Raw genomic sequence first — 144,179 nt, 5'->3', positions numbered from 1 at the left:
TGACATCAGAAAATCAATTTATGTTCAAGTGATTTTTAATATAATGTATTATTGTTAAAAATTATTAATCTAGCAAAACGTTTAATTTTAGCTAATACAGGGTTGGTCGAAACTGAATGAGTGTTTTCTCAAAGTTTGAGAGTATGAGTTTTCTCAAACGGAGCAGCCTGTAATGCCTGTAATGAGCATTGTAATGAAATGCTATTGTACGGCACTTTATTATTTCCCACCCTGCCAGTGAGAACTGAATTTATTTTTGAAATCCCTAACTTTATATCTTTAATTATTTTAAATATTGTAAACGATTAAAAAACAATCAAATTAAATTGAAATGAATAAAACCAGTGTATATCTTCCACATTTACTTCATATTTAACGTAGCCTGTACCATAACATTGCACAGATTATTATCCCTGTATAGCAACGATATACCATGAATGTGAATTCATATTTGAGAAATGTCCTATATCCAGTCTCACAAAAAAAAGGGATTCCTCAAACATAGTATATATGCAGACAAAATCAGCCAAAGTGATTTGCGATATCTAATTAAAGGCCCTACCAAGTTGGTTTTGTTGAATATAGCATGGAAGCACGATACTTTAGTGATAAGCGTATTTTTCGTAGTAGCTATAGTAGGTTGTTTTATATTATGTATTACCTATATTAAATTAGTTTTAGTATGTTTCGTTTATCTAAAAAAAAATGTAAAACAAAAAAAAATCTGTTTTTCTTGTAGTTATTTTTTCGTATAGATATTGTTTTATATTTTAGTAAATTGAATTTAGTTTTAGTATGTTCCGTTTGTTTGTAGTTTTATGTTTAATTAGATTTGCTTTAATTACTAAAATAAATAAATTAGAATTTATTTATGTTTGTAGAATTATGTTTAATTAGATTTGCTTTAATTACTAAAATAAATAAATTTTCAATTATATTTTATGTATTTGTGGAAAAGGAAAGCTAGCATTAGCGGCCACATTTCTATAACGGCCAATTGTTTTCTATTTTTAGTGGCCGTTATTGTCAAGTTTTACTGTACCAATAATATTTTATTAAATTATGAAATATTATTTAAATAAAAAATTTATAAACTTGATAAAAGAAAGTTTGCTTAGAATTTACTCCTCTACCCAATTTTGGGGTTATTTTTAATAAAATAGTGTTCACCCATGAGAAGGGGTAACATCCAACCCCAGGATAAAAGCGCAAGTTGGTACAACATCATTTTTGTTTTTTGAGGTATCCTCTAACTACTTACCAATTTTTATGAAAATTGATGGAGGTTCAACGAAATCAGGGGTGAAAACCTTCAGTGACTGCCTTTTTGGAAATATAAAAGATTAATTTTTTTCGTGATTGTCGATTTGCTAATTTTCTGATTTTTGGTTGCTATAAGGTATAAAAAATTAATAAAAATTATAAACCATGCACATAAATGTAAAAAAATATTTATTTTACTTAATTAAACGAGATTGCTTGAGCCAGAATGCTGAAATCTGCATTTTTATCATTAAAAAAAAAAGATGGATTTCACCCCTGAAATGCAGAAAGCGCAACTTGGTGCCATATCCCTTTGGTTTTTTTAGTATTCTCTAACTAATCAACAATGTTCATGAAAATCGATGAAGGTTCAAAGAAATCATGGGTGAAAACATTCAGTGACTACACATTCAGAAATATAGAAGAATAAGGTTTTCGTGATTTTCGACTTGTTAATTTTCGGATTTTTGGTTGCTATAAGGTTTGAAAAATAAAAGAACATGTAATTCGTGCACATAAATATAAAAAAAATATTTATTTTTCTTAATTAAACGAGATTACTTGCGCCATAATGCGGAAACCTGCATTATTTACAATTTAAAAAGTAGGGGTGTATTACACCCCTAAAATGCAAAAGTGCAAGTTGGTGCTACATATCTTTCATTGCTTGAGGTATCCTCTAACTACTTACCGATTTTCATGAAAATCGATAAAGATTCAACAAAATAGGAAGTGAAAACTTACAGTGACTGCACTTTCAGAAATCTAAAAAATAATTTTTAAAAAAGGGGTGTATTTCACCCCTAAAATGCAAAGAGCGCAAGTTGGCACTATGTCACCTTTGTTCCTTGAGGTATCCTTTAACCACTCACCAATTTTTATGAAAATCGATGGAGCTTCAACGAAATCTGAGGTAATAACTCATATCCACCCTTCATTGACTCCACTATTAGTATACTTTCAAAAGTTTCTCTTCTTGGTACTCGTTTATCAGGGAATTGCTGATGAAAACTTCTTATTGCTAGTAGCACATTTTTTTATACTCTCCTAGCACAAAAACCATTTTAATCAGTTACTCATCAGTTACTTATTCAAAAAATTAATATAAATAATGGTAACAAAACAATTGGAACTATAAAAAAAGTATAATGTCAAATGTTTTAGCAAAATTGTCATAGCCAACTAGGTAGAATCTTCTATGTTTTTATTCATATTTTACTCACCAACAATCTTAACTACGTAGGTATTTGAATATCTCATCTAATATTAATAAATTAAGAATCAGTCTAGACAATATCTACTTTTTTTTAATTATTTTGGACTGAATAATTGCACAGCCACTAAATAAAATTGCACGTAGTTTTTGTTGCCATAATTAATGTTTGGATTAAATAATAACGAATAGTTTTGCTTTTAATAAAGTTAAAATAATATTAAAAACTATTATTATAGTTTATATTATACATATACAGGGTGTTTCATTGGGAAAGTAACATACGTTAACTGTAGAAAGAGGACACTCAGGCGGTCTCAAAAATACCATACTTAATGGGTCTTACTCCATTAATAACGAAGATACTGGGTGTTTTATCTATTTTGCCATTTTCTTAATTGGTTCATAACTTTTTAACCACAATGTATATTTATTTTATATTTGGCACGCAAATATCCTTTAAGATGTACAATAAATTATTTATTTACAATTGTAGAAAATCCAGGTCCGGATTAAAAAATATTTGAAAAATATTCCGACTCTAAAACAACACCCTGTACATTAAATTTTTTTAAAATAGATTTTTCAGTTGAAAACAGGATGAAAAACCAAATTTAGTGGTATACTTTGAGTTTTCGGCAAAATGATTTTTCTGGTCAAATTTTGAGTTTGAATTCTGAAATTATGTGAATTGTGAGAGCTCTAAGTAGAAAAAAATTGAAATACAGCTTACAACTTTTCAACCGCACTGTATATTATTTTTATATTTAACACGCGAATATTCTTTAACGTACCCAATCAATTAATTCACTTACAATTATAAAAAATCCAGGGCCGTATTAAAAAATATTGTATAAATGTTCCGAGATCTAAGCAGAAAAAATTAAAATGCGACTTAATTTTAATTAATACCATTATTTAATCTAAATTGGTAAAATGCTAACATTTCAGTGTTTTTTAATTATGTGTGACAAATAGTTTATGGCGAATATTCATCTTTAAATAATGAACAAATATTAAAAGGTCAGTAAAGAATACATGAATTTAATCAACAAAGTATCTAAAATTTATAACAATTAGCGAAAATTTGCAGTATAATAACTATTCAAAACTAAAGCACTTATTCAAAATTATAAGTAATGGTATTAATTAAAATTAAGTAATATTTTAATTTATTTTACTTGGAGCTTCGCAATGCACATAATTTCAGAATTCTAATTCAAAATTTTACCAGAAAAATCATTTTACCGAAAATTCAAAGTATACCATTAAATTTAGTTTTTCATTTTCTTTTCAAATGCAAAATCCATTTAAACAAAATTTAATACACAGGGTATTTTTTTGAGTCGGAACATTTATACAATATTTTTTAATCCGGACCTGGATTTTTTATAATTGTAAATAAATTAATTGACTGGACACCTAAAAGAATAATCGCGTGTTAAATATAAAATCAATATGCAGTGCGGTTGAAAAGTTGTAAGCTGTATTTCAATTTTTTTCTACTTAGAGCTCTCGCAGTTCACATAATTTCAGAATTCAAATTCAAAATTTGACCAGAAAAATCATTTTGCCGAAAATTCAAAGTATACCACTAAATTTAGTTTTTCATCCTCTTTTCAACTGACAAATCTATTTTAAAAAAATTTAATGTACAGGGTGTTGTTTTTGGGTCGGAAAATTTTTCCAATATTTTTTAATCAGGACCTGGATTTTTTACAATTCTAAATAAATTAGTTTATTGTACACCTTAATAGATATCTGCGTGCCAAATATAAAATAAATATATAGTGTGGTTAAAAAGTTATGAAACAATTAAAAAAATAGCAAAATAGGTCAAACAACCAGTATCTTTGTTATTAATGGAGTAAGACCCATTAAGTAGGTATTTTTGAGACCGCCTAAGTGTCCTCTTTCTACAATTAACGTATGTTACTTTCCCAATGAAACACCCTGTATTATATTTTATTGCTTATATCAAAAGCATCTAAAAGTTGCATGTCACTTCTCGCCTGTCCAGTGCGGTAAAATTCCAACGAAAAATGGTCCCTCATACTCAGATGTTAGTAAAACTAATATATATAAATAATCATTTTGTGGTAAACCGAAACAAGAGTCGTCTTATATATCAGTTCGTTCAGAAAGCATCCTAAGCACCCTAATCGGTTTTAAACTTTTAGATCTCCCCCAGCCTTTTTTCTTCCAGCAATTCGTTGGTTTGCAAATTTTAGACACGACGAAAGTGTTACCACAAAATTGGTCTCAATAAAGTTTTGTTTTTAATATTATTTTAATTTTATTAAAAGCAAAACTTTCGCTTGTACTTAGCTGATGTCGCCACGAAATCCGTACCATCATGTTATTTCGTTGTGAACCGATACTGGCAGCTCGAATTTGAGTTTGTTCAGAGATAATCATATATTCACTGTCTGATGATGACCTAATAAGGTTTGAAACCTGTTACGGTGTTTATGATGCTCTCTGAACAAACTGAAATATAAGACGGCTCTTGTTTTGTTTTACAATGCAATTATCATTTATTTATGTTAGTTTTACTCCTATCTCAGTATGAAAAAAACATTTTTCGTTAGAATTTTACCGCGCTGGACAGGCGAGAAGTGAGATGCAACTTTTAGGTCTACCTTAGCCTTCTTTGCTCCGGCAATTCGTTCGTTTACAAATTTTAGAAACCGCGAAGATGTTACCAGAAAATTGGTCCCAATCAAGTTTTGTTTTTAATATTATTCTAATTTTATTAAAATCAAAACTTTCGCTTGTTAAGAAAAATGTTTAACTATAATGCGCGATTTCACCAAAGATACCTAAACAGTTGCCTTATTAAGTAATTCTTATCGATAGAAACTTCTTAAGTCAATACTTAAAAACAATAGCGTTTCATAACTAAAAGAACTGCTTATTTAGGAAATCCTTTCCTAATTAGGTATTAATTCGGGTACGTTTGAACTATTTTTGATTAATAAAAAGAAGAATAAGATGACATTTCCCTACTTTTTCGATTATTTGTTATTATTGTTTGTTTGCCAATTTGGTTTTATGCAGTTTTGTACTGTTATTGTTATTTTATTAGTAGTTAGTTATTTGTGAATTAAGTTTGTATATAAGAAATAAATATAGTCTTTATAATGTTATATGTTATTTGTATATGTACAGTGAAATGGAGGAAAAGAAAAGAGTTGTAAATTTCACAGAACCGTGCGGTACTTCGTTTCAATATGATGCAAGTCTTTAAAATGCCGCCCCTTAATATTTATTTATGATATAAGTGTTAAAAGTACACGTTTAAGGCACGCATGTGAAAGTTACACATGAGTGCCTTAAAAATGTACTTTTTAACACGCATATCATACAATATTTTTTTCTACAAACGTAATTACAGGAAAATATCTACAAAAACTTTTACTTGAACTTGACTGACGTTCCATTTTTATATTTTTTTGACATTACATCAAAATTGCCTATACGGTCAATATGAACTGCAGTGCCTTAAAAATATTTTAAAGCACTAGTGCCTTAAAGTAGCATTTTTAACGCTCGTATGGAGTGCTAAAAATTTCATTTTTAACACGGTTGTAAAAAAAAATATAATTAAAACTTAACTTTTATTTTTATTAAATGCAACTGTACAAAATGAACACACTTTTATTTTAAAAACAAAACATAATGTAAATTAAATGAAATACGTATTAACATTAAATAACAAAACAACATTTACAAAAATTACACACATGCCCACAGTTTTGCCCTTCCGACTTTAATTTTGGCAAATTCGTCAATCAGATTGGTGTAGTCTAAAGTAGCAGCTAGCGAGGATTCTATTGAAATGACTGCCAATTGTTTTTAGTTTTGTTTGTCTTATGGAGATTCGTAATAGTTTTTAATAATTTTTAATTTTGAAAAACTTCTTTCCTCACTAGCTACCGAGACAGGAGTGTTAATAAAATTCTTAGCGATACAACTACATTTGGGTATATAAAAATAGTTCAAAATTTCTAAAGGTTTCATAGAGTATTTTATCATAGATCATGCGCCTGTATATTCGATTATTTTTCTTTTTCTATTGAAAGTATTGAATGTCTAAAATATAGATGAAAAAATCTATTTTAAATTTATCTTCTTTTGTTAAAAGCTCATCCATAGGTTTTTCGTAATTTATATTTTTCGATTTATATCAAGATTTTCTGCAATTTCATTAGCAATAATTTTCGTTTGGTCATAGCCAGATTGTCTGTAAATTTTAAAAAAATTTATTGTTACTGACAACCTTTTTACACAATCTGACAATAGTTACATGTTACAACATCTTCGAGACTGAATGTATATGAAATAAAATATCATGCCCAAGAACTTTGTTTGTTTGCCCTCGTGCTTTGACTTTAGTTTCTGTATCTTTGTTGACTAATTCCATTGTTTCGAATAAGGCATCATATATTTCACAAAATTTAAAAATCTTAAAGGTTTCAATGCATCTATTCGACTTGACCATATAGTATCGCTTAACGGTTTTAGAGTTAGTTGAAAAACATCGTTTTTCAGAACTTAACAACACTTTGTGGAACCAGAAAAAAGTGTAAAGTTTTTGTATCATACAAAAAAAAGGTTGTTGTTTCCAGTGCCGGTTTATCCACTAGGCGCTTGGGGCGGGCGCCCAGGGGCCCGGGGCCCGTTCCTTTTAATTATAAAAAAATAAAGACGCTAAATAATCTACATATTCTCCGAAAAAAATCTCATACGCAGATACGCCAGTACACTGCAAAAGCCTATGTTCTATTGTTACATCTATTCACGCCTATACACACTGGCGTAGCCTAGCCCCACAGGGGCCCCGTGTCAGTGTTTGTGGCGGGGCCATTTTCCAAAAACTATAGAAAGTTGTCAGATTTAGCCATGTCTCGAACTGTATCCAAAATAATCGCATAAACGGAGTTTTTTTAGTTTCTAATAATTTCATTTTGAATTGTGGGGATTAAATAATAATTTATCTCACTTTTCGGCTTTAAAATAAGTTCTTTTAAAATAGGAGGAACAAAATAAGTTATTTTAAAATAGTTAAACGAAAGACAAAAATAGATATACGTAAATCTAATTTATAGATAAAGAATAGATTATTCTCGAAAATGCCAATACCCAAACAATAGGTACACACTCTTTCAAACATTCAAAAGTAAAGCGATTACAAAAATTGCAATTTCGCATTATACAGCGGCCTCTAAGGCTAGCACTCCACTTGCGATTTGTAGTCGCGGCGACAAAAAAATCGCTGTCGCAGAAAATCTACAGTCTAGAATCTAGAAAATTAGTCGCTGTTTTCAGAATCGCGAATTGGATGCTACAAGGATGTAACATCAGCTTTTAGATGTTTTTTTACTCTAGATAAAGAAGAAGTCAAGACGTCAATTAATACTTTATGCGAGAAACATAAAAACGATGTTGATGAAACCAAAGAGAACTTGCATAATGAAATTACCCATTTTGTAACGTTATGCCAAAATTTAAATAAACATACAATTTATGAAAAATTTGATGTCATCCAGGCAACTTTTCCCAATATTTTAACTTTACTGCAAATTTATTTGATGCGTCAGGTGAGCGGTCTTTTTAAAGAATAAAAACATATTTAAGGTCAAATTTTGGTCAAGAAAACCTAGACGCATTATCACTATTGTATATATAGAGAACTGGAGAAACTGAATTGTGATAATATTATATGGCAGTTTGCGAACGCCAAGTCAACAAAAAGAGTGATCTAATTTTTGTCTTTATGTATTTTTTAGAATGTTTTTTTTGCTTGTCATGTGTTGTTTTGAGGAACTTTCTGTTTTTATTTGTGGTTTTAAAAATATTTTTTAGATTATTTTTTAATTTTGCTATTCTTCTTGCTTGTTTAAAAAAATTACTTTATAGATTTTACAACAAACCTTTATAGTTAAAAAAAAGTTCTAGTTAAAAAAACTGACAACGAATAGCAATGAAGGGGGCTACTAAACCTCCAGCGCCCAGGGCCCGAAGTTAGGTTAAACCGGCACTGGTTGTTTCTGTAGAAGAAGACGCTTTCACTTTTAAAACTAAGTTTGCAGAGTGGCATGGTTACTCTTTAAACTCAAGTGACACACGCCACCGGATATTTTTCAAATAATTTATTTTGCACACCCTTTGATATCCATATGATTATATTGATGTATTTTCATTTTAATAATTATGCCGCCCCACTTGTGATGCCGCCTGATGCGACTGCCTCACCGCATCATAGCACCGCACGGCCCTGAAATTTCACATAAGACGAAAAATTAAAGTTAGTTGAATTCTCATTAATGAAATAATTTTAAAATAAATAATATATTGAAAATTGCTTTTTATTATTAATTTTTAATAACACACTTTTAGTGATATCATGAATGGGTTTTTGAAACACAACTCTAGTTTGTTAGGTAGTAGGTAGACTACATAATTTTGTCAATAGACCTGTAAAAAACTCAAAATGATTGTCTAACCTATATTTTCCAACACATATTATATTATTAAGGCTATCGGTACATAATTCGGAAATATTTTACGGCTATCCCTACTTTTTCTGTCTTTACACGGCAAATTACGTGTAGTAAAATTCACACTGGTATGGACATGTAAACATTACTAGAATGTCATTCTACTTGAAAATGTCATCATATACTTAAATAGATGGCTTTTGAATGTTCTTGGATAACTGTTATATTTGTATAATTCCAAATTATTAATTCAGTTAATAAATGTGATAATTTTTTAATAACTATGATGTATTCAGTGATTGTAATAATTTATATGTACAAAAAAAACTAATACTCAATAGAGAAAAGAAGAGGAAAAGTGTTAAAATGATTTTTTAATAATATATTGTAAATATGGAACGCTTACAATTTTGAACATCTCTAACAACAAAATACTTGGATTTGGATCACAGAATATATGTATTATTCTGATGTATTCTCTGCTTGGATCTTCCACAAATAATACACAATAAATAACTTTTTATTAAGTTCACGTCATAAATCAATTATTTATCAAATACACTATATATTAATATTATTTAATCAATAACTCAAAATATTCCCGATGCCATGTCAAATATTTAAAATTGTCACTGCATGATTGTCACTGTCTGACTGACATTATATTCGACTGAGTGCGTTGTAAGACAAAGATAGATTTGGAAAATATTACCACGGACATTGTGTTCATTTTTTTCGAATCCTGAAAAACTAATAAATATTTTTGAAAAATTTAAACGCAGCATGAAAGACTAAGTTATTACCGAGGGCCGAAAGTCCCTTAGAATAAATAAAAAGTTTATTTTGAATGAAATATTTGAAATTAAAAATCACACTAAATTTTCTCTTAGTTTTTTACCCCTGTAACTTATTAAAATAAACATTATAGAAGTTCTCAGGGACTTTCGGTCCTCGCTAATAACGTAATCTTTTATTCGGCGTTTAAATTTTTAAAAAATACTTATTAGTTTTCTCAGTATTCGAAAAAAATGAATCCCCATTTGAATAGCATTGCAGGCGAAAATACGTGCCCATCCTCTCAATATAAAAGATAATACAAAATTACAACTAATATACCCACCTAATATTACAGAATAACAGAAAAATTAAGGTAAGAAGCACATTATTGACAAACGTCACAAGTATGTTATTCAAAATGTAAAAATATAACCTGACTGTCAACGATAATATAAGTAATACCTAAAGTTTAGGGAGATCGAAAACCATATCCTAACGTAAGGTAATGCTTAAGCGGTTTAGGCAATTCTCATCGTATGGTGAAATCTGTTTTAGAGTTAGGAAGTACCTAAACCCACTTAGGTAATTCTTAAATATTTAGGTATCGTTGGTGAAATCGGGCATACCCCATTATATGACAGATTGGTTCTTTGACCACTTTCTGATTCTTGCTGTTGAATGGTAACAGCCTCTTCTAAATGACAATTTTTAACGGCGGGATCAACAGGAACTTTTTCTCTGTTATCGTTATCACAATTTCACGGACGCCAAATTGTAGCAACTTATTTACTCAAAGACTATTATTTTTCAACATCTGGTTATTTTTCATGCATGTACGACGTACATTGTACTTTACGATATAAAATAGATAAACTTACAAATTATTCTGTAAACGCTAATTCCCTGAAAACCACAAAATTAACCTTAGTAATAAAGTAGTGAATATTATAAATTTTAAGTAGTTTACCAAGTTCAAACTCTTAGAATTTAAAACTTTCAAAACATTCCCGTAGACTGCGATTACAATTTCATTATTGCAGTTATCTCATTTTCCCTATTTTGTTACACTTCTTTTTCCTCTAGACGTCCCAGCTTTTCTGTGTATCATTTCTGATGCTTTAATTCTTCAGTGATCTTCCAGTTAAGGTTCATAACTCCACTCCATATAGAAGAACAAAGAATGCTTAGTATTTTAGGAAACGAACTTTTATTTCTAATTTTATATCGTGACTGTTATTTTTTTATTTTGAGGAAAGCTAAGCTTGTCATCTTGATCCTTATTTTAATTCCTGTCGAGTGATTCCACTGTTTGCTCAAATTTGCCCCCAAATAGTAAAAGTTGTTGATTTGTGATGTCAGTTGTTGACTAACTAATAATTGTCCCGGTATTATCCAATTTTGGCTTATAGCAATGTATTTCGTTTTCTTTATGTCAAAATCAAGCCCAATCCTGCTACTTACTTCTGCTACCCTGGATTCAAGGGTATGCAGACCTTCCAGACTGTCTGCAAAAATGAGATTGTTATCCGCGTACTTCAGCGTTCTCCAGTTATAAGTATTCTCTCGTCTATATTAGTTAGCGCTAGGTTCATAATATGCTCTAAATATATATTAAATAATAATGGGGACCGTATACATCCCTGTCGCACATCTCTTTTTTCTTTATGGAGTCTGTTAAATGATCCCTAACTATAACAGAATGTAATAGATATTGTTTATTATACGGCGGTATCTGCTGCCTAGACCAAGTGAATTTAGTATTTCCATCAATTCTTCGTGTTTTATTGTGTCGAATAGTTTCAGATAATTAACAAAACGCAAAACAATTCACGTCTCTAAAGTGTTTAAAAAACCTTAGAAAACTACTGTTGTATACAGAATAAGTCAAATAAAAACGGAACATACGCAGTTAATACAGTGTATCGGAACTACGTTTGAAATAGTCTACCAATATAAAAATTTGACAAATATAAACCATAGCAACTCAACTACCTGTTTTCTTATAGGCTTAGGCTACGGCTCCACGGGCTGGAAATTGACGCTAGCAGTAGCCGCAAAACGAACTTAAGGTTCCGCAGAACGGAATAGGAATAGCCGAACTGTACCGACTACAGGACTTGTGCGTAGTCGGTTCAGTTCGGCTATTCCTATTCAGTTTCGTGGAACCTTAAGTTCGTTTTGCGGCTACTGCTAGCGTCAATTTCCAGCCCGTGGAGCCGTAGCCTAAGGCTACGACCCGACAAGCGACAATTTACGGCGCCAGTAAGAGCAGTAAAATGAAGCGCGAAAATGGGTCCTGGTAAGAAGGATATGGGTCCTAATTTGTAGCTCATCTAACCACAACAACGACCGAAACACTGTATTTACATCTCGCGACACGCTGTAATTTACATCCCCATCTGGTCATTCTTTTTACGGCCGCTTCATTTTACTGCTCTTACGGCGCTGTAACAGCAGTAAAATGAAGCGGCAGTAACTGCAGTAAAAAGCATGGCCAGACGGGGATGTAAATTACGGCGTGTCGCGAGATGTAAATACAGTGTTTTGGTCGTGGTTATGGTTAGATGAGCTACAAATTTGGACCTAGGTCCATTTGTTTGCGACACGACGCTGAAGATGAACCCGTTCGATATTGCTTCGCGATATTTCAGAGCTCAGTCTGGCCATCCACTACACTCACCGCGGGACCAATTTTCGCGCTTCATTTTACTGCTCTTATGGCGCCGTAAATTGTCGCTTGTCTGGCCATAGCCTTAACCTAAGAAGACAGGTAGTTGAGTTGCTATGATTTATGTGTGTCAAACTTTTATATTAGTCGACTATTTCAAACGTAGTTCCGATACACTGTATTAACTGCATATGTTCCGTTTTTAGTTGGCTTATTCTGTATATGTATGATATATATTATAATATTGTTAAAGATCAACTTTTTACTACGTCTATTAAAGTTGTAAAACCTATTAAATGTGAGGTCGACTAAGTGGCTTAGCTAATGCAAAGTAAACATTTACATTAAAACCTTTTTATAACGAATTTTCAACCATTTCAAAAAATAAATAAAAATATTATTTATCTCCACTTGGAGATGAAAATACTTCGACGAATATCAGGGAAAAGTCTGTTGGATAAAAAAAGAAGCGAAAACATAAGAAGATCATGCAATGTAGAAGACGTAAATGGATGGGTGACAAAACGGAAAGAGGAGGGGAACGATCATATTAGTAAAATGGCAGAGGATAGGATAGTACATATTATAGCACGAGATAACTCACCAAATGGACGAAGAAGAATTGGCAGACCAAGAAAAAGATGGTGCGATATTTTAAACAATTTAGGAGGCTAATATTGAAGAAGAAACAGGCTTTAGATCCTACATACAAGAAGGAAAAAGAAGAAGAACATCTCCTCTTAACTAATTTGTAATGGTATATATTTTAATGGAAATGGGTATTGAGCCGATTGCTCTTATAAGTACTTGGGACATGAAATTCGGTTGGGAAGAGATAGCCAAACGTGCGAGCTCCCACGTCGCATAGGATTAGCCTGGGCAGCGTTTGGTAAACTGAGCTATGTATTTAAATCGGGCTTATCCATTTGCCTGAAAAGAAAATCTTTAACCAGTGTGTATTGTATGTACTCACTTATGGAGCGTGACTCCAAATTATCAATCCATAATAAGTTGCTACTCTACAATCAAATCCTCAAGCCTGTCTGGAGCTATGGCATACAACTATGGGGGTGTGCCAGCGAAAGTAATATACAAATAATTCAACGCTTCCAAAACAAGGTACTAAGGAACATCGTAGATGCCCCCTGGTATATTAGAAACAGTATCATCCACAATGATCTGGGGATCCACACCGTTAGACAGAATATATCTAGATTTGCCCGGAACCACGAAGATAGGCTCCATCGTCACGTGAATGTTGAGGCCCTCCAGCTACTTGACAACACGAACCAGACCAGACGTCTTAAAAGAATCAAACCATATGAGCTAGTGTAGTGCGCATAGTGCGGTACTAAACCATATGAGATAGTGTAGTGCGCATCGTGCGGTAGTGTACACGTTAATTGTAGTGTAAATAGGCGATATGCTAATATAACCTAAAGAAATACTGATGAGTAAGACTTTAGCTTAAAAAAATGTAGTTAGGTTAGGTTAGAATTAAGTTGCTCATTGTTCCAATAGTGAACAGATTGTAATGTTACTCCGAGTGGAGCATTAAAAAAAACTTATGGAGCGGAAACATTAACACTCACAAAAAAGGTAGTGAACAAGATTCGCATAACTCGGGCTATGGAGCGCCAGATGTTGGGTGTCTCCCTGAGGGACCGAATCCCAAACGAAGAAATACGTCGTAGAACAAAAACAACGGACGCCGTCGAAAGAATCGCGTCGCTCAAGTGGAATTGGGCAGGACACGTCGCCAGATTGTCAGACAACCGATGGACAAAACGTATTGTCGAGTGGAGGCCACGAGAAGAAGCACTACGGAGCAGAGGACGACCACCAGCCAGATGGGCTGACGATCTGAAGCGTATTGTCGGCAACTGGATGCAAGCCGCACAAAACAGAGAAAGATGGAAAGAGCTGAGGGAGACCTATGTCCAGCAGTGGACGAGTACGGGTTGATTATGATGATATTTTTTAATAATACATATTATATTTCTTCTGTGCCTCAGTGGTAAGGAAGCCTATCTTTGAATCCAAGGGATGTTAGTTCGAATCCCAGATGGGTAGGAAATTTGTCTTTATTAAAAATTAATAAATGAAAATAATTGTACCGATCCTTGTGAGATCGGTACTCACCGTAGGGACCGCGAACGTTCGGATACAATTAGCGTATTTTTGTAAATACAATGAAGTCGACTTTACTAAGTAACAAGCCATTTACTCAACACGCACACTACACATTACACTATAATATGATTACGAAATCAACTATACCTTGCCAATGGCCTTATTTGCTGAGGCATTTAAGCTAAATAAAAAAAGAATGTGTGTGTACTTTGTACGCACGTAAGAAGTTATACTTCTGTTATATGATTTCAACGAAATAAATATATTTTAAACAGTTTATTTTAATTTTATTTAAATATTAAACTAATTTTAATACTTACTACTTTCCAAAAAGTCTTATTAAAACAACACCAAAAATTAAAAAAGCAAGACAAGGCAACAACATATGTAAAGTATTCCTAAGGGGTCACCCATCCAAAACATATCCGCGCTAAACATTGCTTGACTACGGTTCTCGGGCGACAACCCAACAACTAGTCCCGACAACAACAAGTCAGTGTACTATGGCCGTAAAATTGATACTGGAATTATTTATTATGAATTATTATTTATTTGAATTATTTTGACAGATGGTACAAATAAGATAAAGATTGCTTTCTAATCTTCTTTTCTCATCATATTTTAATACTTATTATCCTATTCCCGACAAAGACAAATCCCAAGAAACAAAAATTATAATAAATATAATTACTAAAAACACCAATATATTTTCACACTTTATTTGTACTGATACATACGTAACTTGAAACATTTAGCAACTAACTGTAGGTGTGCACGTAGGGACTTCAAACTGTAATTTTGATAGAAATTCACCATCAACATTTTTCCCAATCGCTCCTAAAGGAATATTATTTAAAAATAATACATATTTATATTCAATTGACCTAATTCGAAAAAAACTTCCAAATGCAACAATTTTAAACATAACTGAATAATCAGAAACATTCGTAAAGAATTAAAGCGATTTCTTGAAGGAATTTCCCGAAAAATCTTTAACCGTTTTATTATTAAATTCTCTACATCTCTCTCCTCGTACTCCACCCTCATATTTTAGAGAAAAACTCGTTTCGACATTTTTGAAGGACAGTTTTTATACCCTTTATATAAAAGCTTTAAAAGCTGTAAGTACTAAAACTTTTACTAGAGGCGAATAAGCAATCACAACTTAATCTGACATCTTGCATCTATTAAACTTTAAGTGGAGTCCAAATCCGTAGTGACGGTAAATCATTTAAGGCAGTGGAGGCAGAAAGTATACCCTGTCGGGTCGAATTATTGATATTTTAGAAATGTGGATGTGATTTTATAATAACTATAATAAAGGAAGAAATAAATAGAAATCCTATCGTTTACTCAAAGTTATTAAATTTGATGTTATGTTAGATTAATCGTTGAATATATCAAGTAAATGCAGGCATTACGAAACAAAGTGTATTACGACCGGGGCAATTCTGTGTATATGTTACCGGCCAAACCCGATTTCAGGACAAACTAGTTTAGCCTTGGCCAAACTAGTTTGTCCTATCGCGCGTAGGCCAAACTAGTTTCCTAGGCCAAACTAGATGATCCTGATATAAATGCACACACTTCAGGCCGGCCTAGGCCAAACCAGTTTATCCTGATATAAAGACGCACAATTCAGGCCAAACTAGTTTATCCTGAAGTGTAAGCTTTTATATCAGGATAGACTAGTTTGGCCTAGTCTAAACCAATTTAATCTAGTCGAAAGTAACTGATGGCAGTGGTTGCTGATTTAGACGACACTATTAAGAGTTGTAAGTCTTTTAAGTATTTAGGGTAAATTATGATAAACCGAGATGGCACTTGTATGAAAGATATAGAAATGAAAATAGTACGGGGAAAACAAGCCACAAAAGCACCCCATGGAGTGATATGGAAGAACACTCTAACTAAAGGAAACAAAAAAGATTTTTCAGGGCATAGTGCTGAATATTACCCTACAAGAGCGGAAGAATGGCCAGTGACAACAATAATACGATATAAAATACGAATAGTTGAATTGTAGTTTATGAGAAGGTGTCTACAAATTACTAGGTACGATAGAATAAGAACAGAGGAACAGGCCCGGCCCTAGGGATTTTGCCGCCCTGGGCAAGATAGACGACCGCGTCCCCCCCTCCGCTTTGGTAGACCCCTGACTCACCACTTTCCTTCAGCGACCGCCAACTTAAATCACGATTGTATTTTTATTGATGTGTGCTTTGTGCTAAATTATTTAATACGCCATTTTCCACTGTATTTGAACGATCCACGCTTAAAAATACATATATTTGCAATATTTTCATGAAATTTTACTACATTACTATTATTATATTAAAACATGCTTTAATATCCAAAAACTCACTATGCATATCCATAATTACACACTTACTTTTCTAAGTAAGTACTACTCTTTTTATCTTGGCACGAGAAGGTCTTTTAAGTCTTTAATAATTCTCAAAGATCCAGGGACTCCGCTATTTCGTGTTCAATAGAGATTGCCGCTAGTGAACTCAAACGTTCCTGGGGACATAGTTGATCTTAAGTAATTTTTTATTAATTTTAGCTTTGAAAAGCTTCCCTCTCTAGAGGCCACTGTCACTGGTAGGGTTACAAAACTCTTCAAAGCAACACTAACGTTGGGTGCGAAATAAAAATCATACTCTCTAATCATTTTCAGTGTCTATAGAGGTGTACTCTTGGGCTTCACAATCATGGAAAATACTTTGAGTGCATCTTTTAGATCAGCATAATTTAGATCTTTTGACTCATCAAAAGTTAAAGCATCACTTAAAACATTTATCTGATAAATCACTAGCAGTCATATGCTTAATTTGGTTTATGTCGTACAAAAACTCAAAAATTTCTCCATGGCTCTTAATTTGCTGAAATCTATCACAAATAGAAGTCAACATATATATCGTGTCTCTGGATCATGGTCCATTCTTTTATTATCAGCTTCATAGCCGAATTGTCTTTTCACATTACTCTTTCTTGATGTTAGTGTGCCTCTGATTTTCGGGTTTTCAATTTTTAACTTTGATGGAACTCTTTTGCGTCTGTCAAATAGTCCTAGAATTTTAAATCACTTCTGAGAAACTTAAAATGGATTTCTGTTTTTTCTAATAAACTGACAGCTCGATACACTCAAATTAATATCAATACTCTGCAGTGATTTGCTGACTACGTTGATGTGAAGTAAAATGTCATGCCATACCTATTACCACAGAGCAATGAAAAGTAAAATCATGTATTTGATTTTCCAAACAGCTTGCCTCATGAGCAACCATTTTATCGTTGGTTTTATTGACAGTGATTTCTACAAGAGCATAGATTTCTTCAAGGTAGATTTCTTAAATTTGGTATCTGATCGGAGTAATTGAATCAATTCTCATCTAGTTCTCATCTACATAGTTTCGGACAAAGGTTTCAATGTTATGCTAGAAAGATGATTTTTTAGTATAGCCCAACAATGAATAGATGGTGAAAAAAAGTTGTAAATTTTTGTGACTAAGGAAAAGAAAGAAACTGCAAACTGTGAGACACCAGCATCGTTCGCGACTTAGTTGAGTGAATGGCTAGAACATGGGTCAAAAAGTTCTTCCCTTTCATGTTTGCCCCATTATCATACCCTTGTCCTCTCATATCGTCCAAAGGTATTCTCAATAGTAATACCACTAGTGATTCAATTTTCGCGATAAGTCTGTCGATTTACTTCTAAACGAAACTGAGTTGCTTGAAAACACCGCGAGTCCGTAGGACTAGTGGTGTTTTCTTTAAGCAACTCAGTTGAGTTTAGAAATAAAAGACAGACTTATAAGATAAATTAAATCACGAGTGGTATTTTATTAGACTATTTCACGAACAAAGTGATAGGTCAAAAATTCAGTAGAATGAGAGGAAGGAATTTAATAATAATACATTTGATCTAGGTAACCCAAATCTACCCATTTTTTGAATAATTCACAATTAGTCATAATCATGAAATTTTATTATAACTATAAATAATTTGTTATAATTATTTTTTACCTATAACAATAAATAGTTGAAGGCCCAGTCTTTTAGAATGAATGCTAGTCTTTCGTTGTTATTTTCTGCATCTAATTTGTAGTTACGATCCACACAGAACATCATAAATTGTCTCCATATATAAGATTTAGATTTTCTTGTGTTACTCGGTATATTTTCTTCATGTTTTGGTTTATAACTTCGTTTGATGTACCACCGAAACGACTCATTTTGACGTATACAGCTACAATAATTTTTTTGGCAAACGTCAAACTTTGCTTTGCGATTGGTATCCATGGTTACGTCGTTGAAAACACGAAGCTGATAGACCAATCAGAATTGAAAGACAGTTGGTGTTTTCGCGATAACACAAGCTGTCTTTGGTTTGTGATTGGTCAGATTATGTGAAAATTTTAAGCTGAGTGAAATAGTCAGTTTCAGTTCATTCAGTTTTTGCAAAATAACTTATGTCAGCTTAGCAATAAGCTCCAGTCAGATTTTTCAAATTATTATATCCATTTTCAGTAAATTTAATTTTAAGTGAATTCAGTGAATTTAATTTAGTTCTGGTCCCATTATTATTATGCGATGAAGAAGGCAGTGTTGTTGATTTCCCGTCGAATAAACCTTCCAATTGTTACTGCTTCACTTAATAATTCTCGTTTTTACAGTTGCATTTTTGATGCTCTTGTTCATAATATTGATTTTTTATAATATTAAAAACATAATTTATTATTTCTTCAATTTCAAAAATTGGCTGTCCTCTTAAAATTGCCGCCCCTAAATTCGCCGCCCTGGGCGGCCGCCCAGTTCGCCCACCCCTGGGGCCGGGCCTGCAGAGGAAATATGAAACATAATAGAAGTAGAATGCCCAATTACAAAAAAGTTGTGATAGTAAACAGGGATGCTACTGCTGTGACGGAGAGGAAGACCTGCTGTGGGATGGAAAACTCACATAAGAAATGCTATGATAGATAGAGATCTCAGAGATGGCGACTGGGAGAATAGAATGCTATGGTAGACGAAAACGGCAAACCCATAATGGGAAAAAGCCAAGAAGAAGAAAGTAATTCAGCGAACTAGTACGGCTTAATATAAATAATAAATTGAATAAAATACTTTGTTCTTGGAAAAATAATCATTTTTATTAAAATTTTAATTATTCGTAACAAACACACAATAATATTGATTTATATTCGCGGTCGGACGGATAGACATCGTAGGTCAAATTTCTCATAGTCTAAGAGCTAGTGAACCCTCCGACTAACGGTCGTCCTGTAAGGCTAGAAATTTTTCTAGTGATAATTCATAGCACACCAAGGCTAAAAACCATGACCTGGCAGGCATCAGCGGTGCACGTGTATCTACCAAGTGAATCGAAAAGTGCAAAGGACATCGCACACATCTTATGGAAAATATAATGTCACTCAAATTCAATAAAATTTATACGATTAGATTCGTTTTAATATAACGATCAATTCTTATCATTGCGCTAACTCTTAATTATGATTAATTACGGCGCAAATTGCAATTAAAGTTTATCGAAATCACATTTTTGGAGTCCATAAAATGTTAGTTTACAATCATTATTGCTCTGAGTGCTATTCATAACAGCTTCAATCCCGCTGGGCCTAAGCGGATTAGTGAAACTAATCCGCTGATTTATGGAGTACCGAAAATCTGGGTATTTTAAAATATTTTTTCTCTCTCTAACTTATGTACCTACCCATTTGATTTCAGATTTATTTATATCAATTTCTGCTCTTATTTTTGAAAATAGAGAGTTGGCGCAATGATAAGATTTGATCGTTAATTTAAAACGAATCTATTGGTACAAATTTTATTAAATTTGAGTGACATTATATTTTCCATAATATGTGTGCGATGTCCTTAGGGGGTAAAATAAACTTTCTCCTGTAAGTTTTAAATTTAAGTATGTGTTTGAGTAAGTCATTTAGAAGAAATGTGTACAATGACAGGCGATTCTGAAGAGCATAAGACCTTGCCAGGCGAGGGGAAAAATTAGGGGTTTTTCCTAAAATTATTCTTTTTGCATCGAAAAATTTTTTTTAGGTTTTTTGAATCATTCCAAACAGAAAAGGTCTTTAGTGATTTTTCTCTTAAGTTAATAGTTGTTCTTATATAAGCGATTGAAAATTTTGAAAATTGCGAAATCGGCCATTTTTAACCCTAAATCGGACATTTATCTAAAAATTTCAATGTTGCCAAGGTACGTAGATATTCTTTAAACATTGATTGATGAAACCCCGAAGAGTTTTCTGCAATCAAATATCGAAAACCCCTTTGTTTTTTTAATTGCTAATTAAGCGGGCGCGACACTGTAGTATAAGTGAGGACGTTTGAGTTGGCATAAATTCATTATCTCAAGGATGGGCAAATTTCAAGAGAAATCCTCAGACAGGTCGATTTTTATTTTTGAATTAGGACTTTTTGGCATAAATATCATACTAGTGACGTTATCCATCTGGGCGTGATGACGTAATCGGTGATTTTTTTAAATAAAAGTAGGGGTTGTGTGATAGCTCATTTGAAAGGTTATTAAATTCTCTATTTAGTAGTATAAACATTAACATAATTATTTATACAGGGTGTACAAAAAAATGTTTCTTCTATTTGTCAAATTTAATCAAAGTTAATTTTAATAAAAAAAATTTTCGTACACCCTATAAAAATAATTACGTTAATGTTTGTATTAGTGAATAGAGAATTAAATAACCTTTCAAATGAGCTATTACACAACCCCTACTCTCGTTTAAAAAAATCATCGATTACGTCATCACGCTCAGATGGATGACGTCACTAGTATTATATATACGCCAAAAAGTCCTAATTTGAAAATAAAAATCGACCTATCTGAGAATGTCTCTTGAAATTTGCCCATTCTCGAGATAATGAATTTATGCCAATTCAAACGTCCTCACTTATACTACAGTGTCGCGCCCGCTTGATTAGCAATTAAAAAACAAAGGCGTTTCCGATATTGTATTGCAAAAAACTCTTTGGGATTTCATCAATCAATCTTTAAAGAATATCTACCTACCTTGGCAACTTTGAAATTTTTAGATAAATGTCCGATTTAGGGTTAAAAATCGCCGATTTCGCAATTTTCAAAATTTTCAATCGCTTATATAACAAAAACTATTAAGAGAAAAATCACTAAAGACCTTTTCTGTTTGGAATGATTCAAAAAACCTAAAAAAATTTGTTCGATGCAAAAAGAGTAATTTTAGGAAAAACCCCTAATCTTTTCCCTCGCCTGGCAAGGTATTATGCTCTTCAGAATCACCTGTCATTGTACACATTTCTTCTGAATGACTTACTTAAACACATACTTAAATTTAAACCTTACAGGAGAAAGTTTATTTTACCCCCTAAATTTGCACTTTTCGATTCACCTGGTAGATACACGTGCACCGCTGATGCCTGCCAGGTCATGGTTTTTAGCCTTGGTGTGCTATGAATTATCACTAGAAAAACTTCTAGCCTTACAGGACGACCGTTAGTCGAAGGGTTCACTAGCTCTTAGACTATCACATTTAGTACCATCCTTGGATTATAAGCTTTCATTCGACACCTCATTGGTCATTCTACCTGGTATAATGACGGAGGAATTGAGTTCACGGACAGACAGACAGACGGACGGACGGACGGACAGACGGACGTGGATAATAATTCAACGTTTTCACATTTTTTCAGAATTGGTGAAAACAATATTAATTCTTACTCGATTTTATTCGTAAGTGTATCTTTTCTTTTAATTTTTGGGGAAAACCTCATCCTTTTATTTATTATTTTTAATATTATTTAATTATATAAGAATATATTGATTTATAGCATGTATCAATATCTTCATTCGATGTATCATCTGATATACAGGGTGAGTCATGAGGAACTGTACATACTCCTACCTCGTATAGAGGCTCCTATGGGGAATAATAAATGACCATTAAAAAGTGTCTGCTCCCATTGTTTAATAATATACAGGGCGAGTTTCGCATTTTGACAGAAATTTGTATTCGTCATAATTTTTGAACGGTCAGATCGATGTGTCTCTTATTTTAGCCAATCGTTACACTATTACCACCTAATCAAGTAATTTATTCAAACTAGAAAAAAATCAGGTCCGGCTTTAAAAAAATTAGTTCGTTTGGGTCTTAGAAAAAATTTCACCCTGTATAAGCTTTTTGAAAACTCTAATATGAATTTTACAAATTAGACAAATAGGCAATTAAAATGGCATATTTAGTTTTTTCCGCACACGATTACTTAATTTTTTATAAAAAAATCAAATTTCACTATGAATTAAAAGTTTGGTAAAGTGAACCATAGATTTAAAAAAAATAACTTTTATTACAAAAATTAATTTTTTTTGCACAAATAAGTAATTTATGTTACCATCCAATCAACTGATTTGTTTAAACTAGAGAAAAATCAGGTCCGGATTTAAAAAATTAGTTCCTTTTGGTCTTAGAAAAAATTTTACCCTGTATACGCTTTTTAAAAACTCTAAAATGAATTTTACAAATTAGACAAATAGGCAATTAAAATGGCATATTTATTTTTTTCCCCACAAGGTTACTTAATTTTTTATTAAAAAATCAAATTTGTCAAAATCGGAATTTTAACCTAAAAATGAAAAAAAAAATGAACTCACGGTTTAACTCGCTACAACTCTGTTCCATTTTAATATTTTTTTTCTGAAATTTTTACAGCACATACCTCTTACCATTGTGAAGACTATGAAAATTATTGTAGACTTTCAGTCTTCTTCTTGTAAAAGTTGCAAACTTGTAAATCGCAAAAATTAGGTGGAAAAATTTATCAATTTGATCACGTCTATGTTAACTATAGAGTCCAAAAGAAGTGTTATGGGAAGTTTTAGATCTAGACGTGTTATAGAAAAAAAGAATGGTAAAACTTTTAATTTTAAGAAAAACGTTGTTTTTGTAAATTAATTTTTGTAAAAAAAGTTAATTTTTTTAAATCTCTGCAAAAACTTTGCCAAACTTTTTATGCATAGTCAAATTTGATTTTTTAATAAAAAAAATAAGTAATCGTGTGGGGAAAAAATAAATATGCCATTTTAATTGCCTATTTGTCTTATTTGTAAAATTCATATTAGAGTTTTCAAAAAACGTATACAAGGTGAAATTTTTTCTAAGACCCAAACAAACTAATTTTTTAAATCCGGGCCTGATTTTTTTCTAGTTTGAATAAATCAGTTGCTTGGCTGATAACATAAATTAAATATTTGTTCAAAAAAAATTCATTTTTGTAATAAAAGTTATTTTTTTTAATCTATGGTTCACTTTACCAAACTTTTAATTATTCATAGTTAAATTTGATTTTTTTATATAAAAAAATTAAGTAATCGTGTGGGGAAAAAAATAAATATGCAGTTTTAATTACCTATTTGTTAAATTTGTAAAAATGATATTAGAGTTTTCAAAAAGCGTATACAGGGTGAAATTTTTTCTAAGACCAAAACGAATTTATTTTTTAAATCCGGGCCTGATTTTTTTCTTGTTTGAATAAATCAGTTGATTGGTGGTAACATAAATTAAATATTTGTTCAAAAAAAATTAATTTTGTTAATAAAAGTTAATTTTTTAAATCTATGGTTCACTTTACCAAACTTTTAATTCATAATCAAATTTGATTTTTTTATAAAGAATTATGCAATCGTGTGCGGAAAAAAGTAAATATGTTATTTTAGTTGCCTATTTGTCTAATTTGTAAAATTCATATTAGAGTTTTCAAAAAGCTTATACAGGGTAAAATTTTTTCTAAGACCCAAACGAACTAATTTTTTAAAGCCGGACCTGATTTTTTTCTAGTTTGAATAAATCAGTTGATTAGGTAGAAATAGTGTAACGATTGACCAAAATAAGAGACACATCGATCTGACCGTTCAAAAATTATGACGAATACAAATTTCTGTCAAAATGCGAAACTCGCCCTCTATATTATTAAACAATGGGAGCAGACACTTTTTAATGGTCATTTGTGAATATGTACAGTTCCTCATGACTCACCCTGTATAATAAAGACTCACACTTTAGGATAAACTAGTACGGCCTAGTCTAAACCAATTTAGCCGAGTCGAAAGTAATTTAGCGAACATGTAAGGACTTTTACATGCGGGGAATTCCCAAATCACGTTCCAACAGGGATGGCAAAAAAAATTATACATCGATATATTGTATCATATTATGATCATATTATGATACAATACATCGATGTATAATTTTTTCCAGGTTACACTTTCTACCGAAGTAACACCTTTTAAAGTTAAAAATATTTTTTTGCAAAAATATATTTAAAAAAAAACAAAAAAAAAACACGAAAGAAAGCAATTTTTTTTGCCCCATAACTTTTTTTCCACGGGAATATAGGTATAGTCGATTCGATAATCCGAGACACAACTGTCTACACTACAATTACAATAAAAATGCACTATATAGAAATAAACAAACCAAGACACGTTGAATGTTCGAGATGTCCCAAATCATGATTTGGGAGTGCTCCTCGTGATGGTTTATTTCTAATGCATCTTTATTGTGATTGTAGTGTAGACAGTTGTGTCTCAGATTAGCGAATCAAATATCAAATCAAATATCAATCAAATATCAATTCACATTAAACTACTATTAGGCTATTGATTATATTCAAAATAAAATAGCTAAAAGAACTACAACGTTAACGGGGTTTTATTATTTCATATGGTCAATGGACATCTATATATGAAAAAACCGCGGAGTGCTACCATTTAAAGGGGTGCGTTTTTGAGAAATGGGTAAATTAGTCCCTGGGCACAGGTTATATTAGGGTGAGTTCTATGCACTTTTGGTACAAACATATCTACACAAAAATTGTTCTTGGTTAAATTTCCTATCCAAATATCACTTTTTAAAGTCAATGATACTTTTTTCACAAAAATATATTCAATAGAAAAAGCACAAAGAAATCCAAAAGAAAGAAATTTTGTTTTTTGTCCCATAACTTTTGTCCACGAGGATATAGGTATAGACATTGCTTTACAGAAGAAAATCTACATATTTCTTCTTTAAAATGTTGTTTAGTAGAGGCAATTAGGATTTACAGTTTTCGAAATATGATTTTTCAAAATGCGCCACTCACTATTATTTAAAATTATTTTTTTTACAAAAATTACAAAAAGTTAGTCTTAGAAAACATCACTTTAGTTAGCATTATTTAAACGTTAACATTTAAAAAAAATTCAAAATCAAAGTCCATCTCTTCTTTAGCATTAGCTTCAATATCTTCCTCTGACACCTCAGCCATCTTAGACTTCCCACAATTAATCCATATTTTGAAGTTTGAGCGGCCGAATCAAGTGGATCCAAAGTATTACCTATAAAAAATAAGATTCAAGCATAACACACAATCACATAAAAAAGTTATAATGAGAAATTTAAAAAATAATCCTAAAATCAAAAATCGTTGCAAGTACTTATTACATTTTGAAAAAGCATATCTTATTCAAGAATAATCCTAGAATTTTTTATAATACACCATTTTAAAGTAAACAGAATAAGCTTTTTTTATTATATAATATATACCTAAGTGTAGAAAAAAAAGTTATAATGGGAAATTAAAAAATAATCGCAAAAAATATAAAAACTCGTTAAAAGTGTAAAACCTTGAAAAAGATAACCTCCTTAAAAGAAGTCGTACAATATTATACAGTAGAACATTTTGAAGGTTTTTGATTTGTATTCCTCTTACCTGTACCATTGCATATGCCTAAAGTTGCACAACAGTTGAAAAAAGTTACACAACAATATTTGCGAAATAACAAGGAAAATTGCCCAAAATTGCTGTGAGTGGCGAACTTTGAAAAATCATATTTTGAAAACTGTAAATCCAAATGACCTCTACTAAACATCATTTTAAAGAGAAAATATGTAAGTTTTTTTCTGTGAAGCAATATCTATACCTATATCACCGTGGACAAAAGTTATGGGACAAAAAACAAAATTTATTTCTTTTGGGTTTCTTTGTGCTTCTTCTTTTGAATATATTTTTGTAAAAAAAAGTATCTTTGACTTTAAAACGTTATATTTAGATAGAAAATTTAACCAGGAACAATTTTTATGTAGACGAGTTTGTACCAAAAGTGCATAGAACTCACCCTAATGTAACCTGTGCCCAGGGACTAATTCACCCATTTCTCAAAAACGTACCCCTTTAAATGGTAGCACTCCGCGGTTTTTTCATATATAGAGATTCATTGACCATATGAAATAAAAAAAAACCCCGTTAACGTTGTAGTTCCTTTCTATAGTACATAATTAATAGCCTATATCCTTTCTCTTTAAAGTGACTTTTGGTAGAAGTTTTTAGGATTTATAATTTCCGAAATATGATTTTTCAAAGTTCGCCACTTACAGCATTTTTGCGTCATTATCCCTATTATTTCGCAAACATTGTTCTGTAACTTTCTTCTACGGATTTATAGGTATATGCAATGATACATTTAGTAGGAGGAGCAGTTAATTGTCTTTAAGATGGTGTATTACAGAAGGTTGTTTGACTATTTCTAAGCAAGATATGGTTTTTCAAAACCTTATACTTTTAACGATTTTTGATATGTTTTACGATTATTTTTAAATTTCCCATTATAACTTTTTTGTTCTACATTTAGGTATATACATTGCTAAATACAAAAGACATCTTATTTTCTTTATTTTAAAATGGTGTATTGCAAGAAATTCTAGGACTATTTTTAAACAAAGTGTGACATATACACATGCAATATGTCCCACTAAGTTGGAACCATATGGAAAACTTATCAGATATTAGGCCATGCTCTGCATAGCCTAAAACATTAGATGCAATTATCAGATACTAAATTTTATTAATAGTATAGGAGGTATGTTAAAAAATATGAATTTCGCTGAGTAAAGTACCTTTATTTTTCACAATATCGAAAAGTGTTAAGGCAACAAAAATTATATTCTAATATGCAATTATATTCTCCTAATTAAAAACAAATTTCAAAATTTTTCTCAAAATAGGGATATGGTTCTTTTCATGAGCATTTTTCAGTGCGTCACAGTTTTTCGATTTCTCTCTAACGCATTAAATTGTATGTGACAGAAAAAAAAGCACGTCGCTGATTACATTTCGTCGGTGACATTTATAACATTTAATCTAGTTGTCAATAGATGGCGCTAATAATATAACATTAAATAATATTATGTTATTCTATATAAAAAAAATTTAATCTGTACAATTTATAAGACTATATAAATCAAAGAAAATACCATTTTATCTTGGATATCTTAGAGATACCTTGTTTAAAAATAGTCCTAAAATTTTTTACAATATGTACACCATTTTAAAGTAAAGAAAATAAGACTTCTTTTTTATTTTACAATGTATATACCTAAATGTACAAGAAAAAAAGTTATAATGAGAAATTTAAAAAATAATCAAAAATCGTTAGAAGTATAAAAGTCTGAAAAACCATAACTTGCTTTAAAATAGTCGTACAACCTTATACAATAGACCATTTTAATGGTAATTGACTTCTGTTCCTACTAACTGTACCATTGCATATACCTAGAAATGCGTATAAAAAAGTTACAGAACAATGTTTGCCAGATAATGGGGAAAATGGCCCAAAAATGCTGTGAGCGGCGAAAAAATTTTGAAAAATCATATTTCGGAAACTATAAATCCTAGAGACTTTGGCGAACCGCAATTTTAAAGATGAAGGATAGTAGTTTTTTTCTGTAAAGCAATACCTACCTATATCCCCGTGGAAAAAAGTTATGGGAAAAGAACACAATTGCTTTCTTTCGTGTTTTTTTTTCCTTTCTTTTTTGAATATATTTTTGTAAAAAAAATATTTTTGACTTTATAAGGTTATATTTTGATAGTAAATTTAATCTGCAAAAATTTTTCTGTAGGCCTGTTTTTACTAAAAGTGCTTTCTCAAAAATGCACCCCTTTAAATGGTAGCATTCCGCGGTTTTTTCATATTTAAAGGTGCATTGATCATATGAAACAATAAAACCCCGTTAACGCTGTAGTTCCTTTCTAAAGTACATAATCAATAGCCTACTAATTTACTTTGTAATTTCCTTGTTATATTGTAATTAATTATATTTTTTCCTTCCGCTAATAACCCTTAGTGGTTGATGCGGTTAATAAAAAAATTCAATTTTCTCTCTAAATACATAGGTATACAATTATTTTTCAGCGTTAAAATTTAAAATAATTCGAGCAATGCCCTGATGTACAGCGCTGTAACACACAACGGCGTAGTTGTTCCATTAAGTTTGATCGATAGCTTTAACCCAATCGAAGTAATGTTTATATAAAGACTAAAAGTCCCCTAAAATATACAACAACACATATTGAAAGTTTAATGAAACAGTAGCTGGCTGCTTTAAAACTTCAAACATGGAGGTAATGGAAGATGGCAATTTAATGGATAAAGTGAACATTCTGATTCAAAGGGACATGGAATATTACGATGTAAGTCAACAACTTTGATTTAAAAATTTAATAAATAAATAAGAAATGTAAAAGTTATGAAATATACAGAGCATCAAAAATCGCTGTGATATTAAACTATAAGTTCTGAAAAGCATTTGATATCATAGTCTAAGATCCGAATATAGGTCGACCTGCACCTCTCTGCTTTCCGGATGAAACATTGTTTTTATCAAATTTCATGTTAGACAAATATTACTTGCATGGGTCGCCTATCAAAATCGTGCTATAGCTATAGGGTTTGAAATCAATATTTCAAGCACATTTTTATGAATTTTTTTGAAAATGATAGAATTATTTTATTTTTAAATTAAATAAGCCTATTCAGTATAATTGTAAAAAATATACAAAAAAATTAAGGAAAAATATTGTAAAATAAGCCAACGGTGACAAATTTTTAAAGACACCTAAAAAATGGATTTTGCGGTGGACATCAGAACTCATCAGTAGATGATGTGAAATAAAAAGATCAAAAAGATTTTATCATCTTACGAGTTTATCGAGATAACTCTGTCGAGTTTATTTAGTTATAACGTTTTTTTACTTTTTCGTGTCACTCAGAAATCAAAACAACGAAATTTTTTGCACAAAAAGGATGAAAATCAATATATTTATTATTGTTAAATAAAAAATGAGCATAAAACAAAAAATATCTCAACAGCGTTACCTTCCTAAATTTCTAAAGAATATAATGCAAAATTTTATGCGGATCGGTTTAATAGTTTTTGAGTTGCAATGGCACCGTCTTTGAAAAAAGCAGTTTTGAGAAAAACGCGTTTAAAGTTTTGTCAACTTTTATCTTTAATTTCATTTTTGTGTGTCAAATTGCAAAGTGATGCACACCAGAATATGTTTTTGAACCGCGGAGTTATTTATAAAAAAATAAGAAATGCTATTGAACATTTCTCATTACGCTCAAGCGCGCTGGGCAAAACGTGTCGAAGGTAGGGATATTCAACATGTTGTATTTCGGTAATTTTGCTCCAATAAATTTGAAATTTTCAGAGAGTATTCTAGAAGTTATGTACTTTCATTTATAAAAAATAAAAAAAATTCAAAATTTTCAAACCAAACCCCCCCTTGATTAAAAAGATGTTTGTTTAGCAAGTTTCACACATTTGTTTACCAATCAAATTTTATTGAAACTAAAAGTTTAACACTTATAAAATAGATCTATGAGATATTACCCTCATGGCTACCGGGCAAGCAGTGTAAACAAGAAAGAAACTCTTAAACTAAAATAATCTTTTTGGTTTATATGTTTTAAATGATTCTGTCCGAAGATATAATGTACACCACAAATCATCTTCTTTTTGGATCGTCTACTTAAAAATGACGCCACTGCTTCAGTTTTTGATATTTTTCAATAAAAATTTAATTGAATAATCTTCAAGTGTTTTTCTTTGAGATTTCAACTTTCAAGGAAAAACGTTTTAAAATTATGTAAAAAAACACAGAATTAACTATACCCCCCTTAAAGTGTCTTTAAAAATTTGCCACCGTTAGTTTATTTTTCAATATTTTTCCTTGAATATTTTTTTGAATATTTTTTGAATATTTTTTGAATAGTACTGAATCTAGTGCAAAAATGTGCTTGAAATGTTGACTTCGACCCCTACGCCCCCTCTTAAGGATTTCTGACACGATTTTGCTAGGCAACCCATGCAAGTCGTATTTGTCTATGTATGAAATTTAATAAAAATGTTTTATCCGGAAAACAGATGGGTGCAAGTCGACTTATATTCGGATCTCATACTATCAATACTGCAGTTTTATATTAAGTATCTTATCCACAAATGCTTCCAAAATATTTTTATTTCTATCTTTTTTTTTTCTTGTCAAATAATACTAGCAAAATTAAGTTAGATGTAAAAACGAACTTGATAAACTTGAATTAGATTTAAAAAATTAGCAAAAAACTTTATTCGTGACAATTTGTGATACAGGTTCCTAATTCTCCATGCTTCAGCAACATAAAGGAAAGTATTTTTAATCATGATCTCATATAGAATAAATTTTCTTCCTTTCTATATATCTTTACTCCACAGAGATACATATACAATAGACATCCCAAGATTGTTTTGCTTGTGTGATTCGTTTGTCTAGTTCTTGTGAATAGGTGCCAGTATTGTCAAAGGTAACAGCAGGAAGCAGATATGTTTTGTCAGTTTTCGAGGTCGAGGTTCTCTGACTACTTCCTAATACAAATATTCTTGGTTTTTGTTGGATGGACATTATTTATTCCTTTATCAGTTTTCTGAACATATTTAATAAATTGTTTTCGTTTATAGCCACCGAAGTAAGTGACACCATTGTACGCTTACCACTTGAGTCTGAAACATTTAGGAGATGTTTGTTGGTCTTTGGGTTTTAATTTATTCAGACATCCGTACTTGATTCGTACCGTAGTTGTTCCATTAAGTTTGATTGATATGGTTCTTTTCAGAGGCATTTTTCAGTGCGACACAAGTGACAGAAAAAATGGTACGTCCGTGATACATACACATTTATAAAATTTATTCCAGTTGTTGATAGATGGCGCTATAATCGGAAAAGGAATGATTTAGGTATTTACCCATTATTTACCAATTACATACCTATACGACTATAATTCATTCTTCTCAGTCTTTCATTGTGTCATTAATGACGTAATATATGATTTTAAGAATGTAGAGAATCATAGCATGACATTTTAGTTAAATCTGACAGTTGACAGAATCGTAATCGTATTTTGGTATAAAAACAAATCAATTGTGTTTATTTCATTTATAAAAGGTATGTTCTTTGATTTGTATAATGTATAGTCTTATAAATTCTACATATTATAGTCGTGTAGATAATAATATTATTTTATATTAAATAAATCATATTTTGTTCGATTATAGCGCCATCTATCAACAACTAGAATAAATGTTATAAATGATTTTAATCACGGACGTTCCTTTTTTTCTGTCACTTGCAACTAACATGCGTTAGAAAGAAATCGAAAAATTGTGACGCACTGAAAGATGCCTGTGAGAAGGAGATTAGCTGTAAAAATCCCCTAAAATATACAACACATATTGAAAGTTTAATGATACAGTAGCTGGCTGCTTTAAAACTTCAAACATGGAGATAATGGAAGATTGCAATTTAATGGATAAAATAAACATTCTGATTCAAAGAGACATAGAATATGACGACGTAAGTTCTAACAAGAACTTTGATTTAAAAATTTAATGGGTAAATATCTAACAAATATAAAAGTTGTGAAATATACAGAGCACCCAAAATCGCAGTGGTATAAAATTATAAATTCTGAAATGCATTTCAAATGAAAAATAATTTGGATAAGATTATTATCTTATCCACAAATTCTTTCAAAATATCTTTATATACAGGTTGTCCAGAAACTCTACCGACAAACGAAGACAGGAGATTCGTCAGATAATTTTAAGACAATTTAACCCAATTCACCTAGTCCGAAAATGCTTCCTAAGGGAGCTAGAGCTCTTTGAAGATGGCATCATGTAATTAGTTTTTCTTAAGTACCTCCAGAACGCTTCTATTTAGAAAAACGAAAATTTGTATACATGTTTACTATTCAGTAATGAATCGATTCCATCCATTGCGAATTTCTAGTACCGGTCATAGGCGTCCGTTTTGGGTAGGGCAACGGTTATTTTATCGCATAACTTTTTTGTCTTCAACTTTTAAGCATTTTTGATACTGGATTATTAAATTGCGAGGTATTCTAGTACTAACAGATGCTCTTACTTTAAGTCGATAGAATACACCGTTTTCCAGAAAAATCGATTTGAAAATTTTTCGTTCTTTGAATGCCAAAAAAAATTTAAAAAAAAACTATTTAGAAAGATGAAAACTGGTACATTTATTTATTTTCTAGAGATTAATCGATTTCATTAATGGCGAATTTCTACTACCGGTCATAGGCGTCCGTTTTAGGTAGGTCAACAGTTATTTTATAGCATAATTTTATTGTCTTTAATTTTTAAGTATTTTTGACATTAGATTATTCAATAATGAGATATTCGAGTACTAAAAGTTACTCTTGCTTTAAGTTGGTAAAATACATCGTTTTTTTTTAATTTTTTTCAATTTTTTTTTAAAATTCCCAAAACTAAAAACTTTCAAATCGATTTTTCTAGAAAACGGTGTGTCCTACTGACTTGAAGTAAGAGTACCTTTTAGTACTAGAATACCTCGCAATTTAATAATCCAGTATCAAAAATGCTTGAAAGTTGAAGACAAAAAAGTTATGCGATAAAATAACCGTTGCCCTACCCAAAACGGACGCCTATGACCGGTACTAGAAATTCGCAATAGATGGAATCGATTCATTATTGAAAAGTAAACATGTACACAAATTTTCGTTTTTCTAAATAGAAGCGTTCTGGAGGTAGTTAAGAAAAACTAATTACATGGCGCCATCTTCAAAGAGCTCTAGCTCCCTTAGGAAGCATTTTCGGACTAGGTGAATTGGGTTAAATTGTCTTAAAATTATCTGAGGAATCTCCTGTCTTCGTTTGTCGGTAGAGTTTCTGGACACCCTGTATATATATATATATATATATTTTTTTCATGTCAAATGATACTAGCAAAATTATAAAAAATTACACTAGAAAAATTAGCAAAAGTCGCTCGTGACAATTTTTGATACAAGTCTCTTTTTCACTAATTCTCCATGTTTCAGCAACATAAAGAACAGTATTTTTAACCACGATCATAGAAAAAATGTATTTCCTTTCTTTATACCTTTTCTCCACCGTATACCATAGAAAAATCTAAAAAATTTTTTGCTTGTTTGATTCGTTTGTCTGTTTCTCGTAAATAGCTGCCAGTATTATCAAAGTAAGCAGAAATGTTTTGTCCATTTTCGAGATCTAGGTTCTCTAACTAGTTCCTAATACAGAGATATTTGGTTTTTATGGGCAGTTATTCTTATAAATCTTATATCAGTTTTTTCAGCACAATTATCAAATTCTGTTTTGGTTTATAGCCACCGAGGTAGATGGCACCAGTGTACGCTTACCACTTGAGTGGGAAACATTCCGTAGACGTTTGTTTGTCTTTGATGAGTTCTAATGAGTAGAGCTCGGGAAATATGCACTTAAAAACCCCTGAAATATGCATAAATTTGTGCATAAATATGCACAAAAAATAGTTGAAATATGCACTAAAATAAGCTTTTATAAATTTAATGCATACAAATAAAAACGCAGTAATCCTTGTTTTGAAGGTATTTAATTATATATATTTTATGCCAATGGCCGTAGCTATCGAGGCATTTAAGTTAAATAATAGTAGATTATACCACGAGTCAATAATGATGGCTATTATGCCCGAGGAATATTTACGAACCGAGCCGCGTTAGCGGCGAGGGAGTAACATTCCGAGGGAATGAGAGCCATTATTGCGAGTAGTGTACTCTACTTTATCTACGACAAATTAATTAATTTAAGATTTTTAATGAACAACTTTATTTGTTAAAAACGTTAAAATTAGTAATAGTACAATTAATAAACTGAATTGGTTGAGAATCATCATTAACTTTAGTAGAGTTTTTAATACAAATATTTGGGATCTCGTTTGCTGTAGAACAAGAAGATGGTACATTACTGTTTATCTCTTTAGCGATAGTATCTGCTGTAGTTGTCTTGTTTCTCATAGACTGATCAATGTATCCTTCAGCTACCTGTGTTGACTTCCAGCTCCCATGACGCTTTAATCCAGTTAAATCGCCTCCTCCATCAATATACAGAGTGGCAGATGATCTGCGATAACAGTGGCCGGTATAACTTTGAGGATTTGGCAAGTTTAAATATTTGGCAATCTGCCTACCAATATCTGCAAATTTGTTCTTTCCTATACGTTGTATTGTACATTTAGATTTTTGATAATTTAGAAAGAATGAATTTATTTTCACATGTGACGGACGGAGATCGATGTATTTCTTCACAATATTGTAAAACGTACTGTTTATGGCAAATTTTCGTACAATTTTGGTTTTAGACTTGGGGATTGTTATTAATAAATATGTTTGGAGATCCTTCACGTCTTGTATATTCATTTGATAAAGTTCGATTGAGCGGCATGCACCCATAATTCCAATGATCAATATTACCTGAAGCAAATAAGCATATAGTCCTGTCGCCAGGGGGGTACAACGGCCTCCTTTATTCAGATGGACTTACACAAGTTTTTTTTATGTATTTTGGCCCGTAGAACACGAATTTTTTGGGTAACAGTTGATCCGGATGTCGATAAGATTGTTATAAACAAAGAAGTTGAGGAATTACATAACAGCGATTTCTCGCAAAACAAAACATTTTTTTGTATTTTTTGGGCCATTCTAACCAAAAAATGTTCCTACTAATTTTTTCGTAGGATGCACAGTTTTCGAGATAAACGCGGTTGAACTTTCAAAAAATCGAAAAATTGCAATTTTTTAACCTGAATAACTTTTGAATAAAAAATAAAATAGCAATTCTGCTTACCGCATTTGAAAGCTTAAGTCAAATTATATCGGTTTTCAATATTTGCATTGCTAAAAATTTATTTTTTTTTATTGTTAAAAAAAGCTATAAACACATAGTGTTTCCCGTGCCTAATACATGCGTTTTAACGCATGCTACGTAGAAATAGCCTCGCACTCACTTTTACCTACTCTACCTACTCGTTCGATTTTAAATGAGAAATCATTGAAAACATCACTCAACACTAGGTGTTTATAGCTTGGTTTAACAATAAAATTATAAATTTTTAGCAATGCAAACAATTAAAACCGATATAATTTGACTTGAACTTTCAAATGCGGTAAGCAGAATTGCTATTTTACTTTTTAATCAAAAGTTATTTGGGTTCAAAAATTGCAAGTTTCGATTTTTTAAAAGTTCAACCGCGTTTATCTCGAAAACTATGCATCCTACGAAAAAAATTTGTAGAAACATTTTTTTGTTAGAATGGCCCAAAAAATACAAAAAAAATGTTTTGTTTTGCGAGAAATCGCTGTTATGTAATTCCTCAACTTCTTTGTTTATAACAATCTTATCGACATCCGGATCAACTGTTACCCAAAAAATTCGTGTTCTACGGGTCAAAATACATAAAAAAACTTAGGTAAGTCCATCTGAATACAGGAGGCCGTTGTACCCCCACTGGCGACAGGACTAATATGAGTTTTTGAATAAATCAAATTAAATATGTATATTTACCTTATGTAAAAGATAAATTTCATCAGGAGCTTTGTCAATAAATTTCCTAATTTGCTCTGGGGTTAGAGTGGAAGACTTTTTTGCTTGAAATCCTTCCGATTTTCTCTTTAGAAACGCTCTTAGTTTGCCGTATTTTTCCAGATCAACGTCATGGTTTATTCTCAACATAGATTTAATCATTGAATAGAATGACCATAATGAAGACGGTTTATATTTTGCACTTAATTCAGCGAAATAGGCCAGCAGAACATTTTCGGAAGATGATTTCGCATTGTTTCGAACACGCCATTCGTTGAAGGTTGCGTACGTTTTGCTGAAATATTTGCTGAAATTTCTACATCATTGTATTCATTTATTCTTCATATTTATCATCATCATATCACAACTATAAATTATTAAACGTTTTTCTAAAATTTTTACAGAAAAATTGTGCCGTCTATTTGACATCTGAATAGGTAATAATTATTTATACACAGAAAAACTTGTTTCTACTTCACATGAAGTTAAAGGAGCAAATATAAATTATTGTATAATTCAGGGTTGTACCTCTAAAATGATATTATTTTCAAATTTACACATCTTAATAATATTATTTATTTGACTTATTTTTTATATCCCTCATTTTTCTTTAACAGCGTGCAGAATTTTTGATACACTTTGTTGGTTTCCCCAAGGTGTTTAATTTTTTTATTTAATGAATAATTGTTGATACTTTCAATACTTTGGTCTAATGAAATGTTTCGCTTTCTAATTCAGTAATTGGTTCAGCAATATTTACAAAATTGGTTTGGATATTTATGTGTTGAACTACTTTTTAATAATGTTTTTATTAAAACATCCACACATTTTTTATAGCACCTGAGTTATCTACATCGTAACTACAAATGACGTCTCTACTTCCCTCAAAATTATCGGTTATAAAATTTACAGAATTAAACCATGTTCCCCATCTTTATCACAGGTTCAGGTGGTAAAGGCACATTAGGTAAACGATCTTTATACACTTGTACTCGCAGAAGGGCTTTTACAAATATTTTGTTATATTTGATGCAAGAGTATTGATCATTTGGAAACTCTGTCTTTACAGTTTCTGCTACTCTATGTAAAGCGTGCGCTAAACATGTAACAAATTTAAAAAAAATATTTTTAAATGTTGTCCACCTTTGGTCATATTATGGCGCAGCATCACTTACCAATAACAAAATGCTTTCACTAACAAAATGTGACTGCATGTAGCCCTTCGCTTCTTTTATTCGTCGTCTCCTTGCCTTATAAATTATAAAAGGCAAAAGGATATTACTAGAAAGTGGTACCACGAGAATTTTCAGATTTATTGTTTAGATCTGGGACTTCTCATTTTCCTTTAAAACTTTTCTGTTGGTATCGTTTGAGGTTAAACAAGTCTGAAAATATGCAATTTTAATAAATGCATATGCACTTATAAAATTTATCCAAAATATGGAAATATGCACTTTATATGCATTTTGTATATTTCCCGAGCTCTATTAATGAGAACGAAATATACAGGGTGTAACAAAAATACAGGTCATAAATTAAATCACCTATTCTGGTACCAAAAATAGTTCGAATGAACCTAACTTCCCGTAGTACAAATATGCACATAAAAAAAGTTACAGCCCTTTGAAATTACAAAATGAAAACCGATTTTTTCGAATATATCGAAAACTATTAGAGATTTTTTATTGAAAATAGATATGTGGCATTTTTATGGCAGGATTATCTTAAAGAAAAATTATAGTGAAATTTGTGCACCCCATAAAAATTTTATGGGGGTTTTGTTCCCTTAAACCCCCCAAACTTTTGTGTACGTTCCAATTAAATTATTATTGTGACACCATTAGTTAAATTCAATATTTTTAAAACTTTTTTGTCTCTTAGTATTTTTTCGACAAGACCGTTTTTATCGAGTTGCGACTTCTTTTCTAATATGTTTACATAAAGATTTTATTGGGGTTTTGTTCCTTTAAACCCCCCAAATGGCTGTGTATGTCAATTAAACTATTACTGCGATACCATTAGTTAAACACAGTGTTTTTAAAACTTTTTTGCTTCTTTGTATTTTTTCGATAATGCACCTTTTATCGAGATGTGGCTTCTTTTTTAATATGGTTTAAAATGTACCTAAAAATGTAAATCATAAATAAATTTTCCTATTATTATCAAGTCTCCATAATCGTACTTAGCCATATACAAATATGTGGTGGATTTGACAAATATGCAAAATATCTCGATAAAAACTGACTTTTCGAAAAAGTACTAAGAGGCAAAAAAAAATTTACGACATTGTGTTTAACTAATGGTACTACAATAATATTTAAATTGGAACGTACACAAAAGTTTGGGGGGGTTTAAAGGAACAAAACCCCCATAAAATTTTTATGGGGTGTCTAAATTTCACTATAATTTTTTCTTAAAAAAAATACTACCATAAGAATGCCACATGTTCATCTTCAATAAAAAATCTCCAATAGTTTTCGATATATTGGAAAAAATCGATTTTCATTTTGTAACTTCAAAGGGCTGTAACTTTTTTATGTGCACAATTGTACTAAGGTAAGTTAGGTTCAATAGAACTATTTTTGGTTCCAGAATATGTGATTAAATTTATGCCCTGTATTTTTATTACACCCTGTATAGTGCGTTTTTGTTTCCAATTTAAAACACAAAGGCTGACAAATAGTGCTCCTACGACATATACTGTCAAAAATACATACAAGCAATGGAACGCTTTTCTACAAGATGTAAATATTTGCAAACCTCTGGGGTGCAAACGGCAGAAAACGATAATTAATCAATTGTTTCTGTTAATAGCCATCAAAGTCGATGGTACCATTCTACTTACCGCTTACCGCTTGAGTGGGAAACATTCAGATGTTTATTGACCTTTGGGTTTTAGTTGTATTCAGATATCCGTACCTGATTCATACCGTAATTGTTCCATTAAGTTTGATCGACAGCTTTAAAAGTACCCTAAAATATACAACACGTATTAAAAGATTAACTAAAGAGTAACTAGCTAAGAATAATAATAAACCTTTACTGGAATCAAAGAGCACAAATTGTAATAGATGAAGAATTGAGTTCAGAAATTGAAATCAGGAGAGGAGTTAGGCAGGGATGTATCCTGTCTCCTATCTCCTACTATTCAATGGTAGGTATATAGTTAATCCATTTTTGAAGAAACATTACTATGTAAAAGTGAAGGAGTAATAATTAATGGAAGAACTATTAACAACATAAGATATGCGGATGACACCGTAAGTATGGAAATCTCTGCTGAACAACTTCAAATACTACTAAACAAGACAAGTAGTTTCTGTTAAAAATATGGACTAAAAATGAATATAAAAAAGTCTAAATATATGATGATTACAAAGAAAACATTTGGGAGATGTACTGAAATATTTTTTTAAATAAAAATAGCTGGGAACGTAGACTTTAAACATGGACATTGAAGCAAGAAAATATAACTAAGCTACAGTCATTTGAAATATGAAATTACAGAAGGATGCTAAAATACCATGCCATAGTAGAAAACGAACACGGAAATATTGCAAGAAATTGGCAAAAAGTAAGAAGGAATATATGAAGGGCGGTGTCATGGTTAAAGATTTGAGGGACTGGTTTAAATACAATTCAATAAAATCTTCAGAGCAGTGGTAGATTGAGCAAAAATAGTGATGTTGATATTCAACCTCTGATTGGGACACGGCATATAAAGAAGAATTTATTAGTTCTTAAAATAAATTTTGTCTGGCATAATACATATATTTTTCATTCTTTTTTTGCAGACTAACCAGTCTATATTACAAGAGACAATTTGTGCTGGTGTAATTGGCGGAAAACTAGATTTTCCACGATCTGCTTCGTTTGCGTCAATGAAACTTGTTATTTGGTGGGAGGAGGAATTTGTAGCTGCCTATAAAAAGTCTTCAGAATTTCTTCCTAAGATTAAAAAGGCAGATAAACAAGCAGATGATGACAGTGAAGGGATTGTTAAAGATTCGGATCCTTCTAAATTTGTTTCTCTCATCGCCAAATCTGCTGACCAGCTTTTGGGTAAACTTCAATTATTTAATATGTAATTATTAATTTATTAGAATAATATTAAAATTATTATTTTATCATAGTAAAGATGATAGTTGTGCGTCATAAATTTTCTTTGTACGCAAATCTTTATAGTAAAATGTTTGTAAATATTTGTAAGTAAATCTAAAAATCTAAGATGTCTAAAAAATTTCATCAACAAAATTGCTTAGATGGGACCAATTATTTTTAAGTAATGGTTACTAGATTTTCTTAGAAACTGATCATATTATAAAAAAAATGTAACGAACTCAAATTAGAAATATTACTATTTGATATAAAGGGACTGATAAACAGTTTTCTAAAAAATACTATTTTTAAACGCTTTTATTTAGTTCAATATTTTGCGTCAAATTTTTAGACGTTAAGTTGACTGCCTTTTCTCCAATGCAAATGAATGAAAATTTGCAGACATATGTATTCGCGGGAACAATTCACGAATAGTCAATAAATTTTTTTTTATGTTTATTAATTGTTTAAATAAAAAAAGAAGATTTTAATGGAAAATGCTTAAATTCTCTTGTTTTTTACAATATAAAAACTATCTAAATATTAGTTTATTGCGTGTACAGTCGAACCCGCTTATTAGAATACCGGTTAAAAGAATATCCCGGTTTAAGGAATAGAAATTTAAGGTCCCAAAACGTTTTTACTAGGCTTATACGATCAGTTATTAGAATATCCCTGTTATAGGAATACTTTTTCTTGGCACGGCGGCTATTCCAATAAGCGGGTTCGACTTATAATATATTATAACGCCATATTACAAGGTATTCTACTTTCCCGCACGGCGTGCGGGAAAATTTACTTTTTCTTCAATCACTATTCAAAGTGCACTTTTCTGCACAGTTTTATGTTAACAAAGTTGATATTTTCTCACAGTATAAGATTTATGACATTAGTGTGCAGAAAAGTGACGTTTCTGTGTCGGAAAGCGATGTTTCTGTGCCGAAAATTCTTTATCTACTCTATGTCATATTATGTATAAGTTATTAGTTTGTGAAAACTGTCATTATTCGCGATGAAAAACAAAGTATCTGACCTCTGATGGAATAAATTTTAACTACTATAAGTGGTATAAACAAACCAGAAAATTGTTGATTTGAATGGAATTTGGTCACTATTCAGAAATTTTTAGTAAATTTTAGCATTATGAATACATTAAAATATTTTAAATCAAATCGGTATTGTTCTGTTCCTCAATTGAATGTTTGTTATATCATTTATATCGGCCATTTTCCTGCATTCTACCTGCCCTCTATATTCCGTTTCAATCGCGAATAGATAGCAGTGCGTGAAGGATTTAAAGTGTGCGTGAAGTAACAATGTAATTTAAATGGAATTTACTTTTCCGCACTGTTTTTTGGTATACTTTCATGTATTCAAATATCCTTAACTTTCGCGTTGTCCTGGTGATGACATAATGAGCAATAAATTACAACAAATGTTTTGACAGTTTTGTGGTTTGAAAGAATTTAGAATTTTTAAATGTCAAAATTCTAAAAATTGTAGAATAGAAATGAATTCCAGTGACGAAAAGTTACAGTTTTTTTATTTGTTTAACGTATATAAAATATTGTATGAAACTGTGCGTGAAGTACTTTTTGCGAACTTATGCGATGTATAGCACTCGCTCCGCTGTCGTTCGTGCTCTAAACATCGCGTGCGTTCGCATAAAGCATACTTCACGAACTGTTTCATAAATAACTATTTTTGCACAGTACCATTACATTCCACAATAAAATCATAAATATAATTATAACATGCTTAGAAGAAATGGTTTTATTTATTTAAGATATTAGATTTGATAGTGCTTTTCAAAAAAAGAACCGGATTAACTCGTGTCCAAAAAATCTGCAAAATTCGCTACTTTAACATATTATTTTTTAACTTTACATTTGGTATTTTACAAATGACTACCTCATTCTGAGTAACGTTATATATTCTGTTTACATCTGTGGTTAAAATGTAGACAAATATACAACCTGTAAGACAATTATACTTATTTATCAAATAGAAATTAAATTATGGATGTTACAACCGTTTTATTTTACAATTTTAATCTTAATAATCATTTTGTAATTATCAATTTTAACCAATAGGGATTTAGCAACCTCAGCAACATACGTCGAATGAAGTAGGTCTGGTGGAAATCCGTGAATGCATAAGTAAAACGTCAAACGTAACATTATTTTGTAATAATTTACAAGAATAAAAAACCGGTAAACGCCGTAAAAATGAGTGGCGCATAAAATATTTCAGCTACAAAAGATCTGATATGAATATTACGTGGCGCGAAAATGGATTTTCATTTGATGCAAAACAAAATTCTAGTTTTATTTTAAAATATTTTTCCATAATATTTGCTAAATTTGAAGTAAACGCGCCACAAAAGGGTAACTTTGATACAGTTTGAATTTTGAAACTCTTTTGTGGCGCGTTTACTTCAAATTTAGCAAATATTATGGAAAAATCTTTTAAAATAAAACTAGAATTTTGTTTTGCATCAAATGAAAATCCATTTTCGCGCCACGTAATATTCATATCAGATCTTTTGTAGCTGAAATATTTTATGCGCCACTCATTTTTACGGCGTTTAGCGGTTTTTTATTCTTGTATCAGGAGTTTTTCAAAGTTATTTATAAATTAAATGTATGAAGTTGAATACAATGTTCCTCTATTACACGTCAAGCTTTATAAATGGTCACCTTTGTTGCATTATCTCCCAAATGATCTAGTGTCCATCGAATGTACACTAGATTTTTTTTTATTCGAAATAGATTGAAAAAAAAAATATTGAGATGGCCGGTAAATGAAGTAGGATTGCCCGTTGCCAGATCAAATTTAGCGTCGTAACCACTACAACTACATAAATCAATTCGGGAATAATCGTTAATTGGATTATACTTTTGTAGCTTAATAACTTCTAAACGGCTTAACCGATTTTGATTAGTAAACATGAGTTTGAAACGTATTGACCAGTAGTATCTGATGGATCTACGGTCAAGTATGATAACTGAAGCTATTACAGGAATTATTGAGCTTGAGAAACCGTTTTTCCCACAGGAAATAGATTTTATCATACTTATGAAGCCTATAACCTAAAAAATTCAAATTTTCCGGGATATGAGGTATACACCGTTAAATTCGTCTTGAGTCCTTCTTCAAACGCTAAGTTATTGGCGCAATTCGTAGGTTGAAATGTTGGGTAATTGTCGAAAAACCAAAATTTTCAAAGTTTAGTTTTTCAGATTTTCGGCTATACTGAGCCGTGTGATTGTCTGATCCTGACGGCTTAGACACCATTTGAAAGCTTAAGTCAACACTATTAATTTGATGTATTTGCGGTTCTCCTGGTTCTTCTTGATCCGAATATATATACCCCCAAAACATATGCCATTTTGTACCTACCAAGTCCTATAGCTGGCTTATGGGTGGTCAAAAGTCACAAACTACACCGGTTCTAAATCGGCCCTGACCCCCTCTTCAAACACAGAGGAAAAATATCAAATCGGTTTAACTTTCAAACACACATACATATACAGCGTGTCTACTTGAGTTGGAAACATATGGGAAACTTTTTTATTATTAATTTTACGAAAAAAAGTTATTCTTTATAAAAAGTTCTGCATGCCCCAAAACCTAAGATTCAATTATCAGATATCAAATTTTCTCAATATTATACGAGGTATGTCAAAAAATATGAATTTCGGCTAAGGGTAAAGTACCTTTATTTATCTCAATATCGAAAATTCTTATTATGAAAAGTTGTTTGGAAATAAAAACCAAGCTCAAATATGTAATTACATGCTTCTAATTGGAAAAAAATATTTTCCAAATTTTTCTCAAATTTATTGATACTAACTTCGTTTTTATTCATTACACATACGATAACTCTTTTATTATTACTTTTACGAAAAAAAAGGTATTCTTTATAAAAACCTCTGTATGTCCTAAGACCGAAGATTCAACCAATAGATATGACATTTTATTAATTTTATACGAGTTATGTCAAAAAATATGAATTTCACTCAAGAGTAAAGTACCTTTATTTTTCACAATATTGAAAACGGTTATTAAAAAAGTTGTTTAGAATTAAAAACTATGTGTCAATATGCAATTACATCCTTCTAATTGAAATAGTGTGAAATATAAAGGTGCTATAATATTGAGCGAATTTCATATTTTTTGACACACCTCGTATAAAATTAATAAAAGTTGATATATCATGGTTGTGTCTTAGATTTTAGACCATGCAAAGTTTTTTATGAAGAATAACTTTTTTTCGTAAAATGAATAATAAACGAGTTATGATATTTGTAATAATTAAAAACGATGTTGGGTATCCATAAATTTGAGAAAAATATTTTTTTTTTCAATAAGAAGCATGTAATTGCCTATTTCATCTTAGTTTTTAATTCCAAACAACTTTTTATCATAAGAATTTTCGATATTGAGAGAAATAAAGGTACTTTACCCTTAGCCGAAATTCATATTTTTTGACATACCTCGTATAATATTGAGAAAATTTGATATCTGATAATTGAATCTTAGGTTTTGGGGCATGCAGAACTTTTTATAAAGAATAACTTTTTTTCGTAAAATTAATAATAAAAAAGTTTCCCATATGTTTCCAACTCAAGTAGACACGCTGTATATCCACAAACATTTTCCCTTTTTTAAATAAAAATTAAGTCACATTTCTAAGCTCTATAACTTTTGAATGGTATAACCGATTTTCAAAATTAGACATGCGTTGGAAAGGTAATGATCAGTTTTATTAGAAGCCGCAAAGGTTAGACTTAAATTTTTAAAGTTTTTGGGAGTTGTGGGGACGAGAACGAAAAACAGACCCTAAATAGGAAGGGCCGTAAAATCTACACTCTTGGACCAAAATCGATGGTTGACATATAAATGGGTGACTTTTTTTCTGAACTTTAAGATGGGAGTTGGCCCAATTTTCAATTCAGTCAGATTTAGAAAATCGAAAATTTCGTGTATATATAGTGTCGTGTGTAGGGGGGTGTATTTCTGCGCCACTGGCGAGAACTGCCGTTCTCTGGTAATTTTTTTCGATATAAAACTAACAGCTTCGATAACCAATAAATCGAAAACTATTAATTTTATCAAAAAAATGTATAATGAACATTTTTTGCTTATAATTAATATTTTTACCAGCATTTGCGGTCAAAATATAATAAAAAATTTCCACCCTCGAGATGAGGTGGCAACCACCCCATGGTAAAAGCGTCTTTCGGCATCATATAGATTTTGATCCTTGGACTATCCACTACTTGTTGTCAAATTTTCAAGCAAATCTATCAATTCTGTAAAAATGGCGAAGTGAAAAATTTCAGTTCCTGGACTAATTATACTTTTGGAGCTCTATAACTTCTGAACGGTTTACCTGATGTTGATCACTAAACATGAATTTGAAACGTATTGACAAGTAGTATCTGACGCATCCAAGATCTAGTATGATAACTAAACGTATTACAGGAATTATTGAGCTTGAAAAACCGTTTTTCCCATAAGAAATAGATTTGATTATACTTATGAAGCCTATAACTTAAAAATTCGAATTTTTCCAGATATAAGGTATACACCGTTAGACGCGTCCTGAATCCTTCTACAAACGCTCAGTTATTGGCGCAATTCGTAGGTTGAAATTTTGAGTAATTGTCGAAAAGCCAAAATTTTCAAAGTTTCATTTTTCAGTTTTTTGGCTCTGGTTAGCAGTGTGTATATCTCAGCTTGATCGCTTAGGCGCCATTTGAAAGCTTAACTCAACCCTATTGATTTGGTATATTTGCGGTTTTCCTGTCTTTTCTTGAACCTAAGATATATACGCCCAAAAAATATGCTATTTTGTATCTACCTAGTCCTCTAGCTGGCTTACGGGTAGTCAGAAGTCAAAAATTAAACCTATTCTGAATCGACCCTCACACCTTCTTGAAACACAGAAAAAAAAATTCAGATCGGTGCAACTTTTCCACACACATACATACATACATACATACATACATATCCACAAACATTTTCCATTTTTTAAATAAAAATTGAGTCATATTTCTGAGCTCGATAACTTTTGAATGGTATAACCGATTTTCAAAATTAAACATGCGTTGGAAAGGTAATGATCTGTCCTATCAGAAGCCGCAAAGGTCGGGCTTAAATTTTTGAAATTTTTGGAAGTTTTGGGGACGAGAACGAAAAACAGGCATTAAATGGGAAGGGCCGTAAAATCCACACCCTTGGACCAAAATGGAGAGGTAACATATGGATGAACGAGTCTTTTCCTAAACTTTAAGATGGGATTTGGCCCAATTTTCAATTCAGTCAGGTTTAGAAAATCGAAAATTTCGTGTATATATAGTGTCGCTTGTAGGGGTGTTGTGCGCCACTGGTGAGAACTGTCGTTCTCTGTGGATTTAAAATAGTTAAATTCAAACAAATTAAGGCAGTGCATTAATTTTTTAACTGATTTCTGTGTAATTTGTTTAGGTATACCTAAGGAATTTAAATTGATTAGAATTAATTAAATACAGTTTAAAACTTAAATATAATTTATTATTGTAATAAATTTTCGTTTGGAAATTGTGATTTTTATTTTTAGCAAAGGCTGTGGTTGTAGAAAAAGTATAGTGTGTAACACGTGCAGAAAGCTAATTTCTCAGTCGTTTGAATTGCGGCACCCGCTTGCGCTCGTACCGCAACTTTTCAAACTCATGAGAAATTAGTAGGTACCTTTCTGCACTTGTTGCACAATATACTATTATCGCACGCCGTGCGGGAAAGTGCAACTTTCGGAAACGAAATGCGTGCGGGAAAGTGGCTGTTTTAGCACGGCCGTAGAAAAATAATTTTTTTTTCTTCAATTTTCTTCTATACTGGTTTATCTACTCTAATAATTAACTAAACTTTTTGCAGCTCATCTTCATATTTTGACTCAAGAAGCATTAGATCACGCTGACCTAACCGTTCTTACAGGAACAATAGGTGCTTCAGCACTTTTAAAGAATTGTCTTTGGTTTTATATTAAAATAATCAAAGAAGATAAAAAATGCAATATAGAAGAGATACAAAGTAGCTACAAGAAATATCATGAAATGTGTGAAGCTTTAGCGGAACGTTTGCTAGATTTGCACTGCAGACTCGTGTCTCTGTATATTTTGCAAGATGCAGAATGTTTGGACTGGGAAAGTGAGAAACCGTTTTTTGAATCAGAAAGAGGATCTTATATAATACAAATGTGGTGGTTATATATGCAAGGTAGGTAAAACAATGTCACCAATTTTTTTATCATGGCTGATTGTGCAGGCAAGTTTAATTTCCGCCAACTTGCAAAAAAAATTTTCAGGTTCCAATCATTTGGTCCCAACGGATTCTGTAATCTTCCGGAAGGACGATAAGCGTTTACTATGACAAATGTGAGACTGTATCTCCTATAAAAACTAGCTAAATTTAAATTTAGTGTTTTTTTACTATGAGAGTACTTATTAGTGTTTATATTTCGTTAGAAGCTAAAACTTATCTGTATCTTGTAGATAGGTCGGCAGGCAGCAGGCGTCTAAGTCTACGCACTTCTTTGGCATCGGGCACATTTAGACGGTTGGCTAACACGTTAGTGGTGAACTGACACTCTTACTATAATGAACACTGAACTGGTAGATTACTTCCTGGGTGGATTTCAGCTTACGTCTTGTAGAATGACTCTATTGGGGATGTAGAATGGAATCATCAATGATGGTTCGCAACACTTTGTTTTGAAATCTTTGAAGAATGTCAATGTTGGAGTTCCTCAGGCGGTTCCCGAAAGTTGTATACCATATGTCCACATAGGTTTGATAATGGCCTTATACAACAGTAATTTGTGGTCCAATGATAATTTAGATATGCGTTAAATGCGCCAATACATTTTTCTAAATTTAAGGCTTAGTTGTTTTCTATTGGTGAGTACATGCTTAATCCAAGTCAGCCGTCGGTCCAAATGCATGCCAAGATATTTGGCATCGTCAGCTCGTGGGAGTGGGTACTTGTTGATTTTTACTATAAGATATGTTTCTTTGCGTAAAGTGAATGGCCCTTGTGCTGAATTTCGTTTCATTAACACTGATACACCATGTTATTAGCCACTTTTTGATTTTGTTAAGGTTTATCTGAAGGTTCTTTGAGGCTGAGGCCGGATCGGTGTGAGATGCCAAGACCACTGTGTCATCAGCGAATGCTGTTCTTGTTTTTGGCAGATCAGCTATATAAAGAAGGAACAGTATATGTCCCAAGACGCTATAGGAAGACCTTGAGGAACACCAAAATTTATTGGATATATTCAGTAAGTTCACTCCTTTGTTCCACAAAGAAATGGCTGCCTAATAGGTAGGATTATAGTAGTAGATAGTGGGGATAGGGTAAGAGGTCTTTCAATTTAAATTGTAAGCCGCTATGCCACACTTTGTCAAAATCCTGTGATATATCCAAGAAGGCTGCTGAGCAATATCTTTTACCATTCAGATCCCTTTAGATTTAGTAGCTAATCTGTGTTCCTGCTCAATTATTGCTCCGTGCTTTTTTCGAAATCCAAATTAGTAATCTGGAATAAGTTTTTTTTAACTTTATTATTATTTCGAGCCTATTGGCATTGAGCTTCTCGAAAACTTTAACATAACATTGGGAGCAGGCTGATTGGCCTGTATGAGGAAACGACCTCCCGTCTTTTTCCGGGCTAGGGGATCATGATGATTTGTGCAACCTTGCAGGGGCACTGAATATGAAGGTAATGAACTTGTAATATTTTTTAGGTAACTTTTGTAGGATTTTTCCAGAAACTAGATCGAATCCAGGTGACTGTTTTATGTTTATTTCATGCTTTATAATATAATGTATTTAACTTCTTTTATAGTAAATTTATGTAGGTATAGGCAAGTCCATTTGAAATGGGGCATCTAGATAGTCATTTCTTTTTCTTCTGCGGTGGATATCTCGGAAGGAAATGGTTTAAATACAGATTAAGATGCTTCGCGAAGACATATGAGCTTTTTCTTTGTTATTTCTGACCCATGTATTATTGAAGTTTTTGATAGGTGGATTTGGTAGTTGTTGCGTTTTGAGTTTTCTTGTTGCTTTCCATAATCAGTATTTCGTTGCTGATTTCTAGATAGTCATGAATGCCTTGGTTTGCACTTCTTGTTTCAATTATTTGGTTACTTTATTAGGTATCTTCTTGTTTTTCCCAGTCCTTACCTATTGCCAAATAAGTCACAAATTGGCAGAAACAAAGCGCCAATTAATAAATACCTACAGGTTAAAATAGTTGAGACAATAGACTTCCAACGGAAGTCCAAACGTCAAAAACAAACGTAAAATGTAATTTTGTTACAAGTCTGACTTAATACCACATTAAATATTTTATGTATATTATCTTCTATCGTCTTTTGTAGATTTTGATATAAATATGGCATTTTGTAGGTACAAAGGACGATTTATGGAATACAGTACCCCCGAAAATGGCTCAAAGAGTATTTGCAGGCATGTTAAATGAATCATTGACCATTTTGACCGTTAGATATACTCAGGTAAATAATAGCGATCAATGATATCTTGGATTTTATCAAAATACGAGAAGTTTCTAAATTTTAATTCATAACCTTCCTAATAATTATCATTGGGAAAAGGATTAACTACAGACTGAAATTTTCCAAAGTAAACACCTAAGTTGGTCTGGTGAAATTCAGGTTAAGTGAAGGGTTAAAATTTGGGTTTGGTTAAGTTTTTAAAGCTGTATTTATTAAGAAGTTTCTATTTTTTTAAGTTATTTTTGAGCAGAAATCGATCTATTTTTTTAGACATTTAGTTTCGGTAAGATATACATAATATATTCGATTCTTGTTCACCGATTTTGTGAAATTTTTATATTTTATTTCTTTTTGCCATTATTATAAATTGTATCTCTTGTAAAAGTATTCAGTCTAACTAACGCAATCCTAACTAACCCATTGTTTTTTATCCGACCAACCCAGATACTGGAATCACACAACATCATACTTGGGATTCAAACCTGGGGAAGATTTTTTTTAGGTTTTTGGTTGTAACGTTCCGTTTGGGGATTTCTCCCCTAAGAATTCCATTCGACTTCAAGATCTGTTGAACATCTGTCTCCTTACCTAATCACCCAGTGATACGGCAGATTGGTCCATTTAGGCAGCTTCCTCACCATTCCCCGTGGAATCAGAAGCCCTCTCGAGGGCTTCGTTTTACCATTCTATCATTAATCTTGTTTTACATTGATTACTTATGTTGTTGCCATTGTTACTAGATAGATTGGTCCTAGACTATAAATGGTTGTGTGCACATGAATCGGTTTCCAGAATTTAATTTTTATTAAACAATTCAAAGTTTTATTTCCGAAGAAAATAAAACTTTTAATAAGACCAAGTTTCAGGTTACGCCTTCGCGGTTTCTATTGCTTGCAAACCATACGAACGTTGAATTAAAGAAGACTAGGGGAGGTCTATAATTGTGTGGTCGGCGGACAAAAGTAGACATGTCAATTTTTAAAAAACATTTTTAATTATTAAAAACACCTATGGAAAAATACCACATTGACCTGTCGGAAGCCGCCCCCTTCCCAGCGAAAACTACACTGTCCCGCTGTCTACCAAACACAGAATTGCTTCTCGAAAACCATAACGACCCGAAGCACTTATCGTCAGACATTGTCTTATCGTCAGACATTGTCTTAAGGAAAGCCGCCCTAGAGACGATACACACCAAGTACCCAGCGCATGAGTGGCTCCACATCTACTGCGATGGCTCCTCGATGCCGGACTCGGGAAGAACAGGAGCAGGATATGTCTCAACATTCTTCAAAGGCTCCCTCCATAGCTGTGGGTGCCCCTCTCACCAACTACGACGGCGAAATTGCTGCTATACACGAAGCTGCAAAAAATCTTGAGAATTTACAACACCCCAAAAAGTTGCCTTCTTCATGGACTGCCAAGCCGCAATCCTCGCTCTGTCGACAAATCGATATACCGACTGTGTCAAAACAATATCTTGCCGCGTTCAACTATCGAACTTGCTGAAAAACGGGTGGCTGATTAGTCTACAATGAATCCCTAGTCATGTCGGTGTTGAAGGAAATGAAGCGGCAGATGAACTTGCAAAAGAAAGCACTACTCTTCCACAGCCCCCTAGCTTCCAATTGTACACATCAGCAAAATACACCATTAGAAGAGAAATCAAAGCGAAGATAAAAGAGCAGCAAATACAAGCCGGTGCTGGAAAATCTTGGGCCCACCTAATAGAGTCACCAATCCCTCGCAACTTGCCGAGACCCATTAGTGTAGCCGTGTTCAGAACAACTACGACTACGGGACATGACTACCTGGCTTCCCACTTCCCATCTACATCGCATCGGCGTCCGCGAAAATGACAACTGTCCACTATGTAATCAGCCCCAGATGGATGCTGCTCACCTCCCAGTGTGCCCAACCCTGATAACAGACCCACCCGAGGAGGATGAAGATCGCCTACGAGAAGCGGCTCGTCTATAATACTGGTCAGCGCGCCACCAAATGGCTAACATGCCAAGGGTGGGCGTTGGCTAGTAAGTAAGTAAGTAAGTATTAAAAACACCTATGAAAAAAATTATCTACTACTGACATATAACAGAAAAATAAATTGTTATGTGTGTAGTTCAATATCCAATACTAAAATTTTTTATAATGAAAATTTTAACTTTAATCAATTCATTTTAACTTTAAAACTTGAAAAATGACTTGTCTCCTTTTGTCCGCTGACCACACAATTTGCACCTCACTTCCCGTCTATTCAGCGTGGCAAAAACGAAATTCTTTTAATGTTTATAAAATGCTACCTTAGGGATTATCTCTTCAAGAAACTTCACTCTTTCATTTATATGTAGTATGTATATCAACACTGCTAGATAAGAATTGTCAACCAATTTGAGAAGTTGAAGGGATTTTTACATAAACAAGAATTATCATTTTTTTTATTTTTATTTATCCGCATCAACCACTCGGGTTATTAGCGGTAGATTTATAATACAAAATAGAGAAAAAAGATACATTTTTAAAAGATATGAATGACAAAATATGGTAATTATTTACAGTTTACAAAAAATGAATCATAATTTGTTATACAGTTTACAATGGTTTATAAAAGAGAGAACTTCGTTGAATTTTGTAACCAGTGCTTCTTTCAGGCTGTTGAGTATCTTGAATATCGCCTTCGCTGAAGTGTACTCTGGACATTCTATTATTATAATTAACTGTGAGAGGTCTTTGGCGTCTTTGACACATTGGTGGTGGTATGGTGGTTCCTGTTTATCTGAACCATCTCAGATAATTGAGGGGTTGTTACCCCCTACCATAAGGGTTGATGAAGTAACAATACTCACTGTAAATTCATTTATTGGTGCATTGAAGTAACGACGGTAAAGAGCTGGTGGTATATTATTTAGTAACTGTGATGTTTACCCGTTTTGATCTCAAATACCAATGACTAATCTTTTCGCCATGAAAGTAGAACTAAAAGTGGATTCCCCTGTTTACTCTTTGGTATAAATAAAAGTGAGAGTGTTTTTATTGAAAGTGCTGAATTGACTAGATTATAAATAACGAATACTAATTGTTATTTCAAACTGACCTTGTATCGAAAACCGATACATTGAGGTGGTAATATAGGTCAATCGTATTTATTATAAACAAACGTATTTATTTTACCAAAGACATTTAATTATTAAAAGAATTTGTCTTAATAAGATAATTACTGAGATGCAGTGTATCCCAATACATCTTCCCCTTCCCTCCAAAAATTTTCTGACTACGGAAAAGGAAGAAAATGTTCTGATAATACCACCAACTGCCTACTGCGTTTTAATAAATACAAGTTAAGTTTTTATTTCCTATAACTAATAATTAAATACAAAAAATAAAAATGTTGGTTATCAACATTGTTCCCGTTTCACTTGTCACTCACTGTGTTCTCGGATTGTAAGCATATAATCTATTCTTATGTATTTCCTTGATTTTATTGTTTTCCATTATGATCTTACAATTAACGTTATTTAACTCTGTTATTGTGAAGGGGCATACATAAAGACTATTACACTTACCTTTCTCTTCCCTTTTTACCAGGACTAGGTCTCCTATTTTAAAGTGTTGTGATGTTGCCTTGGGCTTATTCTCTTCTTGCCGCTCTTTTTTGTCTTCATTGCTTTTATTACTTCTAGTGAATTGACCTATCGTATCTATGTACTCTGTGTCCTCTGGTTTCGAAGAAGTGTCCGATATCACGTCTTCTTTGACATGTGTTCTATTCGGTTTGTTAATTTGACATTCACGGCATTGTTTAACGTATTTTCTTACGTCTTTTTCCAAATTTTTCCATCTAAATCTTGCTTTTAGCTTCTTTATTAGTCTATTTTTCTTTAAGTGTCCTCCAAACATCGGGTTATTATGATATTCTTCTATTAATCTGTGTTTTTCTTTGTCATCTTCTATTGTTTCTGGTACTTCACATATGTATATTTCTACATTCTTCAATATTTTGTTTCCTTGTTTAATAAATTCATCTATTGTGCACAATTTGAAAAGAATATCGTTTACGTATATCTTTACTTTACGTATTGCATTCTCTACCGCCAGCTTATCAAGCTCTGCCAACATTTGGTTTAAATCGAAATGATTGAATCCTGCGGCTATGCTCTTGCTGCATTTTATTTTGTTTTTGACCCTAATGCTCAGTCTTGGTGAGATTAGTTCTGCTCCAAAAGACAAAATTGGTAGTCTATGCGCCTCTAAATTATTAAGTACCTTTCTTACTGTCTGTTTGGGGGCTTCTGGCTGTAGTGCGAGTTCACTTTCTGCCTTCGTTTGCCTTGCTTCTTTCTTCTTTTCTCTTGCTTGAGCTCGTGTTATAGCTAATATATGGTATTGTCTATGTATAGGTTCTTTAGTTGATGTAATGTTATTCTTGAAAGGCTGTCTGCGTAGTTATTTTTCCCTGTTATATACTCTATTTCGAAATCGTATTCCTCTAAATCTAATCTGATCCTTGTAAGTTTCGAAGTTGGTTCTTTCATTGCAAATAAATGTGTTAGGGGTTTATGATCCGTTTTGACTAAAAATGTTGGTGCTCCATATAAATAACATTTGAAATGATTAATTCCCCAATGAATCGCTAGTAATTCCTTAACGATTATAGGTTTATTACGTTCTCCTTTATTGAAACTTCTAGATGCGTATGCTATAGGTAGGTCTATTCCGTTATAATCTTGACTTATAATTGCTGAACAACTCTCGTTGGATGCGTCTGTTGTTAGGATGAATTGTTTATTGAAATCTGGATATTTTAGGATCGGTGGCTTCATCAGAGATGATTTAAGCTTATTGAATGCTTTTTCACATTCTTCTGATCAAAAAAATTCTACTCCTTTTCTTGATAATCTGTTGAGTGGTCTGCATATTTCAGCAAAATTTTGAATAAAACGTCTATAATAGTTACAAAATGCTACGAATATTTTTGTTTCTTCCGCTGTCTTAGGTGTCGGGTATTGTTCAATCGTTGCATATTTCGCTTTGTCTGGTGATACTCCTTCCTGAGAAAGATCATGACCTAAATATGTTATTTCTCTTCTAAAAAATTGACATTTTCCTGGGTTAAGTTTCAGATTGAATTTTCGACATGTCTCAAATGTCTTTTTCAGGTTGTCTAGGTGATGTTTTTCAGATATTCCTATTACTACTATATCGTCCATGTAAAGAAATGCTTTGTCTGGTGTTAATCCTGAAAATGCTATTGACATCATCCTTGAAAAGTTATTTGGGCTTACATTTAATCCAAAAGGTAATCTGGTAAATTGAAATGCTCCATTTTCCGTGCTAAACTACTGTTCTTAAGTTTACAGCTTGAAATGAGCGTATAACTTTGTCTTCCAAAAGAATCAGAGACATGAAAGCATAAATTTGACAGTCTTTACGAGGTATAGTAAATATGTATATAAAATATTATGTCAAAAATAGTAAAAATATAGTAAATTGCAATAAAAATCATTATATCAATCAATATAAATCACCATAAAAATCAGTAGACAAATCAAAATGTCAGGTAAAATAATAACTGGATAAAAAGTCGGTAAAGATAAAAATATTATTATATGCCAGTAAATATATAAAAATCATATAAAAATGTATCATTGTGTCCTATAAATAACCATAATATTTGTAAAAAAAAATCCCTATAATACCAATAAGGTAATTAAAATAGAATAGGTAGATAAAAATAGGTAAAACTTAGATTATGTGCATCTTAAATTACGATTATATTACTTTATTATATGATTATACGAATCAGGACTAATATCGTGGAAATACCATAAGAACAGATAATATGGACTTACCACTTTTACACGTCTGTGTTCGTATCACCCAAAAGTCCTCGCTGCACGTCCCGTACCATTGTCCATTTTCCCACGATGTTTCATCTTCATACCATTCCATCCTCAGCTCCGCGTCGGCCTGATGTCTCCCTCCTTTTTATGTAGGCACCCCACTATTATCTAGGGTGGTCGAGGTGCAAGAACATTGACGTTTCTTTCCATTTCTCCTTCCAGACTGCTAGTTCCATACGTTCTCGCCTGGTCTTAGATCGCCATATGGTGGTTCCTGTTTATCTGAACCATCTCAGAAAATTGAGGGGTGGTTCCCTCAACAATACTCACTGTAAATTCATTGACTGGTGCGTTTAAGTAACTACGGTAAAGAGCTGGTGGTATATTATTTAGCAACTGGGATGTTTACCCGTTGGGATCTCAAATACCAATGACTAATTTTTCGCCATGAAAGTAGAACTAAAAGTGGATTCCCTTGTTTACTGTTTGGTATAAATAAAAGTGAGAGTGTTTTTATTAAAAGTGCTGAATCGACTAGATTATAAATAACGAATACTAATTGTTATTTCAAACTGACCTTGTATCGAAAACCGATACATTGATGTGGTAATATAGGTCAATCGTATTTATTATAAACAAACGTATTTGTTTTACCAAAGACATTTATTTATTAAAAGAATTTGTCTTAATAAGATGATTACTGAGATGCAGTGTATCCCAATACAGTGGTTCTTTAAAGATTATGTAGCAGTTGGTAGGTCGTGTGTGTCTAAGCCGGAGTCTTTATTGAATAGGTTACAGTCGCTTTCTTCCTCAGTAATAAAAGAGTTGTCTATTCCGTTTATCTTTTTTAAGATCCTTGAAATGTTGTATTTAAGGCGTCGATTGTTTGCGTTTGCGTGTACCATTTGCAATACAGCTCTAAGTCCTTCTAGATCATTTGTATAATTCTTTGCTACGTTTTCAGGCAATTTTGAGGCTATAGCATTTGTAATATAGTCACAAAGTTCTGTGTATTCTAGTGGGTAAGGAGTAGTAGCTAACAATAAAAAGGATTGGTAATAATCGCCATATAGGTATAAATATCCCCCATAAAAAATATCCCATATAGGTCTCATTGAAGTTTCGATGTTCAATACTTTTTTTATTCGTTTAGGTGCAGGTTTCTTTGGAGCAGGAAGTATTATTTTTTTGATTTTCTGACTATTATTTCAGGAGATGTTGAAATTTGTCTTTTGACAGAAGTATGTGCTATTACTATGTTGGTAGTATTAGATAGTGATTTGGATAGGTTTTGTGAGTTATTGGAAGTATTTGGTGGTGGCCTGGTTGTAGAGGTAGGAGGAGCAGTGGATTGACGAGCAGTTGAAGTCTCTGATGTAATGGATTTTTGATTTATTGGATAATTTTGTGTTTCAGAAATATTAGCATTCGTAGATTGAGATACCTGGTCAAGATTTTGTATATTAATTGATTCAGTACTGCAGTTTTCGTCTTTATGCCCTGTAGTATTACAGTAAGAGCAATTTAGACCATCTAAGGAAAGATAAATTCTGTAAGGGGTATTGTCGTGAGACATTAGAAGTGAATTTGGGATAAGATTATTAATTGTTGGAGCAACAAATACTTGACGCCTGAAGCTTAATATATGACTGTATTCAGATTCAGGCATGCCAACTTTTAAAAAAGTTATTTTAGACACTGCAGTAAGCTTCAATTTTTTGAGCTCTTCTTCTTGGAATACTGGGACAGACATTTAATATTACTTGTCGGCTCGCAGGAGTAATTAATCTTCTGATCTCGATGTCGTTCCCTTGTATTAAAACGGATTTGTGATTGTTTAGTAAATTTTATACGATGGTGGTGTTACTAAGATAGATACATATTCAGTTGTTTAAGATTTTGGACGTGAAGATAATATTTTTTGGTTATACTAAAGTTCCTATTGCTGTTATATATTCATTTATTTTTGTATCTGGTACAGATGACAAAACGACTGCTTGTTCTCTGGATGGGAGGTTAAAGTTGTTACGGCATTGGAGTAGGTTAATGTTGAAGATGTGGAAGAAGTGGTTGGTGTTGATAATGGTTTCGTGATTGTTGTATGAGTTAAATTGCTATCCATTTCTAATTTTTGTTTTCTTCATTGATGGAATTGTCTAGAGCCGCTCCTGACCTAAGGTAATTAAGCTGGTTTGTCGGCGTTTTTATTTTAAATAAAAAGGGATTTTCTGTGTGGTTAGTTTTCAACAATATCGTTTAAATGGTTTGATATGGCTGAAATAAAAATTGTACTTACAATTTTTTCTCTTCTGAACTTAGTAACCACTTTAACTTCACTCTTATTACAAACTTGTTTTTTAATTTTAGGTGTAAACTAAAAAAATCACGTTTTAATTCGGAGCTGATATTTATCGATACTTTTACAAATGAGGCCCGGGGTCGGAGTTCCGAGAATTATCATTGTGCTAACGGTTTTTATATATTATTATTGACACAACTTGGCGAAGTTTCCTCGATACTAGATTTAGTAACATTCTTCACACCTTGTGTGGTACCTACTTTTATTTCTTTAAATCTGTTGTAGTCTTACCAATATTCTACTGTCTTTTACATGCATGCATATTTGTCGATTCCATCCTTGAGTTTTCGTAAATTTTTCATGTCTTAAACTGATAATAACGATCAAAACTGTATAAAATAAAATCTTCTCATTTTTCTTTCATATTTTTTATAAGTTTTTATATTTTCTTTATGTCGTAGAGTTAATAATGAACGAGATAATTTAATAAATATTCATTGTCACTATTTTCACTCAAAAAGTTGAAAATTCAGTCGCGTTTTTAACTTTACCCTAATATTGACTCCCCTAATGGTTAGAATAATGAAATTTGGTGTAGCTCGCCATGCAAGGTCAAATATTGGTAGGGGAGCAAAATATGCTAAATTTGTAGTCACTCCAGCGTTATGGGGACCTATTTGGTTGTGATTATTAGGTCCTAAAACCAAAAAAAGTTAAGCAAAATTTTCAATTTTAGTGGGTACTTTCCATTTTTTAATTTAATTTTCCATTTCCGTCTATCCAGAAAAAGAAAAAATGTTTCGAATAAAAGCTGCTTATTTTTACGTAAAGAATCCAAATCTGCAATAAAAAATTTGGGGGTCCCATTTAAGATTTTAAAGTAACCCCCACCCTACTTCCGTGGGGGGTCGTGTTTGGTACCATTCGATAGACTTTTCAAAAACATTTTGAAAGTGTATTTTGCAGTTTTTTGATCCGATTTTCATTTTGAAAAATATGGCGGGGATTTTAATTAAAAGTTTAAATTTACCCCTCCCCTCTCCGTGGGGGTCACGTTTAGTACCATTCGATAGATTTTTGAAAAATATTGAAGACGTATTTTTTATTTTTTCGATCTGACGTTCATTTCGTGAAATATTCGCTTTTTTTGTGAAACTTTTTGACTCACTTATTTCCTTACGCCCCGCTAAAATCTTCAGATTTTTTAAATATACACTCTTTTGCATGTACTTAGCTGACCTTATCTTAATCTGACAATTTCGAGAATTTTAAGAATAGATTTTTTTTCGGGCCCGCCTTAACGAACTTCCCTGTGTTAAGAGCCAATATATGGTTGAGCTACATCTGCAGGGTACCAGGTTTCTCCGCATATGATAATCTGACGCGCTCGAATAACTGCAAAAATCACCGCTTGGGCTCCCCTACCATAATGGCATCGGATATTACTCCGAATCAGGGCCGGTTTTAAGGGAGGGTAGGCTGGGCAGCTGCCCGGGGCCCCCACATTCCGGGGGCCTCCACAAAGCACCAAACGTAAAAAAAATCAGCGCATTATTCACATAGAATAATAATTTTTGTCAATCAATAACTGTGATATTTCGGTACATGGAAGGTTGCACTGCTGTTTAAAGGTTTCTCATATTTTGGCCAAATCACGGTCATAAAGCAGAAGATATTCAGAAGCAGAAAAATTCGCTAATGGCATTCTTGTAAGAACATTATATCGATTTTAAAAACTGCAGTGGACAGTCTTGCGACAATCCATCAGTTATGAATGGAAAATACAATGGTGTTCAGCCTAAAATTATAGAACATAATATCTTGGAGTTGTGGATTCCGTGTGCCGCCCACTCTCTAAATTTTGTTGTAAAAGCTGTAGCTGAGGGTTGTCCTGCTGCCATAGCATTTTTTGATTCCTTAGCAGAACTATATGAACTATATGTATTTTTCACTTCCTCTACATATAGATACAACTTATTAATCGGATGTTTAAAAGCTGGACAGTTGCAGAAATATTATTGTTCCTAGAAGAGTTAATACTACTAGATGGTCATCTAGAAGTGATGCTGCAAAAGCACTAGTTAAAGGTTATAATCAGATTAAAGGAGCACTATTAAAAATTTCAGAAGACGATGATCAACAATTTAAAACTCCTAGCGATACAAATGGTTTGTATAATCGAATGTGTTTACTGGAAACAGGAATATTTGCAATATTTTAAAGTGAAATCTTAGAGATGACAAACAGCACAAGTCGTATTTTCCAATATCCAAATATTGACCTTAATTTAGATCACTTGAAGAATTTATATTCTTTTAAGGTATATTCGACTAACTCCACTGTATTATGGAACATCCCCAGAGACTGTAATGACAACATCAGAGAAATTTAAAACTCAAAATTTTATCGCTATTATAGATCTTTATTAAATTAATGAGGAAATTTTCCTCTTTAAAGCAACTAGACATGTCCGACATAATCAAGGAATTTTCAATTAAGAAAACTCAAAAAGTACCCTGACTTTAACCATACATTTTACTATGTTTATTTTTAATATCTTACTGTAACAAGATACAACTCTTATATTTTTTATTATTTGAAAATATATTTATAAAAGTAGATTAACATTTTTTTTTAATTTCTAAAATGGAAAACCTTGTAGTTGGCTTTATACCATAGTTATAACAACAATTTTTTTAATGGTAGAAGGTAGGGCCCCACACCAATTCTGCCCAGGGGCCCCCACTGCCTTAAATCCAGCTCAGCTCCGAATTCTATCCTACTGCATGGATTTTAATGAAATTTTGGGAATAGCCTCTACTTATCTCCTAATTCAAAGTCTACACTATGCCGATGTGCGCTTTCATCTTGGGGGTGGTTCCCACCCCTTTTCGGGGGTGGAAAATTTTTCGGTTACACTAACCACGGAAGTGGCTATAGAACCTAATTCTAAGCAAAAACTGTTCTATATTTTTTTTTGAAAACTCAATACGTTTTGAGTTATTCGTGGTTGAAAATTAGCCATTTTCATTGAAAAATGACACCTTTTCGGAGGGTTTTTTGCGAATACCTAAAAACTATGCATCTCACTAAAAAGACTATATATAACATTTTTATAGCTTACAAGAAAACAAAGAGATTCGTTCCTTCATAAATCTTCTAGTTATAATACAAACAGAGATATCGTATGTGAGAAAAGTTTGTGTTTTTGGTGCATGCTCAAATCGGTGTATTCAACTTGAAATAACAGAATCGGTTGATTTTAGGGGCATAATGCTACCAATACCTTTTGTAGTGCTTGAAAAGACCTTTAAAATTAACAGTATTAATTGTCGACTACATTCAAAATAAGCGAGATATACAACAAGAAAATTGATGACTAATGTATTTTAAGAAAAAATGAGAAGTATATTTAAGCCCTCATCCACCAGAATTTAAATGCGTCGTTTTCCTTCTACTATACCTTTTATTATAATGTTATTTCTATGTTCAAAAAGTTGGACAGGATTAAAATAAATGGTTTTAGAAAAAAAATAAGATCAAATTATAGAGCGCATTTTAAAATTTTCTTAAAAATCTTCCTTTGTCTCCCTGTAACTTGAAAACAGTAAGAAAAACAGTAGTGAAAAATAAACACAAAATGTTTATCTAGAAAAACCCTACACTTCTTTTGGGTATCTTTTTTTCGTATCTCTTATCATTTTCGAGTTACATGAAGAAAAAGGAAGATTTTTAAGAAAATTTCAAAATGCGCTCTATAATTTATCTTATTTTTTTCAAAAACCATTCATTTTAAACTCGTCCAACTTTTTAAACATAGAAATAACACTATAATAAAAAGTATTGTAAAAGGAAAACGATGTACTTAAATTCTGAAGTATGGGTGATACAGTAGCGATCAACAGGTAGTCCAAACGCGTTCCAAGATTGCGGCTATAATTTTGAATATTTTTTCGAGATATTTGGCACACGTATTCGTAACATAATAAAGAATGGCGGTACAGAGCCCAATTTGAAAAATATATTAATATGTGGAAATTACTCTGTAATTAAATACAATATTAAAAAAACGAGTCTGTACCGCCATTAAGAAGAACAAAAAAATACACTTTCTTCAAATAAACTTTTTTATCCGATGCCTAGATTTTGTGTCATTTTGGAACTACTAATGAAATAAAAAATTCTATTAGTTCCAAAATGACACAAAACCTAGGCATCGGATAAAAAAGTTTATTTGAAGAAAGTGTATTTTTTTGTTCTTCTTAATGGCGGTACAGGCTCGTTTTTTTAATATTGTATTTAATTACAGAGTAATTTCCACATAAAATATATTTTTCAAATTGGGCTCTGTACCGCCATTCTTTATTATATTACGAATACGTGTGCCAAATATCTCGAAAAAATATTCAAAATTACAGCCGCAATCTTGGAACGCGTTTTTGCTACCTGTTGATCGCTACTGTTTCCTCTTAAGAATGTTTTTCTTTTTTTTCCCATTTTTCTTAAAATACATTAGTCATCAATATTTTGCAGCATATCTCGCTTAGGTTGAATGTAAACGACATTTAAGCTCATTTTCAAGGCCTTTTCGAGCACTCCAAAAGGTATTGGTAGCATTATACAACTAAAATCGACCGTTTCTCTGTTATATCAAGTTGAATACACCGATTAGAGCATGCACCAAAAAATCAACTATTCTCACCTTATATCTCATATCTCTTTTTGTATTATAACTAGAAGATTTGTGAAAGAACGAGTCTCTTTGTTTTTTTTAAAGCTACAAAAATATTTTATATAGCTTTTTTCGTTAGATACGTAGTTTTTAAGGTATTCGCAAAAAAACCGTCCGAAAAGGTGTCATTTTTCAATGAAAATGGCCAATATTCAACCACGAATAACTCAAAAAGTATTGAGTTTTCAAAAAATAATTATGGAACAGTTTTTGCGTAGAATTAGGTTTTCTAGCGACATCCGAGGTTATTTTAACCAAAAAATTTTCCACCCCCAGAAGGGGTGGCATGGGGTAGACTTTGTTTCCTGATATATTCCCTACGTACTATGAAAATATCAAGTAAATCGATGTAGTAGGATGGAATTAGGAGCCAAATATTAAGGACAGCTTATTATGTTTTATTTAGGTTTAGAGATGATCCACCATCCCCATACGTCCGTTTCGGTCTCTCCAGACCTCTTCAGTGGGAATACATGGACACCTCTGAGTCGAAACCAAACCAAGCTTCCTATTTAAGCAGTAGCTATCCATTTAAGGATGCTGTAGCGACATCTAATAAAGAAATGAAAAGTCCCAGATGTAAACAATAAATTTAAAAATTCTCGTGGAATCACTTTCTGGTACCATCCTACATCTCTGAATTTTACCGATTTATAAGGCAATACAATTCAGTTCGATTCAGAGATGCTCATGTAGCCCCACTGAAGAGGTCTGGAGAGACTGAAACGGACGTATGGGGATGGTGGATTATCTCTGAACCTAAATGAAACATAAGCTGTCTTTAATTTTTGAAGTTATACTCCTTTAGGCGCGATTGAGAATAAAATTTCATAATACTGCGCGCATGCGCACACAGAGAGTCTGTACTTAGTTGCAATGAATTGTTCAGAATTAAAAACGGCTCCGAACTCTTGGGAGGAAACAGATAATAGGTAGAGCATTGGACTAGAGATCGAGAGGTCGCGGGTTCAAATCCCGGACGATTGACGTTTTTTTTTAATTTTTGGTAGTTTTAATCAAAATTTTTTAAAAGTGGTAGGTAAGAAAGTTAGTTTAATATATAAATAAAATGCAAATATAAACATTTAAGTATATTTATTTCGTTGAAATTATATAATAGAAGTATAACTTCTTACGTGCATACAAAATACACACACATTCTTTTTTTTTATTTTACTCATATTTTAACTACACTGAATCAAGTTTCGTTGGAATTTTTCCTAGACGAATAGACGGAATGTGACTGCATATTTTAGAGTCCCTTTCGTCTCTTTTATTTGTCGGCTTCTTGGCTCCACTAGAATTTTTAGATTTATTGTTTACATCTGTCACTTTTCATTTCTCCTGTTATTTAATTATTTATAACAATATAGTTATTTTCCTAACAAGTGCAGAAAGTCATACGTTTCCGCACGCGACTGCAGTTTGCCGAACGACGCGAAGCGGGAGTTCGGCAAGCAGTCGAGTGCAGAAAATAGACTTTTCAATTAATTTAATTAATATGAAAATACATACACAAATTAATTCTTTTACAAGGCTGTCAAAACCAAACTTTCAGTAGTAATTGCACAAGAGCTCTAAAATTCTATATTAATTTTAGAGATCGAGTGCAATTTGTTGCGATTATTTCATGAAAAAAACTGTTCAAAACAAAAATATAATTTATTTATGTAAGTACAAATTAGTACAATTAAACACACAGTTGTTATAAATATTTGACGCTTGAAAGTCATCACTTTTATAATTTTTAAAACATTAATTGTTATTAATGTCACTGAATGTATTTTTTCATAGCAACGAAGGGCATCTGACCTAATATACTTGACGATGGGCAATTATCAAAAATTATCAATTTAATTTAGATTTCTGTAGCTTTCTATTGGTCAGAATCTCCTATGAATGAAATAATCAGCATAATTGGTTAGCATGACGACGATCTTGGTTTCCATGACGACGATTCAAAACCACTGTTATTGTCTACTGATTTGACTTTCGAATATTATGTCAAAATTATTTTATTTCATCGAATTCTCGCGTTAATTTCATTAAAACATGAATACAATAAGATATATTTAAAATAAATTAGTAAATAATATCTAAATATTAGTTTATTGCATGTATTATAATTACTTTAAGGCCACATTAACATATCTAAATTAACACGCGTGCGGAAAATTAAAACGCGTGCGGAAAAGTAAAACGCGTGCGGAAAAGTAACACGCGTGCGGAACAGTAAAACTTTCTAAACTAAAACGCGTGAGCGAAAGTAGACATTTTTGCACGCTCGTAGAAAAGATATAATGTTATTATTTAATTTTTAGAGCGTTCCTTCGGAAATAAGAAGTCAGCTGATAGTGGTAGATATAAGCAATTTATTGGTTTGTGTTGCAAATCTTCTTCCAGCTATATGTAACAATGCCAAAGATCTAGTTGGAGTCTCGTACAGTTCCAGTAGTAAAATATTAAGGGATATTCACACTAAATGTCAGGAACTATACACTTGTTTATTATTGAGAGGAGCGCCCATTGATCTTCTACATAAGGTAAATAAATACATACTGTAGTATTACCACTAACAAATAATTATCAAAAGTCTAGTTATTTTATAACAATTTGTTTGTGATGTTTTAATTATACTTGTATAATTGTATTATTTTACCCGTTTACAAGAATTGAGGGACATTGGCGATAAGAGTATGTGTATTAAATTCTACTACAAAAGGTTTAAGTTCTTATTATTTCATATGATTGCCCCGGCTTGGAGGGTAACTACACAATAATATGGTCAAATTATATAACCTACCAGCAAACTATAAATACGTCTACAACCCCGATAATTGCTTTGTAAGCGAGAAAACCCCAACATTCTTGTATAAAAACGGTGTATGTTACAATCCATAATACATACTCAACCGGTGGCGCCCAAAATCCCGACAGCCAAAATCTCGACGGCCAAAACACCGACACGCCAGAATCCCGACACACCAGAATCCCGACAGGCCAAAATCCCGACATGCAACAATCCTCGCATAAGCAAACCTGACCACTACATTTTAAATATTTTATTGTTTCCTTTTCAAATGCAATACCAAATCATACAGAGTATTGAAATTGAAAAATTAATTACTTACTAATAAGTACGGGTTCTAATTATGACGTATTTTAAAAGAAAGAATCGTTAAACACTTCATTTTATAATATAAAAGCTATACTTACTGAAATGGAAGGTTGTAAGTGACATGATAGTATCTATTATATGAAAGTAAACTTGAATTCAGGATTTGATTATACATATATTATTGGACTATATATTGGCAAATATATAGTCCAATAATATATGTAGTCCGGCAGCAGCAGAACGAATGGGGTTACATATAAATCGAAATAAAACAAAATTCATGGCGACTAACACAAACACAAGAGCTGGAAATGTTGACGCAGATCTGATCATCAATGACCAAAACTTCGAAGCGGTCAAAGAGTTCATATATCTAGGGACATCGGTTAACCCTAATAATAACACATCAGAGGAAATAAAAAGACGAATAATAATTGCAAACAGGTGTTATCATAGTCTATCAAAGTACTTAGCTAACAAACGTCTGTCCCAAAAAAACTTGTATAAGGCTGCATAGAACATTGATAGTCCCCGTTCTCACATATGGATCAGAGGCATGGATGCTAACTAAAACAGATCAATCCGCTCTGTCGATTTTTGAAAGAAAGGTGCTACGTAAGATATTCGGAGCGGTCTGTGAGAACGGAATATGGAGGCGTAGATATACCTTTGAACTGCAGAATATCTACAAGCATACGTTTGATGGAAAAGATATGATCACTATAATTAAGCGAAACCGCCTGCAGTGTGCAGGACATGTAGCCCGGGCCCCTGAATCGAACATGATAAAAAAGATTCTAACAGCGCAACCCGTGGGAATGAGAAGACGGGGTAGACCAAAGCTGAGGTGGATAGACGGGGTAACACAGGATGCCGAGAAGATCGGAGTCGGCAACTGGAAAATGCAAGCAAGGGACAGAACAGAATGGCGTAGAGAGCTTGAGAAGGTCGAGGCCCTCTAGGGGCTGTAGCACCAAGATGATGATGATATATCAAAAAAATAATTTAATTCATTTACCCATGTTAGAAATTTTATTTGGAAAATTAGTTCATATTAAATGGTAAATACTTATGGCCATAAACAAAAAAACCAGAAATAAATGTAATTATATGTTAAAAAGGAACTTATAAAATCTGTCGGAATTCTGACGTGTCGGGATTTTGGCCTGTCGGGATTCTGGCCTGCCGGGATATTGGCTGTCGGGATTTGGGCTGTCGGGATTTTCGGGTAGACCCTACTCAATATAGGCCAATAGATGTCCAAATTTATGCAGTCATCAAAACAACCGATATACCCTTCCAAAGACGCTTTAACTTCAAAAGAGTCATCTGGACAGTACTGTGGCAACCTGTATACCGAACTCGAATCCCTAGATCCAATACCTGAAAACTACTTAACCTTCGTACGAATTTTACAGAAGGTGTTTAAGCAGCACATACCAAGAGTCGGCAGGAAATAATTGGTACCAGGTCTCTCAGATATCTCCAAAAGCACATTAAACAGGTATGAAAGACTCTTCAACAAATATCCATTCAGCAAGGAAACAATAGGCTATGGCAGCGCCCTTCCAACCGCACTGAGCAAAGCTAGACCGAAGAAATGGTCATGTTTCATATCAGCAAAATTGCTTGGAACCCAATAATAAAACTAAACGACGAGCCACGGTGAGAAAAACACGTTTAAACGTTACTCCTAACCAGATAGCCTACCAACCACCTCTTCTCTTAACGACAGCCATAACACCACATGCAAAAAAACAGGTGTCAACCGCTCACCAACAACGGAAAAAAGATACTTTGACACAACTTCCGCCATAAAAGAACTGAATAAAGAACTAACTTAATTCAAAAATGAGAAAGCCGCAGGAGTCGATGAGATATGCGTGGGTCAAATTAAACATTTTGGCACCGTGGCAAAAAGCTGAATCCTTGTTCAATAACTGCCACATAACATTCCACATACCAAAACTATAGTCATAGCTATACTAACTCCTGGGAAAGATCCAGGATCGCCAAAGAGTTACCGCCCTATATGGCTTCTCTGCCATCTATATAACCTGTGTAAATGACTCATCCTGCACCGCACAGAGAAATTGGTTAGCTCAAAAATCATACCACTGCAAGCTGGTTTCAGATTTGGTAGGACCTGTATTAGCCAAGTTCTACCTCTGACGGAAGACGGAACACATCTAAAATGGATTTGAAGAAATTAAAATCACCGACCTACCTCTCGTCGAACTAAGAGCCGTGTACGACAACGTTAACTACAGAAACCTGCTTGTTTTGAATCTTAAGGGGGAAAAGCCTCTGACGAACTCAAATAAACGGCTTAGCTCAAGGTAGCGTACTAACACCTATACATCAAGTAGTTTCAACCTGTACACCAATGATCAACCAACGCCAACTTTTACTAGAAACTTTTTATACACAGACGACATAGGCGCCACAGTCTAAGGTAGGTACAAGCTTTGACAGGTCGAACAAAAATTGGAAGCTACGCTGAATTTGATGTCTAATTATTATAAACAAAATTCACTATGACCAAATTCAACCAAAACTCAGGTCTCCGCTTTCCCTTTTCCTTTCCTACTGATCAAAAGGAAACTCAACATCACCTGGAAAAACATACAGGCCATAAACGTACAGGTTCTACTGTGAAAAATCCTGAAAAAAGGTGGATGCGCGCCACAACCTTTTAAGGAAATATAACAATAGTAACTGGGGCGCCAAAGCCACAGTACTAAGATCAATAGCGCAGGCGCTATGCTTCTCAGCGTCGGAATACGTAGGACCAACATGGAAGAGATCTGCGCACTACAAGAAAGTATATAGCTTCGTTTGCGGTAACGATCCTGGATAAGTCCAGGACTAGTTACGAATTCTCTTAGTACTCAGGTTGTACGCAAGCGCGGTTCAGAATCAGTTCAGGATTGATTTACACCGCGAACGAATTTAGAAATAGTCCATAACACTATTATTATAACCTAGTTTTTATGTACTTATCCATCTTATTTTGATGAATTTGTTACTTTAATTCAGATCTGTATGAACATTTTACTAGATCAGATCAAGCAGATATATGTTTATAGTATGAATAGGTATGGTTTAATGAAATATTTTATTGTTATAAGTTTTAGTGGTTTTAATAAGTTACGAGACCGTATTAAAACATTCTCCAAATATTTTTTCTACGAAAAAAATTTTTTCTCTTATACTGGTTACTGGTATTGTATAATTTTTATTAATTACATGGAGTATTTTTAATATTTCTAATACCTACATATTTTAATATTAAGGTCCATATTATGTATTGTTTATCAATATTATATTAGGGTATCTCCGTCTAATAAAGGTTTCATAGGTATATGTTATTTTATTCATTCTTTCAATTAGTACATTTTACATTACATTGGTTATTTTTGTATCACAAATATAATAATGGTAGGGGAGCAAAGTATGCTAAATGTGCAGTCACTCGAGCGTTATGGGGACCTATTGGGTTGTGAAGAGTAGGTCTTAAAACCAAAAAAAGTTAAGTAAAGTTTTCCATTTTAGCGGGCGCTTGCCATTTTTTAATTTAATTTTCCATTTCCAACAATCGTTTTTTCCGATTATAACGCCATCTATCCATAATTCGAAAAAATGTTTCGAATAAAAGTTACTTATTTTTACGTAAGGAATCCAAATCTGCAATAAAAAATGGGGCTCCTATTTAAGATTTTAAAGTAACACCCCTCCCCACCTCCGTGGGGGGGTCGTGTTTGGTGCCATTGGATATATTTTTAAAAAATATTGAATAAGTGTATTTTACAGTTTTTCGATCTGATGTTCATTTCGCGAAATATCGCGGGGGTCGTATTTAAAATAATAAATTTACCCCCCATCCCTCTCCCTGGTAAGTCGTGTTTGGTATCATTCGATAGATTTTTAAAAAATATTGAGTAAGTATTTTTTAGTTTTTCGATCTGTCATTCATTTCGCGAAATATTCGCTTTTTTCTTGTGAAACTTTGGGACTCACCCATTTCCTTACGTCCGGCTCAAATCGTCAGATTTTTGAAATATACACTCTTTTGCATGTACTTAACTTACCTTATCTTAATCTGACAATTTCGAGTTTTCTTAAGGATAGATTTTTTTTTCGGGCCCCCCTTAACGAACTCCCCTGTGTTAAGAGCCAATATATGGTAGAGGTACATCTGTAGGGTACCAGGTTTCTCACCATATGATAATCTGACGCGCTCGAGTAACTGCAAAAATCCCCGCTTGGGCTCCCCTACCATAAATATTTAACTTTAAAGAGACACAACGTATTTAGTACATACCTTCATACTAAAAAATGTTTTATTTGTTTCTGTAAAAATTATACATCAAAGTATGTAAAAGAGATTTTATTGACAATTACAATCAATAAATTTCGAAACTTTCGAGTTAAACCACAGTGTTAAAAACAAATGAAATAAACAGAGAATGAAAAGCAAAAACCGCTACAAATCAGCTGTTTAAAGCACAAAACATTATAGAAATGTTTGTAAGTATTTTGAAATTCTTACTGCGCATATTCCGACGCCGAGTTCGCTTCAGGACCCAAGGATCGGTTTAGACAAGCCGAAAACGGCGGGTTCGTTGGGAAAATATTCCCATGAGATTTTTTGCATTTAATTACATTCGTGAGACATCCCAGAATAAGGTTCAAGAAGTCGCCCACGTGAAAAGGGGGCCAAATTTTTGTTTAACAATTTTTTTAATCAAATTGCAAAAATCAATATTTTTGGCCCGGACAATTTTTTTGTAGGTTTTTTGGACTATTCTGGATAAAAAAGGTCTCTTATAATTTTCCTCTAAAGTTGATCGTTTTCGAGTTATAAGCAATTTAACATTGAGAAAAAAAACCAAAAATGGCGATTTTCAAGGCTTAATAACTCGGTTAAAAGTTATTATTATGAAAGTCAGAAAGTGACTAAATCAAAGTTTAATGCCCTCCCTACAAGATCCTGAAGAAATTTTTGTCATTATTTTATTACTAAGCTGTTATTTTTAAGTAATAATATTGAGCGCCATGCACGTGGTAGGCGGCCGTAAATGTGAGTGCAAGTAAGATGCACAATTGGACTGCCGGAGTGGCATCTCTCTCGCACTCAGCATTTACGGCCGGCTACCACGTGCATGGCTCTCAATATTATTACTTAGAAATAACAGCTTAGTAATCTGTATCTGTATCTGTAGAGTAGGGAGTGTGAGTCAAGTCCCACAGCACTTAGGCAACAGCTTAGTAATAAAATAATGACAAAAATTTTTTCGGGATTTTGTAGGGGGGGCATTAAACTTTGATTTAGTCACTTCAACGATCAACTTTAGAGAAAAATTAAAAAACACCTTTTTTATCCAGAATGGTCCAAAAAACTTACAAAAAAATTGTCCGGGCCAAAAATATTGGTTTTTGCAATTTGATTTAAAAAGTTTTTTAAAAAAAAATTTGGCCCACTTTTCACGTGTGCGACTTCTTGAACCTTATTCTGGGATGTCTCACGAATGTAATTATGCAAAAAAATCTCATAAGAATATTTTTCCAACGAACCCTCCGTTTTCGCGTTCTCTAGTTGGACTGGTTCCGAACTCGCAGTTCAGTTACCGCGAACGACAAATCTGACAAAATCCAGGACTAGCAGTTCAGAACTCGATTACCGCGAACGCTCTTTTTTAAAATGTGCATGCGAAGTAATCCTGGGCTAGTTCAGGATCATTACCGCGAACGATACTTATGTCAGTCTTAACGAAACTTACAGACTTATTACCGGCTGTCTGAGGCCAACCCCTCTGGATTAACTGTAAAAAGCTTCAGGCCTCTCGGATCCCTCAGAACCAGAACGGCCCACGAATTCACCGAAAGATCAAAACAAATCTTCGACAACCGCCACCTTCTGGTTGGTCACGACCGTATCCTGACAGACTGAAATCAAGAAAGCCTTTCCTTAGATCACTGAGCAAATCAAACCTTATTAAATGGGGTCTACCAAACGGTAATGACATATGTGATAAAGTGTAACTAGCATTTGGACACAGCCCAACACTGGACTCAGAACTATAGTTTTCCGGACACGAAAAAGTAAAAAGTAAGTCCTTGAAAGTTTTATCCCTTCTTCTGTAATGTTTCTCACATTGACGAGACAACAATAAAAAAAATCTACGTCAATTCGTAGATTTCCAGTATTTCATATCAAAAAAATAATATTAAAAAAGGCTTGTACATTTGAATAAAATATCCCTGCTTCCTCTTTAGTTGCCGCCTTCTTAGCGAAGGTTGGCGATGACTTCTGCAAAGTCTTCTCTATTTTGGGCCTTTCTTATTAAACTTTGAAAGTTTTATCCTGTCCATTCTTTGATGTTGCACAGCCAGGTCATTTGTCGTCTACCCAGGCCGCGTCTTCCTTTTATTTTCCCTTCTATAATAAGTTGACGGAAGTTATACCTGTCGTGTCTAAATATGTGTCCAACATAAGATGTTTTACGTTTCTTGACAACTTCTGTAAGTTCACGTTCTCTATTCATACGCCATAAAACTTCTTCACTTCTACTGCGGTCGGTCTATGGAATTTTCAGCATACGACGAAATACCCACATGTCAAATCTCTCTAAACGTCATAACGAGCTGACTGTTAACGTCCAAGCTTCCACGCTATGTAATAGTACACAATATACATAACACCTTATCATGCGGTATTGTAGGGTCAGATCAAGATTGCGGGTAGTGAGTAACTGTCACATCTTTAAGAAGGTGTTTCTTGTCTGTTCTATTCTACATTTAACCTCTTGTTCTTGGTATTTTTCATATATCCAACATCCTAGGTACTTAAACTTTTTCACTTGTTCAACGAGAGTGTTGTTGACTAGTACGTGTATACGCCCTGAGCTTCGCTAGTGGCGCTCCTAGCGGATTACTAATTCAACTTTCACCGGTAATTTTTAAATTTATTATTTAATTGTTATCGCTTAATATTTACAACGCAAAAAAGTAATTAAATTGTAATCGATTTATTTAAGATTTTGCTAATCATTTTGACGTTCTATTGATAAAATATGAATTTCTTACTTCGGATACTTTCACAATTATCGTGTAGATGGCGCCAAGATTAATAGAATAATTTATAATTACATATTACGGAACAGTAAAAAAAACTTAAATTCAGTATTTAAAACGTAAGTATATTTAAGGTAAAAATATATACCACAGCTTTGACCAACTAATATTTTTTATAATTATTGTTTTTAATTTTAATTTTAAATTAATCACTTTGACATAATTTATGTAAAATTTCCGGTAAAGGTTTACAGACTTGTCACTACTGGCGCTCGCGAATTTGTAAATATCCCCTCTACGTATGAGCTCACAGCGTATAACTCAAAAAATATCCAAAAAACGGAAATTCTAACTTTTAGTTTTTATATATTATTTTTCTTCATAGGTTTTTCGAAGAGGTATAGACGTAGTAGAAATGTTTAAATCAAGATCTGCTGGAGATGCTCCATGGATAACATTCGCTTTGCCAAACATGTTTGACGACAAGTTAAAACCAGGTTCTAAAACAAATAATAATCCAGATACAGATATTGCGTTGGAGCTTGTAGTGATGTTAGCACAGCCACAACCAAACTGGGCTTTATTATTAAAAGTAAGAATAATTTATAATTTTAGTTAAAAACCATCTATATTCGCTTTTTCGGAGCAACAATGACATAAGTGCAATTGTTTCCAGTTTTCAATAATTATTATATAGTTAGTTTAAATGCCAAAGAAGTCAGAATGTGCAAGCCTTTTGAAGGAAACAATGCCATAGAGTTAGTCCACTTATTAGCCGCTGGGAAGCAGTTGCGTCGTTGTCGAAATTCTGTCATTTCGGCTATATTGTTGAAACGAAATCGCCGTAAATATCAGTTGTTCATACACTGTTGAATGGAACACTTCATTTATAGTTCTACGATATAAGTGTATATTGTGACAAAATAAAATAAACTTTTGGTGTTTAAGAAGTGGTAAATCTCAGAAACATCGGCGTAACGGACAGTATTGTCATTGTTCGCCTAGAAAATTGGATTGTGATATTTTTGGTAATTTTAAGTATTGTTTTTGTTATTTTTTAAAGGTATTTTAAAAATTTTTTAAAAATATTGGAAGAGCAATAACGCAACTGGTAGGCTGCGTAATTTTGTTCTGTGTAGAATTGTGTTTTGTGTTTTATTGGCACTGGTTTTCACAACCAACTGGCCAGTCAATTTCATATTGATTTTTTAGATTATAATTTATCACTAACTCAGGAGAGTAATGTGTAGTGTGTGTGTTGAGTAAGTGTCTTGTTACTTTGCAAAGTCGACGTCATTGTCTTTGCAAAGAGACGCTAATTGTATCCGAACGTCTGCGGTCCCTCCGGTGAGTACCGATCCCACAAGGACAGAAACTATTTTCATTTATTAATTTATAATAAACAAAAAATTTCTGACCCTGGTGAGATTCGAACTCACGACCATTCGGACCTTTCGCTCCAAAGGTAGGCGCTGTTCTATGTAGAATTAAAAAGTTTAGAATTAAGAACAAAAAAACTAAGAGAGTCATCTAAAAGTAAACTAAATTTACCATTAAAAAAAGTTATTTCAGTTTCAAAAATATTCACTTAACCTTTCACTTGTTAACTTTCTTGTAAAAATATTTTTTAAGTCTTTTTGACAGCAATTTATTTAGTGTAGTCTAGAGAAGTAAGATTGTTCTCGTGACGCATCGCCCTCCAGACCGAAACCAAATTTTTTGAGTAGTGTGGACATCTATATTAATAACCTATATGTTTCTGCAGGCGATTTTGATGATATAGAGAGTTATAAACAAATGAAGATCACAAAACGGTAAATTTTCGCTTTTTTCGTCGATTACTAAAAAGTGAAGCATTCTAAACAAATTTGAGAATAAGAAACTCATAAATCATATAAAAAAAACTTCAATATGGCTTTCGCTGAATATGTCTATCCTTATTTTCTGCTTAGAAAACTGCAAAGTAAGTCATAGATTTTGAGATTTTATAAATGTTCATAAATTATGTAAAAATTAAGTTAAATCCTTCTTATTACACGGAATGCTGAGACTTATTGTGCTTAAATTATATTGTAAATTTCAGACCAATTTGTCAAATAGTTTAAAAGTTATTTAATTTTTTTATCCAAATTCATTTTTTTTTAAACACTATAAGTTAGAAAATTATGAGGTCACGGTAATACTTCGGACAGTTTATGAAAGAAGGAGATTGAAACTATTAACTTAATTAAAAAAAAATGACAAAAATTAATTTTAAACAGTGTAAAATTATTTTCCAAAAACATGTCGATTTTTTGCTTACTTATAAACAATTCCAATAACTTTTTAACCGTTACCCGTAGAAAAATTAATTTTTCGTATTTAGAAAGACTGAATTTTTATACACATTTAGAAAGAAAAACAATTGTCCTATGACAATTAGGGGCGAAGTTACCGCCCACCGAAGTTAGAAAATTTTGCAATATTATTTTTTGTCATTTTCTTTAATTAAGTTAATAGTGTAAATCTTCTTCTTTCATAAACTATCCAAAGTATTAGTGTAACTTTATCATTTTCTGACTTACAGTGTCGCAAAAAAAATTAATTTGGGATAAACAAATTAAATAACTTTTGATCGATTGCTTTGAAATTTAGGGTATGATTTAAGCACCAGAAGTCTCAACATTCCGTGTAATAATAAGGTTCTAAGTTAATTTTCACATAAGTTATTAATATTTATAAAAACTCAAAATTTATGAATTATTTTGCAATTTTCCAAGCAACCAATAAGAATACACATATTCAGCGAAAGCCATATTGAAGTTTTTTACACGATTTATGAATTTTTCGTCTATTTTTTCGTTTATTACCAAGAATGCTTAACTTTTTGGTAATAGACGAAAAAAGCGAAAATTTACCATTTTTTGATCTTCATTTGTTTATAACCATGTATATCATCAAAATCGGCTGCAGTAAACATATTAGGTTATTATTATAGATGTCCATACTACTCAAAAAATTTGGTTTCGGCCTGGAGGGGGTTGTGTCACCAACAGGATATTTTTTCCTTTTTTCTCTGAACTATTGCGTCGATGTTGCTCCGGAGAAGCGATTATGTAGAATTACATTAGGTTCCAAATTTGGATTTAGGTTCTACTTACCTTTCACTTCAAAGTTGGACTTTGTCTTTGGTTGCTTTTACTTGGGGGATGAAAGTAGCCCGTTCTCGGGGGATGAAAAACATACGTTTGAAATAAGTCCGGAAATGGATAAATTGACTAATTTTTAATTTGACTGGTTTAAAGTTCTTATTTTTGAAAAAAATGGGTTTTATAATATTAAAAAAATATTGTAAAACTTGCGCTTTTACCCTGGGATGGATGCCATCCCTTCCCGGGGGTGAACATTATTTTATTAAAAATAACCCCATAAATCGATAGAGGGAAAAATTCTGAGAAAAATTTGTTATATAGAGTTATTAAAGTAAATAACTACTTTTTGAGTACTACATATCAAAGATTTTAATTTTTTTAATTTTTATTTTTAAAGCGGATTTTTATAAATCACTTAAAAACTATAAGTTGTTAAAAAAAATTAATTATTAATAAAGTTTAAGCTAATAAAAAATCAAATACATTTCTTACTTGAAAATCCTAATATTAGTTCAATGTGAGTTATAGGTAATTGAATGTATATTTTTTTCGGCGAGTATTCAAGCTTAAATAACGGGAAAACGATGCATTTTATAGCATAATATACTTACTAAACACTTGTCAAAGTACTCAGAAATACCAAACAAATGAGCTCCAGAACTTAATAGCATCAAAAATTTATCCTCCAAAACTTTTTCAAAATGTATGCTTTCAGAAATGTTTCGAAATAAATATTATTATTATTATAATTTTTAGAATAACTCTGTTAATTTTTTATGATATCAGTTTCATCCAGAAACCATTTGAAATGTAATTTCAAGGGCTATAAAATTGTAGTAAATTTATTATTTTAGATCCCATACCTTATTCTTTTAAAGACAAAAAGTTAAAGGGTCCCAGTTACATGGTTCTCGAAATAAAATTTAAAAACATTTTTGTAGCTTCAATTTGAAAAAAATTTGGAGTATAAATTTTAATGCTAATCTTTTTCTCATTGGCATTTTTCAGTGCGTCTCAGTTTTTCGATTTCTTTCTAACGCATTAAATTGTATGTGACAGAAAAAAGGCACGTCCGTGATTACAGATATTTATAAAATTTATTTTAGATGTCGATAGATGGCGCTATAATCGAAAAAAATCATTTACGAATTATATAATATATCTACAAATATAATCTGTACAATTTACAAGACTATACAAATCAAAGAAAATACCATTTTATAAGAATTTTAAACACAATTGATTTGTTTTTATGCCAAATTGCAAATAAAATGTGACAACTATCAGATTTAACTAAAATATTATGTTGGAATAAATGTTATAAATGTGTATTATCACGGACCTTTTTTTCTATCATTTGTGACGCACTGAAAAATGCCTATGAAAAGGAACATAATATCAACTTCTTCTGCAGCTCTTTTGATAGGTATTTGATAGGTAAATTTTGAGGTATTTCTGAGTACTTTGACGTAGTATATTATAAAATGCATTGTTTCACGTTATTTAAGTTTGAATACTTAGATTTAAATACTCACCGAAAAAAAATAAACATTTAATTATAAGTAAGTACCAATGATTCATTTTGAAATAATATTTTCACATTTGAATTAGAATAAGAAATGTATTCAACATTTTATTAGCTTCAATTTTAATAACAATATGTTTTTTTTGTTTAACATTCTTACTGTATTTTTTGTTTTCATGTATATACTTTTTGTTGCTTGTATCAGTTCTTCACTTACTTGTTTCTTCTTTAGGCTTTCCCTTATGTCTTTTCTTTTGACTGAGTTGTATGCTTTTTCCATGTCTATAAAGCTCAGATATATTTCTCTATTTCTCTGTAAGGCTTTTTTTATTATTTGTTGCATGGTGAATATATGGTCTTGTGTGTTGTGTCCTTTTCCGAATTCACTTTGTACGTCCTCTAATTTGTGTTCTATTTCTTTTCTGATTTTCCTTTCTATTATGGTTTCGTATACTTTTGCTGCTACGTTAAATATACAGTCAGAACCATTTGAAACAACTTAAGGAGTTAGACAAGGAAGAAGTCTCATCCCAGCGCTATTCATAAATGTAATAGGTGAGATAGTGAAAGAATGTAAGAAAACTTTCAAGAAATACTGCATCGGTTGGAACAGAATTCAAATGATAAACGCTGAGATGTGTATATTTGCAGACGACATAGTATTAATTGCGAAAACAGTAGAAAAACTGAAATACAACTTAGAGAAATGGTACCTAGAAGCAAGCAAATACAACTTAAACGTAAACAAAGAGAAGACTCAGATAATGAAAATATCAAGGAAACAAGGGACGGAAGATCAAATAGAAGTAAGGATAGACCAACAAAAAATAATACAGACAAATGTATACAAATACTTAGGAATAGTAATCAACAACAAAGGAGACATCGAGGACGATCTTAACAACATAATGGAAAACACAGGAAACCTATTCCAAGCACTAAATAGAGGATTCCTTAATAAAAAAGTAATATCAACAAAGACCAAGATGACAATATACAAAACAATATGTTGACCTACGGTGACATATGGAGCAGAAAATTGGATATTAAACAAAAGATAGCAGAGCAGAATTCAGGCAGCAAAGATGAAATACCTCAGAAGAACGATCGGAGTAAAAAGAACTCAGAGAATCAGAAATGAAGAAATAAGAGAAATACTCAAAATCAAACCGATACTCGACTCAATCAAGGAGAAAAAATTGGCATTGTTCGGACATCTAACCCGGATTGACAATAATAGGCAAGTAAAAAATGTGGGACGCCAAACCAATAGGAAAGAACAGAAGAGGAGGACCCATTAAAGAATGGAACAGTGACATCTCGCAGATACTGCAGAGTAAGGTAAGACTTGGCAGGAAGCGACACACATGGCATCCAATAGGAAAGAATGGAGAGAGTTCGTTAAGAGCTAGGACACCTCAGAAGATTGTAAAATATTGTAATTTAATGAATTGTATTATAAACGGCCCAACACCGAAAAGTACAAATGAGTCTACTGATTAAGTATAGTAAAAAAATGTTTTTTGTAAAAAATTCTAGTTTTTGAGATATCTAGCATAATCTGTTTTGAAATTTTATAAAAAAATTTCGTCCAGTAAACAGATGGGTGAAGGTCGACCTAGATCCGGATCATAGACTATAATATATTGTATTTTTATAAATTGTTTTTTTTGGCATAGAATTTTAGTCATTCAGTCAGACTAAACATGTTAAAAGTGATTGTCTAAGTTTATATTAAAATAAATATTCAAAACAATAAACAGGTAAACAGGGTCACTCTCTTCTCGCCTAGGGGCCATCAAGGCATTTTTTTAGACATACAACACTAGGCCACGGTAAGAAAGGAATTTAACAATTGGGTTATAAACAAAGGTTACGTTATTAACTAATGCATACTTATTTACATGGTTATTTTACTATCTTTTAAAAACATAACTAAGGAATCATACACTGTTCTCGAGTTTAGTGATAATAAATACTGAAGGTTCCAAGGGGCTAATATATTGTGTTTATGTAAGTTATTTATTAATCTGGATGAAATTATAGTATTTCTGGGGCAACTGAAAAATATATGATCTAGGTTTCCTTCTTCTGTACAAAATTCACATCGATCATTATCTAAAACCTTAAGTTTAAATAAATGTTTGGGGTAACAAGCATGTTCAAATCTCAGTCTAATGCCAGAAAGCAAGCCAGAAAGTCGCAAGCCGTGATTTTATTAGAAGTTTCTCTACCAGACAAAATACTTTCTTTTGCTAATTGGTCTGCATATTCATTATTTTCCAAACCTATATGTGCTTTAATCCAAACAAAGAGTACATTTTTGCCCCTTGTTCCTAATTTTTGTTTGGTATCCTTAATTTTGTAAATGTAAGGGCAACTGTACGTATTTGGCAATCCCGTTTTCCCAATAGAGGTCAAAACTGATAAAGAATCTGATAATATCACTATATGGTCCGAGTTACTTTCTGGTACATAAAGTAAGGCCTCATATATTGCAAGAGCTTCTGCTGTAAAAATAGAGGTCTGGGAGTTCAACTTAAATGTGTGTTCTAATCGTTCCAACGGGACAAAAAAAGCGCATCCAGTGCCGTTTGATGATTTGGAAGCATCGGTATATATAACGACGGAGTTTTCGAATTCTGAAAATATTGAGTGAATAATCTTCCTATTTATGTGTATATTTTCACTACATTTGGGTACCAAGATATATCTGTATTTGAACAATATGTTGCATATGAGATGTTTTGAAGTGTATACGTAGCTTTATCTATCTCTTTTAATGCTTCCATATTATGTTGCAGAGCTTCGCTAGACAAGGACTGATTTTTTATATATATCTTTACCAGAAATTTTTACGGTCAGGAAGTTTCGTCTAATATTTAGAGGTGATTCCAAGGCTTCCAAATACAAGGGTTGAATTGGTGTAGACTTCATAGCACCTAAACATGTACGTAAAGCTGAATTGAGCGAATATACGCTCTGTAAAATAATACATTTACGTCTACATCAGCACCACACCACGTTTTATTAATCGATTTAAGGAAATTTATTCCCTTGTTGCATTTGTTTAACATATCCTCAATATGATCCTTACAAATCAAATGTTTGTCAAGTGTCATCCCTAAATATTTGACCTTATTGTTTAGTGGATATTGAAGCTCTCCTAATTTAATTATTTGATCGTTAGGTTTATAATGTCTGGGAAAATGCAAACCTGAGATTTATTACAAGATAATTCAAAATTGTTTTATGGAGCCATTTTTGAAGTAGCTGATAGATACTATCCAAGTTTTTAATTGCTTTTTCATATTTTTTGTATTCCATGTAAATGCATAAATCATCTGCGTATTGTATGAGGCTGAATGGTATGTTATTAATTTTAATATTGTACAAATCCGCTACGTACATATTAAACAGGATAGGGCTCAATACAGAACCCTGGGGTAATCCTTTGTTCACGATTCTGGGACATACGAGCATTTGTTCTTTTCTTAAACAAACTAATCTGTTTGAATAAAGATTAACAATGCTAGCGGCAAATTGGTCTGGATTTTGAAATATTCTTATCATTTCTTTTTTAAGTGCTGTTAGACACACGGAGTCATAAGCACCTTCTATATCAAGAAATAATGCTGGTAAGTAATTGTTCCGGGAATAATTGTTTTGAATATCTACAAATAGGGTAGCCAATGCATCCAAAGTACCAAAACCTTTCCTGAATCCGTATTGTTCTTTGGGTAGAAGGTTCTGCTCTAGTAACCACCATTCTAACCTAGCCTTAATTATTCTCTCTAGAGTTTTTGTACGCAAGATAATAAAGATATGGGTCTGTAAGCTTCAAATAATTTTAGATTTTTCCCAGGTTTGGGTATAGGGATGACAATAATATGTTTGAAAGCTGAAATGTTGGAACCTTCTCTAATTATCTGATTAAAAATATTTAGAAGTAACTCTTTGGCATTATTTGGTAAATTCAATAGCATAATGTATTTAATTTCGTCATAAAAAGGAGAAGTGTTGGGACGATCACTAAGGGCACAGTCCAATTCTAGCATGGTAAACGGTTTTAAGAGAAAATGACTATGATTCGGATTGAATAATATTAAATCTTCGTGATTGTTCACATATTTATGGTGGTGCAATTTTGTCGAAAAACTCTGCTATCCACGAATCTTCTAGTGGTAATGGACCATTGACCCTTTTCCTGTTCATCCTTTTCGCTTGATTCCAAATCGAAGTAGGCGACATTTGTTTATTTAATTTTGACCACCAATTAACCCAGCTTTGTTTAACTTTCGATTTCAATAATTTCTTAGCGTGAGCACTAGCTTCTTTACATTTAATAAAATTTTCAACTGATGGATCTTACTTGTATTTTATTAATGCATTTTTCCTTTCTGCAACAATTAGATCACATTCTGCATCCCACCAAGGTGAAGGAGTCCGTTTCTTACACTTAAAGGGTTTTGTATTGGCAAATAGATTGTGTGGAAGCTTTATTGATACAGTCTAATAAAAAACTATATTTTTCTTCAATATTTGGGGATATAGGTTCACTTTCATTTAACAGATTCTTGATTATTTCAGCGTACATATCCCAATTGGCTTTCTTAATATTCTATTTACTTTTAGGATATGTAGTCTCATTGGGACAGCTCTTGGGTATTCGAATTCTATTTTTACAACAAAGTGGTTTGATCTAAGTGTATCAGAATCTACAGACCAAAATGTTTTAGCAAAAATTGAAGGGAAACAAACCGTAATATCAATCACAGAATCTGAATGTCCTGGATTTCCTTGATAAGTAGATTGACCGTTGTTCATCACAATGAAATCAAGATCTTGTAGGGTCTCTACAATTTGGTCGCCAATATTATCATTTTTTAATGATCCCCAGAGCGCATTGTGGGCATTCATATCACCCCCAATAATGCAGGGGTGCTTCACTTGAGAAAATAAGTTTGTCCAAACTTCTATTCTGGTTTTGGTTTTTGGATATCTATATACAGAGAGAAAACTCAAGTGAGCATTATCGTAATTAATTTTAATACCACAGGCAAGCAGCTCTTTATTGAAGTTTTTATTTAATTTTAAGATTTCAAAACGGCTACCCGTTTTTACCAAAGCAGCGACACCAGCAAAACCGTCTGCACGATCTTGACGAACTATATTATAACCTTTAAAATTATATACATTATTTTTGAACCAAGTTTCACTTAAAAGAACAATATCAACATCCTCTTTAGTAAGAAAACTAAGTAGGCTGTTTTTATTTGCAACAGCTGATCTAGCGTTCCATTGCATAATTTTAAGTTTAGTGTTTAAAGCCATAAATTTAAGTACCTTTAAGAATATCCTCGAGAACAGTATGTAAACCGTTAGCTAACAAATTATTATCCAGTGTTTTTGCATCCTTGACTGATTTGACATTGTTTATAAATTCAGAAAAAAAATTGACTAACGAAATAACTATCGTTTTATTACCATCTATTGAACTATTAGGTTTATTGGGATTAGGTAGTAGAGGCTGTAACGGGCCAATTCTAAACGGAAAGGTGGTAGAATCTGTAGGGGATTGCGGGAAAGGAGTAGTTACTTTCCTTTTTTATATGCATTATGTTCAGTATTAATCCTACTAGGTCCAGGATGAGTAAGGTTTGTTGGTTTTCTCATATACAATCTTGAAAAGGTAGGATAAGATGACGTAATGTCATCAGATACGTTAGGTAGTTTTGGAAAATTTTCTTCAAGATTTGACAACATCGAAAATTTATTGTTACTTACAAATCCGGAAAAAGATGATTCATTATACCTTTTGGCTTCTAGAAAGGAGATTTTTTGATCTAACATAATGTTTTTAATTTTTTTTTCTCATAAACGGGACAACTTTTGGAGATCGAAATATGATCTTTACTTTTACAATGTATACAAAAGGTTTTTTTAGTTTCGCATATGTGACTATCATTTTTTAATTTCGGCACATCGTATACAAAATTCTTGTATCCCCTCGCATTGCTTAGAAATGTGACCAAATTTAAGACACCGGTAACACTGTATTACCCGGCCTACAAATCTTTCTACCGGCAAATACACAAAATTAACTAAGACATGAGTTGCCAAAACATTTCCTTCAAATGTAACTATAATATTTGGTCTGGAGAGGTATTCTGTTTTACCGTCTTTATCCACCTTTCTATGCATTATTTTAATGTAGGTAATTTTAGCGGAAGAGTCTATATGTTTTTTCAAATAATCAGTACCTAGTACCAGTTTTTTCTTCGTACCTACATCGTGAATTATTCACTTGATTTCCAAGAGATGATTAGGGATATATGCTTTTAAATTTTCATTCTTAAACTTATTATGTGTTACTAGATGATTTGCATCCAAGATAGATTTTAAAATGACTTTTACTCTATTTTATCCTATAGATTTAACTTCTTTTAGATTTTTTATTTTAAGTTTTTGATACAAAATTTCCCCCACCACCATTGGATGTAAACGAGAAATGTTCTGATTATTTAAATTCTCGATATATACACAACAGCTATGGAAATCATAATTATTAGAAGAAATGTTATAAAGTTTTACTTCCCTTGTTTTGTCAGTGTTATCACCGGAACTCGCACCAATTTCCATGTCCTGGCCTGGAGAACTTGTCGCAACACTTAAATCGCACATTTGTATCTTATTGTTATTTTCCTCCCCCATTAGGGGAGGGAAATCACTTAATTTTCACAACAATTCCAAATATTTAAGCGATATATTTACACAGAATTTAATTTATAAATATAAATATTGATTTTTAATCACCGCAAAAACTTATCGTTTAACGTTAATGAGGTTTTAAAGATCGTCTGTTCACTATGCTTGTGTCTTGTCTGTGTTAGGTTATAAATTGTTATTGCAAATTATTTTTTAGATTTTATGCATGAACAAATACAGGATCCTCCAGTTAGCGCTCAAAGCCACATCAAGTCAATTTAAAGAGAAAATGGAAAAACCAGTGTGCAAAAACACAAAGTGTACAGCTTTTCTATGTAATGAGGAAGGATCCTGCAAAGATGACAACACATCTTCGACATATCTTCAACAAATACACTATTATAACATTATTCTCTCATCTACGGAGATCTTGCTGTTTGTCGGAAACAAGCAAGAATTAACGGATATTTTATTACCGATAATAATACTACAGCCTGATTGGTGCCACAGTCTGGAAAGGAGACATGTGAGTAAAATTAAAATTTTTAGAAGGTGTAACGTACAAAATTATATGACTTTTGTATTCTACTTCTAAAACTACTTTATTTTTTGTTTCCATTAATACTTATGTGACAAAATTAACTAAAATACGAATTATTCTCAAAATATTTTTAATATTCTACATCTCCATCATCATCATTAGATGTTTTGAGTCCACCACTGAACATAGGCCTCCCGTAAATAATTCCGTTGCATGCGATTGATGTCGTCCGACCTGCTTGTTGGAGGACGTCCTCGATTGCAATAAGAAGCATCGTGTCTAGATCTCCAGTGTAAAATTTTCTTGGTCCATCTTGGTTTAACTATTTGATTTGAAACTCTGTATCTGAGGGATATATTTAACATTGACCTCGCCATTGCTCTTTGTGTCGCTTGTAGATTATTGATTACTTTTCTGATAAGAGTCCATGTTCCTGCTCCATGCGTTAGAAATGACAGTACGCATAGATCAAAGACCTTACTTTTCAAGCACACGGGAATATCTGATATTTCTCTCAGTTTTCCGTAATCTGCTCATTTTAGTCCAATCTTCCTGTTTAACTCTGTTGCTTGATTATCTCTGCTTAATTTAATCTTGTGCCCCAGATATTTATAAGTATACACTTGTTCAATTTGCGTGCCATTAGTTGAAATGTACGCCGGTGATAGATATAGTGATATTTCTCATTATAAGAATTTAAACGTGCGAGTGTTAGAACGCACGACGACATTCCAATGGTGGCGCAGGTAATCATATGGAGCCTTTCTCACTAGACAGTGGTTGGAAATTTCGGTGAAGTCGCCGTGTATCTTTACATATTCATTATTTCGTCTGTGTGTCCTTCCTGAAGGAAGGACAGATATTACTCAAATAAATTACATGGTGCCATTACATCCTTACAAAGAAGAAAATATATAGAAGGAATTTTAGTTTACTCAGCAATAACATGAAGAATTCTGAAACATTCTGAAATATTCAAAAAACTTCTCTTAAGCGTTCTTCAACTCTTTATACCTATAGAGTAAATAATTCACCTTCCTTTTCTCTCTTCTTCCAAGCTTGATGGACCCAAAATGGTGGACGATTAGTTGTAGTGTATGTTTTCTTTTCCTGTTGATTTTCTTCATCTAAGATCACAGCAACAATCAATAGTTCGCTGTCGCAAAATACCGCCATACCACAGCATAATAAACGAGACCAGCAAGGACACTCCCAGATGCCGCCTTTGAAGTTGAAAAGTACAGAGTCGCCATTTTGTGCGTAGTACATTTCTGTGGTGATGTGATGTGTTTGTTCATCAGTGTTGCCGATGTCTCTATATGAAATTATATTAAGCCACTGCTAAAATGATCAGATTTTGTCAAAAATTATGTTAAATATTTTTGATCTTGGTAGTTTCTAAGGGTAATAAAAATACATTACGAAAAAAGTTATTTAATTCAATTTGTTAATTCAAAAATACTTGTAAGAAAATTATATGTAATATATTATACTATAATAAAACTACATCTGGAACGCTTTCAAATAAAATTTCCTCATCCTCATCTTGTGGAAATGAAGACTTTATGTGATTAAAATATTTTAACATTTTTTGTCTGTCTGAAAGGAGTAACATTATTTTACTCCTTCACTTTTGCTAACACTAATTAAATTTTTTCTCACAGATCGCATTTAAACGTCGCGCGTCGACAGACAACGATATCTAAGAAAACGTGATTTTTTTTATTTCTGCATTGCTGCAGTCTCAGTTATTGCACTAACTTTATTACCCTTAACAGATTCTTTTTGAATATTTTCTGGAATTTCTGCAAATATATACAATCGCCATTCATCGTCAATATTTTGTGTTATGTCCCAATTATTGACATAATTCCCACAGGCATACGTATAAAATTATGTTAAAATATATTTATTATTAGAATGTCATAAAAGTTAAGTAAATCTGATAATTATGTACAAATCGGCAACACTGTCGATCTTCTACACTGTCTGGTACTACGCGAAAAATGGCCAACGATCTGCGCAGTAATAGTGCGCGAACTTTTCCCGCCTTCTAGTGTGTCACTGCTGTTGCGTTTATTATGCTGTGGCCATACTATACCTTTTAGTAAACAGCAACGTGCTGTGTAAACACGAAGTGAAAGAGTCAAAATCAAAATCGATACGGCACAGTCCCGTTACGGTCACATCACGGGTGTGTATAAATTGACCTTTAAAAAATTATCACTTTAAATTGAAACGGTAATAAGTTTAAGCCTAGCTTCAATTTAGAATACTTGTGTATCCGAATCTGCAATAACAGGAGAAATAAAGATAAAGAAATAAAACAAAATAAGTTTAAGTAACGCATATTGAAATTAGCAAATATCTGGCCATAATGAAGAACCTGACCTGGAAACGAAGATAAGTATAGCTAGTTAGATAAAGAACACGACAAACACTAATTAGAAAAAAACTCTATGAGCAAACACCCAGAGATAGAAGACAACAACCATGCTTCTTCTTCGCTGGAGGAGGATTGATCTGCTTGAAGGTAGATAGTTGATCACACCTGGATTCACCATGAGCTTTAGCGCAGCTGATCAGTAATAGTTCCATATGTACTACTGAATAATGATTCTTAATTTTTCTATGTTTTATGGGTTTATTAATTGCGTTATTTTCGATCTAGTATTTTTTAGTCTTATTAATATTGCCCTTAAGTTTTTTAAAATCTTCTCTGCTTTCTTTCCCTTTTTTCCGATTATACAGTGCGTCCATAAAGTAATGCATAAATTTATTATTTCGTAAACCGGTGACTTTAGGGAAAAATCCCGAAACAAGTCGATTTTTGTTTTTAAATTGCAATTTTTTGGCATATATATCATACTAGTGACGTCATATCCATCTGAGTTTGATGACGTAATCGATGATTTTTTTAATGAGAATAGGGGTCATGTGATTGCTTATTTGAAAGGGTATTTCTATCTCTATTCAATAATATAAACATTAACACAATTATTTATACAGGGTGTTCAATTTTTTTTAATTAGTTTAATTAAGACAAAAAGAAAAATGTATGTAATTGATTTAATTCAAAATACGTTTTACTGTTGTCAGAAAACAGAAAAAATATGTTTATTTGACAACTAAGTATTGCTTTTCGCTTAAATTCAATGTTAAAGTTGACATCCACCTGCCTCTTGGAAATCTGAACTTTACGTTTAAGCGAAAATCAATGTTTACTTTTTAAATAAAACATTTTATGTTTTCTGACTGCAATAAAATGTATTTAGAAATAAACTAATTACATACATTCATCTTTCTGTGTCAATTAGTTTAATTTAAAAAAAATTTTGGACACCCTATACAAATAATTTTATTAATGTTTATATTAGTGAATAGATAACTAAATACCCTTTCAAATGAGCTGTTACATGACCCCTATTCTTATTTTAAAAATTGTCAAAATGATGACGTCACTAGTATGATATATATGCCAAAAAATCGTAATTTAAAAATTAATAATCGACATGTTTCGGGATTTTTCCTTAAAGTCGCCGGTTTACGAAATATTGAATTTATTCGTTACTTTATGGACAATTTAACTAATTGTATTTTGCTTTCATTGATTATGTGTTTTATTGATTTATTTGTAAACATTTATTTAATTTTTGTGTTTTAGGTATGGAATCAAATACGACCACCGTGGTACGAGGCCATTTTAAATTTCTCTTCCCCAATTATACCACTCGCCACAGATACCGTTATAAACGCCATTCAAACTGGAGCAACTATGTATCAAGCAATGTCCCTTATTTTGGCCTGCTTTAGTCATTTCTGGGATTGCGTGAATCCAGCTCTATACAGAGTATCCTGTATATTACAGGAGTCGATACTAACTGATATTGTTCCACTGAACAACTCGACTTTGGTACAAATTCTGGTCTCCGCTTTATACAGGTTATTCGAATATTGCATATTTTTTACTTAGAGAGAAGACAATATTTTCTCTGAAAATATCAAACTGAGTAGTCTGTTCACTGACGGTAAAATATTTCAAAACCTATATATTTGAAAGAATCGCTTAGATTGATATGAAATTTGGCATACACATAGGTAATATGTCAAAGAAGAAAAGTGATAGTGTTCCAATATGTACTTATGCCATTAGGGGGTGAGTTTTACGCCTTTATCCATTTGCGCGATAATGGATAAACTGACTAATTCTAAGAAATTTTTGTTCTACAGCATTTTTTATTAATTTAATACTTTTCGAGTTATTTGCGAGTAAATATGTTCATTTTTCAACAAAAAAAAACACGTTTTTAGACGGTTTTTACAAATAACTAAAAAAGTAGGTAGTTCATCGAAAAAAAAAATTCTTAGCAAAAGTATAGCCCATACAAAAGGGAAGGAAATGGTGCACATATGAGATTTCTAGACCCGGTAAAAGAGTTGTGAAAAACATTAGTCCCAACTAATGAAAAATAGGTTCATACTCGCCAAATTCCAAATCGAATATTCAATGAGAAATAACCAAAAAATTAAGCACTTTTTGGGAAAAACTCATTAGGTACAACTTTTTTTGTTTAAAAAGCTTAATTTTTGTTCTTTTTTAAGTGTTTCTAGCGTTAATAGTAAGTATGTTGCTCTCAAAATAAAGTTGGTCCACTTTTTTGGTAACAAAATCGTGAAAATTACCCCCTAGTTAGCATCCCAAATGAAATTAATCTTTACCACTTCACATGTTACTTTACTCCTGTATGTATTGTTTATATGATCTGTAAGTTTCATCAGTTCAAAGTGCTTATTTTGGAACGGGCTGTAGTTGAAAGGGCTTTAAATAGTCAATAATCACGAGTGTATGCAAATTTTGAACAGCCTACCAGTTTTTGGCAAACAAAATAGAAAATATTCAGAAAACAAAAACCACATTTTTTTACTCTTTGTGATTTTTACTATCATAACTAAATTTTAAGTTATTTTAAAAAAAAAACAGTTTTTTCACAATTTTTTTTCACAATTAAAAATTAAATAAAATTACTTTAAAACCCTATGAATTTTTCTTAATAAGCCCTATGAACCAATGAAACTTAGAGATCATATAAATAATTCATAATACGTAACGTAACTTGTGAAGAGGTATCGATTAATTTGATTTAAGATTCTAATTAGTGGGTGATTTTCCCGAGTCTTTTAGACCAAAAAAAAGGAACCAACTTTATTTTGAGCGTAGCTTGCTTAGTTTTAATATTTTTTAAACGTTTTTAAAAAGTTGTAATGAGTTCTCCCATAAAGTGCAACATTTTTTGGTTATTTCACGTTGAAATATTCGCTTTAAAATTTGATGGATATGAACCTATTTTTGATTAGCTACAAATTTGCTTTTGCTGGGTCCAGAGAGTTCATCAATACCTACACCATTTTTTTCACTTTCTTATACGCGATAATTTTGCTAAGAATGTTTTTTTCGATAAAATACTTTTTGAGTTATTTGCAAAAAACCGCCTAAAATCGTGTTTTTTTTTTTGTTGAAAAATGAACATATTTACTCGCAAATAATAGACCAGGGCGCATCTGTAAAAATATTAGTACATTTGGACGTTGAGAGGTGACTCAAATTTTTTTGCAGAAATTGCTTGAAAATAACTCAAATAATAATATTTGAGTTATCCTCCCTCTCAAAAAGGTCCGGAACATTGTTTAAATAATCCAAATGTCCAAAAATGAAGGAAAGATTCGATTTTTTTCTTGGTTTTTTGATTATAACTTTAAGAGTATTAATTTCCGGGAAAAGTTGTATTGACATAAAAGTTGTATAATTAAATTTTATACAATATAAAGTTCTTTTAAAATTTAAACAATAGTCACCCTTGTTGCAAAATAGCAATAATTGGGAAAAAACTATACAAAAACAAGTATTCGCATTTTACGTTTTTCAACCATTTACGCTAAAATTAGGACCTTGAAATTTCACCCAGAAAAACTATATGATACAGTTAAACAATACTGTAAATTTCATTAAGATCGGTTCAATAGATTTTGCAAAATAAATTTTGCAATCCAGCTTTCGCAAAAAAATCCATTTTTGCAAACTGTTACAGGACTGAAAATAAAGCAGATAGCAAGTTGAATTTTTCTTTGCTTATAGAAGTATACCGTATCTTTCATTTGCAATTTGCAAAACTAAAATCGATTAACCACCACGGCGTCAGGAATTTTTTTAAAATAAACATTAATTATTGGTGTTGCGCGCAGGACACCGGATAGTTTGCTCTGATTGGGCAATATTGGGCATTCTAATGACCTTTGATAATTATTGATACATTTAGATATAAATAAATAAATTTGTTTATTGCAAAATAAAAACCCATACTGTATCCTTTGAAATAACACTTTTTTAGCAAAAACTTTCTTTGTTCATATATTTTAACTTGAGAATAAAAGTTTATTATTTTTAAACATATACAATTGTTTAAACAATATTTCACAAACAATAATAAAATTAGTTTGATTTTTGTGGAATTAAAATATTAAAATACAACAAAATATAGAGTAAGAAAATAATTTATTAGATGAAGTTTGGAAGAAATTTTGGGCAGATGACACCTTGTTGCTGACTGGATCAATTGAACATCTTTAAGCGTTATTGAATCGAATGGTGGCATTCTGCGCGATATATGGACTCAAACTCAACGCAAGAAAAACAAAGTTTATGGTTATTAGTAAACAGGCAGCCGTAAATAATAATAACTATAACGTAACAATCGGTAATGACTCAATTGAACGAGTAAGTAATCTTGTATATCTGGGTACTCATATTAATGAAAGCTGGAACCCTAGTACAGAAATAAAAAGTAGAATTGCCAAAGCAAGAACAAGTTTTATGAAATTTAAGAAAATCCTGTGCAGTCATGATCTAAATTTGGAACTTCGCATAAGAATGGTCCGATGTTATATATTCCCAGTACTACTTTACGGGGTTGAAGCATGGACACTGACAGAATCGCTTTTAAAAAACCTAGAAGCATTTGAAATGTGGGTCTACCGCCGTATTCTGAAGATCAGTTGGGTAGAAAGAGTCACAAACGAAAGGGTTTTGCAACGTTTGAATAAAAGTTGCGAAGTAGTGAACACGGTTAAAAGGCGCAAATTGGAATACTTTGGTCATATAATGCGTCACCCAGAAAAATATGACATACTTCACCTTGTCATGCAAGGTAAAATAATGGGAAAAAGAAGTGTGGGCCGCCGTACAACTTCTTGGCTTAAAAACCTACGCCAATGGTTTGGGAAAACTAGCACTGAACTATTTCGTGCGGCTGTAAATAAGACAATGATTGTTAATATGCTGCACAACATGAGAGCCAACGATCGACAAGCGGTCTCGGCACCTTAAGAAGAAGAAGGAAGAAATTTTGGTGGAAAATCAACTTCATGTGAATCGAACACCGCTGTCCTGCGCGTAGCACCAATAATTAATGTTTATTTAAAAAAAGATTTTTATTTTGCAAATTGCAAATGAAAGGTACAGTACACTTCTATATGCAAAAAAAATTTCAACTGGCTATCTGCTTTATTTTCAGTCCTGTAACATTTTGAAAAAATGAATTGTTTTTGCAAAAGCTGGATTGCAAAATTTATTTTGCAAAATCTATTGAACCGATCTTAATGAAATTTACAGTATTGTTTAACTGTATCACAAAGTTTTTCTGGGTATAATATGAAGGTCATAAGTGTAGCATAAATGGTTGAAAAACGTAAAAGGCCAATACTTGTTTTTGTATGGTTTTTTTCGCAATTATTGCTATTTTGCAACAAGGGTGACTATTTTTTTAACTTTTAACTAATTCTATATTGTAGGAAATTTAATTACGCAACTTTTATGTCAGTACATATTTTCTGGAAAATGAATACTTTTAAAGTTATAATCAAAAAACCAAGAAAAAATCGAATTTTTCCTTCATTTTTTGACATTTTAATTATTTAAACAATGTTCCGGACCTTTTTGAGAGGGAGGATAGCTCAAATATTATTATTTCAGTTATTTTCAAGCAATTTCTGCAAAAAAATTTGAGTCACCTCTCAACGTCCATCTCAAAACAGATGGGCCCTGGACTATAACTCGAAAAGTATTAACTTGGTGAATAAATGCTATAGAACAGAAGTTGCTTAGAATTAGTCAGTTTATCCATTTCTGGACTTATTTTGAACGTATATTTTTTCACAATATCACTTTTCTTCTTTGACATGTTACCTATGTGTATGCCTTTCATGTCAATCCAAGCGGTTCTTAAAAATTTCTAGCAAAAATCGTGATTCAATATATTTACTAGTTACTAGAAGATAACAAAAAGTAATCGTTCCATTACTGTTTATTAAAGCTAACTAAAGTAACTAACAATATTAACACATTTAAAATATTACATATAAATCCCAGTTTTAAATATTTGAGAAAAATTTAAAAATGGCGAAGACATTGAGCAAAATCTCTTTTTCGTTAAACTCAAGATGGTGGCTAATGTGGCGGTGGGATTCACTCGCGATTTTAAATTGACAGTACTATTGATCAGCTCGCTAAGCAAGGTCAAATGACATCCCGACTGGACTATTGTGAATATTGTAATGAATAATTGCGATTATTGATGAAATTAGATTTAAAAAATTCGAGGAGCTTTTTTGATCATGTAACGTGTTTTTTAATAAAAATTATCAATTTAATATTAAATTATCAATATATCAATTATTTGAGTAATTTTTGTAATGTAATTTATCTATTTTTTTTTAATTTGAGATATAGATCAGGAAGGATCTGTTTTTAGGTAGATTAGGTAGAAGGCATTCGGATTTTTGCGGATAAAGTTAGGTGATAACTTCGTTATTAATAATTGACTAAAAATAAAATATTTAAAAATTTCGTTTTATTTTTCTACTTTCCTTGCTTATAACTTTAAAACGATTCATTTTGGAACAAAGTCGTATAAGCTGTGAGCTCGTACGCAGAGGGGATATTTACAAATTCGCGAGCGCCAGTAGTGGCAAGTCTGTAAACGTTTACCGGAAATTTGACATAAATGTCAAAGTGATTAATTTAAAATTAAAATTAAAAACATTAATTATAAAAAACATTAGTTGGTCAAAGCTGTGGTATATATTTTTACCTTAAATATACTTACGTTTTAAATATTGAAATTAAGTTTTTTTAATGTTCCGTAATATGTAATTATAATTTAATCTAAAAATCTTAGCGCCATCTACACGATAATTGTGAAAGTATCCGAAGTAAGAAGTTCATATTTTATCAATAGAACGTCAAAATGATTAGCAAAATCTTAAAAAAATCGATTACAATTTAATTACTTTTTTGCGTTGTAAATGTTAAGCGATAACAATTAAATAATAAATTTAAAAATTACCGGTGAAAGTTGAATTAGTAATCCGCTAGGAGCGCCACCAAAGAAGCTCAGAGCGTATAGGAATATAACAAAGATAATTATTAAATGTTCTATCAGATACGATTAGTTAAAAAGGTTTTAATTTAACACCCTGCTGCAAAATAGCAATAGATATAAAATAAGGGGGCAAAACAAGCCTGTCCTTATTCAATGTTTTTTCATCACTTAGGTTACACTTGGAACCTTCCTAATTCGCTTAGAAAATTTTTGAAGATATTCTTCTTTAGCGGCGAATCGATTGAGGGTAAAATTTGAATAATCCGCGCGCATGCGCACACCGTCAGTATGGTATTAGTTGTTATACGGGCTCTGATTGGGTGTTGAAATTTTGAAATGATCTGTCAATAATTGTTCAATATGGAGGTTATCGGTAAACAAAAATATTGTATAATATTAGTTTTTATTGATGTGTGGACAGAAATAAAATCAAATTTATAATTATAGTGACTTTTTAAATAGTTTTGAAAAGCCGCAGGTACGTAATTCTAAATGTTTCAGTTGGAAATACCTAATAGTTTCAATACCTATCTATTTGGAAAATGTAAACAAAATAATGTAGTTACCTATTAGTAGGCAATGCTTTAATTTACATAATCTGATTACGAACAAACTTTCTACAAATCTTCATCTCATATATCGTTTTCTTACTCTATATTTTGTTGTATTTTATTTCGACAAAAATCAAACTAATAATTTTATTAAATTCATATAAATTTACGGTGTAAACGTTTAGTTTGTGTATATTCCCACATGATGTATACGAGAGTTTGGTGCAGTTTGAAATGGCGTCAACTTTCGTACGGCGCGGTAGACGTGAAGTGGATTCAAGCCCCAAGAAAGTTATTATTTTTTTATTTTTTTTATAGATTTTATTATTGTAAGTATATTATTATATAAGTTTTGAAGATATTTTTCTTTTTTGAAAGTGGTAGATAAGAAAGTTAGTTTGATTTTTAAATAAAATAAGTACAAATAACCTTTTAAGTATATTTACTTCGTTTAAATTACCTATTATATAATAGAAGAATATCTTCTTATGTGCGTACAAAGTACACACACATTCTTTTTTGTAATGTGCTAAAAACGTCCACCAAATTTCATTAAAATTGACTTACTAGATTTTGCATAATAATTTTGCAATCTAAACTTTTTTTAACAAATTAAAAAATTTTAAAATCTTGCACAATAAAAACTAGAACATACAAAGATTTGTCAATTTTTTTACATATAAAGAAGAACTCCACCTATCTTATGCACTTTACAGAATTTAAATCGGATTATTTAAGCAGCCTCAGCAGTGTTTGAAAGTTATAAACAATTTTTATGCCTTATAAACAAATTAGTGCTGTGTCCAGGAGGGGGTGCTACGGGCTCCTTTATTTAGATGGACTTACCCAAGTTTTTTTATGTATTTTGACCCGTAGAACACGAATTTTTTGGGTAACAGTTGATCCGGATGTCGATAAGATTGTTATAAACAAAGAACTTAAGGAATTACATAACATCGATTTTTCGCAAAATAAAACATTTTTTTGTATTTCTTGGGTAATTCTAAGCAAATTTTCTTACAAGTTTTTTCGTAGTGTGCATAGTTTTCGAGATAAACGCAGTGGAACATTCAAAAAATCGAAAAATTGCAATTTTTGAACGAGAATAACTTTTGATTAAAAAATAAAAAAACATTTCTGCTGACAGCATTTGAAAGTTTAAGTCAAATTATACCGGTTTTAATTATTTGCATTACTAAAAATTAATTTTTTTATTATTCAACAAAGCTATTTGTTTATAAGCCAAAAAATTGTTTATAATTTTAAAACATTGCTGAGGCCCCTTAAATAATCCGATTTTAATTATGTAAGTTGTATTAGATAGGTAGAGCACCTCTTTATATGTAAAAAATTAGCCAACTTCTAAATGGTCTACTTTTTGTTCAGAAAGATTTTAAAAAATTTGAACTTTTTTAAAAACATTTAAATTGCAAATTTGTTATGCAAAATCTATTAGGTCGATTTTAATGAAATTTGATAGACCATTTAAGTAAGTTATAAGAATTTTCTAAGCGAATTACTAAGGTTCTAAGTGCCACCAAAGTGCTTAAGAAAAATTGAATAACAACGGGCGTATTTTGCCCCCTTATTTTGTATTTATTGCTATATTGCAGAAAAGGTAATACCTTAAGACATTTTTGACCAGTCGTATATCATACAAAATTTAATTATCTTTATCTTATTTCTCTACGACTTTGTTCCAAACCAACCGTTTTAAAGTTATAAACAAAAAAAGCAGAAAAAAATCGATGTTTTTCGAAATTTTTAAAGATTTTAATTTTTTTATTAATGTTTCGGGTATATTTTGAGAGGAAGCATAAGTCAATTATAATTATTGAAATTGTCACCTAACTTTATCTGGAAAAATCCGAATGCCACCTCTCACATCCAAAAATACACGTTTTTTACAGATTAGTCCTGGTCTAATAAGATTGTCTTCTTTTATGTATTACGTTTAAAAATGTTTTTATTCACAACATATTATGTTTTCCATCTTTTGCGTAGCTTGCCAGATTGTAGCGCACTCATCAGTGTATATGTATATAGTTGCGTGTGTTAAGAAAAAATATCTACTTTTACAATATAATTTTGATTATTTTAGCCATTTGCTAAAGAAATCACAAGAGGTTAAAAAAGAAGTACGAATAGACGAAAATACAGAACCAACAAGTTCTAGACAACTATCCGTTGTCAGCGTAGGCACAGATAATGTAAACAGTTCTCCCGAAGCTATAGCTCTAGCTACAGCTGAATGTTTGTGTAGCATTGATGAAGATAATAAACATACCAACCAAATTGAAGAATTCTTGGAGCATATTAAACTCAACAGTAAATTTGCCGAAGGAGAAGGAAATATATCTAGTAGGTTGGAGGCTAACCAGCATTTTGCGGAAGTAGTGGTTAGTGAGATTTTGGGTACATCTAGTGGTAGAAATAGTTTAAAGGTTAGTAATTCTCATTTTACTTTTGAAAACACTTTTATATAAGTGAGTATTTTTCATGTAACTTCTCCTATGGAGGCTGTGAATCAGTACGGCAATATTCTAACTTTATACATTACCACAGCAAAAGATTACGTGTATTCCAAATCATTCCCACATATCCCCTGGATGGGTTGATATGGAAAAGACATGACATATCGATAGTGCTTCTCATGGTGGCATAATTTGTAGGCCGTCCCTCTTACTTACTTACTTACTCCGTCGCGTTACAACCCTTCTAGTATGATACAATTGATCCAAAAGATGGCATAACCCAGACATCCAAAGTGAAAGTTATCCTCCAACACCAAATTGTTCTATATGGTTCACATAATGTTCAAAAAAAGTTACACTATTTTAAGAGTCGGGTTTGGGGGGGGGGAGGGGGAAGAAATCGGTAAATTCGTAGTTTTTTACGTTTTTCGTCAATATTTCTAAAACTATGCGGTTTAGCATGAACAACCTTCTACACAAAAATGTTCTACATTAAATTTGAAATAAAAATCATATGCATAATTGTTCTAAAATGAGCGGTTCCAAAGTTACGGAGGTAGTATAGTATAATTGGTCCAAAAAAGGCCTAACCCAGACATTCAAACTTAAAAGTTTTCCTCATACACCAATTTGTTCTTATGGTCCACATATTGTTCAGTAAAAAGTTACACCATTTTGAGCGTCCGGTTTGGGGGGAGATGGGGGAGAAGTCGGTAAATCAGTAGATTTTTTACGTTTTTTGTCAATATTTCTAAAACTATGCTTTAGCGTTAATAATGTTCTATAAAAAATTTCTACATGGAATTTAAAACAAAAAATCCTATACATAATTGTTATAAAATCAACGGTTCCAGAGTTACAGAGCGTAAAATGTGGAGGTTTTCGATACTTTTTATAATTTTTAGGCAATTGATGATGATTTTGGGTGGTGAGTGGATGTTTCTTCAAGGACTAACATACAATCGGCCACTGAAATAGCAAAGCCTGTTAAATAATATATTATAAATTGCTCAAAAAATATAAAAAGTATCGAAAACGTCCACTTTTCACCCTCCGTAACTCTGGAACAGTTGATTTTATGACAATTATGTATAGGACCTTTTTTGTTTTAAATTTTGTGTAGAACATTTTTGCTTAGAACATTGTTTACGCTGAAGCTTAGTTTTAGAAATATTGACGAAAAACTTAAAAAAACTACTAATTTACCGACTTCTCTTCCATCTCCCTCCCAAACCGGACGCTCAAATTGGTGTAACTTTTTACTGAACAATATGTGGACCATATAGAACAATTTGGTGTTGGAGGAAAACTTTTAGTTTGGATGTTTGGGTTAGGCCTTTTTTCGGACCAATTATAATATACTACCTCCGTAACTTAGGAACCTTTCATTTTAGAAGGATTATGTAAAGGTCCTTTTTTATTTCAAATTTAATGTAGAACATTTTTGTATAGAAGGTTGTTTATGATAAACCTCATAGTTTTAGAAATATTGACGAAAAACGTAAAAAACTCCGAATTTACTGATTTCTCCCCCCCCCCCCCCCCTCACCCCAAACCCGACGCTCAAAATGGTGTGACTTTTTCTGAACATTATGTGGACCATATAGATCAATTTGGTGTTGGAAGATAACTTTCAGTTTGGATGTCTGGGTTTGGGTCTAATTATACCATACTATTCGTGGGTTTTGAGCCGACTCGACAACATACCTCCACTGTTCCCGGTCTTGAGCAACCTCTATTCAATTCTCAACGCCCATAGCTTTAAGGTCTCCTGATATACTATTTCGCCACCAGAGTTGATCCTTACTGTTCTTTGGTCAGAATGTCTTCTGAGGTGTCTTATCCAGGGCCGTAACTAAGATGTTAGGGGCCCTGGGGCAAACGTGATCTGGGGCCCCTTACCGGGGTATCGTGGTTTAGCCCCCAGAGGAAGGGTAAACCCTCAATCTTTCATCTGGGATCATCTGGACAACGTTTTACGAAGTTGATTGCTTTGTTTTGAAGGTCTTCTTCGTTGGCATTTAAAATAAATAAAATCAGGTTGAACAATTCGGTACGTATCTTACACTGCTTTCATTCCTTGAAAGCGAGTGTCTAGCTGATGGCATCATAATGTGTCGATCATTGAGTAAAACACGGTTACTCTAAAGCATGACTTGGGATCTTCAATTCTTTTATCTTCGCACAGTTCATCGAAATATTTTTTCATCTTCTGCATTCTTTTTGGAGCGAACCCTAATGGTATTCCCCAACGTTGACACATATTTGAAGCCAGTTCAAAGAAGGTTTCAAATTGTCCTCTCATTTCAGATAGTTTTAAGAGGCTCTCTTTAAGTAAACTGTAAGCTGTTAAAAGGTCCAAAGATTTTGATTGCAGTGTTTTCGAGACTATGTTGAGGATTTCAAGGATTTTATTTTGCACAACTAATAACAAAACAAATTTGAATGATTCTATTTTCTATTTTTCAGTTGTGCTGCTTCGTCTCTTTCAGTTTTTTTGTTACTTGTCAGAACTAGACTTGAAATGCACTTCAAAACATCGCAATGTCTGTATTTCAATGTATTGACTGCATCAAATCTTCAGCCCAGCGTGATGAATTGAGAGGTTTTAGAGTCACTTTCGAGGAACATCTTTCAGATTGGTATGAGGACTTCAGTGCCTCCCAACGAAAGGTTTGAAGAAAGATAAGAAAGAAAGATATGAAGGTTTATTTAGAGAAAATGCAGTAAGAGGTAAACCAGATTACTGAGAAGATACAGGAAATTGAAAAAGTGGAAGAAAATTCTAGAATGCGTTAAAACTCGATATGGAAAAAGTGCAAGAAAAATTGAAGAAGATAGGATAATATCAAAAAGAAGAAGACTGTCAGAAAGTAATTGTATACAGCTCTAATGATAGCAGAATTCAATTTGGCAGAGATTTAATCTAGAAAACGATATCCGATACCTTTCATTAAAATCTTAAAAAAAAAATCCAACATATTCTGAACTTCAAAGACTGCAAAGAAATTATAAGAAGCCATCTAAAATACGAAGCTGCTTTGTGGTTTGAAAGCAAAGAAAATAAGGTGACTTTATCAAGAGATTTTGAGACAAAATTTTTTATAATGGTGCAGGTGAAACAGGTTAAAATCGATCTTTGAAGTTGTTAGAATTAATATGCCGTGTACCTATTTATTACAATCGGACAACTCGAAGTATTGACTGAAAGTACTTAAAAAGTTTATTTGACCTCGTTACAATCTATGCAAGGCCAACCAAACGGGGGCCCTCTCGGCCGGGGGCACCGGGGCACTGCCCCGATTGCCCCAATGGTAGTTACGGCCCTGGTCTTATCCATTAGAGTCTTCTTGACTTTATTTCTGTTATGATGTTGGCGTCTGGGTAAAGTTCTTCGAGCTATTTGTTAGTTCTTATTCTATATTGTCTTGATGCTTCATCCAGCACAGGCCCAAAGATCCTTCTTAGTATTTTTCTTTGCCAAACGTTTCTTCGTTTTCCTTTGTTATTGTTCACGTTTCGCTTCCATACATCACAACGGGTCGTATGATTGTTTTATACACTTGTATCTTCGTGCGTTTTGTTAGTTTTTTTGACTTTATAAGGTTTTGTAGGGCAAAAAGACATCTTTTGCCGGCCTGTATCCTATTGAGTATTTCACTACACTGTTTTTAACTGATAAAACGTCATAGCAACGCATCGTTTCCTACTGACAAAACTCCTTAACGACGTGATTTCTCAGCGACAAAATTATGACAGATCCGTCACGAAACTGTCTGGTAATAACAAATAAATAAAGATTATATTTCGTTGATATGGTGCAGTAATTGTCTCGTGAAATAGTCTTGTCGAATATCATTCGAGAGAAAATTATTTACTGGCAAAATTTTCTCCTGGTTTCATTCAAGTTCGTTGCCTTTTGGTAATTTTCGCTTATGAAATTTTGACAGAATCACTCGACTGACGTCTCGTGATTTAAGTCAAAATTTAATTCGAGAAAATTGCCAGGCAACAAAGTTTCATACCAGTCGAAAATATTGCCGGCCAAATTTTCTCTCTTGTGATATTATATACGATTATTTCTTGTGATGCGTTGTTTTCTTCAGATGTTATTGTTTCAAGATACTTAAATTCTCTAACGCGCTCAAAGTTAAATTCATCGATGATGATGTTCTGACCGATTTTGTCTCTGATATGGTTATTGCGGCTCATATATCTACATATATTTCGTCTTATTTTCATTGATTAGGCTCATGGATATATGTAAAATAGGACAACATTAAGCCAGACTAAAATGGAGCTTTGCAGGTCATAACGCCAGACAAACGGACAATGGATGGAATACCACGATTCAACAATGGAGACCATGGACAGGAAAGAGAGCAAGAGGACCCCAGATGAGATGGGGAGACGACATTCAAAAGATAGGAGGAACGCACTGGAAACAGAAAGCACTAAACAGAAGCGAATGGAGGAAACTGAGGGAATCCTATGTTCAAAATTGGACGAATTAAAGGGCAAAAGAAGTGAAAAGTCTACTTCATCCTTAATCGGTTGTTTTCTATTAAATCGATATCGTCTGTAAATGTAAATTAGCCTAATAAAATAAAAAAAAAAGTCAAAATGTAAATTCGTACAGGTTGAAATAAATGTTATATCAAAGTTTAGGTGGGTACAAAAGATATTTTCAAGAAAATATCCAAATCATACAAAGGGATCATTGTTTAAATAATTAAAAAGGGGTCATGTTTGCAAAAAAAATAGATTTTTAACTGCTGAGGTAATTCACTTATTAATGAAGGTCTCTGGGATTTTTTCTGCAAAGCTGAAGGGTAAATCTTTCATATAAAACCTACTAAATTAAATTTGTCCCCCCATTTATTTAAATAATTGTATATAAAACTTTAAAAACAAATTTGCAAAAAATTATTTTTAGCGTTTTAAATAAGCACTATAAAATATCTTATTTTACACACGAAGTTGCGCTATGTTACCAGTATCAAGCAAAAAAAATTGGTCGAAAATATTTAATATTTTTTGAGATATTGAATTTGTTTATTAAATGTTACTATATTTTCAATTGCAAAACCGCGGTTGTTGCCAAAAAAATGTTCACCTGCATAAGATCTCATTATTTTTACTGTTTATGTATATTTTTGCTATGTATATTTTCGATAAATATATTGATAAATTCAAATTTCAATTAAACTCCCCCCTAAAATGGCATTTGAAACTTATGCAAATGTGTTTATAATTTGTTTTTTTAATAACGTCGCGGGTATTAAGTATTTTGAAATGCCGTTTCGATAATTGGGTTCCTGAGAATTTTTTACTAATTAACAAAATTTTTTTGTCGTTTTTTCTTCTTTTTTTTCTTGGAGTTATATTACTACGGGCCCTTTTAGGGTTCAATTTCATTAAGGATGTCGAATCTCTGAGTTGTAGATTCTAGACCTAAAAATATTAAGATCTAACTTAAATCTCTTAAATAAAATGTGGCTACTTACTGAGTTACGGGGTGTTTTACTTAAAAATTTAAAAATTATTGTTACCAAGTACTTTAAAACTATTTGACGTATCCTTATCATACTTGGCAGAAAGTGTGGCTATTATACACCCTACTAAATTGTGATTAATAAACGTTTCTAGCTAGTGCCAGAGGCGTACGACAGGGGATAGTGAATGATTGACCCTTCCCAAATTCTACGCCACTGAGTGAATCACTATTTTAGCGAAATTTTTCGATTCTCCAATACTTTGTATGTAAATAACTTTATTGGTATCGATAAAGTCATCAGTTTGCGAGATATTGGAAGTTTAAAATGAGTGAATGAATGAATCAAACTAACTATGCCGTTTCATTTTTAACGTCCAATATCTCGAAAACTAATGACTTAATCGTTACCAGTAAAGAGTATATCATTTACGTAGAAAGTATTGGAGAATCGAAAATTTTCGCTAAAATAGTAATTCCCTCAGTGGCGTAGAATTTGGAAAGGGTCAACCATTAACTATCCCCTGACGTACGCCTCTAGTAGTAGCTAGAAACGTTTATTTATCACAATTTAGTAGACTGTATCGTACCCATACCTTCTGCCAAGTATGATAAGGATACGTCAAATAGTTTGAAAGTACTTGGTAAAAATAATTTTTAAATTTTTAAATAAAACACCCTGTAACTCAGTAGGTAGCCACATTTTATTTAAGGGATTTTAGACCAATCTTAATATTTTTAGGTCTAGAATCTACAACTTGGAGATTCAACATTCTTAATGAAACTTAACCTTGAAAGGGCCCGTTTTAATGTAACTCCAAGAGAAAAAAAAAAGAAGATGAAAAAACACAAAAAAATTTGTTAATTAGTGAAAAATTGCCAGGAACTTGATTGAAAAAAAAGAAGAGGAAAAAACACAAAAAAATTTGTTAATTAGTGAAAAATTGCCAGGAACTTAATTATCGAAACGGAATTTCAAAATATTTAATCCCCGCGACGTCATTAAAAAAACAAATTATAAACAAATTTGAATAATTTAAATGCCATTTTATGGGGAAGTTTAATTGAAATTTTAATTTATCAATACATTTATCGAAAATATACATAAAAATAAAAATACTAAGGTTTAACTTTTGGTGAAAATTTATTTTTAAAGTTTTATGTATAATTATTTAAATAAGTAGGCGGTCAAATTTAATTTAGTAAGTCTTATGTGAAAGATTTACCCTTCAACTTTGCAGAAAACAATCCTATATAGATCTTCATTAGTAATTGAATGATCTCAGCAGTTAAAAAAATAATTTTTGTGCAAAAAATGACCCCGTTTTAATTATTAATTTAAACAATGATCCCCTTGTATGATTTGGATACTTTCTTGAATATATCTTTTGTATCCACGTAAACTTTGATATCAAATTTCTTCAACTTGTACGAATTTACATTTTGATTTACATGTAGTGTAATTTTATTTTACTAGACTAAATAGTAAGTTTGGTCATTCTCGATGAAATACTGTAGTCGGTTTTTCGATTCATTCAGTAGGTTCTCTACTGTTCTTTATGGCTTGGAAGCGTGGACGTTGAAACAAGTCCATTTGAATAAGTTTTAGGTCCATTTGAATAAGCCTTTGAATTTTTCTGTTACAGAATAATCCTACGAATATCATGGATTCAAAGAATGTCGAACGTGGAAGTAACTAGAAGGATAGGAAATTAACAGGAAATAATACTAACTATCAAAAGGCGAAAACTTGAGTACTTGGGACGTGTGATGAGAGGGCAAAAATACTCATTATTACAACTTATTATGCAAGGCAAAATCCGAGGAAAGCGAAATGTGGGAAAACGAAGAACATCCTGGCATGGTTCGAATGCAGTAGTGCAGAGCTATTTAGAGCGGCAGTCAACAGGGTCCGCATTGCCATGATGATTTCCAACCTTCGATAGAAGATGGAACTTAAAGAAGAAGAAGAAGAAGAAGTGTAGGCGTAGACAATGCAAACTGTTCTCCCTAAGCTAAAGCTCTAGCTACAGCCGAATGTTTATGTAGCATAGATGAAGATGATAAACATACCAATCAAATTGAAGAATTCTTGGAGCAGATTAAACTCATCAGCAAATTTGAAGAAGGAGAAGGAAATATATCTTGGAGGCTAACCAGCATTTTGCGGAAGTAGTTGTTAGTGAAATTTTGGGTACACTTACTGGTAGCAGTAGTTTAAAGGAAAGTAATTCTCATTTTACTGTTGAAAACCTCTTACTTATAGCTGCGTATTTTTCATGTAACTTCTCCTATGAAGACTGCCGATTAGCACGACAATATTCTTGCACTGTCACAGTTTTATACACTACCATAGCTTACACACAGCATTTTTTGCATTTCTGCCACACCAAACCTTTAGTATTCGATTTTATATATTTTTCAGTTCAAATATATATTTTTTAAAAGACTAAGTTTTCAATCTAATAGTACATAAAACAACACTAAAAATGTTGCTCTACGTCCTACCATATTGAAAACAGTGGGAACCTTCTCTGGTTACACCTCCGAGGCTTCTAAAATTTGCAAGTCATACGGATGCTAAGACTAAGGAAGATGAGGGAATTTTATAATTTATAATTCACGTCCCATCTGCTCAGCACGATAAAATTCCAACGAGACATTCAACAGTTTCAATCTGGTAGGATGTGGAGCAACACTTTTAGCGTTGTTTTATGTGCTATTAGATTGGAAACTTCGTCTTTTGCTAGCAGTTGCCGCTAGGGCATCCATGCCATCTTGTTCGTTGCAATTCGTAACTGCACGCCAGGGTTTGTCCTGGTTGGGTCAGAGAGAGCAGCATATATGCCCCCTGATGAGAGACTAATAAGTTTCGAAATCGGTAGAGGTGCTTGCTGCACTCTCTGATTGAACTAGTATATGATGCGGCTGTAGTTTCGTGTTGCAACGAAATTGAAAATTGTTATTCATTCTTTATATATTTTTTAATTTTTTGCATTGGACGGGAAATTAATTAACAAATATGTTACAAAAAATTCCACCGAATCGTTTGGGAAATTATTCTTTAGGCATACTTCATCGAAATAAACATTTTCCCTCTCCTGATAATTTTTCCGAAAATGGTTTTATTTCGAGTTATTGGCAATTTTTTGTCGAAAAAAGTACTTAATTATACTAAAATCGCAATAAAGATACACTAGAAATAAACAAACCAAGCCACGTTGAATGTTACAAGGAGCCATGATTTGCAGAGTATAAACTTTGTAAATCATGATTTGGGATTTACAATGTATTTCTAGCTAGCTTGCTAGCTTATTTGAAAGGTTATCCAAGTCTCAATTCAACAATATCCATAGAGAACGGCAGTTCTCACCAGTGGCGCACAACACCCCTACAAACGACACTATATATACACGAAATTTTCGATTTTCTAAACCTGACTGAATTGAAAATTGGGCCAAATCCCACCTTAAAGTAAAGGAAAAGACTCGTCCATCCATATGTGTCATCTGCATTTTGGTCCAAGGGTGTGGATTTTACGGCCCTTCCCATTTAGAGTCTGTTTTTCGTTCTCGTCCCCAAAACTCCCAAAAATTTCAAAAACTTAAGCCCAACCTTTACGGCTTCTGATAGCACAGATTATTACCTTTCCAACGCATGTTTAATTTTGAAAATCGGTTATACAATTCAAAAGTTATCGAGCTCAGAAGTATGACTCAATTTTTATTTAAAAAATGGAAAATGTTTGTATGTATGTATGTATGTGTGTGGAAAAGTTACACCGATCTGAATTTTTTTTCTGTTTCAAGAGGGTGTGAGGGCCGATTAAGAACCGGTCTAATTTTTGACTTCTGACTACCCGTAAGCCAGCTAGACAGATGTAGGTAGATACAAAATAGCATATCTTTGGGCGTATATAGCTTAGGTTCAATGAGAGACAGGAAAACCGTAAATACACCAAATCAATAGGGTTGAGTTAGTCTTTTAAATGGTGCTTAAGCGATCAACCTGAGACATACACACTGCTCACCATAGCCGAAAAACTGAAAAATTAAACTTTAAAAATTTTGGTTTTTCGACATTTACTCAAAATTTCAACCTACGAATTGCGCCAATAACTGAGCGTTTGTAGGAGGACTCAGGACGCGTCTAACGGTGTATATCTAATATCTGGGAAAATTCGAATTTTTTAGTTATATGCTTCATAAATATGATCAAATCTATTTCTTATGGGAAAAACCGTTTTTCAAGCTCAATAGTGTCGAAGGTTGTTTTACCATACAAACATAATATTTAACCAATATATTTTTCACACTTTATTTGAACTGACATATACGTAATTTGTCATACTGTCATTTTTATAAAAATTAATCTTTTTCCCAATCGCGCCTAAAGAAAGTATAACTTCAAAAAAATTTTGGACATCATGTATAAATAATTATTGAAGTTATTCTTCTTTTGGCGCGATTGAGAGTAAAATGGCGCAAATAAGTCATTAAAAGAATATGTTAGTGTTTTTAGTAAATGTATTATTTATTATAATTTTTGGTATTGTCTTTCTCTGTGGTAAGATAATAAAATATTCTGTAGGTTTAACATTTTTATATGTCTATTTGTCACCGTGTTGTTAATTATATCCGAAACTTACGTGTCATTTAAAAGAAGCTCCGTGACGTAGTTGGTAGAGCGGTGGGTCAGAGAACGGAAGCACACTGAAGGTCGCGGGTTCCAATCCTGGACGATTCATTTTTTTTTTTTTATTTTTGGTTGTTTTAATAAAAAATTTTTGAAAGTGGTAGATAAGAAAGTTAGTTTAATATTTAAATGAAATACAAATAACCTGTCAAGTATATTTACTTCGTTGAAATTATATAATAGAAGAATAACTTCTCACGTGCGTACAAAGTACACACATATTATATTTATGTTATATTACTGAATAGAGAATGCAGTAGGCAAACCAGGAAGAAGAACAAGAACTGTTACAACAAAATTTTGTTTTTCCTAATTCATTATATTTTCTCCTAATGTGTTTCCCTGGTTCGCCTGTCCTCTATTTGTAGTGTCTATGGGTACACTGATACTGTTAATTTTTTGTTGCAGACGATATACTGGTTTATTAAATGTAATTCAGATTACTTTTACAAACAGTTGGGTGTAAGTACCGAACCAGAAGAAATAGAGCCAAAAAGAGCACTCGTCAAACCCATTTCGCTATTACACACAATGTTTAATATTGGATCACAATCATTCGATCAGGTAATAATTGTTTATTTTACAACTGTCGCACAGTGTTCAAAATTGAAGGAAACGTGATCGTAAGTTCAAAAAAAAAATAAATCTGAGAATGCCGAAATTAAGGGGTTTGTTTATACTACTCATGATGCAACTTCTCAGCAAAAATTGATTTTTTATATTTGTTAGGGCCAGATGTATTAATGATCAAAAGTACAAAATTCAATCTAATTTTATACATCAAATTTAAATCCTCAGAGGCTGCCTTTTACTTTAATTATTACTTCATTTATGTGGATAGCTAATATAAAAGTAATTATTTGAGATAAAAGTACATACTTTAAAGATTAAAATAGCATAGTTAGCTTCACTGAAAGGTGATTTTGATTTTGATATAATCGGCTGTCTAAAAACCTATCCAATTTTTGATAAAATTAATGTTTGGCAGTGTATTACGTTTATTGTGCTATCTTGTGCCAAATTAAATCCTTCACTATATGAAAGACTACAATGTAAGGAATAAAAAAATATATAAGACAAACTGCGCAAAGGTGCGCAACTGAGTACATGCCCATAAGTTTGCATCGAGCGCCGCGCGCATTTGTCTGAATTAATAATTGCACTCGTACGTATTGTTTACAAGTATGGCAAACGCATGTTATTTGTTAGGGTTACGAAAAGAGATTTTAGTTTTGATGAAGTAGTGTTATTCCTCAATAGAGAATATACTCTCTACGTAAATAACATACTCCTCACTCCTAACGATAAAATTATTAGTTTTCGAGATATTTGAACTTAAACAAGTAACGGCACAGATATTTTGATTAATGTATTGTGATACTTAATTTTTAATTTCAAATATCTTGAAAACTAATAATTTTCTCATTATGAATGAAAAATATACTCTTCAATCGTAACGATAAAATCATTGATTTTAGAGATATTTGAAGTTTAAAAGTAAGCGGAACAATACATTAATCAAATATCTGTGCCGTTAATTGTTTATTCAAATATCTCGAAAACTAATGACTTTATCGTTGCGAATGAAGTGTATGTTATTTACATAGAAAGTTTTGGAGAATCGAAAAATTGGGCTAAAATGGCATTTCCGCCAGTGCCATAGAATTTGGGAAGGGTCAACCTGTCACTGTCCCCTGTCGTACGCCTCTGGTAATAGCCAGAAACGTTTGTTTAACATAATTTTTTAGTGGGTAGAGTACCTACACTTTTTGCCAAGTATGAAAAGGATACGTCGAAAAGTTTTAAACCACTGAGCAAAAATATTTCTTAAATTTTTAAATAAAACACCCTGTAACTCTCTAAGGAGCCATATTTTATTTAAGTGATTTGAGTTAAATCCTAATATTTTAAGGTCTAGAATCTACAACTCAAAGATTGGACATTCTTAATGAAACACCCTGTATAACGATATTTTTTAAGTAAAATACCCCCTAATGAAGGGATGAAAACTAAAAAAACGACCCCTATTATATATACTCGTTATACGGTATAATACCTCAAATATTCTAAGTTTTCAGCGAGATAACTATTACAGTTTAAACAAATTTAGTTTCGATCACGTTTTGACCAATTTTGAACACTGTGTGTCGGTTTACAACAGACGATTTCCATGGGAAAAAAAATGACGGAACGTGCCAGAAAAAGCAGTTAAGGCCGATTTATGTCAGGATGGGACGTGTACGACACGGGCCGTGGAACAACCGCGCTTCGCCCGGGGTTTTGATTTATGCTACGACGAGTCGCTTCCGGCTTCTGCACGGATTTTTTATTAGTATTATTTGCGAGTGTCTTGAGTGGGTTTACAAAATGAATTTTACAAATGAAATTGCTAACGATAACTGCAGCTTTGGCTGAAGATGAAATAGTCCAGAGAAATAAGATTTTTCTCGTGACACATCCCCCTCCATGCCGAAACCAAATTTTTGAGTAGTATGGACATATATTATTAATAACCTATACGTTTCCTGCAGCCGATTTTGATGATAGGGTGTCCAGAAACTCTACCGACAAACGAAGACAGGAGATTCCTCAGATAATTTCAAGATAATTTAACCAAATTCATCTAGTCCGAAAATGTTTCCTAAGGGAGCTAGAGCTCTTTGAAGATGGCGTCTTGTAATTAGTTTTTGTTAAATACCTCCAGAACTCTTCTAATTAGAAAAACGAAAATTGGTACACACATTTATCTTCTAGAGATAAATCGATTTCATCCATTGTAAATTTCTAGTACCAGTCATAGGCATATTTTTTGGGTGAGGCGACGGATATTTTATCGCATAACTTCTTTCAGTTTTAAGTCGGCCTATATCTTTCGGTCGGTCATAGGTCTTTAAGTTTTAAGCATCAATTTGAAAATTTTTCGTTTCCTGAATTTGAAAAAAAATTTAAAAAATTTTTCAAAAAAACGGTGTATTTTACCAACTTAAAGCAAGGGTACCTTTTAGTACTAGAATACATCATAATTTAATAATCTAGTGTCAAAAATTCTTAAAAATTAAAAGACAAAAAAGTTATGCGATAAAACAACCGTTGACCTACCCAAAATGGACGCATATAACCGGTACTATAAATTCGCCATTAATGAAATCGATTCATCTCTGACATATAAATAACCGTACCAGTTTTCGTTTTTCTTAATATTTTTTTTTTTTAATTTTTTTTGACATTCAAAAAACGAGAAATTTTCAAATCGATTTTTCTAGAAAACGGTGTATCCTATCGACTTAAAGTAAGAGTATATTTTAGTACTATAATACCTTACATTTTAATAATCCAGACTCAAGAATGCTTATAAATTAAAAACAAAAAAGTTATGCGATAATATAACTGTAGCCCTACCTAAAACGGACGCCTATGACCGGTACTAGAAATTTGCAATGGATGGAATCGACTTAACTCTGGAAGATAATTATGTGTACCAACTGTCGTTTTTCTAAATAGAAGCGTTCTGGAGATATTTCTTCTTCTTCTTCAAGTGCCGTCTCCTAATCGGAGGTTGGATATCATCATCACTATCTTTACTCTATCCACCGCTGCTCTAAAGAGTTCTATAGAACTGCATCTAAACCAGTCCCTTAAATTCTTTAACCATGACACTCTCCTTCTTCCTATACTCCTTCCGCCTCTTATCTTTCCCTGTATTATCAGTCTTAGCATTTCATATCGCGGTCCCCTCATTACGTGTCCCAGATATTGTAACTTTCTTATTTTTATTGTGTTTATTATTTCGCATTCTTTACCCATTTCTCGCAGTACTTCCGTGTTCGTTTTCCTCTGTGTCCATGCTATTCTAAGCATTCTTCTGTAACACCACATTTCAAATGACTGTAGCTTATTTATGTGTTCTTGCTTTAATGTCCAGCTTTCAAGTCCATATTGTAGTATCGAGAACACGTAGCATCTCAAAGCTCTTGCTCTCAGTTCTAAGCTAAGGTCTTTGTTGCAGAGAACTGTTTTCATTTTTACAAACGCATTTCTTGCTATTTCTATCCTGGTCCTTATTTCTGTTGTTTGATCATTTTTCTCTGAAACCCAGGTTCCTAGGTATTTGTATTTATCAACCCTTTCTATCGGTACATTTCCCAAATGTATGCTTGTTTGTATGTTTGTTTTCTTAGTTATTATCATGTATTTGGTCTTTTTTATATTCATTTTTAGTCCATATTCTTTACAGAAATTGTTTGTTTTGTTCAGTAGTAGTTGGAGTTGTTCAGCAGAGCTTGCTATAATCACGGTGTCATCTGCATATCTTATGTTGTTAATAGATCTTCCGTTAATTATTATTCCTTCACTTTGAGATAGCAATGCTTCTTCAAAAATGGCTTCACTATATGCATTAAAGAGTAATGGAGACATAATACATCCCTGCCGAACTCCTCTCCTGATTTCAATTTCTGGACTGGGTTCGTTATCTATTACAATTTGTGCTCTTTGATTCCAGTAAAGGTTTGTTATTATTCGTAAGTCCCTTTTGTCTATGTTTTTTGTCTTTAGAATTTGGACTAATTTTTCATGTCTTACTTTGTCAAAAGCCTTCTCAAAATCAACGTAACAAACATGCACATCCACATTCATGTCCATGCATCTTTGAGCTAACACATTAAAAGCAAATAACGCCTCTCTGGTTCCTAGTCCGTTTCTGAACCCAAACTGACTATCATCTATTCCTTCTTCTAGTTTTTTGTTTATACGACCATGTATTATTTTCAAGAATAATTTGAGAATGTGACTTATTAATGATATTGTTCTGTATTCACTGCAATCTTTAGCGTTTGTATTTTTAGGGATAGCACAAAAGGTTGAGAGTAACCATTGTTTTGGTATGTTTCCTGTTTTGTACACTGTGTTAAACAAGTCTACGATAATGTCTAAGGTTTCATCATTTATACATTTTAAGCTTTCTACTGGGATTTGGTCTGGACCTACTGCTTTACCATTTTTGCTGTTTTTTAATGCCGATTTAATTTCTTCTTTTAATATCTTCAAAACCGTATCATCTTCTACTTCGACTTCCATCTGCTCTGTTCTATTGTCTTTGAACAATTCATTTATGTATTCTGTCAATCTCTTTAATTTTTCGTTAGTACTCAACACAAGTTTCCCATCTGTATCTTTTAGTATTCCCGGTTTTCTTTTTCTGTTGATCTGCGTTAATTCCTTAATTTTTTTATGTGTGTTAAAATTATCATGTCTTTTCTGGTGTTCTTCTATTTCTGCGCATTGTTCTTTTAACCACTGTTCTTTAGCCTGTTTAATTTTGGATTTTATTTGTTTATCCACATTTTTGTACATCTGATTATCTTTGTTTTTATGCTGACGTCTTTCTTCCATTAAATCTAAGATTTCCTCCGTCATCCATTGTTTCTTTTTGTATCTGGTTGGTGTAAGAATTTCTTTTTGACATTTATCTATTTCTGTCTTTATTAATAACCATTTTGTCTCTGTTTCAGTATTTTGCTGGATTTGTTCTTTAACATTCATTAAACGGTTATTAATTTCATCTGTCAGGCGTTGTTTTATGAGTGGGTTTCTTAGTTTACTTGTATCGATTTTTACATCTGTTGTTCTGCGTTTTATTATTTTCATTTTGAGCCTAATTTTGGTCACTACTGGATTGTGATCTGATCCTATGTTGTTTTTGGATAGGATTGGATCCTGGATAGGTTTTTGAAGATATAATAGCGTTCTTGTATCTTTGTCTAATCAATACATAATCTATTTGGTTTCTTACAATTCTCCCTTCTTGATCTGCTGGTGACTTCCAAGTATAAATAAACTAATACTATATAGATAAACTAATTACCAGACGCCATCTTCAAATAGCTCTAGCTCCTTTATGAAGCATTTTCGGACTAGATGAATTGCGTTAAATTGTCTTAAAAATAACTGGGGAATCTCCTGTCTTCGTTTGTCGGTAGAGTTTCTGGACACCCTATACATAGTTATAAACAAATGAAGATCAAACAACGGTAAATTTTCGCTTTGTTCGTCTATTACTAAAAAGTGAAGCAGTGTAAACAAATTTGAGAATAATAAACTCATAAATCATATAAAAAACTTCAATATGGCATTCGCTGAATATGTCTATCCTTATTTGTTGAGATTTTATAAATGTTCATAACTTGTCATGTAAAAATTAAGTTAGAATCTTCTTATTACACAGAATGCTGAAACTTCTTGTGCTTAAATTATATTGTAAATTTCAGACCAATTTGTCAAATAGTTTAAAAGTTATATAATTTGTTTTTCCCAAATTCATTTTTTTTAATACTATAAGTCAGAAAATTATGAGATCACAGTAATACTTCCGAAAGTTTATGAAAGAAGAAGATTTATATTATTAACATAATTAAAAAAAAATGACAAAAAGTAATTTTAAACAGTGTAAAATTATTTTGCAAAAACATGTGGATTTTTTGCTTCCTTATAAACAATTAGAATAACTTTTTAACCGTTACCCGTAGAAAAATAATTTTTTCATATTTAGAAAGAGTGAATTTTTATACATATTTAGAAAGAAAAACAATTGTCGTAGGACAATTAGGGACGAAGTTAGCCACCCCTTTTTTTAATTCACATGTTTTTGCAAAATCATTTTTATTATAATATTTAGAATTATTTTCGTCATTTTTTAAATTAAGTTAATAGTGTAAATCTTCTTCTTGCATAAACTATCCAAAGTATTTCTGTAACTTCATCATTTTCTGACTTATAGTGTTGCAAAAAAAATTAATTTGGGATAAACAAATTAAATAACTTTTAAACTATTTGACCGATTGCTTTGAAATTTAGGGTATGATTTAAGCACCAGAAGCAACCAATCAGAATAGACTTATTAAGCGAACGCCATATTGAAGATTTTTATTATAAGTGTCTATACGATTTATAAGTACTCTCAAATTTGTTTAAAGTGCTTAACTTTTTGGTAATAGACGAAAATAGCGAAAATTTACCGTTTTTTGGAAGTTGGAAGTTGGAAGCATTTGAACTGTGGGTGTATAGAAGAATCCTGAAGATATCATGGACCGAGCATATAACAAACAACGAAGTCATGAGAAGAGTCAACAAAAGTCTGGAAATATTGGAAACCATCAAGACACGAAAGCTGCAGTACCTGGGGCATGTTATGGGTAATGAGAGATACAACATACTTCAGTTGATTATACAGGGGAAAATCCAGGGCAAGAGAAGTGTAGGAAGGAGACGAATTTCGTGGTTGCGTAACTTGAGGGAATGGTACGGATGCACATCAACCGAACTGTTTAGAGCAGCAGCATCTAAGATTAGAATAGCCATGATGATTGCCAACCTCCGTCGCGGAGATGGCACGTGAAGAAGAAGAGAAGACCGTTTTTTGATCTTCATTTGTTTATAACTATGTATATCATCAAAATCGGCTGCAGTAAACATATAGGTTATTATTATAGATGTCCATACAACCAAAAATTTGGTTTCGGCCTGGAGGGGGTTGTGTCAGCAACAGGATATTTTTTCCTTATTTCTCTGAACTAAAAGAAGGAAAAGGCGATAGACAGTCCACCCAGCATGGATATCATAATTAGCTGGGTACTTTGTCACACATTTAATTAAATGTTCGTCATTCATTGTAGAATGTAACTTCTTCTTCTTTAGCAGCCTCTTCTGGTCCAGTCCTAGACATAGGCCTCCCCTTATGTTTTCCATATTCGCCTATATTATTGTGCCATCCATTTTTTTATTGTCGTCGATATATTTCCTTTATGTGCTATTGGTCGCTATTGTATTATTCTCTTTGCCAATTTCAATAGCATATTTTACTTTACATCTTCGTTTCTCATAATATGATCTCTTAAGCTTGTATTTATCATAAGTATCTCAGGCCTCTGGCTAGGAGCGCAACAGGCCTTGTAGGCTAGGGCTAAAATGTTTACATTTCTGATTACATAAATAATATAATAACTAACTTAATATAACTTACATGACTTATAAAACTTATAAATTTTATTTATTTACACTTCAGTCTTTTTATACACTTCTTCACCACCTCCCTCCATCTCTTTCTGTCCAATGCTAGTTCTTTACATATGTAATGTATCAATATAATAATATATTAATATAATAATGTATTACTATGCTATAATATAATGTATAATAATATATAAACACACCGATAAGCCGGACTGATCAAGAACAACTAAAATAGTTCCTTATTAATAGAACGAACGTTGCCCAGCTGACAAGTAGTTTATGGTATGACGGAGTGGGGAGAACATGGGACGGGTACGTGAAACGGTACGGGCAAATCTTTGGTACGGGTACGGTACCCCAGGCTGTGGGTGAAAAAACGTGATATAATTCAGGAATTTTTGAAACCTATCAGGTGTTGTAAAGGACGATGCCAGGAATAACTTCTACTAAAATGTAACCAAAAATATTGTGCGCTTTTTTTTATTGCGATTTTCAATTGTCAAATTTGCAATTTTTAATGATTTTTAATTTTGCAGCTTAGGATATTGATTTTAGAGAAAAACTTTTTAATAGAAAGTTGTAGTAAATTAAAAAACCTACAATTTGAGGTATGGTAAGTTTAATTTCGTTAATTGGTTATTGCAGAACAGCCTGCGAAAAGTCCAAAATGGCCGTTTTATACAATTGCATTATTTATTGTACAAATAATTTTTTTATTGTTTAAAGCTTTAAAATGAAGATCTTTCAATTCCAAACATAAAAAAAATTGTAAAGCCAAATTAACGAATTTTTTGCTTAGATATTATAAATTGTTTATCCCAAGAGGTCAAATGTTGAAGGCTACACCTTTTTGAAAAAAAAACCGTAGAGAGTTGGTGAAATATCCAATCTCCTTCTAAAGAGTTATATTTTCATATTCTGATGTAAATAAATGCGTAAACGTTTTTAAACCTCTAATTTTTTGGTTTGAAAATAAGGTGGCAAATTTCGTTATAAACATTTAGAGCTGAAGCGGCCCTGTACATCCTATGAGTTTTTAACTTACAGATTATTGTTGCTGAAGATGAAACGAAGATTTATAAAAAAATAAAAAATATCTACGACCAACTGAAGCCGAGATAATTTTTGGGTTTGAAAATAAGGGGGCAAATTTCGTTATAAACATTTAGAGCTGAAGCGGCCCTGTACATCCTATGAGTTTCTGACTTACAGATTACTGTTGCTGAAGATGAAACGAAGATTTATAAAAAAATAAAAAATTTCTACAGCCAACTGAAGCCGAGATAATTGTTTTTTTTTTCTTAAATCGTAGTGCCTTTATTTATAACAATTAAGAAATTATTTTACAGTCATTGACTAAAGAAAGACTATATTAGCTTAAAATAAAAATTATTATATAATATAATTACATTTAATTATTAAAAATTATTTTTAAAATCGGTGCTTTTGCAAACGGCCGAATTTTGCAAATCCCCCGACTCGCTTCAAATCCGCACGCTCGGAAAATTTTTACGTAACTTGCATTAAATTTTGACAGAAAACAATTTAATAATATTACCATTATAATATACAGTCTATTTTGCCCATAAGAACTTTTTATCAGGATGATTCAAAGAGTATTTTCCCAAAGTATGAACGAAATCCACTGGGACCTAATTTCCATAAGGTTTGTGCGGGATACTTTGACATAAATGTCAAAGTGATTAATTTAAAATTAAAATTAAAAACATTAATTATAAAAAATATTAGTTGGTCAAAGCTGTGGTATATATTTTTACCTTAAATATACTTACGTTTTAAATACTGAATTAAAGTTTTTTAATATTCCCTAATATGTAATTATAAATTAATCTATTAATCTTAGCGCCATCTACACGATAATTGAAGGGTCCGGTCGTAAAACTTGTTAAGTGACAAAATAAAAAAACTGATTTATCACATTTTGAATCTAAAAACTAACAAAATAATTTTGTTTGAAATCAGCCGTCAAATAAAATATTTTAGAAATATAATGCTCTCATATTAAAACAAAAAGATATTGTTTTTTATCAAATTAAATTGTTTTTCAAATTTTAACAAGAAGAAATTTAGAAAAAAATGCTACTGAAGCGTTCTAGTGTTTTGAAGTGAAGTAAAATTTCTTTAGAATGGTTTATATTAATTTAAAACTCATCGCACTTTGCACAAGTGCCAGATTTAATATTTCAATATTGTAATCAAGGCTCATATACTCTTTATCCGTGTTATCAGGTCGGCTGTAATGGCTTTCATATCGAGGTAAAGAGTCTATGAAACGATGAACTGCGTCAATGTCATTTTGCAAATACTTTCTTTTTTGGTTTCCGTGTCTACCTCTGCGGTCTTTTTCAGGAATAATAAACACCCTTCTTAAACTTACTCACAATATATTCCACTCGACCTCTACCGATTCCATGCAAAGAAATAAATGCATTTTTGCAAATTTTTAAACTTTTGTTGTTTGATTGAATAGAGTAGTCAAAAGTAGAAGTCCTCCTCGTATCCCTTTTTCTGGTCTTTCGTTTTATATTCTTTCTACGCATACATCCGAATAGATAAGTATTTTGTATATCATAGCTTGAGAGCTGCCAGAACTTAGAAAATATTTTGGAGCGCTCATCTGCTGATATTATCTCAAAACATTTTCCTTTACATGTACATGGAGGCCCAACAACTTTCTTGCTTACTTCACCACCACTTCCTCTGTATTTTTTTATATTTCTCTCCAGAATCTTTTAATAGTTTTGTTTTATTTTGTCTGTTTATCTGTCTCTTTCGTTTTCTTCCCTTCTTTGCATTAATATTCTAAAAAAATATAAAGGACATCGCACACATTTTATGGAAAATATAATGTCACTCAAATTCAATAAAATTTATACCAATAGATTCGTTTTAAATTAACGATCAAATCTTATCATTACGCCAACTCTCTATTTTCAAAAATAAGAGCAGAAATTGATATAAATAAATCTGAAATCAAATGGGTAGGTACATAAGTTAGAGAGAGAAAAAATATTTTAAAATACCCAGATTTTCGGTACTCCATAAATCAGCGGATTAGTTTCACTAATCCGCTTAGGCCCAGCGGGATTTAAGCTGTTATGAATAGCACTCAGAGCAATAATGAGTGTAAACTAACATTTTATGGACTCCAAAAATGTGATTTCGATAAACTTTAATTGCAATTTGCGCCGTAATTAATCATAATTAAGAGTTGGCGCAATGATAAGAATTGATCGTTATATTAAAACGAATCTAATCGTATAAATTTTATTGAATTTGAGTGACATTATATTTTCCATAAGATGTGTGCGATGTCCTTTAGTATGTTAAATAATGTCAACCTACTAAGTAATATGACTATCTATTTCTGCAAGTAAAACGTGTTATATGCATCATATCACTTAACAGATTTTACTAATATAATAAATAAATATCACTAATAGCAAGTAAAACGTGGTATCTGCCATCACTTAACATATTTTACATGCAGTGTTAGAATCTTAACCTAAAAACTTACTTGTTCTAAATCGGAACTTTCGATTGAACTTTCTTCGTCACTATAGTTTGGATCCGAATTTGAGCCCTCAAAGGGCTCTTCTGCTGAAGAAACATCACTATTTTTCGACATTTTTAAGCATAAAATAAAATAAAACAGGCAACTTGTTAAGTACACTTATAGCGTGCTCACTGCAGTTCACAGGTTTTACATGCAAAAAACATAATATTAGACAATTAACAGATTTTGACGATGTGAAGTAGTGACATCTATGAGTCAAATTTTGAAATTTTGAAAATTGAAATCTGTAATATGGTTACTTAACAAATTTTTCATGCAAAAACATTTAAATCTTAGGCAATGTTACTTAACATGTTTTACGACCGGACCCTTCAATTGTGAAAGTATCCGAAGTAATAAATTCATATTTTATCAATAGAACGTCAAAATGATTAGCAAAATCTTAAAAAAATCGATTACAATTTAATTACTTCTTTGCGTTGTAAATATTAAGCGATAACAATTAAATAATAAATTTAAAAATTACCGGTGAAAGGTGAATTAGCAATCCGCTAGGAGCGACACCAGCGAAGCTCAGAGCGTATACCAATCTCTCAAGTTCTTTAAATATGAGATTCTTCTTCGTCCTGGATTGCGTTTGCCCGTTATTTTCCGTTGTATAATATTTTGCAGCAACCCATATTTGGGACTTCTCATTACATGTCCGAAATACTCCAGCTTTATCTTCTTGATGCTTTTTATAATCTCAGTAGTCTTGCTGAGTCGTTCTAGTATTATGGAGTTTCGAATCTTCTCCACCCAAGAAACTTTTAAAATTCTTCTATAGCACCTCATATCGAAAGCCTCAAGGCGATTCAGATCGATTTTACGCACACCTCAGGATTCGACACCATAAAGTTAGACCGAGAACACGTAGCAGCGAAGTAGGCGGATCCTCAATGCCAATTTTAGGTCTCTGTTACATCCTAGGCTCTATCCTAGATCTAATTTGGCCGTGAGTCTCTGCATTACAATTTAATTAATATCCAAGGTAAACAATTTGATCAACTTGCTTAAATTTGGTATTATTTCCACATACAGTGATGAGCCCGCTAATAACCGGAAAAATAAAGCAAAAGATGGAAAACATATTACATAAGTTGTGAGATAAAAAGAAATGAGACTAGTGAAGGTGGAAAATATAGCAATGAAACCTATAAATTAACATTATATTTATTGTTTCCCATCTTTAGACGTATTAGAGGAGTATGTCAACTGAAACTGTTACTGTCACAATTGCAGTTGCCAAACTCGTCCGATACGTGTAAAGGTGGGAATCAATCAATAAAATATAAATTTATAAGATTTTATCGCTAAATTTTCCACCTCCACTAGTTTTATTTCTTTTTATATCACAATTTAATGTTTTCCATGTTTTGCGTTATTTTGCCGGTTATTAGCCCGCTCATCACTGTATACGGTTTTATATTCTGTTGTTTACTTATTACGAGTATTTTGGTTTTTCGTATGTTCTGATTAGTGTTGCCCAAAATCGGTCTTGGTCTTGCAGTCTTGGTCTTGTTCTTGCGTTTTAGCAAGACCAAGACCAAGACCAAGACCGCCTTATTTTAGCAAGACCAAGACCAAGACTGACCGTGCAAGACTTGAGCAAGAACAAGACCAAGCCTGCGAGACTCTTGCGTCTTGCAGTTTGAGTGTCGTTTTATGGAATAATACAAGGTGTAACAAAAATACAGGTCATAAATTTAATCACATATTTTGGGATCAAAAATAGTTCGATTCAACCTAACTTACCTTAGTACAAATGTGCACATAAAAAAAGTTACAGCCCTTTGAAGTTACAAAATGAAAATCGATTTTTTCCAATATATCGAAAACTATTGGAGATTTTTTATTGAAAATGAACATGTGGCATTCTTAAGGCATTCTTAAGAAAAAATTATAGTGAAATTTAGACACCCGACAAAAATTTTATGGGGGTTTGGTCCCTTTAAACCCCCCCAAACTTTTGTGTACGTTTCAATTTGATTATAATTGTAGTACGATTAGTTAAACACAATGCTTTAAAAACTTCTTTGCCTCTTGGTACTTTTTCGAAAAGTCAGTATTTGTCGAAATATTTTGCATATTATTTGTCAAATCCACCACACATTTGTATATGGCCACATATATGTTATGTTCATCTGTGATATGGCTAAGTACGATTATGGAGACTTGATAATAATAGGAAAATTTATTTATGATTTACATATTTAGGTATATTTTAAATTTAAACCATATTAAAAAAGAAGTCACATCTCGATAAAATGTGCCTTATCGAAAAAATACACAGAAGCAAAAAAGTTTTAAAAACACTGTGTTTAACTAATGGTATCGCAGTAATAGTTTAATTGGAACGTACACAACCATTTGGGGGGTTTAAAGGAACAAAACCCCCATAAAATCTCTACGTAAACATATTAGAAAAGAAGCCGCAACTCGATAAAAACTGCCTTGTCGAAAAAATACTAAGAACCAAAAACGTTTTAAAAATATTGAATTTAACTAATAGTATCACAATAATAATTTAATTGGAACGTACACAAAAGTTTGGGTGGGGGGAATAAAACCCCATAACATTTTTATGGGGTGCACAAATTTCACTATAATTTTTCTTTAAGATATTCCTGCCATAAAAATGCCACATGTCCATTTTCAATAAAAAATCTCTAAATTTTTCGATATATTGGAAAAAATCGATTTTCATTTTGTAACTTCAAAGGGCTGTAACTTTTTTATATGCATATTTGTACTAAGGTAAGTTAGGTTCATTAGAACTATTTTTGGTACACCCTGTATATTAGTTCGGGTATATGCTTAGAGACTATGAGATACAGAAAAATATGTAACAAAATTTTGGAAAAATGGATTTATCCGCATTATGAACAATACGATGAACATACATACCGAATTAAAAATATGAACACTTATTTATTGGATACGTATTCAGAGGTCATAATAAATTATTATACAATGTAAAAATAAAATATTTCATTCTTTCCTAATATCAGACGACGCCTTCGCTCCGAAATTAATTATAATTGAGCAATTGTCTAGATTTTGAGAATAGCAACCTTTCATAAAATAATCTTCTTGTGTTGTGTGTATAACAATATCGCATTGAAACTTTTAAAGAAGTATGTCGCCTATAAGGTGATAAAAATATAATACGAATACCATATTCACTGTTACGGAAAACCACTCAATTGTTTTTCCTTATCCATATCGTAAAGACAAAAGACTAAACGTCCTACTTTTTGCAGGGTGTGCAATTAGATATTAGATCAATCGGCCAAACAAAATTTTTTGCTGAAAAAGCACTAGATAAGATAATGCCTGGCTACCATGTATAGCCCATTCGCGCACGGTAAAATGTTAAAAAACCTTCAAATTTCAAAAAAAGAGATATTTATTATTATATAAAAAGAGATATTGGCCGATGTGTGATTTGGCCATTGTTTTTTTATTGTTAATGAAAAATTTATGAGAGGATGGGTGATCGGGCTGCATTAAAAACTAAAAAACAATATTTTCTAAAATGAAATACATAAACAAATTACTTATCGACAACTGATAAATAAAGTTTAAACTTCAGTTTAAGCACTTCGAGATTTCGAAAATAATATTTTTTTCCACCTACCTCTACCGAAAGTATACTTTTCCGGACCTGATTGTAGGGAGCAAAGTTGTACTTGTCCTCCCTAGGGAGGAAAAGTAAAAGTAACGTCATATGTCATTGATGAAATATAACTTATTGACGCCCTGTATAATATCTATTTTCTATTACGTAAGTATCTATACATTCTAACATTTATTTATAAAACACTCTGTATTTTGCAGAATGGTAAAAAACAGTAAATTTTTATTTTGATTTAACAATGTTTACATTAATAATTTGACTTATATTTGACAGTTGACAGTTATATTATGTACCTACTTGTTCGATTTAGTTCTAATAAATTTTGTTGGTTAGTTACATAAAATAAATTAAGTAAAAATAAAAAATTACTTGTTATTTGAGGAAGGTGGAAAAACCATATGTATAACATGGGAGTAAAGTGCCTTTTCCTCCCTTGGATGATTACTGCCCTCCGCTACGCGTCGGGCAGTAAACTTCATTCTCGGGAGGAAAAGTAGCACTTTCCTCCCTTGTTATACAAATAGCTATTACTTGTGTTTTTGAGCCTTGAACATCGTCATTTTTCGATTTTTTTCAGTTTTAAATTGTTTATAACTCGGAAACGAATAACTTTAGACAAAAACTACAAAAGACCTTTTTTGTTCCATATGATTCAAAGAACCTAAAATAAGTCTGCCAGGGCTGAAGGAATTGATTTTTATAATTTGTTTCATTTTTTTTTTAAATAAATATAGAAATAACTCAGAAATTACGGCATTTCGGTATAGGAAATATTACATGAAAATTAATTAGTAGTTATTATGGTTCAAAATGCAAAAATATACTGGGTGTTCTATTCGAAATACTAAAAAGTTCATTATATTTTCAAAAAAACTCAAGATCTGGTAACAATCTGTAAAATTACCACTATAATATCGGCCGCATTAGAAGACCTTTACTCACCAAATTCTATAAAAATCGTTAAAGTCGTTTCCGAGATATTTGAGGCGTTCCATACATAAAACTCACTCTGTATAAATGTTATATAATTAAACTGCGTGTATTACTTTGTATTAATTCTTGTTAAAAAAAGTCAATTTTAAAATTTTCAACTAATAGCAAACAAAAATTTTCAACTAATAATAGTGTCAATGCTATTGCGTACTGTGCTGTAATTTAATTTGTATTTTTTTTTATTTTTTATTTGAATAAATGGCAAATTGCAGAACTCTTTTATTCCATTTCATTTCATATACCTAATGTGAGAGTCCATCAATCCCTTTCTAGACAGATAATATTCTTTAAGATACAGTCTAGATAAGTTTATGTCATTTGTTTGATTTTTTGTGTTTTCACCATGTTTTAGCACATGTCAGGTTATTAAATGCAAACGTTTATTAAGAAACAGACTGACTCCCGTGGGACATGGTAGACAGCCCAGTTAGTTAGAGTATAGGCAGGGATAGTTTAGATCGTGGGTTCAAACCCACCTAATGTGAATTGTTTATTAATAAATAGCAATGTGCTAGTGGGTAACTGCGAGACTTGCAAGACTCTTGCTGCAAGACCAAGACCAAGACCAAGAGTGGGAGTGCAATATCAAGACCAAGACCAAGACCAGGTGTACTGGTGCAAGACCAAGACCAAGACTGTTTAAGTCTCGTCTTGGTCTTGCATTTGGGCAACACTAGTTCTGATCCAGACCTGCCTCCTTACAACTCTCAACGACACTATCAAGACAAGTAATGTTTGGAGATCTTCTTGAGTAGAAACTAGTACTGTGTCGTCCGCATAACACGAATTATTGATACCTTTACCGTTCACAATTATTCCTTTTTCCCTGAATGATCAGACGTAAAAGATCATATTTTTCAGGGCCTTCTGACCTCCCCATTTCTAATTCTATTCACCAAGCTTATTTTTAGTAGTCGTTTAATACCCGCATCGCAAAGGCTTTGAAGCGATTAAGCATAGCATCAATTATTAGAGACCATGCTTCCAGTCTATACATATACAGTAGAACTAGAAATATATAGTAATATGTCATTCGAATGCGAAGGTGAATACTAAGATCGTGGCTGAAAAAGTACGTTTCTCATTTTGGCAAAGGTAATTTGGGCTTTTCAGCTATTCGGCTTTTAATTTCGGAGGTTGGATTCTAGTTCTCATTAATATTATTGCCATAATATTCTCATTTATATTATTGCATATATACTCGAGTTTCTCTACTCTGTCCAGTGTGGCAAATCCTGCTTTTATACCGTCATCCTGTATATAATTTCGTTTGTTTACAATCATAAACTATTGCTAAACTATTACTATTACTTTTTTACTCTTTTCTAATTTTTCTACGTTCATTTACACTAATAACACATTCTTTAAGAGGATCGGTACTTATTTTCGGCTGCAATGCTATTCAAATGGGGATTCATTTTTTTCGAATCCTGAGAAAACTAAGTATTTTTGAAAAATTTAAAAGCAGAATGAAAGATTACGTTATTAGCGAGGGCCAAAAATCCCTGAGAACTTCTATAATTTTTATTTTAATAAGTTACAGGGGTGAAAAACTAAGAGAAAATGTAGTGTGATTTTTAATTTCAAATATCTCATTCGAAAGAAACATCTTATATATTCTAAGGGACTTTCGGCCCTCGATAATAATTTAGTCTTTCATTTTGTGTTTAAATTTTTTTTAAATATTTATTGTTTTTTCAGGATTCGAAAAAAATGGACACCATGTCCATGGAAATCGAACATTCGCTATATTTGTCATACAACGCACTCATTCGAATATAATGTTATGACAAGACTCAAGACAGTGACAAGTAGAGATATGTCCGACCCGCTATTTTGATATAGCAGTTCATTCTGCTACTGCTTTTTAACGCTTTTACGATGATAATAAAATCAATCAAAGAGTTGTTCATTAAATAGTATTGATAGTGTATTTGAAAAATAATAATTGATTTAAGGCGTACAATTAATAAAAATTTATTTATTGTTTATATATTATTTATGGAAAATCCAAGTACTTCAAGTCATTAAAGTTCAAATAAAAGTATTATTTTATAAGAGTTTGTTCCAATAACCGTAAATAGGTACGAGTTTAGCTATAAAGTAAAGTGTATTTGGTGGCATAAAATGTAGTAAATGCTAATGCTTCAAGTACGTACTACATTTTTGAAGATTGCACTACACTTAAAAAACATTTCTCCGTAGTATTTGCTACTATTTACCAGCCTACATAGAAGAATGTACTACGCTTTTGAACTATGTGCTTGTTTAGTAGTATTTTGCTTCAGTTTAAGTGAAGTTGATGGGTGGACGTCTTCGGCGTAGGTATTGTTTTGTTACAATATGACAGCATTTATGAATGTGTGTCATAGAAAAATTTACAAACTAAGAAGAAGAGTCTTCATTTTTGGGTCATTCTTTTATCAAATAAAATTTAATAATTGTGAAGAAGATTAACAAATAACAATTGTTCATTTTCATCCTCGCGTAACTCTTTTGTCGTTTCGGATCTGAGTCGCTCATTTTTACTCATGTACAATTCTAATAAATTGGTAAGTAAAAATGTAAATTCACAAATCACAAGCACATGGAAAACTAATTCCATCACGATTGGTGTACTGCAGACACGGCTGGCGCTACGCTTTTTAGTAGATACTTCTGGTCAGTAGTAGGTACTTCTGTTGTGTAGTAAGTTCTTCTCAACAAACGCACCTACTTTTATGTAAAAGAAAATGCTAAAAAGTAGTGAATTATTTCTTGAGTGAATTATTAAATGTTGGCTTCATATTTTAATAAAGATGATTTTAAGATTTTATAATTAAAGGCTTCGCTATTCACGGAGAGTTTTAACGCTTTTTTTTTTCTCGAAGAAAAATAATAAAATGACAGTTTCGGCTCCTTTTCCTAAGTGACTTCTCTATTGAGGTTGACGGTCAATATGGCAAATTTCTCTCTATTCTGGGCTAGATGAATTAAGTGATTTCCTGTTGTGCGGGTCCAATCTCTGATGTTTCGGAGCCAAGATCTCTTCTTTCTTCTTTAACTCCTTTTACCTTCGATCTTGCCAGTTAATATTACTTGGAGCTGCTCAAATTCCCTATGGCGCATTATGTGTCCTAGATATGACGTCTATCTAATTTTGATAGTATTGACCAGATGAGGACGTGTGTTTATTATTTTCAGTAATTTTTCATTCGTGGTTCTGCTGGCCCAGCTTATTCTTAACATTCGGAGGTTCATCCACATTTCGAATAAATTTCGAATACATTTCGAATTTGTTAACGTCATACTGTTTTAATGTTCAGGTCTCGCAACCATATAGTAATAGAGACCACACATTCACACATTAGTGTTATCAATCTTATTGTGACTGATAGCTTGGGGTTACAGAGCATTTTACGCATGATCATGAAACCAGACCTTGCTATTTCAATGCGTCTTATAATTTCTTTTCATTGGTTTAGTTGAGTATTTAGCTCTCTGCCCAGGTATATAAAGCTTTGGGAACTCTGAAGAATGACTTTAACAGCCTGTGATTTTCTTCTGATAAATATGTCCATCCATACCTTAAGTTGGCTTCTGTTTCCGCTAATAAACTTTTTTTCTTTTTTGACTATTTGTATAGTATATAAATAATGGTAACCAATGAATACATAATTATTGAAAAAATAGTCCTATCATTTATACAAGTGAAGGTTATTCAAGAATATTCAAAAACTGAACGAAACCGAAATAGCCATCTCTACCTTTCTAATGACAATGTCACTGTCAACCTAATGTTTACATCTGCAGTTTCCATACCAGTGAGAATTTTACTACACGTAATTTGCCGTGTAAAGACAGAAAAGTAGGGATAGCCGTAAAATATTTGTGAATTATGTACCCATAGCCTTAATGTATTGTTGTAGAATTGTTTTTGAAAAAAATTCAGAAAATAAATTTATATCAGGGACCACGAGAGAATAGATTTTGATTCACCCTGTATATGACCAAAAAATTGTATAATTTCGTTAGTAATCAGTAGTTCCGGGAAGGTGAAATCGTTAATAGGTTGTTTTTAAAGGATTTTCAGACAATAGTTCGGAAATATTTAGTCCGTTCTTTAACGGTAAAATATTGCAAAACCTCTAAATTTTAAAGAACCGCTTGGATTGACATGAAATTTGGCATACACATAGCTAACAAGTCAAAGAAAAAGTGATATTGTGCCGATATGTGCTTTTGCCCCGGGGGTGCTTTTCGCCCCCTCTTGGGGGTGAAAAAGTATTCGTCCAAAGTAAGTCCGGAAATTGATAAACTGACTAATTTTAAGTAACTTTTGTTCTATAGAGTTTTTTCACTAAGTCAATACTTTTCGAGTTATTTGCCAGTGAATATGTTCATTTTTTCAACAAAATAACCATACTTTTGACGGTTTTTTGCAAATATCTCAAATATTACGTATTTTTGTATATATCATGTTTCTATACCTAATAGAAGCAGAGTTATAGCTAGTTAAAAATAGGTTCATATTCGTTAAATTCCAAATGGAATACTTTAACGTGAAATAACCAAAAATGAAGCACATTTCGGGGAAAACTCATTACAACTTATTTAAAGTGTTTAAAAAAAGCTTTATTTTTGTTTTTAAAAAAAAATTTCTAGCATCAAAAGTAAACAAGTTACGCTAAAAATAAAGTTAGTCCCTTTTTTTTGGTAAAAAAATCGGGAAAATCACCCCCTAATTAGTATCGCAAATGAACTTAATCGTTACGACTTCACAAGTTTCTTGACCCGTGTATGTATTGTTTATGTGATCTGTAAGTTTCATCGGTTCAAAGTCCTTATTTTTAAAAGGGCTGTAGTTAAAAGGGGTTGAACGAGTCACTCATCACGAATGTATGCAAATTTAGAAACACCAAATCTCAATCAATTTTTGTCTAACAAAAAAACAAAAAAATACATGATATTCAGAAAAGCAATGCTGACTTTTTTGTTTTTCGAGATTTTTGGTATCTCTAACAATTTTTAAGTTATTTTGAAAAAAACATATTTATATAAAGTTACGTGGAAGTTGACTAAATGTGTACAGCCAAAACCCGACAAGTGCCAAAAAAAATGTTTTTTGTTTTAGCTTTCACTTCATTTTAATAATTTTTTAACAAAATGATTCATTTATAATGTTATTTACTTTAATATTTTTCAGTCATTAAATCATTTTTAAATTCAAACGATTTTTAATTTCAAATTAAAGTTTAAAACGTCGATTCCTCAAAACTTTAAAAAGTGGAGTTAGTTGGTTTTGGCAGTAAGCCGACGATATAAACACAACATAAGTAAAATAATTTGTGGAGCGGTAACGATTAATTTCATTTAAGTTGCTAATTAGGGGGTGGTCTTCCCGATTTTTTTTTTGCAAAACAAAGGCGACCAGCTTTATTTTGAGCGTAAGTTGTTTAAATTTAATGCTAGAAACTTTTTATAAAAACGTAAGTAAAGCTTTTTTTAAACACTTTAAAAAAGTTATAATGGGTTTTCCCCAAAAAGTGCTTAATTTATTTCACTTCGAAATATTCTATTTTTTATAATTTTTCACTTATATTTACTTATATACTTATATTTTATATAGACTTATATTTTTGTGCCATATCGGCACAATATCACTTTTTTTCTTTGACATGTAGGTAAGCTATGCGTATGCCAAATTTCATGTCAATCCAAGCGGTTTTTTAAAATTTAGAGCAAAAACCGTGAAATAATGGACTAATTAGAAAGTGCAGGTTATTTCGTTTTGTGGACATCAATATGATTTTTTAAATAATTCGGAGAAGGTTTAAAACGGTAAACAAAATTTATTGAGTTTAGAATGTAAGGCTTTTGTGTAGTTTTTTTAAACAAACGATAGTAATTTAATGCCTGTGAGAATTTTAACAAAATGGAAAGTTGGATACAAATTAAGTCGGTTTTTTGAGAGAGGAAAGAGGTCACTGTGTTATGAACATCGAGAGAGAGAGAGAGCAGTCCAGTTTTTTTTTTGAAAAGTGATAAGTCAGTGTAAAAGTGGTGAGATCGGCCTTTGCGAGCAGAAAGGAGTTGAAACAGAATCGTTGACCGGTTGAAAAGTAGATCTTCCAGTGTCCGAGGAAGATTCCTTTGTTCTGTCTAGCACGAGTAGCTGATTGGTATCCACTTGCACAAGATATTGAGCAAGAAGAAAACTGAGGGGAGAATTCGAGCGAGTCCTGATTTTGTTTGTGTTTGAAGCAGTTTGGACGAGAGGGACCTTTTCGCGACATCCAAGGAGCACGTGTGGAAGAATCAAGGACGGCGCAGTCTGGGAAAAGAAGGAGTGAAGAAACAAAAAGGTTAGTCAAATCATTTGTCGAAACGGAGAGAACTTGTTTATATCCACACCATATATGCTTATTTTTTTTTATTGAACAGTTCGATAATTCAGTTAGTCATTTCAACTTTAAGGAATCAATTCAAAAGGAGAAAAGTAAAGTTTATTAAATTTGGTATGAATAAACAATAATTTCTTTAAATATTTTTTTTGTTAGAACAAGGAGACATCAGAATTAAAGTTTGATTTATTAAATAAGAGATTGCTGCAACAAATTTTAGACAAGGCGAAATCGGCGGATTCGAAGGGAAAAATATTCCCATGAGATTTTTTTGCATAATCACATTCGTGAGATATCCCAGAATAAGGTTCAATAAGTCGCCCACGTGAAAAGTGGGCCAATTTTTTTTTAACAAATTTTTTTTTAATCAAATTGCAAGAATTAATATTTTTCGCCCGAACAATTTTTTCTTTAATTTTTTGGACCATTCTGGACAAAAAAGATCTCTTATAATTTTTCTCTAAATTTGATCGTTTTCGACTTATAAGCAATTTAAAATTGAAAAAAACGAAAAATGGCGATTTTCAAGGCTTAATAACTCGGTTAAAAGTTATTATTATGAAAGTCAATATATGACTAAATTAAAGTTTAAAGCCCCCCCTACAAGATCCTGAAGAAATTTTTGTCATTATTTTATTACTAAGCCGTAATTTTTAAGTAATAATAATAAGCACCATGCACGTGTGCGGCCGCTGTAAATTCTGAGTGCGAGAGAGAAGCCATTCCAGCAGTCCAATTGTGCATCTTACTCGCACTCACATTTACAGCGGCGTCAATACGATCTAACAGCTCATTGTTATTAATTAAAAATAACAGGTTAGTAGTAAATTAATGATACAGATTTCTTCAGGATAATGTAGCGGCGACTTTAAACTTTGATTTAGTCACTTTCTGACTTTCATAATAATAATTTTTAACCGAGATATTAAGTCTTAAAAATGGCCCTTTCGCGTTTTTCAAATTTTAAATTGCTTATAACTCGAAAAAGATCAACTTCAGAGAAAAATTATAACAGAGCTTTTTTGTCCAGAATGGTCCAAAAAACCTAAAAAAAATAGTCCAGGCCAAAAATATTGATTTTTGCAATTTGATTAAAAAAAAAATTGTTAAAAAAAATTGGCCCACTTTTCACGTGGGCGACTTCTTGAACCTTATTCTGGGATGTCTCACGAATGTGATTATGCAAAAATATCTCATGGGAATATTTTTCCCAACGAACCCGCCCTTTCCGCTTTGTCTATTTAGATTTTAGTATTTTTTAAATCATAATATACACGGCTTATTTGATAAATAAATAATAGATTACATTTATATGATATTGTTTTTAATTTCCCTGTTCTATCCTGGAAGAAGTAAGCAACTAGAAATACTAGAAACCACAAATCAAAGGTATTGTTTCAAATACAAAAATAGCCCTGAGAATAAAGTTTATTGGAAAAGTTAATTTGAATTTGTTTTGTTTTCGATAGGCAGTAATTAAAAGAATTGAGTAATTAATTAAATTAAGAAATTTGCTAATTAATCTAAATAAAGAGATAAAATAGAGCACAACAGTATAGAATGACTAAGATAAACTATTAGTCTTTCCAGAGCCGTCTCAACCCGGGGGTGCAAGGGGTGCGAGGCACCCGGGCGCTAAGTCCAAGGGGCGCAAGCCGAACATTTGCTAAGCTCAAAATGGCGCTTTTTGTCCTTAAAAGACCTAAAAATAACAAAAACATACAAGTGCACTTTCGGTATTTTTTATAAAGGCTATTAATGCTTACTACACCTACAATACGCAAATTAAAATACTATTAAAACCCATACTATTAAAATACAAAGGCTATTAATACGAAACCCATTTACATCCGGAAAAATGAAAGATTACCCATGAACGATCAAATTAATCACATATTTTGTATTTGCTGTCTTTTTCCATAAATATCAAAACAAGAGAGAGAGATTATTAATAATCTGAATAATATGTGATTGATAATATAATCGTTCATGGGTAATCTTTCATTTTTCCGACTATAGTTTTCCGACAATAATTTCAAAAAGGTGACACGAACACTATTTTGACCAATATTGAATGTCGAGTAACAATGAATCACCATCTTGTAAAAATTATCAGTGTATCCGATTCTGCTGATAAAAGTATAATTGCCGTTGGGGAGCTATGTATGTATCCCACTTTTAGCGACGCCTTTTATAATAGGAAAATATAAATGCTGATTTTAGAAAACCTAATTTTCTTCACTACGTTTGCGCCAGAGACGTTTATTACGTTTTTAGAAAGACACGAGAGAAGGGTAGCCATTTAATTTCTGTAAAAACATATATATAGATCTAAAAAAAAGACTTACTAGAAAGTCATACAGTAGACTCTGTCAATTCAGCAGCAGTTGAACGCGAAAGAAAAAGTTGGACGGCTGTTTTAGAAAGAATTATCGAAATAATAACATTTTTAGCACGACAAAATTTACCATTAAGAGGAACCAGTCAAAGGATACATGAATAGGATAACTTTTTTGAAATTAATAGAATGTATTTCCAATTTTGATAATACGCTATCAGAACACATTACACGAATTGTTGTCAAATCTTCCTTTTTTCTGGAAATCTAACGAACTTTCTTATTTTAAATGGAACACCCTGTATATATTTTTTGAGTTTTGAAGTGCTTAAGAAATTCTGATTATTTTTTATCTTATATTCCTTATAACTAAATGCCATAATTTCGGAGTTATTGCGACATTTATTAAACAAAATTTAAAAAAATTATAGAAATCAATTTTTTCGGCCCGGTTAGACATTTCTTAGGTTCTTTGGATCATTGGGAATAAAAAAAGGTTTTTTGTGATTTTTCTCTAAAGTTAATCGTTTCCGAGTTATAAGCAATTTACAACTGAAAACAAATAAAAAATGACGATTTAAAGGTTCAAAAACACAACTATTAGCTTTAGAGAAAATTTATAAAAGACCTTTTTGTTATTCCCAATAATCCAAAAAAACTAAAAAAATGGCTAACCGGGCCGAAAAAATTGATTTTTAAATTTTCTTTAAAATTGTTTTTAATAAATATTATAATAACTGCGAAATTATGGCATTTAGGTATAGGGAACATTACATGAAAAATAATCAGTATTTCTTAGATACTTAAAAACGTAAAAATATATAGTAGCCTAATAAAATAAAAAAAAAGTCAAAATCTAAATTCGTACAGGTTAAAACAAATTTTATATCAAAGTTTAGGTGGGTACAAAAGATGTTTTCAAGAAAGTATCCAAATCATACAAGGGGATCATTGTTTAAATAATTAAAAAGGGGTCATTTTTGCAAAAAAAAATACTTTTTTAACTGCTGAGGCAATTCACTCATTAATAAAGGTCTATGGGATTTTTTTTCAAAGTTGAAGAGTAAATCTTTCACATAAGAATTACTAAATTAAATTTGACCCCCTATTTATTTAAATAATTGTATATAAAACTTTAAAAACAAATTTGCAAAAATTATTTTTAGCGTTTTAAATAAGCACTATAAAATATTTTATTTTACAGATTAAGTTGCGCTATGTTACCATTATTACTCAAAAAAAAATTGGTCGAAAAATATTTAATAATTTTTGAGATATTGAATTTATTTATTAAATATTACTATATTTTCAATTGCAAAAACGTGGTTGTTTCCAAAGAAATATTCACCTGCTTAAGATCTCATTACTTTTATTTTTATGTATATTTTCGATAAATGTATTGATAAATTCAAATTTCTATCTAATTCCCCCCTAAAATGACATTTGAAAATTATTCAAATTTGTTTATAATTTGTTTTTTTAATAACGTCGCGGGGATTAAGTATTTTGAAATGCCGTTTCGATAATTGGGTTCCTGGGATTTTTTTACTAATTAACAAAATTTTTTGTAGTTTTTTCTTCTTCTTTTTTTTTTCTTGGAGTTATACTACTACGGGCCCTTTTAGGGTTAAGTTTTATTAAGAATGTCGAATCTCTGAGTTGTAGATTCTAGACCTAAAAATATTAAGATTTAACTAAAATCTCTTAAATAAAATGTGGCTACTTACTGAGTTACAGGGTGTTTTATTTAAAAATTTAAAAATTATTTTTACCAAGTACTTTAAAACTATTTGACGTAACCTTATCGTACTTGGCAGAAAGTGTAGCTATTATACACCCTACTAAATTGTGATTAATAAACGTTTCTAGCTAGTGCCAGAGGCGTACGATAGGGGATAGTGAATGATTGACCCTTCCCAAATTCTACACCACTGAGTGAATTACTATTTTAGCGAAATTTTTCGATTCTCCAATACTTTGTATGTAAATAACTTTATTGGTATCGATAAAGTCATCAGTTTGAGAGATATTGGAAGTTTAAAATGAATGAATGAATGAATCGAAATAACTATGCCGTTTCATTTTTAACGTCCAATATCTCGAAAACTAATGACTAATCGTTACCAGTAAAGAGTATATTATTTACATAGAAAGTATTGGACAATCTAAAAATTTGGCTAAAATAGTAATTCCCTCAGTGGCGTAGAATTTGGGAAGGGTCAACCATTAACTATCCCCTGTCGTACGCCTCTGGTAGTAGCTAGAAACTTTTATTTATCACAATTTAGTAGACTGTATAGTACCCACACTTTCTGCCAAGTATGATAAGGATGTGTCAAATAGATTGAAATTTCTTGGTAAAAATAATTTTTAAATTTTTAAATAAAACACCATGTAACTCAGTTAGTAGCCACATTTTATTTAAGTGATTTTAGACCAACCTTAATATTTTTAGGTCTATAATCTGCAACTTAGAGATTCGACATTCTTAATGAAACTTAACCCTAAAAGGACCCGTAGTAATACAACTCCAAGAAAAAAAAAGGAGAAGAAAGAAAGACAAAAAAATTTGTTAATTAGTGAAAAATTCCCAGGAACCCAATTATCGAAACGGCATTTCCAAATATTTAATCCCCGCGACGTTATTAAAAAAACAAATTATAAACAAATTTGAATAATTTTCAAATGCCATTTTAGGGGGAAGTTTAATTAAAATTTGAATTCATCAATACATTTATCGAAAATATACATAAAAATAAAAATAATAAGATATAACACAGGTGAATTTTTTTTGGCAACAACCGCGTTTTTGCAATTGAAAATGGAGTAACATTTAATAAACAAATTCAATATCTCAAAAAATATTAAATATTTTTGGACCAATTTCTTTTTAATAATATTGATAATATAGCGTAACTTCTCCTGTAAAATAACATATTTTATAGTGCTTATTTAAAACGCAGAAAATAATTTTTCGCAAATTTGTTTTTAAAGTTTTATGTATAATTATTTAAATAAATAGCGGTCAAATTTAATTTAGTAAGTCTTATGTGAAATATTTGCCCTTCAACTTTGCAGAAAACAATCCTGTAAACCTTCATAAGTAATTGAATGACCTCACCAGTTAATAAAGTATTTTTTTGCAAAAATGACCCCTTTTTAATTATTTAAACAATGATCCCCTTGTATGATTTGGATACTTTCTTGGAAATATCTTTTGTACCCACCTAAAGTTTGATATAAAATTTATTTCAACCTGTACGAATTTACATTTTGATTTACATGTAGTGTAATTTTATTTTACTAGACTATACAGTGTCCTATTTAAAATAAGAAAGTTCATTAGATTTCCAGAGAAACAGAAGATTTGACAACAATGTAATTACCACTATAATATCGGCCGCATTAGAATACCCTGACTCACCAAAATCTACAAAAATCGTTTTAGCGGTTTCCGAGAAATTACCGTGTTTCCATACTTTCTCGCTACCCTGGATAATCTTCTGTCAAAATGGGGCGCAAAGATGAGTCTTGCACCCGGCGCCGTGTATGCTTAAGACGTCCCTGAGTCTTTCCATATTTTTATGCAGGCAGTTTCATTAATAGCAGCTCTGTTTTAGCTCTTATCCGGAAACTGGCATCCAAATTGGTTAAGCCTTCTACAAAATGCTAGAGGTCTTAGTGCAGATAGAGTCTGGAAGCAGTTATCGCTTAGATGGGAGTTTCGGAATGTTAATGCTACTGCCATTCCCCCTCACATTTCCCAAATGATTGGTAATATTACCGCTATATTTAAGCAATAACAAAAAAATAGTTAAAAAGTATACAAAGATTATAATTTTAGAAAACCAATTCTAGAAAAATAGTGGTACCTACATTAGGCGGTACTGTAGGGGGCGCGCATATGAAATGCCTCCCGAAGAAGGGTTTCTTACCTGTCGCTAAAATGGTCACATATGAATTGCCTCCCAAGCTCTAAATAAATTACATGCTTCTAATCTTTATGTGAAGGTGAGACGTTGCCACATCTTCGTCCCTTTGTACATTTTTGGTAAAATTGGTATTCTGTTATTTAATTTATTTTATTTTCAACCTATATGTATTAAACATTATTAACACTAAGCAGTATTTATAAATTTCAACTAACTTATACATATATACTTAATTAGTTTTATAACCATTATAATATAATAACCATTATTTTTTGTTATTAATAATTTGACAAAAAATACAAAAACATAAAAAGTATTTTATAAATTTATTAAAAATAACATCACAAAAAATTTATTTGGAAAATATTACAAAATGTGTATAGAAATATAAAGTTACAAAATATTTTTCCTAAATTTATATGATAGGTACTACTTTGACAAACTCTAATCTATTTATTTTACATTCTCTTAATTCTAAAATGTTTTCATTTAGAAAATTTATTTTTGCTTTACTTTCCGCAAAAAATTTTTTTAGTGTAGAAACAGAATTCATTTTAATGTAGGTTTTTATTTGAAATTGTAAAATTATATCAATAAACTGTTCAACGCTATCTATACTACGGGAATCATCCCTAGAGAAATGTTGACATCAGCATTTGTGTGTTTGCCAAAAAAAGTGAATGCCAAAGAATGCAGTGACTACCGAACCATAAGCTTAATGTCACATACCTTGAAAATTCTGCTGAAAATTATCCACGCCAGAGTACACTCTAAACTGGAGCTGGATATTAGTGACACTCAATATGGGTTCCGCAATGGAATGGGCACCAGAGAGGCATTATTCTCCTTCAACGTGCTGACACAGAGATGTTTGGATGTTAACCGTTCTCTTTACGTCTGTTTTATAGACTACAATAAAGCGTTTGATAAAATAAAACATGACCGACTCATGGAAATTCTAAAAACTAAAAACCTAGATGAAAGAGATTTAAGACTAATAACACATCTCTATTACAATCAGCGAGCAATAGTAAGAATTGAAACAGAAACATCTGAAGAAATGGAAATAAAAAGAGGAGTCAGGCAAGGCTGCATACTATCACCTCTATTATTTAACGCTTATTCTGAAGAGGTAATGCGAGAAACTCTGGAAGATGAAACAGTCGGCATAAGAGTAAATGGAGTCTTAGTTAACAACATCAGATATGCAGATGATACAGTAATAATAGCCGATAATTTACAAGACCTGCAAATACTCATGAGTAAAATAGTAAGGTGTAGTAGGGAGTACGGACTCTCTCTCAATATCAAAAAGACAAAGTTTATGAAAATTAGTAAAAACAACCATAATACTAACGAAATCTTGATAGTAGAGGGCCAGCAGATCGAAAGAGTAAAAAAGTACACTTACCTAGGGACACTTATAACCGAAAATAATGACTACACTGCAGAAATCAAAGTCAGAATCGAGAAAGCACGTTCTAATTTTATGAAAATGAAAAAGGTCCTATGTAGTAAAGATTTAACATTAGCTCTTAAAGTACGCCTAACAAAATGCTACGTATATAGTGTACTATACTATGGACTGGAATCATGGACGTTAAATGTAGAGACAATGAGACGACTTAACGCCTTTGAAATGTGGACGTATAGAAGAATTATGAGGGTTTCCTGGGTAGATAGAGTTACGAACAATGAAGTACTGAGAAGAATAGGTAAAGAGAAGGAAGTTGAACTGACAATTAAAGAAAGAAAACTACAGTACCTCGGACATGTGATGCGGGGCGAGAAGTATGGCATCCTGCGACTCATAATGCAGGGAAAGATAGATGGCAGAAGAAGCATCGGCAGAAGACGAATTTCATGGCTGAAGAACCTGAGAGAATGGTTTGGATGCAGCTCAAAACAACTATTTAGAGCTACTGCCTCAAAAATTAAAATAGCTATGATGATTGCCAACCTCCGTAGCGGAGATGGCACCTGAAGAAGAAGATCAATAAAATTATTAATAATGAATGGGTTGCATGTGTGAGTCCATACTATTGTAGTAAAGAAAAAAGAGACGTTCTCACAAACAATTTATTTTACAACTGACGACCGGTTTCGCTGTCTACAATATTCACAGCATCTTCAGGTCACGGTAAAAGTAAAATTAAATGCTACAAATAACAAAAAACCAGAGTTAGTTAAGTGGTCTGGTTGAAATCAAAGGGTAAAGATCAAGCCAATATTAAAGTATATATATTTATGCATACATATAAATACTAAAATGTACGTAAATATGGTTTAACAACCCTCACACTTACATACATGCAAGCATTCAAATGTAGTGGCAACTAAAGTATATCAAGTATAAGTATAAAATGTACACTTACTTTCCGGTATAAGGGAAGAATATAGTAGTATTCAATATCATACTTTTTCTCCAAATTATGCTAAAGGGAGAGATGGTAGAGGGACAGATTTGATTGTAATGTACAAACAAAACAAAATAATTGGCAGGATCTTGAGGGGATTAGTAAGGGAACACGACATTAAACCGTGAAACTAAAAATTATTAGTTATATATAAAATGATGTTATTTTTAAATTTTTTAAAGTGTATATTTTTAATTTAATTGGGATTATTAGATGTTGTTCTGGATGTTCAAGAACTGATGGATTAGATGGATGTAAGATTGGTTGTGCAATTTTCTTAAACCAGAATTGGTCAGTTGTGTATTAGTTGTGGTGTGATTGTGAAAATGTTTTAATTTTGATTTGTTGGAGACATTGAAATTAAACTATACTTAAAATTTGCTAATATTTAAAAGTGTCAAACAATAAAATCATTAATAAATAATTCAGAATTAAATTCAAATGTGAAGGTAACTAACTGTACATGAAATTAAATTTATAGTAATATAAAGTTATGATGATTTGTGCAGCAATGAATGAGATTTTATGAGATATTACTAAAAAGTTAGAAAAAGGCATATATGAAAAAATAGATGAAAAAAAAAATGATTCATTTATGTTAATATCTGTTGAATGTAATAAATAGTTGAGTAGATTGAAAAATTAATCTCAAAAAATCTTTGAAAAAGTTACCTGGTTGAGCTGAATTATATGGTTTCTTTGAAAAGTTAAAAAAGTTTTTGAAATATTTTTTGTTTTAAAGTCGATAAAAATAACACATAACAGATTCTCGAACGCACACAAAGGACGTGGACACAACGGGAGTTTGGGAATCAAACTTAAGGTTTCAAACTTAATAACCTGGAACATTTAGAAATTTTAAGATCAAATAATAACCCTCAAGTACAAACTTTAAATGCACAGTTAGAACTGGATTATATCCCAGCATATTCAGATCTGATATAAACTATAACAACCCCACTACTCAATAGCTTACACCAATTCGATCATGTGTAATATTTTTTATTTTTTTATTTGTTCTTGGTTACTTTTCAATAAAAAATTTCTTAACTCACCACTTACTTCATATCTTCGTCCATACAATAGATTGATTTAAAAATGAACTCCACCCCATATGTGAATGTGGTTGTAACCGCTACATTATACTTATGACCACGTGGTTAACCAATTTGAATATGCAAAGGGTTTTTTCTTGAAAATTTCTCAAGTTTGTACATCAAATTTTCTTCGTAGACCACCGGATGGGAAACACGTGCTGAGCTACTTGACATATAACTGAATTATCCATCATTATCTACAAACTAAAATTAAATTAGACTCAAAGCCTTGGTACGGAAACTTGACTTGTATCGACCGAATTGCGTGCCAAATGGTTGAATTAACAGAGGTTGTGATTACAGAGTTTGATCAGACTTAGTTGTCATTGGTAACTCCATGAATTGAAGCTGCACATGTTTTTCGAATTCCATTTAAATACACAAAAAATTCCCATTCAGACTGTACTAAATTGCTGAACACGTGTTTTATTATGAACTCAAATATTTTCTAAGATCTACTACGATTTTGTTTATTTCAACCACCGTAAAAACTGTAAAAATTCAAATTTCAACTTACCGGTTTTGTATTCGTTATAATAGGAATTCACTAGCTAGGGGATTTTTTCAAAGAAGGAACAAAATCTAACAACTGATTTTTAAATGAGTTTTTCCCCACCCTCCCGCCCTTCACATCCGGCTGTAAAACAGATGATTTAGCACTCTACCAACTTTATAAACTATAATATTTCTGACAGTTAAACGATACCAACAGATTTTGCTTAAAATTTATAAAAAATATAAATAATAATAATCCCAATTAAATGAAAAATATACACTTTAAAAAATTTAAAAATAACATCATTTTATATATAACTAACAATTTTTAGTTTCACGGTTTAATGTCGTGTTCCCTTACTAATCCCCTCAAGATCCTGCCAATTATTTTGTTTTGTTTGTACATTACAATCAAATCTGTCCCTCTACCATCTCTCCCTTTAGCATAATTTGGAGAAAAAGTATGATATTGAATACTACTATATTCTTCCCTTATACCGGAAAGTAAGTGTACACTTTATACTTATACTTGACATACTTTAGTTGCCACTACATTTGAATGCTTGCATGTATGTGAGTGTGAGGGTTGTTAAGCCATATTTACGTATATTTTAGTATTTATATGTATGCATAAATATACATACTTTAATATTGGCTTGATCTTTACCCTTTGATTTCAACCAGACCACTTAACTAACTCTGGTTTTTTGTTATTTGTAGCATTTAATTTTACTTTTACCGTGACCTGAAGATGCTGTGAATATTGTAGACAGCGAAGCCGGTCGTCAGTTGTAAAATAAATTGTTTGTGAGAACGTCTCTTTTTTCTTTACTACAAAATTATTAATGTTAGGATGAGGGCAGCAGAAAGAATAATTATACTTGGAATAAAAACTTTCGCATGGGTTTGTGGTTCTTTGTAAGGATGAAGAGTGCTCAGCCCAAAGATGTGGAGGAAATGTCGAATTTTCAGATATGTACTTATCAACAAGATAATCACAAAACTGGGTGACTCTTTCTTCGACCGGTTTAATTTCTGCCAAATCTATAGCAAAAAAATCGCTCACATCTTCAGGATGTAAGAATGAAATACAAAAAATATCAATAAAAAAATCGCAATTTCAGTTAAGTCAACTCCTTTTTTATGGTATTCTGGAGGTAAGCCCAGATCTCAATCTGCTTCAGGAAATGCCATATGGATACTATTATGAATGGAAATTTTAAAGTCTGAAGATATTACTTTAGGGGATACAGGACAATTAATTTTAAAACATTCGTATATGATATATTTATAAGCGAGATAATATATTATGAACATGACTTTTTATCTTAAAGTAAACAAAATACAAGAGGAATATATTGTCCATTTTTTATAAATCAAAATAGATAGATAGTACCTATTTAAATTATGATTTGGCAACATTGTCTCATTATACAGAGATTAAATAGACAAAATATCAGCCTAAATGAATAACGAAACGGAAGCATTTAGACTTACCTGGGAGGCATTTCATGTATGAAAATATTTACCTGATACAGTGGGAGGCATTTCGATATTGCCGACTGTAGGCTAGCGCAAAGCTTTATACTATGTTTTCTGTATTTTTAAATTTTAAATAATATTTTTAAACTTGAATAAAGTAATTTTATTATTGATTTGTTTTTTTTTTTATAGATTTTTGTAAAATTGAAAAACTTTACATGTTGTATATATTCCATGTGGTGAGACCGCTCCCGTCTGAAAAAATTTCTGATTCGGTTTCTTTGTGGATTCCTATTCAAAAATGTCCCCTTTAAACAAATCTGAAGGGTGCCGGGCGGAAATTTTGGGCAGAAAGTGTTTAAAAAAATTTTTAAACAAATACAAAAATCACGTTTTTTCGCTCTGGAACATATATTTTTAGATTTTTTGGGTCATTCTAAATAAGAATGGTATCTTGTAATTTTTCTCAAAAATTGATAGTTTTCGAGTTATAGGCGATTTAAAATCTGAAAAAATCTAAAATACGCATTTTCAAGGCTTAAAAACTCATATACAGGGTGTTGGTAAATAAGTATAAAAAATTCTAAGGGCTAATTCTACATGAAAAATTAATGCCGGTTTACTTTATAAACATATGTCCGCAGATGCTTAGTTTCCGAGATACGGGGTGTTGAAATTTTTATTTCAAACTGCCAATTTATTTATTGCTCGAAGACCAGTTGAGCTAAGAAAATGAAATTTGGTGAGTTTTAGGAGGTAGTTATTACGCATTTTTTGACATACAATTAAGAACTTTGTAATCATTGGCGCGCCTACGGCTAATGTTTTATTTTTTTGTATAAAAACGGCGCCTCTTATGAAAAAAAGACAAGAAAGATTTTTTGTCGTAAATTGAACAAGGAATTCAAAAATGATTTTTAGTTTGACATATCTCAGTGGCGTACTATTTTTTTCTTCAAAAAATTCAGACCATTACCCTTACGCGCGCCAATGATGAATATAAAATTCTTCTGTTATCTGTAAAGGAGATCATTTTAAACATTTCTTGCAGATTTGCACCTAGTTGAAATCTTATTAGTAATATTTTCTGTTATTGTCCTAGTTTAGTATTATTATATGGGATAGTTCTTGATGATGTAGGAATGAAAAATACGCGTCAAGATGTTTTATTTTTCTGCATAAAAACGGTGCATCACATGAAAAAAAGGCAAGAAAGGTTTTTTATCAAAAATTAAAAGTGGAATTTAAAAATAATTTTTTATTTGAAATATCACAATGGCGTACTATTTTTTTTTTCTTTAATAAATTCAGACTATTACCCGTATGCGCGCCAATAATGAATACAAAATTCTTAATTGTACGTCAAAAAATGCACAATAACTACCTCCTAAAACTCACCAAATTTTATTTTCATAGCTCAACTGGTCTTAGAGCAATAAAAAAATTGGCAGTTTGAAATAAACATATCGTATCTCGAAAACGAAGCATTTGCGGACATATCTTTATAGAGCAAACCTGCATTATTTTTTCATGTAGAATTAGCCCTTAAAATTGTTCATACTTATTTACTAACACTCTGTATAAATTAGTATTTTTGAGGTTGCCAGATACTTAGGTAAATTTAAGAATAAACATTCAGCTTCAAGATTCTGAAGAGTGATCGCGTCTAACCCTAATTTATACCGTTGTTTTTTAATTGTTAAATATGCGTGTTTATCCGATTTTTTGCCGGTGCGGCGCGCTCTGTTTCAAAAATCTCCTATTCTCCTCCGAAAAATATTTTTCTTGATTCTCTCGAAAATTCTAAATAAAATAAAATAAAATAAGTTTCTTGGCATTTTTGTCAAAAGTTGATAGTTTTAAAGTTATAAGCGGTTTAAAATCCAAAAAATGCCAAAAAAGGGCATTTAAGGCAGTGAACTTAGAGAAATACACAATAATATGTTTCATTTAATTTGTATAAATGGATTATAAAGCGTTTTTATGAAGCACATTTGTTCGGAACACACTGTAACTGTAATCGAACGAAGGTGATATTTTGGCATAAATTGGTAACATTTATTTGACAGTTGCGGTGATGACACTTCATATTTGTTTTTATTCTTTACTATAAGTATTTGTTTTATTATACCTATTTACTGTTTTTATTATTTACTTTAACGTAAGATTATAACTTAATTCTTGTTTTCT

General features: G+C 32.0%; 1 protein-coding gene across 1 annotated transcript; it reads left to right on the top strand.

Moving 5' to 3' along the window:
- Positions 1 to 28,981: 28,981 nt before the first annotated feature.
- LOC114338199 (uncharacterized protein KIAA0825 homolog) lies at positions 28,982 to 136,701 on the top strand. Its single transcript, XM_050658840.1, has 11 exons — positions 28,982 to 29,095; positions 40,140 to 40,407; positions 47,365 to 47,706; positions 49,900 to 50,006; positions 65,202 to 65,423; positions 73,461 to 73,667; positions 84,657 to 84,965; positions 88,645 to 88,922; positions 97,067 to 97,409; positions 108,037 to 108,192; positions 136,187 to 136,701. The coding sequence occupies exons 1-11, from the start codon at positions 29,021 to 29,023 to the stop codon at positions 136,367 to 136,369; spliced, it is 2,490 nt and encodes an 829-aa protein (XP_050514797.1). The 5' UTR covers positions 28,982 to 29,020; the 3' UTR covers positions 136,370 to 136,701.
- The last annotated feature ends 7,478 nt before the right edge of the window (positions 136,702 to 144,179 follow it).

The sequence above is a fragment of the Diabrotica virgifera genome, chromosome 8 (assembly GCF_917563875.1).
Source record: "Diabrotica virgifera virgifera chromosome 8, PGI_DIABVI_V3a".
Lineage (NCBI taxonomy): Eukaryota > Metazoa > Arthropoda > Insecta > Coleoptera > Chrysomelidae > Diabrotica > Diabrotica virgifera.
Note: the sequence above shows the minus strand (reverse complement) of the source record. Positions and strands in the feature narration are given on the sequence as shown.

Bases quoted from the DNA above. Each gene is read 5' to 3' on its own strand.
- LOC114338199 (XM_050658840.1), top strand. From the start codon at position 29,021: ATGGAGGTAATGGAAGATGGCAATTTAATGGATAAAGTGAACATTCTG. The intron at 47,707-49,899 runs GTAGGTAAAACA...GGCATTTTGTAG, and splicing joins GTGGTGGTTATATATGCAAG to GTACAAAGGACGATTTATGG. The intron at 88,923-97,066 runs GTTATTCGAATA...TGATTATTTTAG, and splicing joins CTGGTCTCCGCTTTATACAG to CCATTTGCTAAAGAAATCAC.